Raw genomic sequence first — 144179 nt, 5'->3', positions numbered from 1 at the left:
AAGAAAAAGGATGTGTCGGCTGCTGAGAAGCAACAAATTGTGGAGTGTTTAGGTCAAGGCATGACTACAATCAACATTGTGCGATGATCAGGATGAAGTGTCTTGGCAATCAAGAAGAATGTAGCTGATTCACAGTACACACATGTGCGTGCTGATAAGGGCAAATTGAGGACTCTTTCCTACAGGCAATTACGTCAGGTTGAAAGAGCAGCGGCAAAAAAGCCTTGTCATAGCAGCAGACAAGTTTTTGAAGCTGCTTGTGCCTCCAACATCCCCCGAACAACAAGATGCAGGGTCCTTCAGAGGTTTGCAGCTGTGCATATGCCATCCTGTCGACCTCCTCTATCCACTTCACACAAGCATAAACGGCTCCAGTGGGCCAAACATTACATGAAGACTGATTTCAAAACTGTTTTGTTCACGGATGAGTGCCGTGCAGCGCTCGATGGTCCAGATGGATGGAGTGGAGGATGGCTGGTTGATGGACACCCCACGCAAACACGGCTACAGCGCCAACAAGGAGGAGGTGGAGTAATGTTTTGGGCTGGAATCATGGGGAGAGAGATTGTCGGCCCCTTTAGGATCCCTGAAGGCGCTAAAGATGAACTCCATAATGTATGTGGATTTTCTCAAACAGCACTTCCTGCCATGGTTCAAGAAGAAGAACCGTGTATTTCACAGCAAGATCATTTTTCTGCATGATAATGCACCATCTCATGCTGCACATAAAACATCTGCATCTCTGGCTGATATGGGCATAAAAGGGGACAAACTTATGGTGTGACCCCCATGCTCCCCTGACCTGTACCCCATTCAGAACCTTTGGAGCATCATTAAAAGGAGTGTCTATGATGGCGGGAGGCAGTTCACATCTAAGCAACAGCTCTGGGAGGGTATTCTGTCCTCATGCAAAACAATTGAAGCAGAAACCATCCAAAACCTGACAAATTCAATGGACGAGAGAGTTCAGAAGCTCCTTTCGAACAAGGGGTCCTATGTGAAAATGTAACATCACCTAGAATAAAGTTTTGAGTTGAAAACTGTTTGATTTCAGTTTCTAACAACCTGCTAATGCTTATAATTTCAAAAATGACCATTTTTTTGGTCTTTATTAAAATGAAAAGGTTGATCGAAAAGTTTGGGGGATCTAAGAGTGTGGCAACCCAGTAGTCATGATTACTTCGAATTCTGACAATATGAGGGTCATGCTGCAGGTAGTGCAGCAAGAAGGCACTTATGTGTCTTGCGCATCTCGGAGCCCCAAAATTATTTTCCGGGCTAGATGCAGCTAAATATTATTATTAATTTTAAATCTGGTGAAGCTTTAGTATAGATGGCCTAATAGGATCAGTGCTGCACACTGCTACAAAGCCCAAATTATTTTCCAGTCAAGATACAGATAAACATGATTAGTAATTTTAAATCTGGTGGAGCTTATTATAGATGGCCTAATTGAATCAGTGCTGCACACTGCTACAAAGCCCAAATTATTTTCCAGCCAAGATACAGATAAACATGATTAGTAATTTGAAAGCTTAAAACGGTTGGTAGGGTGATTTTAACCAATCATCAAGCTTTTACTCTCCCCAGGATGACACAGGGGTAGAAAAGTCGTTTCGGATCCATGATTTGTTCATCTTTATGAACGTGAGTCTGTCTACATTATCAGTGGAGAGCCGCGTGCGCTTATCTGTCAGCACACCACCAGCAGCGCTGAACACACGTTCAGACAGAACGCTGGCTGCGGGGCATGACAAGATCTCCAAGGCGTAAGTGGCTAGCTCCGGCCATTTATCCAGATTGGAAGCCCAAAAAGAGCAAGGGTCCAGTGACACAGTCGTGGCTTCAATGTTTACTTGGAGATACTCCTGTACCATCGTCTCTAGGCGTTGACTATGTGTCAGATTTCTTGTCTCCTGTGGCCTTGCAAAGGATGGGCTAAAAAAGTGGTGAAATGATTCCGCAAAATTGATGTTACCAGCAGATACTGTGGTTTTGTTACGGTTTGAGTGCTGAACACTTGACGGTCCCACGGTTGGCAAGTTGGAACTGTGAGATTCACTACGTGCACCACTGGTATTTTGTGGAAAAGAACATGTAAGATTCTGCAACAGTCTCTGCTGATACTCCTGCATGCGTGCATCCCTTTCTATGGCAGGAATAATTTCTGCAAATTTACTTTTGTACCGGGGATCTAACAGTGTGGCAACCCAGTAGTCAGGATTATTTCTAATTCTCACAATTCGAGGGTCATGTTGCAGGTAGTGCAGCAAGAAGGCACTCATGTGTGTTGCGCATCCAGGAGCACCAAGTCCCTGTTGTGTTGGTGGCGAGGTAACAATCATGCTTCCTTCCTCTGTCCTCTCCCCCCAACCTCGCACAACAGAAATGTGATCAAGGTCTCCCTCATCTGATGAGTCTTCCATCAGTTCGTCCTCCACTTCTTCCTGGGCTCCTGCACCTTCCTCACTAGTTTGGCTGCTACCATGCGCCCTGGTAAAACCATCTCCCCCACCCTCACATGCCTGCCGCCTTGGTGCTGCCGACCGTCTGGACCTTGCAGATGTTAACCCTTCCGCATACAACTCCTCCTCCTCTACTTCCTCCACCTCCTCTTGTGCCACCACCTGACTCCGAATTCTGTTTAACATGTGCTCCAGCATGTAAATCACCGGAATAGTCATGCTGATAATGGCATCGTCAGCACTAAACATCTTCGTCGCCATTTCAAAACTGTGCAGAAGGGTGCATAGGTCCCTGATCTGAGACCACTCCTCCAGCGTGATTTGCCCCACCTCTGAATCTCGTTGGCCCAGGCTATACGTCAGAACGTATTGCACCAGGGCTTGTCGGTGCTGCCACAGTCGCTGCAACATGTGCAGAGTTGAATTCCACCGGGTAGGCACATCGCATTTTAGCCGGTGAAGTGGCAGGCCCAACGACTTCTGTAGAGATGTAAGTCGCTGAGCTGCGGGATGCGAACGGCGGAAGTGAGCACACAGCGACCGTGCCCTCTGCAGAAGGCCATCTAGTCTGGGATAGTGGGCTAAAAATTGCTGGACAACCAGGTTCAACACGTGAGCCATACAAGGCACGTGTGTGACATTGCCCCGGCGAAGGGCCGCACCCAGGTTTGCAGCATTGTCGCACACGGCCTTCCCTGGTTTCAGGTCCAGTGGAGACAACCATTCATGAAATTGGTTCTCCAGAGCTGACCACAACTCCTCAGCTGTGTGACTCACATTTCCCAGACATTTCAATGTAAAAACCGCCTGATGACGTTGAGCCCTACTGCCAGCATAGTAAGGAGGTGTGCAGGATCCCTTCTGCGCAGTTAGAAAGCTTGTGGCATGACCAGACAGGCTTTGGGTGCAGGTGGAAGACCGAGAGGAGGTTGAGGAGGCAGAAGCAGTGGAGGAACTTTGACATAAAGAGGATTGACGCACAACTCGTGGGGACGGCAAGACTTGGACAGCAGCCCCTTGTCCTGCTGTCACCATAGTTACCCAGTGCCCAGTCAGCGACATGTAACGCCCCTGTCCATGCCTACTCGTCCAAGTGTCTGTGGTGAAATGCACCCTGTCACACACAGAGTTTCTCAAAGAAGCGGTGATGTTGTGTGCGACATGCTGGTGGAGCGCAGGCACACCTTTCTTTGAGAAGTAGTGCCGACTGGGCATCTGGTACTGGGGCACTGCGACGGACATAAGGTCTCGAAAATCCTCTGTGTCCACCAGGCGGAAAGGCAGCATTTCTGTAGCCAAGAGCTTGCAGATGGTGAAATTCAACCTCTTAGCTTTCTCATGGCTAGAAGGAAATGGTCTTTTACTTGTCCACATCTGAGGGACCGAGGGCTGGCTATTGCGCTTAGACGGGGTTGATAAGGGTGTCCCCGGCAAACTGCCGGTCTGTGAGGAAGATGCAGGCGGACATGTTAGGTTGCCTTGATCCAAAGGTGGTGCTATCGATGTCGGACAGCGCTCAACACCAGCTGGTGTTACCACCTCCAAAGAAAATGATGACCTGCCAATCACGCTGGCTGTTGCGGGTAAAGAGGTGGCAGGTCTGCGCCCCAAAACAGGTGTGACTGCTGTCCCCCCAGTCACAGAGGATGAAGAGGACGCGGATGCACAAGATATGGCAGACGGTGGTTGGCCCGGCCGGCTAGGCCGCATTGTACCACACTGAGCTTCCCACTGCAACTTATGCTTCATGTCCATGTGCCGCTTCATGCATGAAGTACTCAAACTATGTATTTTTTGGCCTCTACTTAGCTTTTGCTGACAAATGTTACAGATAACACGAGTTGGGTCATCTTTATCGATTAGCACCCATGCGACCTGAAGAGCCACCACGATTTGTGGTGAGAGGCAGAGTTGTGTTTGAGGATGCAGTTGTTGACGTGCTTCCAGTACTACGTCTCTGTCCAGGAAGGCGCAACCTGACCTCGTCGTCACTAGCATCTTCCTCCACCTCCTCTGCTGACCTCATCTCTTGGCTGACTGTGGGTTGACAGTAAGTGGGATCTCCAACCTCATCATCATCACCCTGTGCGTTATCACACCCGTCGTCCTCAGAGCCAACCTGTTCCTGCCCTGACAAAAAACTAAAGTTGTCGCTCCAATCAGGTATTTGAGTCTTATCATCGTCTTCCTCATTGTCTCCACCAACAGGAGTTACAGTTTGGGAATGAGGGTCTACATTATGGTCAGAACCTTCTGCATCTGGTCCTGGATCCGACTCATAAAGATTCTGGGCATCAGTGCAGATCATTTCCTCGTCTGGATTCACAGAGGCGCTGGAGTCGACCTCTGATTCCCAGGCTATAGTATGAGTAAACAGCTCTGCAGACTCAACCATCTGTTCTACCTCATACTCAGACGGGCAGCTGGAGATTTGGGAGCTGTGAGGAAGCAAGTGCGATTGGGGTGACACCTTTGAGGACTGGAGTATTTGTGATGTTGAAGTTGATGTGGAGGAGAGCCTACTTAAAGGATCACTTGATATCCGTTGAAGCACCTGCTGTTTTTGTGCCTCATCTGGAATTTGTAGCGATTGGCGTGGCCGTAAGAAAGGGATCTTATCACATTGTCCGCTAAAAGAAGTAGACATTTTAGTTTGGCTGGAAGATGGTCTTTCTTCTGCAGATGTTACTGTTGTTTTAACACCTACCCCACGGACACAACCTTTTTTCCCCTTCCCAACACGCCTATTCCCCTTTCCACCAGCAGCAGGCCTTTTTCCACTCATTTTGGTGGTTAACTAATTCACAACTCTGGAGTTGTTTGCACAAAAAAACAATGGATGGGAACCGAGCAGAGCTGAGTGGCCAAACTGTGGTATTAGGCCAAAACTATTGGCTGGGTTAGATGCAGAAAAAAATTATATTCAATTTGCAAACTGATGGAGGTCTGTATAGATGGATTAATAGAACAAGTCCCACACACAGCTAGAAGCCCAATATTTTTTCAGAGGTAGATGCAGAAAAAAATATATTCAGTTTGCAACCTGATGGAGGTCAGTATAGATGGACTAATACAACAAGTCCCACACACAGCTAGAAGCCCAATATTTTTTCAGAGGTAGATGCAGAAAAAAAATATATTCAGTTTGCAACCTGATGGAGGTCTGTATAGATGGATTAATAGAACAAGTCCCACACACAGCTAGAAGCCCAATATTTTTTCAGAGCTAGATGCAGAAAAAAATATATTCAGTTTGCAACCTGATGGAGGTCTGTATAGATGGATTAATAGAACAAGTCCCACACACAGCTAGAAGCCCAATATTTTTTCAGAGGTAGATGCAGAAAAAAATATATTCAGTTTGCAACCTGATGGAGGTCTGTATAGATGGATTAATAGAACAAGTCCCACACACAGCTAGAAGCCCAATATTTTTTCAGAGGTAGATGCAGAAAAAAATAAATTCAGTTTGCAACCTGATGGAGGTCTGTATAGATGGATTAATAGAACAAGTCCCACACACAGCTAGAAGCCCAATATTTTTTCAGAGGTAGATGCAGAAAAAAATATATTCAGTTTGCAACCTGATGGAGGTCTGTATAGATGGATTAATAGAACAAGTCCCACACACAGCTAGAAGCCCAATATTTTTTCAGAGGTAGATGCAGAAAAAAATATATTCAGTTTGCAACCTGATGGAGGTCAGTATAGATGGACTAATACAACAAGTCCCACACACAGCTAGAAGCCCAATATTTTTTCAGAGGTAGATGCAGAAAAAAAATATATTCAGTTTGCAACCTGATGGAGGTCTGTATAGATGGATTAATAGAACAAGTCCCACACACAGCTAGAAGCCCAATATTTTTTCAGAGCTAGATGCAGAAAAAAATATATTCAGTTTGCAACCTGATGGAGGTCTGTATAGATGGATTAATAGAACAAGTCCCACACACAGCTAGAAGCCCAATATTTTTTCAGAGGTAGATGCAGAAAAAAATATATTCAGTTTGCAACCTGATGGAGGTCTGTATAGATGGATTAATAGAACAAGTCCCACACACAGCTAGAAGCCCAATATTTTTTCAGAGGTAGATGCAGAAAAAAATAAATTCAGTTTGCAACCTGATGGAGGTCTGTATAGATGGATTAATAGAACAAGTCCCACACACAGCTAGAAGCCCAATATTTTTTCAGAGGTAGATGCAGAAAAAAATATATTCAGTTTGCAACCTGATGGAGGTCTGTATAGATGGATTAATAGAACAAGTCCCACACACAGCTAGAAGCCCAATATTTTTTCAGAGGTAGATGCAGAAAAAAATATATTCAGTTTGCAACCTGATGGAGGTCTGTATAGATGGATTAATAGAACAAGTCCCACACACAGCTAGAAGCCCAATATTTTTTCAGAGGTAGATGCAGAAAAAAATATATTCAGTTTGCAACCTGATGGAGGTCTGTATAGATGGATTAATAGAACAAGTCCCACACACAGCTAGAAGCCCAATATTTTTTCAGAGGTAGATGCAGAAAAAAATATATTCAGTTTGCAACCTGATGGAGGTCTGTATAGATGGATTAATAGAACAAGTCCCACACACAGCTAGAAGCCCAATATTTTTTCAGAGGTAGATGCAGAAACAAATATATTCAGTTTGCAACCTGATGGAGGTCAGTATAGATGGACTAATACAACAAGTCCCACACACAGCTAGAAGCCCAATATTTTTTCAGAGGTAGATGCAGAAAAAAAATATATTCAGTTTGCAACCTGATGGAGGTCTGTATAGATGGATTAATAGAACAAGTCCCACACACAGCTAGAAGCCCAATATTTTTTCAGAGGTAGATGCAGAAAAAAATATATTCAGTTTGCAACCTGATGGAGGTCTGTATAGATGGATTAATAGAACAAGTCCCACACACAGCTAGAAGCCCAATATTTTTTCAGAGGTAGATGCAGAAAAAAATATATTCAGTTTGCAACCTGATGGAGGTCAGTATAGATGGACTAATACAACAAGTCCCACACACAGCTAGAAGCCCAATATTTTTTCAGAGGTAGATGCAGAAAAAAAATATATTCAGTTTGCAACCTGATGGAGGTCTGTATAGATGGATTAATAGAACGAGTCCCACACACAGCTAGAAGCCCAATATTTTTTCAGAGCTAGATGCAGAAAAAAATATATTCAGTTTGCAACCTGATGGAGGTCAGTATAGATGGACTAATAGAACAAGTCCCACACACAGCTAGAAGCCCAATATTTTTTCAGAGGTAGATGCAGAAAAAAATATATTCAGTTTGCAACCTGATGGAGGTCTGTATAGATGGATTAATAGAACAAGTCCCACACACAGCTAGAAGCCCAATATTTTTTCAGAGGTAGATGCAGAAAAAAATATATTCAGTTTGCAACCTGATGGAGGTCAGTATAGATGGACTAATACAACAAGTCCCACACACAGCTAGAAGCCCAATATTTTTTCAGAGGTAGATGCAGAAAAAAAATATATTCAGTTTGCAACCTGATGGAGGTCTGTATAGATGGATTAATAGAACAAGTCCCACACACAGCTAGAAGCCCAATATTTTTTCAGAGCTAGATGCAGAAAAAAATATATTCAGTTTGCAACCTGATGGAGGTCAGTATAGATGGACTAATAGATCAAATCCCACACACAGCTAGAAGCCCAATATTTTTTCAGAGGTAGATGCAGAAAAAAATATATTCAGTTTGCAACCTGATGGAGGTCAGTATAGATGGACTAATACAACAAGTCCCACACACAGCTAGAAGCCCAATATTTTTTCAGAGGTAGATGCAGAAAATAAATATATTCAGTTTGCAATCTGATGGAGGTCTGTATAGATGGATTAATAGAACAAGTCCCACACACAGCTAGAAGCCCAATATTTTTTCAGAGCTAGATGCAGAAAAAAATATATTCAGTTTGCAACCTGATGGAGGTCTGTATAGATGGATTAATAGAACAAGTCCCACACACAGCTAGAAGCCCAATATTTTTTCAGAGGTAGATGCAGAAAAAAATATATTCAGTTTGCAACCTGATGGAGGTCTGTATAGATGGATTAATAGAACAAGTCCCACACACAGCTAGAAGCCCAATATTTTTTCAGAGCTAGATGCAGAAAAAATATATTCAGTTTGCAACCTGATGGAGGTCTGTATAGATGGATTAATAGAACAAGTCCCACACACAGCTAGAAGCCCAATATTTTTTCAGAGGTAGATGCAGAAAAAAATATATTCAGTTTGCAACCTGATGGAGGTCAGTATAGATGGACTAATACAACAAGTCCCACACACAGCTAGAAGCCCAATATTTTTTCAGAGGTAGATGCAGAAAAAAATATATTCAGTTTGCAACCTGATGGAGGTCAGTATAGATGGACTAATACAACAAGTCCCACACACAGCTAGAAGCCCAATATTTTTTCAGAGGTAGATGCAGAAAAAAATATATTCAGTTTGCAATCTGATGGAGGTCTGTATAGATGGATTAATAGAACAAGTCCCACACACAGCTAGAAGCCCAATATTTTTTCAGAGGTAGATGCAGAAAAAAATATATTCAGTTTGCAACCTGATGGAGGTCTGTATAGATGGATTAATAGAACAAGTCCCACACACAGCTAGAAGCCCAATATTTTTTCAGAGCTAGATGCAGAAAAAAATTATATTCAATTTGCAACCTGATGGAGGTCAGTATAGATGGACTAATAGAATGATGCTATGCCCAAAAGATTTTACTTCACTAGGTGCAGTAAAAAAATTGGTATTCTATACACAGGTGGTATATCTTGCAACACAGATAGGCTACTCCACTGACTAACACACTCTGCAATAGGCCAAAAAGGATTAGCTTTGCTAGATTCAGCCAAATGCTGTGAAAAAAACTTGCACAGCACTGGCACAGACCTGCCTGGCAAAAACTGATAGGAACTGATGTAACCTAGTCCTGAAAAGGACTCCAATTACAATTAGTCTTTACTCCCACAATCTATCTATTTAAGAGCACTGACCTGCCTGATAAAAGTCGTAGGAAATGCTGTAACCTAGTCCTTAAAAGGACTGCAATCACAACTATTCCCTACTCCCAAGCTATCTGTAGATTTGTGCGAAAATTGGCTTGAAATTAACAAGGTATAGCGCACACAGCAACAGCGGTGCCGTCTAACACGCAGCTGCAGCAGTGAGAAAATGGTGGCGACGGGGAAAATGGCTTGGTCTTATAGGGCAAGGACATGTGACATACACTGCCAATGACACATGCCCTTGCTTGTGTGAAAAAAAGCACTTCGCTCCGTGTGTGCGCTGCTGATAGGCTGACAGATTGCACCTCCCCACTGCAAATGCGGGAAAGAGAAAAAAAAATGGAGATCTTCATTGTTCCTGCAGAGATCCATCCCCTGCCCCTCCCCCCACCCCGCTGTACACTCAAACTGCGTATTAACATTAATTTTCATCATTACTGAGAAAAAATCCAGTTATGATTTTGGTGCACGAACAGTTATCGAACATAACCTCGAACAGCCGAATTTTTCTCAAATTGTTCGTGTTCGCCGAACGGCTCGAACACCGCCCAAAACAGCTCGAATTTGAGATTGGCGAACAGTTCGAGTAGAACAACGCTCATCTCTAGTAGAGACGCTTCCTTCTCCAGGGAGGAACCTTCCTAGGTTATCAGTTCCTTAATACGGCTGACAACTGGGTCGCTGTCCTGGGTCTCTTTCCAGCTGTGGTGAGGCAGAGGGTTTAGCCTCTTACCGTGATGCCTCCTGGCGGCTCGGTGCTCGTGGACCATTCCATTACGGTGGAAGGCAGGTAGCTCAATCTCTTCCAGGTCATCCACCTCTTCTTCAGTGTCTGACTGGTGGGGCATCCTGGACAGGGCATCGGCATTCTTGCGGCCAGCCTGGTACTTTATAGTGAACTGGTAGTTTGACAACCGAGCCATCCATCGTTGTTCCATGGCTCCTAGCTTGGCTGCTTCTAGATGACTCAAGGGGTTATTATCTGTGTAGGCAGTGAACTTACTGGAGGCTAGGTAGTGCTTGAACCGCTCGGTGATGTCCCAGACCAGGGACAGGCACTCCAACTTGAAGCTGCTATAGTGCTCTGGGTTCCTCTCGGTCGGGCGGAGCTTCTTGCTTGCATAGGCAATCATCTTCTCTTGGCCATTCTGCTTCTGACTTAACACAGCTCCTAATCCCTCGTTGCTGGCATCTGTGTACAGCAGGAACAGTTGGCTGTAGTCAGGGTAGGCTAGGATCTCTTCGCCGGTCAGGATCTCCTTCATCACCTTAAAGGATTCAGCTTGCTCCGTACCCCACTGGAACGGGGGGTTTCAGCCTCTCCCGGACTGTCCTACCAGGAGATCTTGCAAAGGCGCCGCTTTCTTGGTATAGTCCTTCACAAATCTCCGGTAATACCCGACTAGTTCCAGGAACTGATGCACCTCCTTGAGGCTCTTCGGCTCGGCCATTTCTGGATGGCAGTGACCTTCTCCGGGTCTGGTGCTACTCCCTCTGGACTAATGATGTGCCCCAGGTACTGTACCTTTCTCTTGAGCAGGTGGCACTTTGAGGGCTTCAGCTTCATCTCATACCGGGACAGAGACTTAAATGCCTCTGCCAGGTGCTTCAAGTGGTCCTCATATGTTCTGGAGTACACTATCATGTCATCCAGGTATAGTAGTACAGTCTTGAAGTTGCGGTGTCCCAGGCAGCACTCCATCAATCTCTGGAACGTTCCAGGGGCATTGCAGAGTCCGAACGGCATACTGTTGAACTCGCAGAGTCCCATCGGGGTGGTGAAGGCCGTCTTCTCCCGATCCTCCTCAGCAACATCTACTTGCCAGTACCCACTAGTGAGGTCAAGGGTGGAGAAGTAATTTGCAGACTTTAAGGCAGCCAATGATTCCTCTATACGTGGTAAAGGGTATGCATCTTTATGTGTAATGTGATTTACTTGTCTGTAATCTACACACATTCTCATGCTTCCGTCCTTTTTCCTGACTAGAATTAGGGGAGCTGCCAGGGACTACAACTATCCCTTACTACCCCAGCCTTCTTCATGTTGTGCAACATCTCCTTCGCCTTCTGGTAGTGTGCTGGTGGTATACCTGTGGGGATATGGTGTTGTACCCCTTTAATTCTCACAAAGTCAAGTGGGTGTTTACTGAATACCTGCTCGTATTCCTGAAGCACCCGGTGTACAGCCTGCTTCTGATGGGCAGGAGTGGTGTCTGTCCCAACGTGGAGCTTTTGACACCAATCCTCCACCTGGGTTGCCAGGTCATTATCCTCCACTTCGTCTGGTGAGGTTAAGGACTCCGCCGTGTGTATGGAGTTGTTATCTACTGTGTACAGTTTGGCAACAGTGGCGTAGCGTGGTAATCTAATCTCGTCCTCCCCATAGTTTAGGAGGCGTACGGGCACCCTCCCATTGCGTACATCTACTACCCCTCTGGCAGTCAAGAGTGTAGGTCTATGTTCTGAGCTAAGGGGCTCTACTACCGCCTTGTAGCTCCGTCCTTTGAGACCTATTGCTGCTCTACACCAAATCAGCATTTCACTCATTGGGGGAATCACAATGGGTATCGGGTCTGTCACCCGTAAATTACCAATTTCACCACCTGATAGTTTTACCTGTTGCTGGTACATAAGGGATCGGATCTCTTTCTGGAGCACCCTCCTCTGCCCTGGTCTGGCGGTGTCAGCCATCTGTTGGAGCAAGAACAACACTTCTCCCAAACAGTTACTAACAATATTTGTGCCAAGTACCATATACAAGTCTGTATCATCAGGATTAACAGTCTAAAGACCAGGCTCGACTATGCAAGATAGGTGCCGGGAACACAACGTAATCCAAATATGAAGAGAAATATGGTTCCGGCACTCAAAAATAATGCAGATAGTCAGATAGTTGCAATTTCAAACATAATTTCCTTTAATTGTTCTTCAGTGAATAATGGCCCAACGTTTCAACCCCACCGGGGTTTTCATCAGGGGCTTCAAGTAAAATAGTGTATACATGTGAACAAAAAGGACAAAAAATGCAGGTATTAGTGCTAATTACATACACATTAATTAGAAAAACATCAATATATATGCAATGTGGTCCTGAAGGGTATATACTAGTAAATATAACATTGAGGAGACTGCAAAAAGAAAATGCAAGCATCCAAGAAAATAATAAACATATTGGAAAAAGTTCTGTGGTCTTCATTAAGGACCAGTAGCAATGGGTCATAGAATATATGTAACAGAGACTAGTTATAGTGTCTCAAATGGTAGCAAATAATGAAAACACTAAGGACAAACAAGAAAGCAAAGAAAAAAGGAAAAGAGAGAGAAGAGAAGAGAGGAGAGGGGGGACATTTATATTAAAAAGATGGTAGGTACCCTTGGTTTATTTCTTTTTGTATAAATTCTATAGTTAACAGAATAAGGTCCATGGAGCATTTATTTAAAATACTCTCAAACTTGTTACAATATTCTGAATCCTCTGAAAAAAGAGTAGGATGAAGATTGACTCGAAGTCCTCTTGGAATCCGTTTCACACGGTGATACTCCCCTAAAGTCGAAAGGTGAAGATCCAATGGCACTAATTTCTTCCTTTCTTTCTCATAGTCCCTAGTTTTGTTGTCTTCTATTGAGGAGTGTAAAAAGGAATTCCTGTCAATCCTTGTTAGGATGGCTGCAGTTTCCTCGTCGTTATATGCAAATGTGTTGAACGACATGAAGATGAAAATAGGAGCTCCGGTATAAACCCAGTAAATAATTAACAGTCTAAAGACCAGGCTCAACTATACAAGATAGGTGCCGGGAACACAACGTAATCCAAATATGAAGAGAAATAAGGTTCCGGCACTCAAAAATAATGCAGATAGTCAGATAGTTGCAATTTCAAACATAATTTCCTTTAATGGTTCTTCAGTGAATAATGGCCCAACGTTTCAACCCCACCGGGGTTTTCATCAGGGGCTTCAAATAAAATAGTGTATACATGTGAACAAAAAGGACAAAAAATGCAGGTATTAGTGCTAATTACATACACATTAATTAGAAAAACATCAATATATATGCAATGTGGTCCTGAAGGGTATATACTAGTAAATATAACATTGAGGAGACTGCAAAAAGAAAATGCAAGCATCCAAGAAAATAATAAACATATTGGAAAAAGTTCTGTAGTCTTCATTAAGGACCAGTAACAATGGCTCATAAAATATATGTAACTGAGACTAGTTATAGTGTCTCAAATGGTAGCAAATTTCTCCTCCACAATCTCTGGGAACAACACCAGGAATAATCTCCCCACCCATTGGGAATTCACATAACACGGAATTTTGGTATTTAAAATTATATTTTCCTCTCCTACTTCACATCTACTCCTGAACCTGCAATATATTTTATTGCTCTTTATTTCTAATTTACTTTTCTAGCTGCCGTATACTGATCCTGAGGATTATTCATCCTTCATGGTTTGAATTACATAAACCAAGGGTACCTACCATCTTTTTAATATAAATGTCCCCCCTCTCCTCTCTTCTCTTCTGTCTCTTTTCCTTTTTTCTTTGCTTTCTTGTTTGTCCTTAGTGTTTTCATTATTTGCTACCATTTGAGACACTATAACTAGTCTCTGTTACATATATTCTATGACCCATTGTTACTGGTCCTTAATGAAGACTACAGAACTTTTTCCAATATGTTTATTATTTTCTTGGATGCTTGCGTTTTCTTTTTGCAGTTTCCTCAATATTATATTTACTAGTATATACCTTTCAGGACCACATTGCATATATATTGATGTTTTTCTAATTAATGTGTATGTAATTAGCACTAATACCTGCATTTTTTGTCCTTTTTGTTCACATGTATACACTATTTTATTTGAAGCCCCTGATGAAAACCCCGGTGGGGTTGAAACGTTGGGCCATTATTCACTGAAGAACCATTAAAGGAAATTATGTTTGAAATTGCAACTATCTGACTATCTGCATTATTTTTGAGTGCCGGAACCTTATTTCTCTTCATATTTGTATCATCAGGATTAGTCTCTACTACAATTAGTCCCTGGTCCTTCAGTTCCACTCTTCCCACCTTTACTGCCACATCATTAACCCCGACTAGGTTAAGGGGAAGGCCATTGGAGGCATACACGGAAAGGTTTGGAGCTGGCGGGCTCAGTTCATCTAGGGACCAGAACCTTTTGTAGAGGACATCAGGCATGATGGTTACCAGAGATCCTGTGTCCAGCAGGGCAGGGGTCACTATGCCGTCCAGCACAATGGACAGGAAAGGTCTTCCTCCCACGAACCAGTTTGTTGGGCCTGGTTGGTCTACTCCTGGGTGTCGGCCCTCGGCCCCAGGGTTTTCTAGTTTAAAGGACACCTCCGCATGGTGTGGGCTGCTTTATGGCAGCGGTAGCAGATGAAGTCTTCTGGAGGGCGGCATTGGTCGTTGGTCCTTCCACGGGGCGGCGTTGTCCCCCTCCGGGGTGGTGTTGTCCTCCTTCTTCTTCTCATCCAGGGGAAATCCTCAGGGCTGTCGGCTAGCAAGATCCTTCCTTCTGGCTCAGGCTCCGTCCGCAGGCTGTCCAGCTCACTAGGGGGCACTGTTTGCATCCTTGTTTCAACCGTTAATGAAGGAGTGGTGGGTGCTGCAGGCACTGGGGTGGCCCCACCCTAGTAACGCTGGAGAGCAGTGTCTGTGGTTTCCAGGGGCTGCAGTCCCTTTATAGCCATGTCCTTAAGGGTGTCAAAGTTGGCATCTGGATGGTCTAAGGCCCACCACCATACAGTTCTGCTCTCTTCTTGGGACTTTAACCCCCTGATGAACTGTTCTGTCAGCATTATATTTTCATCATGGATGCTGGCTAGACTAACCTGTTTTAGGGACTGCAGGGCCTCCTGTAAGCACCAGGCATAGTCCCGGTTACTGTCCTCAGGTTTTTGGACACAATGGTAGAACCTCATCCGGAGATCTGTTTCAGTGCGGTTTTCAAACGCGGTTTGCAGTCTCTTAAAGATGGTGGACACTGATTCTCGGTCTGCGGCTGGCCAGGTTTCAACTTCTCGCTCAGCGGCACCAGTCAATTGTCCTAACACTACAGCGGCTCTCTGCTTGCCAGTCATAGAGTACATGTCCAGTATGCCACATATCTTCCTCTTGAATCCGGACAGTGTGTCCAGTTTGCCGTTATACTGGGGGAACCACTTCGCTCCCGGGATATAGGGCAGGGCCATGGGTATGACAGGGGTTGCAGGCCCTGCTGGTGGAGCGGCCGCTTGGGCCTGCTCAGCGCCGAGCACAAGTGGGACATCGGGACCGTTAACCGGTATTCCGGCACTCTGCTGGGCTTCGGACATCGTTGCGCCCCCCTAGTGAACCGGAGCCTACCTTCTGAACTTTTCTTTTAGGTAGGCCGCAGCTCCGCGGGCGAACGTCTTCTTTCAGGACCTTGCGTCGCTCGCTTTTGACGTCAGGGCGTCCTTCCGGCTCTATCCAGGACCTGACGCTTCCTCGACTTCGCGGGCTTCTAGCGGTTACGCCCCTCTTCTTCCCGCGCGGCGATCCGAAAATGGCGGATAATGGCGGGAAACAGCGGCAATTGGCGGGAATAACTTCACCACAGTAAGATTTACAGTCTTTTAAGGCGCACAGTAGCCGACGGCAACGGGCACACAATCCTGTTTGTGATGACAGTTTGGATGTCGCGCCCCTGTGGGCCTTACTGTTTGGGGGACAGTATATATGTATCACGGTGGCTGGCCCAGGGTGGACAGTGCACAAAAGGGGTAGCAATTATTAATAAAAGTTCCCGAGAATTCGTGACGCCACCTGTGGTGTCTGGTGAAGGTCACCAGCGCTGCAGCAGTCCTCTGAGGCAGGTGACAAGGCAGCTAAAGATGGTACAGCTCCCCACAGGTAGAGCAGGCCTCAGGGCAGTGTAGATAGATAGATGGTGGGTGCGCTGGGCGTTGTGGTGCAGGTAGAGATATAATGGCGCGGCCGGAGTAACGGACAGAGACAGGGGGTTTTGCTTCAATACCTTTACTGGTACAGCTGATAGATACGGTCCAGGGTACTCTAGGAGAAGGGCGCACTTTTGGACTTCTCCCCAGGGAGCGGGTATAAGGCCTCCTAATCCGTGTCTGCCTTTGTGTAAGCTCCTGGCCAGCCTGCAACTGTGCCTAGCTTATGTGTCTTGCTTTTTCTCTACCTGTTGCTCTGAAGTAGGACCTCCGGTTGGTAACCACTTTCCCTGGACGTCGGGGCCTTCGTGCTTCCTGGTCCTGTATGTGTCTAGCTTCAGGTTTACCAGGGACTTGTAGTCCTCCTGGGATTCCGGTTAACCCTACTGGGTGTAAAGGGGTCCCTGTAGGCTCGGACTCGGTGTCCGATATATATACTGGGGTGAGCCTGGTATGCTCCTCTGCCACCTTTATCACTCCTTTCTTCCACTCTCCTTCGGCCACGCTCGGGGCCCTCACTAGGCTTCAGGACTGCTGGACGCCTAGCTTGCCTCACACAGCAGCCTGCGTGCTCCTCTCTGAACACTAACTGTAGACTCTGACTAGACTTAACTGAGCAGCCTGGCTCCACCTTCCCTTTATATATCCCTATTAGAGATGAGCGTTGTTCTACTCGAACTGTTCGCCAATCTCAAATTCGAGCTGTTTTGGGCGGTGTTCGAGCCGTTCGGCGAACACGAACAATTTGAGAAAAATTCGGCTGTTCGAGGTTATGTTCGATAACTGTTCGTGCACCAAAATCATAACTGGATTTTTTCTCAGTAATGATGAAAATTAATGTTAATACACAGTTTGAGTGTACAGCGGGGTGGGGGGAGGGGCAGGGGATGGATCTCTGCAGGAACAATGAAGATCTCCATTTTTTTTCTCTTTCCCGCATTTGCAGTGGGGAGGTGCAATCTGTCAGCCTATCAGCAGCGCACACACGGAGCGAAGTGCTTTTTTTCACACAAGCAAGGGCATGTGTCATTGGCAGTGTATGTCACATGTCCTTGCCCTATAAGACCAAGCCATTTTCCCCGTCGCCACCATTTTCTCACTGCTGCAGCTGCGTGTTAGACGGCACCGCTGTTGCTGTGTGCGCTATACCTTGTTAATTTCAAGCCAATTTTCGCACAAATCTACAGATAGCTTGGGAGTAGGGAATAGTTGTGATTGCAGTCCTTTTAAGGACTAGGTTACAGCATTTCCTACGACTTTTATCAGGCAGGTCTGTGCTCTTAAATAGATAGATTGTGGGAGTAAAGACTAATTGTAATTGGAGTCCTTTTCAGGACTAGGTTACATCAGTTCCTATCAGTTTTTGCCAGGCAGGTCTGTGCCAGTGCTGTGCAAGTTTTTTTCACAGCATTTGGCTGAATCTAGCAAAGCTAATCCTTTTTGGCCTATTGCAGAGTGTGTTAGTCAGTGGAGTAGCCTATCTGTGTTGCAAGATATACCACCTGTGTATAGAATACCAATTTTTTTACTGCACCTAGTGAAGTAAAATCTTTTGGGCATAGCATCATTCTATTAGTCCATCTATACTGACCTCCATCAGGTTGCAAATTGAATATAATTTTTTTCTGCATCTAGCTCTGAAAAAATATTGGGCTTCTAGCTGTGTGTGGGACTTGTTCTATTAATCCATCTATACAGACCTCCATCAGGTTGCAAACTGAATATATTTTTTTCTGCATCTACCTCTGAAAAAATATTGGGCTTCTAGCTGTGTGTGGGACTTGTTCTATTAATCCATCTATACAGACCTCCATCAGGTTGCAAACTGAATATATTTTTTTCTGCATCTACCTCTGAAAAAATATTGGGCTTCTAGCTGTGTGTGGGACTTGTTCTATTAATCCATCTATACAGACCTCCATCAGGTTGCAAACTGAATATAATTTTTTTCTGCATCTACCTCTGAAAAAATATTTGGGCTTCTAGTTGTGTGTGGGACTTGTTCTATTAGTCCATCTATACTGACCTCCATAAGGTTGCAAACTGAATATAATTTTTTTCTGCATCTACCTCTGAAAAAATATTTGGGCTTCTAGCTGTGTGTGGGACTTGTTCTATTAGTCCATCTATACTGACCTCCATAAGGTTGCAAACTGAATATAATTTTTTTCTGCATCTACCTCTGAAAAAATATTTGGCCTTCTAGCTGTGTGTGGGACTTGTTCTATTAGTCCATCTATACTGACCTCCATCAGGTTGCAAATTGAATATAATATTTTTCTGCATCTAGCTCTGAAAAAATGTTTGGCCTTCTAGCAGTGTGTGGGACTTGTTCTATTAGTCCATCTATACTGATCTCCATCAGGTTGCAAACTGAATATAATTTTTTTCTGCATCTACCTCTGAAAAAATATTTGGCCTTCTAGCTGTGTGTGGGTCTTGTTCTATTAGTCCATCTATACTGACCTCCATAAGGTTGCAAACTGAATATAATTTTTTTCTGCATCTACCTCTGAAAAAATATTTGGCCTTCTAGCTGTGTGTGGGACTTGTTCTATTAGTCCATCTATACTGACCTCCATCAGGTTGCAAATTGAATATAATATTTTTCTGCATCTAGCTCTGAAAAAATGTTTGGCCTTCTAGCAGTGTGTGGGACTTGTTCTATTAGTGCATCTATACTGACCTCCATCAGGTTGCAAACTGAATATATTTTTTTCTGCATCTACCTCTGAAAAAATATTGGGCTTCTAGCTGTGTGTGGGACTTGTTCTATTAATCCATCTATACAGACCTCCATCAGGTTGCAAACTGAATATATTTTTTTCTGCATCTACCTCTGAAAAAATATTGGGCTTCTAGCTGTGTGTGGGACTTGTTCTATTAATCCATCTATACAGTCCTCCATCAGGTTGCAAACTGAATATATTTTTTTCTGCATCTACCTCTGAAAAAATATTGGGCTTCTAGCTGTGTGTGGGACTTGTTCTATTAATCCATCCATACAGACCTCCATCAGGTTGCAAACTGAATATAATTTTTTTCTGCATCTACCTCTGAAAAAATATTTGGGCTTCTAGCTGTGTGTGGGACTTGTTCTATTAGTCCATCTATACTGACCTCCATAAGGTTGCAAACTGAATATAATTTTTTTCTGCATCTACCTCTGAAAAAATATTTGGCCTTCTAGCTGTGTGTGGGACTTGTTCTATTAGTCCATCTATACTGACCTCCATCAGGTTGCAAATTGAATATAATATTTTTCTGCATCTAGCTCTGAAAAAATGTTTGGCCTTCTAGCAGTGTGTGGGACTTGTTCTATTAGTCCATCTATACTGACCTCCATCAGGTTGCAAACTGAATATAATTTTTTTCTGCATCTACCTCTGAAAAAATATTTGGGCTTTTAGCTGTGTGTGGGACTTGTTCTATTAGTCCATCTATACTGACCTCCATAAGGTTGCAAACTGAATATAATTTTTTTCTGCATCTACCTCTGAAAAAATATTTGGCCTTCTAGCTGTGTGTGGGACATGTTCTATCAGTCCATCTATACTGACCTCCATCAGGTTGCAAATTGAATATAATATTTTTCTGCATCTAGCTCTGAAAAAATGTTTGGCCTTCTAGCAGTGTGTGGGACTTGTTCTATTAGTCCATCTATACTGACCTCCATCAGGTTGCAAACTGAATATATTTTTTTCTGCATCTACCTCTGAAAAAATATTGGGCTTCTAGCTGTGTGTGGGACTTGTTCTATTAATCCATCTATACAGACCTCCATCAGGTTGCAAACTGAATATATTTTTTTCTGCATCTACCTCTGAAAAAATATTGGGCTTCTAGCTGTGTGTGGGACTTGTTCTATTAATCCATCTATACAGACCTCCATCAGGTTGCAAACTGAATATATTTTTTTCTGCATCTACCTCTGAAAAAATATTGGGCTTCTAGCTGTGTGTGGGACTTGTTCTATTAATCCATCTATACAGACCTCCATCAGGTTGCAAACTGAATATAATTTTTTTCTGCATCTACCTCTGAAAAAATATTTGGGCTTCTAGCTGTGTGTGGGACTTGTTCTATTAGTCCATCTATACTGACCTCCATTAGGTTGCAAACTGAATATAATTTTTTTCTGCATCTAGCACTGAAAAAATATTTGGCCTTCTAGCAGTGTGTGGGACTTGTTCTATTAGTCATCTATACTGACCTCCATCAGGTTGCAAATTCAAAATAATTTTTTGTCTGCATCTACCTCTGAAAAAATATTTGGCCTTCTAGCAGTGTGTGGGACTTGTTCTATTAGTCCATCTATACAGACCTCCATCAGGTTGCAAACTGAATATAATTTTTTTCTGCATCTAACTCTGAAAAAATATTTGGCCTTCTAGCAGTGTGTGGGTCTCATTGTATTAGGCCATCTATACCATGCTCCACCAGCTTTTCAATTAATAATAATTTTTCGCTGCATCTAGCCCTGAAAATAATTTTTCTTCCCAATAGTGGTAGCAATAGAAATATGGGGCGCGCTCCTGCCTTACAAAAATATACGCTTCATAACAAAAAACACCAGCTTAGCGCACTGCATTAATAAGATGGCATCATCGTCTCTCCCAGGGCTAGGCCTACTACCCAGGCTAGCATTCCTGTGCCTAAAACACAATGTATGGGTCCGCGCTAGCCACTATGCTGAGGGGTCTAAAGCTGCTGCTAACGCTTTATAACAATTCAATTGGCAGATTTTCACAGAGCTCTTCCACAATGCCCACGCATCGGGACAACAGTTGCCCACCTTCCCTATGGGATCTAGTGGCGAATAGTTGATGCCATTAATCAGAGCGTCAGTTGCCCCGTCGACGTGGCAAGCATACGGTAAGGCATGGGAAGAGTGGACACGACTAGTAGCAGGCAGACGGGTTGACCAATGTGAACAAGCCAGATCACAAGTCACCATAGAATTTCTCCACCAGCTAATGATGAGGGGCATATCAGGGGCGTCAGCGCAGCGGTGTCTGACCGGAGTAGCATTTCACTTCCAACTACTGAATTGGGGAGATGTGACAAAGATTCATCATCAGACAATCCATAAAAGGGTGGAAAAGGGGTCAGCCAAGTCAGGAGTGTAGACGTCCCGTCCCGTGTCACTAAAACTGATTTCTCACATCATATCCCTAACACCATTAACATGACACTCACAATTTGAAGCAACACTACTGTCTACTGCATTTGTGATCGCCTTCTTCGGGGCGCTATGCATAAGCGAATTAGTCCCTCAATCCAAAATTAGCACCAGTGGAGGCTTATTACACCAGGACGTAGTCATAGGCAATAATGCAATATGTCTACGCATACACAAATCGAAAATGGTTCCAGCGGGCAGGGGCACTTGGGTACTTCTACAACCCACAAACGGTACACTGAGTCGGGTAACAATAGTAAAACCATATCTAACCATCAGATCACAAAGTAATTTGTTCCTATCACACATTAATGGGACACCATTATCAAGATACCAGTTCCAAGCTATATTTAATAAATGCATAACATCGGCAGGGAACCACCCCAAAGATTACGGGACACACTCATTCCGCATAGGCGCGGCCACAGAAGCAGCAAGAGCAGGACTGTCAGAAACGGAAGTTCAGAGGATAGAGAGATGGTGATCCACATGTTTGGCAAGATACATAAGACCGGACTTGTTATCCTAACGTGGTTTGTTTCTTTTACAGGTGACGCTAAGCCAACAGTGTGGGTGATAGGCCACTCGTATATATATTGGGCAGATTAAAGGGCGAAAGTCCGCCCAGGCGGGAGGAAATTAGGGTTTCATAACACATATTTCAACTGGAGAGGTATTAGAGGCCTGCTATGGCCACAGGTACTAATGGAGGTAATCAAGGTAGGAAGAGAGGCAAGATGTCTGGTCATCTTAGTTATACAGGCCGGGGGAAACAACCTAGGTCATCACAAGAGCGCATAACTAATGGCAATAATGAAACTAGACACTGAGCGCTTCAGAGAATTTTTCACAAAACTAGCTATAGTATGGTCAGAGATTGTGCCGATAGCGGTATGGCAAGGTGCGCGAGACATCACGGCCATCGAACGGACAAGGCGGGTAATAAATATTCGGATGGCAAAATTTAGAAGAGACAGAGGCGGTGTAGTGGTACGACACCGACAACTGGAAGGAGATAAAGCAGGCCTCATACGGCCCGACGGTGTTCACTTAATGGATATTGGACTGGACATATTCCTGTCAGGACTCCAGGACGGAGTGGAACAAGCGTTGAGTGATGGGTGGGGGTCAGAGTCCTGCATACGAGTACGCAGGATCCTCCGTGGCCTGGAAATAGAAAGGACATGTTGGAGAGTTACACTTGTTGGCCAAGTTGCCGGAGTGGAGACCCAGGGCATGCTGCAACAAGCTGAATTATTTTAGAAATAAAATGTCTTTCTAATGGAATGAGTATAAAGAGTTAATAAAGCTGTGACCGATCCTCACCCATCCAGTTGTAAGAGTTACATTATTGTATTGTCAAGGAAAGGGGGGCGGTAGGGGGGCTGAGCGTCTGGGTTTGGTTGGGGGTCCCCACAGTCTGCCTAGGCTAGATGCATTTAAAAATTCTTATTAGATACACAGGCGGTGCAGCTTGCTTCGCAGCTGGGCTACTACGCCCAAAGTATTGCCTAGGCTAGATGCAGTTAAAAATTCTACGCTGACTAGCAGACACTGAAGATTTGGAGCAGACCTCTGAGTAAACAGCTCTTCAGACTCAATCATCTGTGTTACCCCAAGCCATAGTGTATGTAGTTTCTTACAGTTAAAAGGGGGGGGGGGAGCGACCCAACCCACCTGGAATTGACGATGCCAACGTCACGTAAGACACAGCAAGGGGACTCCAAAAAGAGTTTCCATTTTTTCCCAAAATTGTGGCACAGACACCACTTAACCCTAGAACGCATACCTGGGGCCTCGCAGTCCCGCCCTGTTAATTGTTTTCTATTTTCTGCAAGATTACTTTAGTTAGAATTTTGAAACTCTAGGTATTCTTCATGTATATAGTTGTTTGTCATTTGAGTTTGAGTTATTCAATGTTATTTGCACACGGGCCTAAAAGGCCCCAGGTATATGAAAGTGTAGATTTTTATGGTCATGCGTTCTAGGGTTAAGTGGCATCAATTGCCCCACAGTTGCTTAAAACGGTTGGTGAGGTGATATTACCAAATCCTCAAGCTTTTAGCCTCCCAAGGATAACACAGGATTAGAAAAGTCCTTGCGAATCCATGATTTGTTCATCTTTATGAACGTGAGTCTGTCTACATTCTCAGTGGACAGCCGCGTGCGCTTATCTGTCAGCACACCATCAGCAGCGCTGAACACACGTTCAGAGAGAACACTGGCTGCAGGGCATGACAAGATCTCCAAGGCGTGAGTGGCGAGCTCCGGCCATTTTTCCAGATTGGAATACCAAAATGAGCAAGGGTCCAGTGACACAGTCATGGCTTCGATGTTCACTTGGAGATACTCCTGCACCATCCTCTCTAGGCATTGACTATGTGTCAGACTTCTTGTCTCCTGTGGCCTTGCAAAGGATGGTCTAAAAAAGTGGTGAAACGATTTCACAAAATTGCTGTTACCAGCAGATACTGTGTTACTGTTACGGTTTGAGTGATGAAGACTCGACAGTCCCGCGGTTGGCAAGTTAGAACTGTGAGATTCACTTCGTGCACCACTGGTGTTTTGTGGAAAAGCACATGTAAGATTCTGCAACAGCGTCTGCAGATACTCCTGCATGCGTCAATCCCTTTTTATGGCAGGAATTATTTCGGCAAATTTACTTTTGTACCGGGGATCTAAGAGTGTGGCAACCCAGTAGTCGAGATTACTTCGAATTCTGCAATCTGAGGGTCATGTTGCAGGTAGTGCAGCAAGAAGGCACTCATGTGTCTTGCGCATCCAGGAGGACCAAGTCCTTGTTGTGTTGGTAGCGAGGTAAGAATCATGCTTCTTTCCTCTGCCCTCTCCCCCCAACCTCGCACAACAGAAATGTGATCAAGGTCTCCCTCATCTGATGAGTCTTCCATGCCCATCGCCAGTTCATCCTCCACTTCTTCCTCGGCTCCTGCACCTTCCTCAACAGTTTGGCTGCTACCATGCGCCCTGTTTAATCCCTCTCCCCCACCCTCCCATGCCTGCCTCCTTGGTGCTGCCAACCGTCTGGACCTTGGAGATGTTATCCCTTCCGCATACGACTCCTCCTCTACTTCCTCCACCTCCTCTTGTCCGACCACCTGACTCTGAATTCTGTTTAATGTGTGCTCCAGCATGTAAATCACCGGAATAGTTATGCTGATAATGGCATTGTCGTCAGCACTAAACATCTTCGTCGCCATTTCAAAACTGTGCAGAAAGGTGTGTGGCGCCCCTGAGGGTGCAGTCACCACAGAGTTACTGCATCTCACCCAGAGGTGTGGTATCTCACCCTCAGGTAAGGAAGGCGTATGGCTCGGGACCCTAACACCTGCATCCAACACATACCCGCAGTGGGGTTAGGGCGAGATTGCTCCTAAGGGAGAGCACAGTCCCAGGTCCCTAGCTGGTGGGAGGATCCTATGTAGTGGGTGCTTAAGGGAGCAGCTTAGGGGAGCACATGACAGGGAGAGTATAAATAGGAAGCCATCTTAGAAAGAGCAAGCCAGTCAGAGGAGGAAAAGTGACAGGAGCAGAGGCTCGGCATGAGCTCTGCTCCGGAGGCGGGCCTAGCCTGGGAGGCCCAGGACTGAAGGAGAGAAGAGAGGAGTGGGAGCAGGAAGGCTCCAGGAACCGAAGGGACCCTAGGGCTACGGGCCGTGCAGAAGGCCACCTGTACTCCCGCTGCTACCAGGAGGTAGAGGGGTCAGGCCAGATAAGGGGAACCGGTCCCTCAACTAGAGGAGAAACAGCAAGGCTCAACTTGAAACCGGAGGCTGCAGCATTTCATGTACTGCAGGCAAAAGTCCACACCAGTCTCACTAAGAAGGTAGCCACATAGGACCCAGGGGACGGAACACAAGTCGCCCGCCAAGGCCCGAGGATACCGGATAGAAGTGTCACTGGGTGTGAGGTGCAGGGAGAAGGCCAGAGAAAGGACACACAGAAGGGGGTCCCGCTAAGTACTCCGGAGCTATCTGGGGGTGGACTGAGCCCCTCACTGAGTACGCACAGCACGACGGGTGAGATAGCTCTGGTACCTGTAATCTGGACTGCAACAACTGTGAGTAAAGATCTTGTGACTGCATCACACGGACTCTGTGTTCATTACTGACTCCCTGCACTACAACCACCATCATCCACCCACACTGCCCTGAAGCTACACTCTTCCTGTGGTGAGTAATAATACCATTGCAGCAAAACCACCAGCTTCAGAGGACTGTTCCGCAGCGGCGGCCCCTTTGGCCGCACTCCACAGGTGGCGTAGTCGGACATTATAAAATCCATATATACAAATTACCGTTGGATTGACCGCCCTGGGTCACGGACCGGGTCACCGCCACAGTGACTACAACCCCCAGCGTCTACCGGCCCGGCTCCGGGTACCCCACGGCCCAGGGGGCGCGTCAACTTCATAGGTCCCTGATCTGAGACCACTCCTGCTGTGTGATTTGCCCCACCTCTGGATCTCGTTGGCCCAGGCTATACGTCAGAAACTATTGCACCAGGGCTTGTCGGTGCTGACACAGTCGCTGCAACATGTGCAGAGTTGAATTCCACCGTGTCGGCACATCGCATTTCAGCCGGTGAACTGGCAGGCCCAACGACTTCTGTAGAGATGTAAGTCGTTGAGCTGCGGGATGCGAACGGCGGAAGTGAGCACACAGCGACCGTGCCCTCTGAAGAAGGCCATCTAGTCCGGGATAGTGGGCTAAAAATTTATGGACAACCAGGTTCAACACGTGAGCCATACAAGGCACGTGTGTAACATTGCCCCGGCGAAGGGCCGCACCCAGGTTTGCAGCATTGGCGCACACGGCCTTCCCTGGTTGCAGGTCCAGTGGAGACAACCATTCATGAAACTGGGTCTCCAGAGCTGACCACAAGTCCTCAGCTGTGTGACTCACATTTCCCAGACATTTCAAAGTAAACACTGATGCCGTTGAGCCCTGCTGCCAGCATAGTAAGGAGATGCGCAGTTAGAAAGCAGGTGGCATTACCAGACAGGCTTTGGGTGCAGGTGGAGGACCGAGAGGAGGTTGAGGAGGCAGAAGCAGTGGAGGAACTTCTAGATAAAGAGGATTGACGTACAACTCGCGGGGACGGCAAGACTTGGACAGCAGCCCCTTGTCCTGCTGTCACCATAATTACCCAGTGCCCTGTCAGCGACATGTAACGCCCCTGTCCATGCCTACTCGTCCAAGTGTCTGTGGTGAAATGCACCCTGTCACACACAGAGTTTCTCAAAGAAGCGGTGATGTTGTGTGCGACATGCTGGTGGAGCGCAGGCACACCTTTCTTTGAGAAGTAGTGCCGACTGGGCATCTGGTACTGGGGCACTGCGACGGACATAAGGTCTCAAAAATCCACTGTGTCCTCCAGGCGGAAAGGCAGCATTTCTGTAGCCAACAGCTTGCAGATGGTGAAATTCAACCTCTTAGCTTTCTCATGGCTAGGAGGAAATGGTCTTTTACTTGTCCACATCTGAGGGACCGAGGGCTGGCTGTTGCGCTTTGACGGGTTTGAGTAGTGTGTCCCTGGCAAACTGCCGGTCTGTGAGGAAGATGCAGGCGGACATGTTAGGTTGCCTTGATCCAAAGGTGGTGCTCTCGATGTCAGAGAGCTCTCAACACCAGCAGGTGTTTCCACTTCCCAATGAACTGACGACCTGCCAATCACACTGGCTGTTGCAGGTAAAGAGGTGGCAGGTCTGCGTCCAAAAACATGTGTGACTGCTGTCCCCCCAGTCACAGAGGATGAAGAGGCCGCGGATGCACAAGATGGGGCAGACGGTGGTTGGCCCAGCCTGCTAGGCCGCATTGTAGCACAGTGAGCTTCCCACTGCAACTTATGCTTCATATCCATGTAACGGTACATGCATGAAGTACTCAAACTATGGATTTTTTGGCCTCTACTTAGCTTTTGGTGACAAATATTACAGATAACACGAGTTGGGTCATCCTTATCGATCTGAATAAATGCCCAGGCTATGCAAGGCTTAGAGCCCATGCGACCTGAAGAGCCACTACGACTTGTGGTCAGAGGCGGAGTTGTGGTTGAGGATGCAGTTGTTGACGTGCTTCCAGTACTCCGTCTCTGTCCAGGAAGGCGCAACCTAACCTCGTCGTCAATAGCATCTGTGACGCCCCGCTGCGCTTGGTATCACAGATCCTAGAAGAGTGTATTGATGGAATCCTCCACAAGAGGCCCCCATAAACATTCACACATCTCCACCTTCCACCTCAGACCAGCAGAGGGAGCCCGTTAGGGATATAAATAGGGAAGGTGGAGCTAGGCAGTTCAGTTCCTCTGAAGAGTTCCTGCAGTAGAGAAGCCTAAGAGAGGTCAGTCTGCAGTGGAGCTCAGTCTAGTCTAGAGAACTCAGTTAATAGTTCAGCAGTGGAGCACGAGGCTCCTGCTACCTAGATTCAGGGAGCCCAGATAGAGCTTAAGGTGTGCCGGCGTCATAAGATCGGTGAAGCGCGGCAAGCTGCCGTTAGTGTGTATAGCCTATTGAGGGCCCAAGTAGGCCGAAGGCGAGTGGCGAGTTAGTACATAAGGGGCAGAGGAGCTTAACCAGCTCACCCCGAAGCATTTACCGGACACCGGATCCGAGCTTACCGGGATCTCTATGACCCAGTAAGGCATAACCGGAATCCCTGGAGAACTACAAGTCCCAGGATCGCTAAGGTGCTGATACGTAACAGAGCCAGGAGACGCTTAGGCCCCGCATACTGGGAGCGTGAACTTCAAGAGAAGGCCCTACCACAAGGTCAGCCAGCGCAGGACAGAGACAAAGTTAGGCCTAGCTCCAGGCAGGTCAGAAACTTACTGCGCAGAGGCAAGAAACAGGAGGCCCTACACCCGCTCATTGGGGAGGATCCTGATATGCATCCTTCACCCTACAGTGCTCCAGGATGTGCCTGAATTTCCTCCAGTAAAAGGTACTGAAGTGACTACCGTGTCCGTTTCCGTTCTTGCTCTGACCCAGCTGGGTCTCGCCTGTCCTGCATTCCCCCTGCATACGCTGCCCTGAGACCTAGCTCCACCTGTGGGGAGCTATACCATCGAGCTGCCTTATCACGAGCCTCAGTGGACTGCTGCAGCGCTGGTGCTTCTCACCAGATACCACAGGTGGTGTCACAAACTCTTATAAAATTAACAATTATCCACCCTTTTAAAGAGTGACCCCAGGGTACGGGCCAGGGAGCCGACCACCGCGACATCCCAAAGGCCAGGCAAAGGCCCGGGTGACCTCATCGACTGGCTGACTGTGGGTTGACAGTAAGTGGGATCTCCAACCTTGTCATCATCACCCTGTGTGTTATCACACCCGTCGTCCTCAAAGCCAACCTCTTCCTGCCCTGACCGAAAAGTCAAGTTGTCTCTCCAATCAGGTATTTGAGTCTCATCATCGTCTTCATCATTGTCTCCACCAACAGGAGTTACAGTTTGGGAACGAGGGTCTACATTATGCTCAGAACCTTCTTCATCTGGTCCTGGATCCGACTTATAAAGATTCTGGGCATCAGTGCAGATCATTTCCTCGTCTGGATTAACAGAAGCTCTGGAGCAGACCTCCGTTTCCCAGGCTATAGTATGAGTAAACAGCTGTGCAGACTCAACCATCTGTGTTACCCCATACTCAGACGGGCAGCTGGAGACTTGGGAGCTGTGAGGAAGCAAGTGCGATTGGGGTGACACCTCTGAGGACTGGAGTATTTGTGATGTTGAAGTTGAGGTGGAGGAGAGCCCACTTGAAGGAGCACTTGATATCCGCTGAAGCACCTGCTGTTTTTGTGCCTCATCTGGAATTTGTAGCGATGGGCGTGTCCGTAACAAAGGGATCGTATCACATTGTCCACGAAAAGAAGTCGACATGTTAGTTTGGCTGGAAGATGGTCTTTCTTCTGCAGATGTTAATCCCCCCCCACCGCGGGGGGCTCGACCCACCAGCGGACAGGCACCAGTATTAGGAGAGGGGGGCTGGCCGTCAGGGTCCACCGCGGCTCTGGCACAAACCCGGCGACACGGAGGTGGCACGGGCAGGAACGGACTGGCCGTGTCGGCTTCTCACTTTTTGGATTTTAGAAGGGCATGACATGCCTATATCTGTGTCTCCCCCTCCTTTTACTCCTCCACCTCTTTTATTTTCGCATGACTATATGTACTTGTCACTTTTCCATGTGTCAGTTATGTCTTCTGAGCAGTTTGTCAGCTTTTGGACACCTTTGAAGGTGTTTTCTATGTGTTTCTATGTGTTTTTGTTTGCCTGCCATTGGTTTTAACGGTGTTCGAAGGTGTTTGACGAACAGTTCGACGAACAGTTCGGCGAACACACGGGTGTTCGACGAACCGAACCGAACTCGAACACTACGGGGGTGGCTCAACACTAATCCCTATCAGGGCTCCCTCTGCTGGTATGAGGTGGAAGGTGGAAGCGTTTGCATGTAGTGAGGGCCTCTTGTGGAGAATTCCGTCCGTGCACCCTTCTGGATTCTGTGGCACCTTGCACAGCAGGGCTCCACACACACCTCCTCGCTATTCTGGCAGCAGGGCTCAAAGGCATCAGGCGGTGTTTACTTTGAAATATCTGGGAAATGTGAGTCACACAGCTGAGGAGTTGTGATCTGCTCTGGAGACCGACTTTCATGAATGGTTGTCTCCACTGAACCTGCAGGGAAGGCCGTGTGCGACAATGCTGCAAACCTGGGTGCGGCCCTTCTCCGGGGCAATGTCTCACACATGCCTTGTATGGCTCACGTGTTGAACCTGGTTGTCCAGCAATTTTTAGCCCTCTATCCCGGACCAGATGGCCTTCTGCAGAGGGCACGGTCGCTGTGTGCTCACTTCCGCCGTTCGCATCCCGCAGCTCAACGACTTACATCTCTACAGAAGTCGTTGGGCCTGCCAGTTCACCGGCTGAAATGCGATGTGCCGACACGATGGAATTCAACTCTGCACATGTTGCAGCGATTGTGGCAGCACCGACGAGCCCTGGTGCAATACGTTATGTTGTATAGCCCGGGCCAACGAGATCCAGAGGTGGGGCAAATCACGCTGCAGGAGTGGTCTCAGATCAGGGACCTTTGCACCCTTCTGCACAGCTTTGAAATGGCGACGAAGATGTTTAGTGCTGACGATGCCATTATCAGCATGACTATTCCGGTGACTATTCTGGCGCACACTTTAAACAGTATTCGGAGTCAGGTGGTGGGACAAGAGGAGGGGGAGGAAGTGCAGGAGGAGTCGTATGCGGAAGGGATAACATCTCCAAGGTCCAGACGGTCGGCAGCACCAAGGCGGCAGGCATGGGAGTGTGGGGCAGAGGGATTAACGAGGGCGCATGGTAGCAGCCAAACTGTTGAGGAAGGTGCAGGAGCCGAGGAAGAAGTGGAGGACGAACTGCCGATGGGCATGGAAGACTCATCAGATGAGGGAGACCTTGATCACATTTCTGTTGTGCGAGGTTGGGGGGAGAGGGCGGAGGAAGGAAGCATGATTCTTACCTCACCACCAAAACAACAAGGACTTGGTCCTCCTGGATGCGGAAGACACTTGAGTGACTTCTTCCTGCACTACCTGCAACATGACCCTCGGATTGTCAGAATTCGAAGTAATCCCGACTACTGGGTTGCCACACTCTTACATCCCCGGTACAAAAGTAAATTTGCTGAAATAATTCCTGCCATAGAAAGTGATTCACGCATGCAGGAGTATGAGCAGAGGCTGTTACAGAATCTTACATCTGCTTTTCCACAAAACACCAGTGGTGCACATAGTGAATCTCACAGTTCTAACTTGCCAACCGTGGGACTGTCGAGTCTTCATCACTCAAACCGTAACAGTAACACCGTATCTGCTGGTAACAGCAATTTTGTGGAATCATTTCACCAATTTTTTAGACCATCCTTTGCAAGGCCACAGGAGACAAGAAGTCTGACACATAGTCAACGCCTAGAGAGGATGGTACAGGAGTATCTCCAAGTGAACATCGAAGCCATGACTGTGTCTCTGGACCCTTGCTCATTTTGGGCTTCCAATCTGGAAAAATGGCCTGAGTGCCACAATTTTTTGAAAAAACGGAGACTCTTTTTGGAGTCCCCTAGCTGTGTTTTACATGATGTTAGCATTGTCAATTCCAGGTGGGTCGGTCGCCCCCCCACCCTTTAACCATAAGAAACTACATACACTATGGCTTGGGGTTACACAGATGGTTGAGTCTGCAGAGCTGTTTACTCATTCTATAGCCTGGAAATCAGAGGTCTGCTCCAAAGCTTCAGTGTCTGCTAGTCAGCGTAGTAGCCCAGCTGTGAAGCAAGCTACACCGCCTGTGTATCTAATAAGAATTTTTTACTGCATCTAACCCCGCCAATCATTTTAGGCTAGTAGCAGTGTCTCGTAGTCAGCGGAGTAGCCCATCTGAAGCAATCTACACCGCCTTTGTATCTAATAACAATTTTTAACTGCATGTAGCCCAGGCAATACTTTGGGCCTAGTAGCAGTGTCTGCTAGTCAGCGGAGTAGCCCAGCTGTTAAGCAAGCTACACCACCTGTAGATCTAATTATAAATTTTTAACTGCATCTAGCCCAGGAAATACTTTGGGCCTCGTAACAGTGTCTGCTAGCCAGCGGAGTAGCCCAGCTGTTAAGCAAGCTTCCCCACCTGTAGATCTAATTATACATTTTTAACTGCATCTAGCCCAGGCAATACTTTGGGCCTAGTAGCAGTGTCTGCTAGTCAGCGGAGTAGCCCAGCTGTTTTGCAAGCTACACCGCCTGTAGATCTAATTACAAATTTTTAACTGCATCTAGCCCAGGCTATACTTTGGGCCTAGTAGCAGTGTCTGCTAGTCAGCGGAGTAGCCCAGCTGTTAAGCAAGCTACACCACAAGTAGATCTAATTACAAATTTTTAATGGCATCTAGCCCAGGCAACACTTTGGGCCTAGTAGCAGTGTCTGCTAGTCAGCGGAGTAGCCCAGCTGTTAAGCAAGCAACCCTACCTGTGCTTTGAACACTTAATTTTTTCAAAGGAAATGCTTCGGGCCCCCGGGACACTCAGCATCGGGGAGGCGCCCCAAGGCAAAGGGGCTGGGACTGGCGGTAGCACGCCTTGCGGCGGACCGCCAAGCTCGATCCTTATAAAAGCTTTTTAACTGCAGCAGCTTTAGTGGACGCTACTGGAGCTGGAATTACCGCGGCTGCTGGCACAAGACTTGCCCTCCAATAGATCCTTGTAAAAGGATTTAAAGTGTACTAATTCAAATTACAGAGCCTATTTAAATTACAGAGCTTAGACCTGCCTCCACCGCGGGGGGTCTCGACCCACCAGCGGACAGGCACCAGTTTTGGGAGAGGGGGGGCTGGCCATCAGGGTCCACCGCGGCTCTGGCACAAACCCGCCGACACGGAGGTAGCACGGGCAGGAACGGCCTGGCCGTGTCGGCTTCGCACTCCAGCGTAGTCCCTCTGCCTGCTCGCGCCCGTAACCTCAAAGGGATACGCAAGCGGCTTTTCTTCACAGGGTTGTTCCCCGCCCAGCAGGAACGTGGGGGAGCTCAGGTCGGCATTTCACCATACTCCCTTACCTCCCTCACCCTTTTTCCTTCTTCCGTTCTCCATCTAACCCCTCGGCTCTGTGGTGTCCGCTCTCCCTCCAGCTCTCTCCTTCTCACAGGTGGACTACCACGTGTATTCACACTGTGGCGAATCTTTTGGGCCCAGGCATAAGAAGTCGTCGAGGTAATGTATAATATGTGCCCCCTATGACAAATGGTGGATTAGTCCGAATGTATTTGTAGCACCCTGAGGATTCGGCTGCTACAGGGGTATTGCACCTCAACCCAGAGGTGTGATATTCCACTCCCGGGTAAGGATGGAGTGTGGAACTGGGCTCAGATAGACTGCATGCACTACATACATCCCATTCCAGAGGAGCAGGCCGACGGCACTCCCACTTAGAAATGTGCAGGTGCGACCGAGCCTGTTCCTGGCTGGAGTGGGAGGGGGGAGGAACATCCCATGTAGTGTAGGGGCAGATAGGGGGAGCAGTCTGGGTAGTGATAGGAGCTCATTGGGTGCTGGTCACCTGAGCTCACACATAGAGGGTGTATATAAGGTGGGCACCATCAAAGATCAGGGTCAGACGCAGAGAGTAAGTCAGATGCAGAGGACAAGCCGGCAGAAAGAAACAACAGCCCTGGAGAGAGAGTGGAGTAAAGAAGGAGACCCAGAGGGGGACAAAGAAGGGACCCAAGAACCCAAATAAGAACACCGGGTGAGGAGTCAGCAGAAGGGTACCGGAACCCAAGCTGGTGGGGGTAAAGACATTCCCCAGCCAGAGACCGGAGACCGTGGGCAGAGTCTGTCACGGTCACCCACTACATTCACCCTGAAGGCACACCACATGGAGGGTCAGGGAACCTGAGGCCAAAGGTTGCCCAACAGAAGGCCCGAGGGAGCTGGATTTAGGTGAATCACTGGTGGGGACGGCTGAAGGAAGGACAGAGGGAGAGCTCAGGGCCACGCTCCGGACTTGTTTGGGGGTTGGCCGGATCCAGGACCTGGTGGACGCAGCACGGCTCGGGAGGTCACTTGGAGCAAGAGTGACCAGGAACATCTGCAGTAAGTAAAGACCCTTAACTGCACTACCCGAGTCTGTCATCATTACCGGCTGCACTGCACCACCACAACCCCCATCCTCTGCGCCTGTCCCCTCTGAGGCTATACCCCTCCCGTTGGGGGTTATCCCACCAAGCTGCGCATTCACCATCAGCCTCAGCGGACCCTGCTGCAGCGGCGGCCACAGTGACCGCATCACAACGGGTGGCGTAGTCGACACAACGAACTTTAATAACATCAGTAAAGACTGCCACATAACCCTGAGCTTGACGCCCTGGGCACGGGACCGGGTCACAGCCGCTCGGAGACTACAACCCCCCCCATCTGATCCGGTGCCGGGTATTCCCCTCAAAACGGAATATGTCCCAGGGGGCGCGTCAACTTTGGCGTAGTCGGCAGGATTACGTGCCCGCAACACCCGGGTACTGCGTGCCTGAAGAAAGGTGCAAGTTTACCTCAGAAAGAAGTCTCCCGCCGGTTCCGGAGGGTCCACGCCATCGGACTCCATCACCAGTCGTTTCCCGCCGATTGTCCGCCATTTCCAGCTTGTTCCCGCCATCTGCAGAGTTTCCCGCCACTGGGCGACGATTCCCGCCAAAACCGCAGATTTCCCGCCTTGGAAGAGCAGCGGACGCCATTATGGGCGTGCCAAAGGAGGGCGAGAGGCCACCTCCCATCGTGGGCCGGGACAGAAAATGGCGCCAAAAGTGGAAACCGCCCCCACCAACAGAGACTGTGATGCTGGAGGTGTCTGTCAGCGTGAAAGAACTACCCCTGGAGCTGACAGTCACCGAGTTGCCCCGGGACCGCCCTCGAAGTGGGAGGAGACGAAAGAAAAGAGCAAAGATGGGTGTCGCTTGGAGCAGTCTAGAACGAGCGCACCCGGAGGCGAGGTGTCCAGAGCAAGAGCACCCGGAGTCGAGGAGAGAAAGAGTAGACCCGGGAATGGAGCGGCAGCAGAGCAGCACCGGCCCGCTGGCCAGGAGCCTGCAGAAGGAAGAAGGAGGAGAGCAGAGCAGCACCGGCCCGCTGGCCAGGAGCCTGCCGGAAGAAGAGCAGAGCAGCACCGACCCGATGGTCAGGAGCCTGCTAGAGTCAACAACCCCGCTAGGCTTAGCGGAGATCCTGGCGCAGCTTCCCCGAGATCGGGAGTGCGCGCGGAGTGCCCTGGAGGGCCTCGCGGGAAGGATGGCCCGAGTGCAGAGGGAGATCCTGGCGGAGTGGGGCCGGGAGATGGCCCAGCAAGCTGGAATCCGCCCACGGAACCCGCTCCCTTGGAAGAAGACACCGACTACCTCTGCGGATGACGCGGGAGGACCCAAGGCCGGAGACGGCGCAGAAGAGGGAGCGAGACGTATGGCAGCAGGTAAGGGGGATGCCTATACCCCATACCGGAAGACCACCCACCTGCCCCAGCTCCCCGTCGCAGAGCCCGAAAGTCCCCCTGCCGTACCCGAGACCGCCATGACACCGCCACCGACTAGGCCCCGACCGGAAGCCGCCGTCGCGACCCCAGTGACGTCACGCGTCGTGACCCGGAGCGTGGCGCAGGAAGAAGAGCCTCCGGCCTGGTCACAGGGCCTAGCGTTTCCGGGCGCCGCATCCAAAGCAGAGCCATCTACCTCCGCGGAGCCTCCGGCCTGGTCGCAAGGCCAGGTAACCCAGGGCGCCGCCGTCCTAACGGTGCCCTTCACCTTCCAGGTGCCCCAGGCCTGGCCGCAAGGCCTGGGCAACCCGGGCGCCATCACCACCGCGCCCGCGCCCGTAATACCAAGGGTGCCACACCTGGGGGAGGACCTCTTCGGCCAGCTCACATGGCCGGACGGGCGGCCCTTCATCTGGCCCGAAGGGTACCCTGAGCTAGAGCGGCAGCAAAGACTAGGGCCCTTGTGTGAGCCCCTGATCCCGGCTCCAAAGCCCGTGACTCGGGTCTCGCCTCCACTCGAGGAAGCCCAGTTCGTGTGGGACCCCACGGGAGAAGATTTGATGGGGTTCACCGGAGAGACCCGGGCAGCTGCAGCAGAGCGTACCGAGTGTTGCCGTCAACAGCTGGCAGAGTTCAAGAGAGAGCGGGAGGAGAGGCGGGCCAGAGAGCAATGGGCCCGGACCCGCAGCGCGGAGCAAAAGAGCCGGACCAGAAGGGACCCCCGTGCAGCAGATCGTCCCCGTACCATCGGGACGGTAATAAAGTTTAATGCGCAGCATGGGTGGGGCTTCATAAAGGACCAGAACACCATGGGTGACGTCTTCGTTACCCGACGGGATGTCGAGTCTCACCTGCCAGAGGGTCACAAAGGCCGTGACCTCTACGTCGGTGACGAGGTAACGTTCACCCGGCACAAGTGTGCCAAGGGACCTTACGCCCTCCACGTGCATCGCCTGACAGAGGAGGAGTTGCGGTGTAGGGAGGAAGAGCCAGAAGACCCGGACGGGTTCAAGGCTAGAAGGTACTATGACTGAAATAGTACAAAGGACTGTATATAGTTACCTGTCGGGGTACCCAAGTAACCGTGGCTGCTTTAAAGTTTAGTCCCCGTTGGGACCAGTGAACTGTTTACCTGTGTGACCCCTTCCATACCAGGCTGAGGACTGTGAGCAGCCATCCCTTTCCCTTACCTGGCCGGGGACTGAGAACGGCCAAAACTTCCCTGTACATAGTTGCGCTTCCTAAGGCGCCCCCTACTGGTTTTATGAGAAACTGCTTTTCAAAAGACTGTCGCACTTTACCTGGTCACGAGTTGCACGGTGACCAGAGGAGGAAGAAAGAAAGAGACGACGAGAATGTTATGATGATGTTTATATGAAAAAGTTTATATATATATAATATTTTATATGTTTTATATGTTTATAAAAATTTGTATGTTTGGTGTTTTTGTCTTTGCAGCCCGAGGACGTGCTGTGATTTACCAGGGGGGAATGTAGCACCCTGAGGATTCGGCTGCTACAGGGGTATTGCACCTCAACCCAGAGGTGTGATATTCCACTCCCGGGTAAGGATGGAGTGTGGAACTGGGCTCAGATAGACTGCATGCACTACATACATCCCATTCCAGAGGAGCAGGCCGACGGCACTCCCACTTAGAAATGTGCAGGTGCGACCGAGCCTGTTCCTGGCTGGAGTGGGAGGGGGGAGGAACATCCCATGTAGTGTAGGGGCAGATAGGGGGAGCAGTCTGGGTAGTGATAGGAGCTCATTGGGTGCTGGTCACCTGAGCTCACACATAGAGGGTGTATATAAGGTGGGCACCATCAAAGATCAGGGTCAGACGCAGAGAGTAAGTCAGATGCAGAGGACAAGCCGGCAGAAAGAAACAACAGCCCTGGAGAGAGAGTGGAGTAAAGAAGGAGACCCAGAGGGGGACAAAGAAGGGACCCAAGAACCCAAATAAGAACACCGGGTGAGGAGTCAGCAGAAGGGTACCGGAACCCAAGCTGGTGGGGGTAAAGACATTCCCCAGCCAGAGACCGGAGACCGTGGGCAGAGTCTGTCACGGTCACCCACTACATTCACCCTGAAGGCACACCACATGGAGGGTCAGGGAACCTGAGGCCAAAGGTTGCCCAACAGAAGGCCCGAGGGAGCTGGATTTAGGTGAATCACTGGTGGGGACGGCTGAAGGAAGGACAGAGGGAGAGCTCAGGGCCACGCTCCGGACTTGTTTGGGGGTTGGCCGGATCCAGGACCTGGTGGACGCAGCACGGCTCGGGAGGTCACTTGGAGCTAGAGTGACCAGGAACATCTGCAGTAAGTAAAGACCCTTAACTGCACTACCCGAGTCTGTCATCATTACCGGCTGCACTGCACCACCACAACCCCCATCCTCTGCGCCTGTCCCCTCTGAGGCTATACCCCTCCCGTTGGGGGTTATCCCACCAAGCTGCGCATTCACCATCAGCCTCAGCGGACCCTGCTGCAGCGGCGGCCACAGTGACCGCATCACAACGGGTGGCGTAGTCGACACAACGAACTTTAATAACATCAGTAAAGACTGCCACATAACCCTGAGCTTGACGCCCTGGGCACGGGACCGGGTCACAGCCGCTCGGAGACTACAACCCCCCCCATCTGATCCGGTGCCGGGTATTCCCCTCAAAACGGAATATGTCCCAGGGGGCGCGTCATATTGGGTTCCGTTTTTGGCACGACTCCCAACGGGGATACCACTACGTCTTGTAAGGAAAGTGTTCTGAATGGAACCGCCATTCTACCTAAAGATATTTCTTTTTTTTATTTTCTTGCCACGAAGTCTGGGTGTTGGTAGGCTGATTTTAGATTTTTACTCCAGCCTTTCTTGATTTTAGAAGGGCATGACATGCCTATATCTGTGTCTCCGCCTCCTTTTACTCCTCCACCTCTTATCTTTTGGCATGACTATATGTACTTGTCACTTTTCCATGTGTTAGTTGTGTCTTCTGAGCAGTTTGTCAGCTTTTGGACACCTTTGAAGGTGTGTTCTATGTGTTTTCTATGTGTTTCCATGTGTTTTTGTTTGCCTGCCATTGGTATTAACGGTGTTCGACGGTGTTCGACGGTGTTCAACGAACCATTCGACGAACTGTTCGGTGAATATGCTGGTGTTCGACGAACCGAACCCGAACACTACGGGGGTGGCTCAACACTACTTAGGAGCACACTTTTAAATAAGATTTTTTTTTCTTACTAAAAATTGTGTCTTCTAGCCCTAAAAGTACATTATATACAAAAAAACTATAATGGGGTTGTGCAAAATAATGAAAATGATGCACACAGACAGCAATATATATTACTCACCATTATAGTTTGCAGATATCCAGTGCCATGTGTCCGATGCTTTTTACATTGGCTGAAGATGGCACAACCTGGATACCGTATGTGTCTTTTGCAGCTTGTCAGTAGTATACGGCTCAAGACCATGAAGCCAGTGATTGGCTGGAGATGTCACATGGGGTATCTGGGCTGAGACGTCTGCAGCCATTGTAATCAGAAGCATCAGGGAATGTGACACTAAAGCTGCCAGGAATTAGGAAGATGAGTATCTATACGTTTATTAAAGGGATTGTCCAAGCAAAAGGTGCTCATTACCTGGAGGCCAGAGTCTGTAAAAATAACAAAAGAAATCATACACACCTGCTGTCACCCTCCTTGACTCAGTCCAGGCCGCCCTATGGTCTGGCCAACATTATGTCACCGTTCTTCCAGACACGACTGCTGCAGCTTGTGATGCATGCACTTCAGGTTATCTGACCACTGCGACCTATCACAAGCTGCAGTGGTCCTGAGTCTGGTAGAACTGTGAAATTATTGCTGTTGGTGCAGATCACAGATCAGGAGGGTGAATGCAGGTGAGTATGACTAATTTTGTTGTTTTTATTTTTATTAAATCTAATACCCCATGAGAACCTTTTACCAGACAATTTCTTTAATGTCCATGTATTATAGCACTTTCATTATTTTGGAAAACTCCTTTAAAGGGAATCTGACAGCTGGTACCCATTATCTAAGGGCAGCGAGTGTCAGGCACGGGCTGCATGATCTCAGTCAGGTATGTTTGACTATGAAACGTTGCGGCATTTCAGAGAAGAACGTACTTTTAAAGCTGTTGGGACTGAGCCACACAGTGGATAAATCAAACACCCGTGACCCGACGGCTTCTCCCCACCCACTGACAGTGACTGACAAGTCTACAGTATTAATGCATGCGAGCATATAGAGAGACCTGTCAGTCACTGGCAGCGGGTGAGAGAAGCCACTGTGTCAAGTCTGTCCAACTAGTCCACTGTGCAGCTCGCTCCATGGTGGCTTAAAGTATGTTTTTATCTGAAAAACCACCATGTTTCAGATAAAACATTGCTAGTTGAGATCATCCAGCTGAAGCCTGTGGATGGAACAGCGTGTGTCAGGTTCACTTTAGGCAGTGCTCTATACCACAGGTGGGTACAGAACAGGGACATATTCTCCAGAGGAAATACCACAGCCATCATTAACACCACAGACTTCATTAGCACCACAGACTTCATTAAAGGGGTTCTCCACTACTTGGACAACCCCTTCTTGAACTAAATGTTTGGCCCTGATAAAATAATAAAGCCTATACTCACCTCCCATGCTGCTGTTCCCGCAGTGTCGGCACTCGCTCTCTGTCCCTGCCTCCTGTCGAATTGAACATGAAGAGCAAGTCGGAGATCAACTACAGTCTGGACTTCCTCTTCATATTCGATTTGTCCGAAAGCGAAGACAGTGACGCCAGCACTGATTGGGCACCGGCGTAACAACAACCGCATGGGATCCCCGGGGAGAGCGCGTGCCGGCAGAGCTGGAGCTGGACCTATGCCGACACAGGAGGTGAGTATAGGATTTTTTATTTTGCAGGGGACAAACATTTAGTTCAGGAAGGGGTTGTCCTAGTAATGGACAACCCCTTTAAATGTATTTATTCACCTATATGTTTACATGTGGCTTTTCAGTCCCACCACACAGTTTCTCAAACTTGAACTAACGTTGAAATGCCCCATATGAACCCATGAGAATATATGGATGTACCACAGATAAATACACATACATCACATACACAAATCTTCACAAATACATAGACATAACATATTTCAAATCTCTATACAAACATATTAGACATAGATATATACAGGTAAATATATATATATATATACAGTACAGACCAAAAGTTTGGACACACCTTCTCATTTAAAGATTTTTCTGTATTTTCATGACTATGAAAATTGTACATTCACACTGAAGGCATCAAAACTATGAATTAACACATGTGGAATTATATACTTAACAAAAAAGTGTGAAACAACTTAAAATGTATCTTATATTCTTGATTCTTCAAAGTAGCCACCTTCTGCTTTGATGACTGCTTTGCACACTCTTGGCATTCTCTTGATGAGCTTCAAGAGGTAGTCACCGGAAATGGTCTTCCAACAATCTTGAAGGAGTTCCCAGAGATGCTTAGCACTTGTTGGCCCTTTTGCCATCACTCTGCGGTCCGGCTCACCCCAAACCATCTCGATTGGGTTTAGGTTTGGTGACTGCGGAGGCCCGGTCATCTGGCGTAGCACCCCATCACTCTCCTTCTTGGTCAGATAGCCCTTACACAGCCTGGAGGTGTGTTTGGGGTCATTGTCCTGTTGAAAAATAAATGATGGTCCAGCTAAACGCAAACCGGATGGAATAGCATGCCGCTGCAAGATGGTGTGGTAGCCATGCTGGTTCAGTGTGCCTTCAATTTTGAATAAACCCCCAACAGTGTCACCAGCAAATCACCCCCACACAATCACACCTCCTCCTCCATGCTTCATGGTGGGAACCAGACATGTAGAGTCGATCTGTTCACCTTTTCTGCGTCGCACAAAGACACGGTGGATGGAACCAAAGATCTCAAATTTGAACTCATCAGACCAAAGAAAAGATTTCCACTGGTCTAATGTCCATTCCTTGTGTTCTTTAGCCCAAACAAGTCTCTTCTGCTTGTTGCCTGTCCTTAGCAGTGGTTTCCTAGCAGCTATTTTACCATGAAGGCCTGCTGCACAAAGTCTCCTAAGTCTCCTCTTAACAGTTGTTGAAGAGATGTGTCTGCTGCTAGAACTCTGTGTGGCATTGACCTGGTCTCTAATAGAGATGAGCGTTGTTCGACTCGAACTGTTCGCCAATCTCAAATTCGAGCTGTTTTGGGCGGTGTTCGAGCCGTTCGGCGAAGACGAACGTTCTGAGAAAAATTCGGCTGTTCGAGGTTATGTTCGATAACTGTTCGTGCACCAAAATCATAACTGGATTTTTTCTCAGTAATGATGAAAATTAATGTTAATACGCAGTTTGAGTGTACAGTGGGGTGGGGGGAGGGGCAGGGGATGTTTCTCTGCAGGAATAATAAAGATCTCCATTTTTTTTTTCTCTTTCCCGCATTTACAGTGGGGAGGTGCAATCTGTCAGCCTATCAGCAGCGCACACACGGAGCGAAGTGCTTTTTTTCACACAAGCAAGGGCATGTGTCATTGGCAGTGTATGTCACATGTCCTTGCCCTATAAGACCAAGCCATTTTCCCCGTCGCCACCATTTTCTCACTGCTGCAGCTGCGTGTTAGACGGCACCGCTGTTGCTGTGTGCGCTATACCTTGTTAATTTCAAGCCAATTTTCGCACAAATCTACAGATAGCTTGGGAGTAGGGAATAGTTGTGATTGCAGTCCTTTTAAGGACTAGGTTACAGCATTTCCTATGACTTTTATCAGGCAGGTCTGTGCTCTTAAATAGATAGATTGTGGGAGTAAAGACTAATTGTAATTGCAGTCCTTTTCAGGACTAGGTTACATCAGTTCCTATCAGTTTTTGCCAGGCAGGTCTGTGCCAGTGCTGTGCAAGTTTTTTTCACAGCATTTGGCTGAATCTAGCAAAGCTAATCCTTTTTGGCCTATTGCAGAGTGTGTTAGTCAGTGGAGTAGCCTATCTGTGTTGCAAGATATATCACCTGTGTATAGAATACCAATTTTTTTACTGCACCTAGTGAAGTAAAATCTTTTGGGCATAGCATCATTCTATTAATCCATCTATACTGACCTCCATCAGGTTGCAAATTGAATATAATTTTTTTCTGCATCTAGCGCTGAAAAAATATTTGGGCTTCTAGTACTGTGGGGGACTTGTTCTATTAGTCCATCTATACTGACCTCCATCAGGTTGCAAACTGAATATAATTTTTTTCTGCATCTAGCTCTGAAAAAATATTTGGCCTTCTAGCAGTGTGTGGGACTTGTTCTATTAGTCCATCTATACTGACCTCCATCACGCTGCAAATTCAAAATAATTTTTTGTCTGCATCTAGCTCTGAAAAAATATTTGGCCTTCTAGCAGTGTGTGGTACTTTCTCTATTAGTCCATCTATACTGACCTCCATCAGGTTGCAAATTAAAAATAATTTTTTGTCTGCATCTAGCTCTGAAAAAATATTTGGCCTTCTAGCAGTGTGCGGAACTTTCTCTATTAGTCCATCTATACTGACCTCCATCAGGTTGCAAATTCAAAATAATTTTTTGTCTGCATCAAGCTCTGAAAAAATATTTGGCCTTCTAGCAGTGTGTGGGACTTTCTCTATTAGTCCATCTATACTGACCTCCATCAGGTTGCAAATTCAAAATAATTTTTTGTCTGCATCTAGCTCTGAAAAAATATTTGGCCTTCTAGCAGTGTGTGGGACTTTCTCTATTAGTCCATCTATACTGACCTCCATCAGGCTGCAAATTAAAATTAATTTTTATCTGCATCTACCTCTGAAAAAATATTTGGCCTTCTAGCTGTGTGTGGGACTTGTTCTATTAGTCCATCTATACTGACCTCCATCAGGTTGCAAACTGAATATAATTTTTTTCTGCATCTAGCTCTGAAAAAATATTTGGCCTTCTAGCAGTGTGTGGGACTTTCTCTATTAGTCCATCTATACTGACCTCCATCAGGTTGCAAATTAAAAATAATTTATATCTGCATCTAGCTCTGAAAAAATATTTGGCCTTCTAGCAGTGTGTGGGACTTTCTCTATTAGTCCATCTATACTGACCTCCATCAGGTTGCAAAATAAAAATAATTTTTTGTCTGCATCTAGCTATGAAAAAATATTTGGCCTTCTAGCAGTGTGTGGGACTTTCTCTATTAGTCCATCTATACTGACCTCCATCAGGTTGCAAACTGAATATATTTTTTTTCTGCATCTACCTCTGAAAAAATATTGGGCTTCTATCTGTGTGTGGGACTTGTTCTATTAATCCATCTATACTGACCTCCATCAGGTTGCAAACTGAATATAATTTTTTTCTGCATCTAGCTCTGAAAAAATATTTGGCCTTCTAGCAGTGTGTGGGACTTTCTCTATTAATCCATCTATACAGACCTCCATCAGGTTGCAAATTAAAAATAATTTTTATCTGCATCTACCTCTGAAAAAATATTTGGGCTTCTAGCTGTGTGTGGGACTTGTTCTATTAGTCCATCTATACTGACCTCCATCAGGTTGCAAACTGAATATAATTTTTTTCTGCATCTAGCTCTGAAAAAATATTTGGCCTTCTAGCAGTGTGTGAGACTTTCTCTATTAGTCCATCTATACTGACCTCCATCAGGTTGCAAATTGAATATAATTTTTTTCTGCATCTAGCTCTGAAAAAATATTTGGGCTTCTAGTAGTGTGTGGGACTTGTTCTATTAGTCCATCTATACTGACCTCCATCAGGTTGCAAACTGAATATAATTTTTTTCTGCATCTAGCTCTGAAAAAATATTTGGCCTTCTAGCAGTGTGTGGGACTTTCTCTATTAGTCCATCTATACTGACCTCCATCACGCTGCACATTCAAAATAATTTTTTGTCTGCATCTAGCTCTGAAAAAATATTTGGCCTTCTAGCAGTGTGTGGGACTTTCTCTATTAGTCCATCTATACTGACCTCCATCAGGTTGCAAATTAAAAATAATTTTTTGTCTGCATCTAGCTCTGAAAAAATATTTGGCCTTCTAGCAGTGTGTGGGACTTTCTCTATTAGTCCATCTATACTGACCTCCATCAGGTTGCAAATTCAAAATAATTTTTTGTCTGCATCTAGCTCTGAAAAAATATTTGGCCTTCTAGCAGTGTGTGGGACTTTCTCTATTAGTCCATCTATACTGACCTCCATCAGGCTGCAAATTAAAATTAATTTTTATCTGCATCTACCTCTGAAAAAATATTTGGCCTTCTAGCTGTGTGTGGGACTTGTTCTATTAGTCCATCTATACTGACCTCCATCAGGTTGCAAACTGAATATAATTTTTTTCTGCATCTAGCTCTGAAAAAATATTTGGCCTTCTAGCAGTGTGTGGGACTTTCTCTATTAGTCCATCGATACTGACCTCCATCAGGTTGCAAATTAAAAATAATTTATATCTGCATCTAGCTCTGAAAAAATATTTGGCCTTCTAGCAGTGTGTGGGACTTTCTCTATTAGTCCATCTATACTGACCTCCATCAGGTGGCAAATTAAAAATAATTTTTGTCTGTATCTAGCTATGAAAAAATATTTGGCCTTCTAGCAGTGTGTGGGACTTTCTCTATTAGTCCATCTATACTGACCTCCATCAGGTTGCAAACTGAATATATTTTTTTTCTGCATCTACCTCTGAAAAAATATTGGGCTTCTAGCTGTGTGTGGGACTTGTTCTATTAATCCATCTATACAGACCTCCATCAGGTTGCAAACTGAATATAATTTTTTTCTTCATCTACCTCTGAAAAAATATTTGGGCTTCTAGCTGTGTGTGGGACTTGTTCTATTAGTCCATCTATACTGACCTCCATCAGGTTGCAAACTGAATATAATTTTTTTCTGCATCTAGCTCTGAAAAAATATTTGGCCATCTAGCAGTGTGTGGGACTTTCTCTATTAGTCCATCTATACTGACCTCCATCAGGTTGCAAATTTAAAATAATTTATATCTGCATCTAGCTCTGAAAAAATATTTGGCCTTCTAGCAGTACGTGGGACTTTCTCTATTAGTCCATCTATACTGACCTCCATCAGGTTGCAAATTCAAAATAATTTTTTGTCTGCATCTACCGCTGAAAAAATATTTGGGCTTCTAGCTGTGTGTGGGACTTGTTCTATTAGTCCATCTATACTGACCTCCATCAGGTTGCAAACTGAATATAATTTTTTTCTGCATCTAGCTCTGAAAAAATATTTGGCCTTCTAGCAGTGTGTGGGACTTTCTCTATTATTCCATCTATACTGACCTCCATCAGTTTGCAAATTAAAAATAATTTATATCTGCATCTAGCTCTGAAAAAATATTTGGCCTTCTAGCAGTGTGTGGGACTTTCTCTATTAGTCCATCTATACTGACCTCCATCAGGTTGCAAATTAAAAATAATTTTTTGTCTGCATCTAGCTCTGAAAAAATATTTGGCCTTCTAGCAGTGTGTGGGACTTTCTCTATTAGTCCATCTATACTGACCTCCATCAGGTTGCAAACTGAATATAATTTTTTTCTGCATCTAGCTCTGAAAAAATATTTGGCCTTCTAGCAGTGTGTGGGACTTTCTCTATTAGTCCATCTATACTGACCTCCATCAGGTTGCAAATTAAAAATAATTTATATCTGCATCTAGCTCTGAAAAAATATTTGGCATTCTAGCAGTGTGTGGGACTTTCTCTATTAGTCCATCTATACTGACCTCCATCAGGTTGCAAATTCAAAATAATTTTTTGTCTGCATCTACCTCTGAAAAAATATTTGGGCTTCTAGCTGTGTGTGGGACTTGTTCTATTAGTCCATCTATACTGACCTCCATCAGGTTGCAAACTGAATATAATTTTTTTCTGCATCTAGCTCTGAAAAAATATTTGGCCTTCTAGCAGTGTGTGGGACTTTCTCTATTATTCCATCTATACTGACCTCCATCAGGTTGCAAATTAAAAATAATTTATATCTGCATCTAGCTCTGAAAAAATATTTGGCCTTCTAGCAGTGTGTGGGACTTTCTCTATTAGTCCATCTATACTGACCTCCATCAGGTTGCAAATTAAAAATAATTTTTTGTCTGCATCTAGCTCTGAAAAAATATTTGGCCTTCTAGCAGTGTGAGGGACTTTCTCTATTAGTCCATCTATACTGACCTCCATCAGGTTGCAAATTAAAAATAATTTATATCTGCATCTAGCTCTGAAAAAATATTTGGCCTTCTAGCAGTGTGTGGGACTTTCTCTATTAGTCCATCTATACTGACCTCCATCAGGTTGCAAATTCAAAATAATTTTTTGTCTGCATCTACCGCTGAAAAAATATTTTTGCTTCTAGCTGTGTGTGGGACTTGTTCTATTAGTCCATCTATACTGACCTCCATCAGGTTGCAAACTGAATATATTTTTTTTCTGCATCTAGCTCTGAAAAAATATTTGGCCTTCTAGCAGTGTGTGGGACTTTCTCTATTATTCCATCTATACTGACCTCCATCAGTTTGCAAATTAAAAATAATTTATATCTGCATCTAGCTCTGAAAAAATATTTGGCCTTCTAGCAGTGTGTGGGACTTTCTCTATTAGTCCATCTATACTGACCTCCATCAGGTTGCAAACTGAATATAATTTTTTTCTGCATCTAGCTCTGAAAAAATATTTGGCCTTCTAGCAGTGTGTGGGACTTTCTCTATTATTCCATCTATACTGACCTCCATCAGGTTGCAAATTAAAAATAATTTATATCTGTATCTAGCTCTGAAAAAATATTTGGCCTTCTAGCAGTGTGTGGGACTTTCTCTATTAGTCCATCTATACTGACCTCCATCAGGTTGCAAATTCAAAATAATTTTTTGTCTGCATCTACCTCTGAAAAAATATTTGGGCTTCTAGCTGTGTGTGGGACTTGTTCTATTAGTCCATCTATACTGACCTCCATCAGGTTGCAAACTGAATATAATTTTTTTCTGCATCTAGCTCTGAAAAAATATTTGGCCTTCTAGCAGTGTGTGGGACTTTCTCTATTATTCCATCTATACTGACCTCCATCAGGTTGCAAATTAAAAATAATTTATATCTGCATCTAGCTCTGAAAAAATATTTGGCCTTCTAGCAGTGTGTGGGACTTTCTCTATTAGTCCATCTATACTGACCTCCATCAGGTTGCAAATTAAAAATAATTTTTTGTCTGCATCTAGCTCTGAAAAAATATTTGGCCTTCTAGCAGTGTGTGGGACTTTCTCTATTAGTCCATCTATACTGACCTCCATCAGGTTGCAAATTAAAAATAATTTTTTGTCTGCATCTAGCTCTGAAAAAATATTTGGCCTTCTAGCAGTGTGTGGGACTTTCTCTATTAGTCCATCTATACTGACCTCCATCAGGTTGCAAATTCAAAATATTTTTTTGTCTGCATCTAGCTCTGAAAAAATATTTGGCCTTCTAGCAGTGTGTGGGACTTTCTCTATTAGTCCATCTATACTGACCTCCATCAGGTTGCAAACTGAATATAATTTTTTTCTGCATCTACCTCTGAAAAAATATTTGGGCTTCTAGCTGTGTGTGGGACTTGTTCTATTAGTCCATCTATACTGACCTCCATCAGGTTGCAAACTGAATATAATTTTTTTCTGCATCTAGCTCTGAAAAAATATTTGGCTTTCTAGCAGTGTGTGGGACTTTCTCTATTAGTCCATCTATACTGACCTCCATCAGGTTGCAAATTAAAAATAATTTTTTGTCTGCATCTAGCTCTGAAAAAATATTTGGCCTTCTAGCAGTGTGTGGGACTTTCTCTATTAGTCCATCTATACTGACCTCCATCAGGTTGCAAACTGAATATATTTTTTTTCTCCATCTACCTCTGAAAAAATATTTGGCCTTCTAGCAGTTTGTGGGACTTTCTCTATTAGTCCATCTATACTGACCTCCATCAGGTTGCAAACTGAATATATTTTTTTTCTGCATCTACCTCTGAAAAAATATTGGGCTTCTAGCTGTGTGTGGGACTTGTTCTATTAATCCATCTATACAGACCTCCATCAGGTTGCAAACTGAATATAATTTTTTTCTGCATCTACCTCTGAAAAAATATTTGGGCTTCTAGCTGTGTGTGGGACTTGTTCTATTAGTCCATCTATACTGACCTCCATCAGGTTGCAAACTGAATATAATTTTTTTCTGCATCTAGCTCTGAAAAAATATTTGGCCTTCTAGCAGTGTGTGGGACTTTCTCTATTATTCCATCTATACTGACCTCCATCAGGTTGCAAATTAAAAATAATTTATATCTGCATCTAGCTCTGAAAAAATATTTGGCCTTCTAGCAGTGTGTGGGACTTTCTCTATTAGTCCATCTATACTGACCTCCATCAGGTTGCAAATTAAAAATAATTTTTTGTCTGCATCTAGCTCTGAAAAAATATTTGGCCTTCTAGCAGTGTGTGGGACTTTCTCTATTAGTCCATCTATACTGACCTCCATCAGGTTGCAAATTAAAAATAATTTTTTGTCTGCATCTAGCTCTGAAAAAATATTTGGCCTTCTAGCAGTGTGTGGGACTTTCTCTATTAGTCCATCTATACTGACCTCCATCAGGTTGCAAATTCAAAATATTTTTTTGTCTGCATCTAGCTCTGAAAAAATATTTGGCCTTCTAGCAGTGTGTGGGACTTTCTCTATTAGTCCATCTATACTGACCTCCATCAGGTTGCAAACTGAATATAATTTTTTTCTGCATCTACCTCTGAAAAAATATTTGGGCTTCTAGCTGTGTGTGGGACTTGTTCTATTAGTCCATCTATACTGACCTCCATCAGGTTGCAAACTGAATATAATTTTTTTCTGCATCTAGCTCTGAAAAAATATTTGGCTTTCTAGCAGTGTGTGGGACTTTCTCTATTAGTCCATCTATACTGACCTCCATCAGGTTGCAAATTAAAAATAATTTTTTGTCTGCATCTAGCTCTGAAAAAATATTTGGCCTTCTAGCAGTGTGTGGGACTTTCTCTATTAGTCCATCTATACTGACCTCCATCAGGTTGCAAACTGAATATATTTTTTTTCTCCATCTACCTCTGAAAAAATATTTGGCCTTCTAGCAGTTTGTGGGACTTTCTCTATTAGTCCATCTATACTGACCTCCATCAGGTTGCAAACTGAATATATTTTTTTTCTGCATCTACCTCTGAAAAAATATTGGGCTTCTAGCTGTGTGTGGGACTTGTTCTATTAATCCATCTATACAGACCTCCATCAGGTTGCAAACTGAATATAATTTTTTTCTGCATCTACCTCTGAAAAAATATTTGGGCTTCTAGCTGTGTGTGGGACTTGTTCTATTAGTCCATCTATACTGACCTCCATCAGGTTGCAAACTGAATATAATTTTTTTCTGCATCTAGCTCTGAAAAAATATTTGGCCATCTAGCAGTGTGTGGGACTTTCTCTATTAGTCCATCTATACTGACCTCCATCAGGTTGCAAATTAAAAATAATTTATATCTGCATCTAGCTCTGAAAAAATATTTGGCCTTCTAGCAGTGTGTGGGACTTTCTCTATTAGTCCATCTATACTGACCTCCATCAGGTTGCAAATTCAAAATAATTTTTTGTCTGCATCTACCGCTGAAAAAATATTTGGGCTTCTAGCTGTGTGTGGGACTTGTTCTGTTAGTCCATCTATACTGACCTCCATCAGGTTGCAAACTGAATATAATTTTTTTCTGCATCTAGCTCTGAAAAAATATTTGGCCATCTAGCAGTGTGTGGGACTTTCTCTATTAGTCCATCTATACTGACCTCCATCAGGTTGCAAATTAAAAATAATTTATATCTGCATCAAGCTCTGAAAAAATATTTGGCCTTCTAGCAGTGTGTGGGACTTTCTCTATTAGTCCATCTATACTGACCTCCATCAGGTTGCAAATTCAAAATAATTTTTTGTCTGCATCTACCGCTGAAAAAATATTTGGGCTTCTAGCTGTGTGTGGGACTTGTTCTATTAGTCCATCTATACTGACCTCCATCAGGTTGCAAACTGAATATAATTTTTTTCTGCATCTAGCTCTGAAAAAATATTTGGCCTTCTAGCAGTGTGTGGGACTTTCTCTATTATTCCATCTATACTGACCTCCATCAGTTTGCAAATTAAAAATAATTTATATCTGCATCTAGCTCTGAAAAAATATTTGGCCTTCTAGCAGTGTGTGGGACTTTCTCTATTAGTCCATCTATACTGACCTCCATCAGGTTGCAAATTCAAAATAATTTTTTGTCTGCATCTACCTCTGAAAAAATATTTGGGCTTCTAGCTGTGTGTGGGACTTGTTCTATTAGTCCATCTATACTGACCTCCATCAGGTTGCAAACTGAATATAATTTTTTTCTGCATCTAGCTCTGAAAAAATATTTGGCCTTCTAGCAGTGTGTGGGACTTTCTCTATTATTCCATCTATACTGACCTCCATCAGGTTGCAAATTAAAAATAATTTATATCTGCATCTAGCTCTGAAAAAATATTTGGCCTTCTAGCAGTGTGTGGGACTTTCTCTATTAGTCCATCTATACTGACCTCCATCAGGTTGCAAATTAAAAATAATTTTTTGTCTGCATCTAGCTCTGAAAAAATATTTGGCCTTCTAGCAGTGTGTGGGATTTTCTCTATTAGTCCATCTATACTGACCTCCATCAGTTTGCAAATTAAAAATAATTTATATCTGCATCTAGCTCTGAAAAAATATTTGGCCTTCTAGCAGTGTGTGGGACTTTCTCTATTAGTCCATCTATACTGACCTCCATCAGGTTGCAAATTCAAAATAATTTTTTGTCTGCATCTACCGCTGAAAAAATATTTGGGCTTCTAGCTGTGTGTGGGACTTGTTCTATTAGTCCATCTATACTGACCTCCATCAGGTTGCAAACTGAATATAATTTTTTTCTGCATCTAGCTCTGAAAAAATATTTGGCCTTCTAGCAGTGTGTGGGACTTTCTCTATTATTCCATCTATACTGACCTCCATCAGTTTGCAAATTAAAAATAATTTATATCTGCATCTAGCTCTGAAAAAATATTTGGCCTTCTAGCAGTGTGTGGGACTTTCTCTATTAGTCCATCTATACTGACCTCCATCAGGTTGCAAATTAAAAATAATTTTTTGTCTGCATCTAGCTCTGAAAAAATATTTGGCCTTCTAGCAGTGTGTGGGACTTTCTCTATTAGTCCATCTATACTGACCTCCATCAGGTTGCAAACTGAATATAATTTTTTTCTGCATCTAGCTCTGAAAAAATATTTGGCCTTCTAGCAGTGTGTGGGACTTTCTCTATTATTCCATCTATACTGACCTCCATCAGGTTGCAAATTAAAAATAATTTATATCTGTATCTAGCTCTGAAAAAATATTTGGCCTTCTAGCAGTGTGTGGGACTTTCTCTATTAGTCCATCTATACTGACCTCCATCAGGTTGCAAATTCAAAATAATTTTTTGTCTGCATCTACCTCTGAAAAAATATTTGGGCTTCTAGCTGTGTGTGGGACTTGTTCTATTAGTCCATCTATACTGACCTCCATCAGGTTGCAAACTGAATATAATTTTTTTCTGCATCTAGCTCTGAAAAAATATTTGGCCTTCTAGCAGTGTGTGGGACTTTCTCTATTATTCCATCTATACTGACCTCCATCAGGTTGCAAATTAAAAATAATTTATATCTGCATCTAGCTCTGAAAAAATATTTGGCCTTCTAGCAGTGTGTGGGACTTTCTCTATTAGTCCATCTATACTGACCTCCATCAGGTTGCAAATTAAAAATAATGTTTTGTCTGCATCTAGCTCTGAAAAAATATTTGGCCTTCTAGCAGTGTGTGGGACTTTCTCTATTAGTCCATCTATACTGACCTCCATCAGGTTGCAAATTAAAAATAATTTTTTGTCTGCATCTAGCTCTGAAAAAATATTTGGCCTTCTAGCAGTGTGTGGGACTTTCTCTATTAGTCCATCTATACTGACCTCCATCAGGTTGCAAATTCAAAATATTTTTTTGTCTGCATCTAGCTCTGAAAAAATATTTGGCCTTCTAGCAGTGTGTGGGACTTTCTCTATTAGTCCATCTATACTGACCTCCATCAGGTTGCAAATTGAATATAATTTTTTTCTGCATCTACCTCTGAAAAAATATTTGGGCTTCTAGCTGTGTGTGGGACTTGTTCTATTAGTCCATCTATACTGACCTCCATCAGGTTGCAAACTGAATATAATTTTTTTCTGCATCTAGCTCTGAAAAAATATTTGGCTTTCTAGCAGTGTGTGGGACTTTCTCTATTAGTCCATCTATACTGACCTCCATCAGGTTGCAAATTAAAAATAATTTTTTGTCTGCATCTAGCTCTGAAAAAATATTTGGCCTTCTAGCAGTGTGTGGGACTTTCTCTATTAGTCCATCTATACTGACCTCCATCAGGTTGCAAACTGAATATATTTTTTTTCTCCATCTACCTCTGAAAAAATATTTGGCCTTCTAGCAGTTTGTGGGACTTTCTCTATTAGTCCATCTATACTGACCTCCATCAGGTTGCAAACTGAATATAATTTTTTTCTGCATCTAGCTCTGAAAAAATATTTGGCCTTCTAGCAGTGTGTGGGACTTTCTCTATTATTCCATCTATACTGACCTCCATCAGGTTGCAAATTAAAAATAATTTATATCTGCATCTAGCTCTGAAAAAATATTTGGCCTTCTAGCAGTGTGTGGGACTTTCTCTATTAGTCCATCTATACTGACCTCCATCAGGTTGCAAATTAAAAATAATTTTTTGTCTGCATCTAGCTCTGAAAAAATATTTGGCCTTCTAGCAGTGTGTGGGACTTTCTCTATTAGTCCATCTATACTGACCTCCATCAGGTTGCAAATTAAAAATAATTTTTTGTCTGCATCTAGCTCTGAAAAAATATTTGGCCTTCTAGCAGTGTGTGGGACTTTCTCTATTAGTCCATCTATACTGACCTCCATCAGGTTGCAAATTCAAAATATTTTTTTGTCTGCATCTAGCTCTGAAAAAATATTTGGCCTTCTAGCAGTGTGTGGGACTTTCTCTATTAGTCCATCTATACTGACCTCCATCAGGTTGCAAACTGAACATAATTTTTTTCTGCATCTACCTCTGAAAAAATATTTGGGCTTCTAGCTGTGTGTGGGACTTGTTCTATTAGTCCATCTATACTGACCTCCATCAGGTTGCAAACTGAATATAATTTTTTTCTGCATCTAGCTCTGAAAAAATATTTGGCTTTCTAGCAGTGTGTGGGACTTTCTCTATTAGTCCATCTATACTGACCTCCATCAGGTTGCAAATTAAAAATAATTTTTTGTCTGCATCTAGCTCTGAAAAAATATTTGGCCTTCTAGCAGTGTGTGGGACTTTCTCTATTAGTCCATCTATACTGACCTCCATCAGGTTGCAAACTGAATATATTTTTTTTCTCCATCTACCTCTGAAAAAATATTTGGCCTTCTAGCAGTTTGTGGGACTTTCTCTATTAGTCCATCTATACTGACCTCCATCAGGTTGCAAACTGAATATATTTTTTTTCTGCATCTACCTCTGAAAAAATATTGGGCTTCTAGCTGTGTGTGGGACTTGTTCTATTAATCCATCTATACAGACCTCCATCAGGTTGCAAACTGAATATAATTTTTTTCTGCATCTACCTCTGAAAAAATATTTGGGCTTCTAGCTGTGTGTGGGACTTGTTCTATTAGTCCATCTATACTGACCTCCATCAGGTTGCAAACTGAATATAATTTTTTTCTGCATCTAGCTCTGAAAAAATATTTGGCCATCTAGCAGTGTGTGGGACTTTCTCTATTAGTCCATCTATACTGACCTCCATCAGGTTGCAAATTAAAAATAATTTATATCTGCATCTAGCTCTGAAAAAATATTTGGCCTTCTAGCAGTGTGTGGGACTTTCTCTATTAGTCCATCTATACTGACCTCCATCAGGTTGCAAATTCAAAATAATTTTTTGTCTGCATCTACCGCTGAAAAAATATTTGGGCTTCTAGCTGTGTGTGGGACTTGTTCTGTTAGTCCATCTATACTGACCTCCATCAGGTTGCAAACTGAATATAATTTTTTTCTGCATCTAGCTCTGAAAAAATATTTGGCCATCTAGCAGTGTGTGGGACTTTCTCTATTAGTCCATCTATACTGACCTCCATCAGGTTGCAAATTAAAAATAATTTATATCTGCATCAAGCTCTGAAAAAATATTTGGCCTTCTAGCAGTGTGTGGGACTTTCTCTATTAGTCCATCTATACTGACCTCCATCAGGTTGCAAATTCAAAATAATTTTTTGTCTGCATCTACCGCTGAAAAAATATTTGGGCTTCTAGCTGTGTGTGGGACTTGTTCTATTAGTCCATCTATACTGACCTCCATCAGGTTGCAAACTGAATATAATTTTTTTCTGCATCTAGCTCTGAAAAAATATTTGGCCTTCTAGCAGTGTGTGGGACTTTCTCTATTATTCCATCTATACTGACCTCCATCAGTTTGCAAATTAAAAATAATTTATATCTGCATCTAGCTCTGAAAAAATATTTGGCCTTCTAGCAGTGTGTGGGACTTTCTCTATTAGTCCATCTATACTGACCTCCATCAGGTTGCAAATTAAAAATAATTTTTTGTCTGCATCTAGCTCTGAAAAAATATTTGGCCTTCTAGCAGTGTGTGGGACTTTCTCTATTAGTCCATCTATACTGACCTCCATCAGGTTGCAAACTGAATATAATTTTTTTCTGCATCTAGCTCTGAAAAAATATTTGGCCTTCTAGCAGTGTGTGGGACTTTCTCTATTAGTCCATCTATACTGACCTCCATCAGGTTGCAAATTAAAAATAATTTATATCTGCATCTAGCTCTGAAAAAATATTTGGCCTTCTAGCAGTGTGTGGGACTTTCTCTATTAGTCCATCTATACTGACCTCCATCAGGTTGCAAATTCAAAATAATTTTTTGTCTGCATCTACCTCTGAAAAAATATTTGGGCTTCTAGCTGTGTGTGGGACTTGTTCTATTAGTCCATCTATACTGACCTCCATCAGGTTGCAAACTGAATATAATTTTTTTCTGCATCTAGCTCTGAAAAAATATTTGGCCTTCTAGCAGTGTGTGGGACTTTCTCTATTATTCCATCTATACTGACCTCCATCAGGTTGCAAATTAAAAATAATTTATATCTGCATCTAGCTCTGAAAAAATATTTGGCCTTCTAGCAGTGTGTGGGACTTTCTCTATTAGTCCATCTATACTGACCTCCATCAGGTTGCAAATTAAAAATAATTTTTTGTCTGCATCTAGCTCTGAAAAAATATTTGGCCTTCTAGCAGTGTGTGGGACTTTCTCTATTAGTCCATCTATACTGACCTCCATCAGGTTGCAAATTAAAAATAATTTATATCTGCATCTAGCTCTGAAAAAATATTTGGCCTTCTAGCAGTGTGTGGGACTTTCTCTATTAGTCCATCTATACTGACCTCCATCAGGTTGCAAACTGAATATAATTTTTTTCTGCATCTAGCTCTGAAAAAATATTTGGCCTTCTAGCAGTGTGTGGGACTTTCTCTATTAGTCCATCTATACTGACCTCCATCAGGTTGCAAATTAAAAATAATTTATATCTGCATCTAGCTCTGAAAAAATATTTGGCCTTCTAGCAGTGTGTGGGACTTTCTCTATTAGTCCATCTATACTGACCTCCATCAGGTTGCAAATTCAAAATAATTTTTTGTCTGCATCTACCTCTGAAAAAATATTTGGGCTTCTAGCTGTGTGTGGGACTTGTTCTATTAGTCCATCTATACTGACCTCCATCAGGTTGCAAACTGAATATAATTTTTTTCTGCATCTAGCTCTGAAAAAATATTTGGCCTTCTAGCAGTGTGTGGGACTTTCTCTATTATTCCATCTATACTGACCTCCATCAGGTTGCAAATTAAAAATAAATTATATCTGCATCTAGCTCTGAAAAAATATTTGGCCTTCTAGCAGTGTGTGGGACTTTCTCTATTAGTCCATCTATACTGACCTCCATCAGGTTGCAAATTAAAAATAATTTATATCTGCATCTAGCTCTGAAAAAATATTTGGCCTTCTAGCAGTGTGTGGGACTTTCTCTATTAGTCCATCTATACTGACCTCCATCAGGTTGCAAATTCAAAATAATTTTTTGTCTGCATATACCGCTGAAAAAATATTTGGGCTTCTAGCTGTGTGTGGGACTTGTTCTATTAGTCCATCTATACTGACCTCCATCAGGTTGCAAACTGAATATAATTTTTTTCTGCATCTAGCTCTGAAAAAATATTTGGCCTTCTAGCAGTGTGTGGGACTTTCTCTATTATTCCATCTATACTGACCTCCATCAGTTTGCAAATTAAAAATAATTTATATCTGCATCTAGCTCTGAAAAAATATTTGGCCTTCTAGCAGTGTGTGGGACTTTCTCTATTAGTCCATCTATACTGACCTCCATCAGGTTGCAAATTAAAAATAATTTTTTGTCTGCATCTAGCTCTGAAAAAATATTTGGCCTTCTAGCAGTGTGTGGGACTTTCTCTATTAGTCCATCTATACTGACCTCCATCAGGTTGCAAACTGAATATAATTTTTTTCTGCATCTAGCTCTGAAAAAATATTTGGCCTTCTAGCAGTGTGTGGGACTTTCTCTATTAGTCCATCTATACTGACCTCCATCAGGTTGCAAATTAAAAATAATTTATATCTGCATCTAGCTCTGAAAAAATATTTGGCCTTCTAGCAGTGTGTGGGACTTTCTCTATTAGTCCATCTATACTGACCTCCATCAGGTTGCAAATTCAAAATAATTTTTTGTCTGCATCTACCTCTGAAAAAATATTTGGGCTTCTAGCTGTGTGTGGGACTTGTTCTATTAGTCCATCTATACTGACCTCCATCAGGTTGCAAACTGAATATAATTTTTTTCTGCATCTAGCTCTGAAAAAATATTTGGCCTTCTAGCAGTGTGTGGGACTTTCTCTATTATTCCATCTATACTGACCTCCATCAGGTTGCAAATTAAAAATAATTTATATCTGCATCTAGCTCTGAAAAAATATTTGGCCTTCTAGCAGTGTGTGGGAATTTCTCTATTAGTCCATCTATACTGACCTCCATCAGGTTGCAAATTAAAAATAATTTATTGTCTGCATCTAGCTCTGAAAAAATATTTGGCCTTCTAGCAGTGTGTGGGACTTTCTCTATTAGTCCATCTATACTGACCTCCATCAGGTTGCAAATTAAAAATAATTTTTTGTCTGCATCTAGCTCTGAAAAAATATTTGGCCTTCTAGCAGTGTGTGGGACTTTCTCTATTAGTCCATCTATACTGACCTCCATCAGGTTGCAAATTCAAAATATTTTTTTGTCTGCATCTAGCTCTGAAAAAATATTTGGCCTTCTAGCAGTGTGTGGGACTTTCTCTATTAGTCCATCTATACTGACCTCCATCAGGTTGCAAACTGAATATATTTTTTTTCTGCATCTACCTCTGCAAAAATATTGGGCTTCTAGCTGTGTGTGGGACTTGTTCTATTAATCCATCTATACAGACCTCCATCAGGTTGCAAACTGAATATAATTTTTTTCTGCATCTACCTCTGAAAAAATATTTGGGCTTCTAGCTGTGTGTGGGACTTGTTCTATTAGTCCATCTATACTTACCTCCATCAGGTTGCAAACTGAATATAATTTTTTTCTGCATCTAGCTCTGAAAAAATATTTGGCTTTCTAGCAGTGTGTGGGACTTTCTCTATTAGTCCATCTATACTGACCTCCATCAGGTTGCAAATTAAAAATAACTTTTTGTCTGCATCTAGCTCTGAAAAAATATTTGGCCTTCTAGCAGTGTGTGGGACTTTCTCTATTAGTCCATCTATACTGACCTCCATCAGGTTGCAAACTGAATATATTTTTTTTCTCCATCTACCTCTGAAAAAATATTTGGCCTTCTAGCAGTGTGTGGGACTTTCTCTATTAGTCCATCTATACTGACCTCCATCAGGTTGCAAACTGAATATATTTTTTTTCTGCATCTACCTCTGAAAAAATATTGGGCTTCTAGCTGTGTGTGGGACTTGTTCTATTAATCCATCTATACAGACCTCCATCAGGTTGCAAACTGAATATAATTTTTTTCTGCATCTACCTCTGAAAAAATATTTGGGCTTCTAGCTGTGTGTGGGACTTATTCTATTAGTCCATCTATACTGACCTCCATCAGGTTGCAAACTGAATATAATTTTTTTCTGCATCTAGCTCTGAAAAAATATTTGGCCATCTAGCAGTGTGTGGGACTTTCTCTATTAGTCCATCTATACTGACCTCCATCAGGTTGCAAATTAAAAATAATTTATATCTGCATCTAGCTCTGAAAAAATATTTGGCCTTCTAGCAGTGTGTGGGACTTTCTCTATTAGTCCATCTATACTGACCTCCATCAGGTTGCAAATTCAAAATAATTTTTTGTCTGCATCTACCGCTGAAAAAATATTTGGGCTTCTAGCTGTGTGTGGGACTTGTTCTATTAGTCCATCTATACTGACCTCCATCAGGTTGCAAACTGAATATAATTTTTTTCTGCATCTAGCTCTGAAAAAATATTTGGCCTTCTAGCAGTGTGTGGGACTTTCTCTATTATTCCATCTATACTGACCTCCATCAGTTTGCAAATTAAAAATAATTTATATCTGCATCTAGCTCTGAAAAAATATTTGGCCTTCTAGCAGTGTGTGGGACTTTCTCTATTAGTCCATCTATACTGACCTCCATCAGGTTGCAAATTAAAAATAATTTTTTGTCTGCATCTAGCTCTGAAAAAATATTTGGCCTTCTAGCAGTGTGTGGGACTTTCTCTATTAGTCCATCTATACTGACCTCCATCAGGTTGCAAACTGAATATAATTTTTTTCTGCATCTAGCTCTGAAAAAATATTTGGCCTTCTAGCAGTGTGTGGGACTTTCTCTATTAGTCCATCTATACTGACCTCCATCAGGTTGCAAATTAAAAATAATTTATATCTGCATCTAGCTCTGAAAAAATATTTGGCCTTCTAGCAGTGTGTGGGACTTTCTCTATTAGTCCATCTATACTGACCTCCATCAGGTTGCAAATTCAAAATAATTTTTTGTCTGCATCTACCTCTGAAAAAATATTTGGGCTTCTAGCTGTGTGTGGGACTTGTTCTATTAGTCCATCTATACTGACCTCCATCAGGTTGCAAACTGAATATAATTTTTTTCTGCATCTAGCTCTGAAAAAATATTTGGCCTTCTAGCAGTGTGTGGGACTTTCTCTATTATTCCATCTATACTGACCTCCATCAGGTTGCAAATTAAAAATAATATATATCTGCATCTAGCTCTGAAAAAATATTTGGCCTTCTAGCAGTGTGTGGGACTTTCTCTATTAGTCCATCTATACTGACCTCCATCAGGTTGCAAATTAAAAATAATTTTTTGTCTGCATCTAGCTCTGAAAAAATATTTGGCCTTCTAGCAGTGTGTGGGACTTTCTCTATTAGTCCATCTATACTGACCTCCATCATGTTGCAAATTAAAAATAATTTATATCTGCATCTAGCTCTGAAAAAATATTTGGCCTTCTAGCAGTGTGTGGGACTTTCTCTATTAGTCCATCTATACTGACCTCCATCAGGTTGCAAATTCAAAATAATTTTTTGTCTGCATCTACCGCTGAAAAAATATTTGGGCTTCTAGGTGTGTGTGGGACTTGTTCTATTAGTCCATCTATACTGACCTCCATCAGGTTGCAAACTGAATATAATTTTTTTCTGCATCTAGCTCTGAAAAAATATTTGGCCTTCTAGCAGTGTGTGGGACTTTCTCTAATATTCCATATATACTGACCTCCATCAGTTTGCAAATTAAAAATAATTTATATCTGCATCTAGCTCTGAAAAAATATTTGGCCTTCTAGCAGTGTGTGGGACTTTCTCTATTAGTCCATCTATACTGACCTCCATCAGGTTGCAAATTAAAAATAATTTTTTGTCTGCATCTAGCTCTGAAAAAATATTTGGCCTTCTAGCAGTGTGTGGGACTTTCTCTATTAGTCCATCTATACTGACCTCCATCAGGTTGCAAACTGAATATAATTTTTTTCTGCATGTAGCTCTGAAAAAATATTTGGCCTTCTAGCAGTGTGTGGGACTTTCTCTATTAGTCCATCTATACTGACCTCCATCAGGTTGCAAATTAAAAATAATTTATATCTGCATCTAGCTCTGAAAAAATATTTGGCCTTCTAGCAGTGTGTGGGACTTTCTCTATTAGTCCATCTATACTGACCTCCATCAGGTTGCAAATTCAAAATAATTTTTTGTCTGCATCTACCTCTGAAAAAATATTTGGGCTTCTAGCTGTGTGTGGGACTTGTTCTATTAGTCCATCTATACTGACCTCCATCAGGTTGCAAACTGAATATAATTTTTTTCTGCATCTAGCTCTGAAAAAATATTTGGCCTTCTAGCAGTGTGTGGGACTTTCTCTATTATTCCATCTATACTGACCTCCATCAGGTTGCAAATTAAAAATAATTTATATCTGCATCTAGCTCTGAAAAAATATTTGGCCTTCTAGCAGTGTGTGGGACTTTCTCTATTAGTCCATCTATACTGACCTCCATCAGGTTGCAAATTCAAAATAATTTTTTGTCTGCATCTACCGCTGAAAAAATATTTGGGCTTCTAGGTGTGTGTGGGACTTGTTCTATTAGTCCATCTATACTGACCTCCATCAGGTTGCAAACTGAATATAATTTTTTTCTGCATCTAGCTCTGAAAAAATATTTGGCCTTCTAGCAGTGTGTGGGACTTTCTCTAATATTCCATATATACTGACCTCCATCAGTTTGCAAATTAAAAATAATTTATATCTGCATCTAGCTCTGAAAAAATATTTGGCCTTCTAGCAGTGTGTGGGACTTTCTCTATTAGTCCATCTATACTGACCTCCATCAGGTTGCAAATTAAAAATAATTTTTTGTCTGCATCTAGCTCTGAAAAAATATTTGGCCTTCTAGCAGTGTGTGGGACTTTCTCTATTAGTCCATCTATACTGACCTCCATCAGGTTGCAAACTGAATATAATTTTTTTCTGCATGTAGCTCTGAAAAAATATTTGGCCTTCTAGCAGTGTGTGGGACTTTCTCTATTAGTCCATCTATACTGACCTCCATCAGGTTGCAAACTGAATATATTTTTTTTCTCCATCTACCTCTGAAAAAATATTTGGGCTTCTAGCTGTGTGTAGGACTTGTTCTATTAGTCCATCTATACTGACCTCCATCAGGTTGGAAATTGAATATAATTTTTTTCTGCACCTAACCCAGCCAATAGTTTTGGCCTAATACCACAGTTTGACCACTCAGCTCTGCTTGGTTCCCATCCATTGTTTTTTTGTGCAAACAACTCCAGAGTTGTGAATTAGTTAACCACCAAAATGAGTGGAAAAAGGCCTGCTGCTGGTGGAAAGGGGAATAGGCGTGTTGGGAAGGGGAAAAAAGGTTGTGTCCGTGGGGTAGGTGTTAAAGCAACAGTAACATCTGCAGAAGAAAGACCATCTTCCAGCCAAACTAAAATGTCTACTTCTTTTAGCGGACAATGTGATAAGATCCCTTTCTTACGGCCACGCCTATCGCTACAAATTCCAGATGAGGCACAAAAACAGCAGATGCTTCAACGGATATCAAGTGCTCCTTTAAGTGGGCTCTCCTCCACATCAACTTCAACATCACAAATACTCCAGTCCTCAAAGGTGTCACCCCAATCGCACTTGCTTCCTCACAGCTTCCAAATCTCCAGCTGCCCGTCTGAGTATGAGGTAGAACAGATGGTTGAGTCTGCAGAGCTGTTTACTCATACTATAGCCTGGGAATCAGAGGTCGACTCCAGCGCTTCTGTGAATCCAGACGAGGAAATGATCTGCACTGATGCCCAGAATCTTTATGAGTCGGATCCAGGACCAGACGCAGAAGGTTCTGACCATAATGTAGACCCTCATTCCCAAACTGTAACTCCTGTTGGTGGAGACAATGAGGAAGACGATGATGAGACTCAAATACCTGATTGGAGCGACAACTTTAGTTTTTTGTCAGGGCAGGAACAGGTTGACTCTGAGGACGACGGGTGTGATAACGCACAGGGTGATGATGATGAGGTTGGAGATCCCACTTACTGTCAAACCACAGTCAGCCAGGAGATGAGGTCAGCAGAGGAGGTGGAGGAAGATGCTAGTGACTACGAGGTCAGGTTGCGCCTTCCTGGACAGAGACGTAGTACTGGAAGCACGTCAACAACTGCATCCTCAAACACAACTCTGCCTCTCACCACAAGTCGTGGTGGCTCTTCAGGTCGCATGGGTGCTAAGCCTTGCATAGCCTGGGCATTTTTTCAGATCGATAAAGATGACCCAACTCGTGTTATCTGTAACATTTGTCAGCAAAAGCTAAGTAGAGGCCAAAAAATACATAGTTTGAGTACTTCATGCATGAACCGGCACATGGACATGAAGCATAAGTTGCAGTGGGAAGCTCAGTGTGCTACAATGCGGCCTAGCCGGCCGGGCCAACCACCGTCTGCCATATCTTGTGCATCCGCGGCCTCTTCATCCTCTGTGACTGGGGGGACAGCAGTCACACCTGTTTTGGGGTGCAGACCTGCCACCTCTTTACCCGCAACAGCCAGCTTGATTGGCAGGTCATCATTTTCTTTGGAGGTGGTAACACCAGCTGGTGTTGAGCGCTGTCCGACATCGATAGCACCACCTTTGGATCAAGGCAACCTAACATGTCCGCCTGCATCTTCCTCACAGACCGGCAGTTTGCTGAGGACACCCTTATCAACCCCGTCTAAGCACAATAGCCAGCCCTCGGTCCCTCAGATGTGGACAAGTAAAAGACCAATTCCTCCTAGCCATGAGAAAGCTAAGAGGTTGAATTTCACCATCTGCAAGCTCTTGGCTACAGAAATGCTGCCTTTCCGCCTGGTGGACACAGAGGATTTTCGAGACCTTATGTCCGTCGCAGTGCCCCAGTACCAGATGCCCAGTCGGCACTACTTCTCAAAGAAAGGTGTGCCTGCGCTCCACCAGCATGTCGCACACAACATCACCGCTTCTTTGAGAAACTCTGTGTGTGACAGGGTGCATTTCACCACAGACACTTGGACGAGTAGGCATGGACAGGGGCGTTACATGTCGCTGACTGGGCACTGGGTAACTATGGTGACAGCAGGACAAGGGGCTGCTGTCCAAGTCTTGCCGTCCCCACGAGTTGTGCGTCAATCCTCTTTATGTCAAAGTTCCTCCACTGCTTCTGCCTCCTCAACCTCCTCTCGGTCTTCCACCTGCACCCAAAGCCTGTCTGGTCATGCCACAAGCTTTCTAACTGCGCAGAAGGGATCCTGCACACCTCCTTACTATTCTGGCAGTAGGGCTCAATGTCATCAGGCGGTTTTTACTTTGAAATGTCTGGGAAATGTGAGTCACACAGCTGAGGAGTTGTGGTCAGCTCTGGAGAACCAATTTCATGAATGGTTGTCTCCACTGGACCTGAAACCAGGGAAGGCCATGTGCGACAATGCTGCAAACCTGGGTGCGGCCCTTCGCCGGGGCAATGTCACACACGTGCCTTGTATGGCTCACGTGTTGAACCTGGTTGTCCAGCAATTTTTAGCCCACTATCCCAGACTAGATGGCCTTCTGCAAAGGGCACGGTCGCTGTGTGCTCACTTCCGCCGTTCGCATCCCGCAGCTCAGCGACTTACATCTCTACAGAAGTCGTTGGGCCTGCCACTTCACCGGCTAAAATGCGATGTGCTTACCCGGTGGAATTCAACTCTGCACATGTTGCAGCGACTGTGGCAGCACCGACAAGCCCTGGTGCAATACGTTCTGACGTATAGCCTGGGCCAACGAGATCCAGAGGTGGGGCAAATGACGCTGGAGGAGTGGTCTCAGATCAGGGACCTATGCACCCTTCTGCACAGTTTTGAAATGGCGACGAAGATGTTTAGTGCTGACGATGCCATTATCAGCATGACTATTCCGGTGATTTACATGCTGGAGCACATGTTAAACAGAATTCGGAGTCAGGTGGTGGCACAAGAGGAGGTGGAGGAAGTAGAGGAGGAGGAGTTGTATGCGGAAGGGCTAACATCTGCAAGGTCCAGACGGTCGGCAGCACCAAGGCGGCAGGCATGTGAGGGTGGGGGAGATGGTTTTACCAGGGCGCATGGTAGCAGCCAAACTAGTGAGGAAGGTGCAGGAGCCCAGGAAGAAGTGGAGGACGAACTGATGGAAGACTCATCAGATGAGGGAGACCTTGATCACATTTCTGTTGTGCGAGGTTGGGAGGAGAGGACAGAGGAAGGAAGCATGATTGTTACCTCGCCACCAACACAACAGGGACTTGGTGCTCCTGGATGCGCAACACACATGAGTGCTTTCTTGCTGCACTACCTGCAACATGACCTTCGAATTGTGAGAATTAGAAATAATCCTGACTACTGGGTTGCCACACTGTTAGATCCCCGGTACAAAAGTAAATTTGCAGAAATTATTCCTGCCATAGAAAGGGATGCACGCATGCAGGAGTATCAGCAGAGACTGTTGCAGAATCTTACATGTGCTTTTCCACAAAACACCAGTGGTGCACGTAGTGAATCTCACAGTTCCAACTTGCCAACCGTGGGACCGTCAAGTGTTCAGCACTCAAACCGTAACAGAACCACAGTATCTGCTGGTAACATCAATTTTGCGGAATCATTTCACCACTTTTTTAGCCCATCCTTTGCAAGGCCACAGGAGACAAGAAGTCTGACACATAGTCAACGCCTAGAGACGATGGTACAGGAGTATCTCCAAGTAAACATTGAAGCCATGACTGTGTCACTGGACCCTTGCTCTTTTTGGGCTTCCAATCTGGATAAATGGCCGGAGCTAGCCACTTACGCCTTGGAGATCTTGTCATGCCCCGCAGCCAGCGTTCTGTCTGAACGTGTGTGCAGCGCTGCTGGTGGTGTGCTGACAGATAAGCGCACGCGGCTCTCCACTGATAATGTAGACAGACTCACGTTCATAAAGATGAACAAATCATGGACCCGAAATGACTTTTCTACCCCTGTGTCATCCTGGGGAGAGTAAAAGCTTGATGATTGGTTAAAATCACCCGTTTTAAGCTTTCAAATTACTAATCATGATTATCTGTATCTTGACTGGAAAATAATTTGGGCTTTGTAGCAGTGTGCAGCACTGATCCTATTAGGCCATCTATACTAAGCTCCACCAGATTTAAAATTAATAATAATTTTTAGCTGCATCTAGCCCGGAAAATAATTTTGGGGCTCCGAGATGCGCAAGACACATAAGTGCCTTCTTGCTGCACTACCTGCAACATGACCCTCATATTGTCAGAATTCGAAGTAATCATGACTACTGGGTTGCCACACTCTTAGATCCCCCAAACTTTTCGATCAACCTTTTCATTTTAATAAAGACCAAAAAAATGGTCATTTTTGAAATTATAAGCATTAGCAGGTTATTAGAAACTGAAATCAAACAGTTTTCAACTCAAAACTTTATTCTAGGTGATGTTACATTTTCACATAGGACCCCTTGTTCGAAAGGAGCTTCTGAACTCTCTCGTCCATTGAATTTGTCAGGTTTTGGATGGTTTCTGCTTCAATTGTTTTGCATGAGGACAGAATACCCTCCCAGAGCTGTTGCTTAGATGTGAACTGCCTCCCGCCATCATAGACACTCCTTTTGATGATGCTCCAGAGGTTCTGAATGGGGTAGAGGTCAGGGGAGCATGGGGGTCACACCATAAGTTTGTCCCCTTTTATGCCCATATCAGCCAGAGATGCAGATGTTTTATGTGCAGCATGAGATGGTACATTATCATGCAAAAAAATGATCTTGCTGTGAAATACACGGTTCTTCTTCTTGAACCATGGCAGGAAGTGCTGTTTGAGAAAATCCACATTCATTATGGAGTTCATCTTTAGCGCCTTCAGGGATCCTAAAGGGGCCGACAATCTCTCTCCCCATGATTCCAGCCCAAAACATTACTCCACCTCCTCCTTGTTGGCGCTGTAGCCGTGTTTGCGTGGGGTGTCCATCAACCAGCCATCCTCCACTCCATCCATCTGGACCATCGAGCGCTGCACGGCACTCATCCGTGAACAAAACAGTTTTGAAATCAGTCTTCATGTAATGTTTGGCCCACTGGAGCCGTTTCTGCTTGTGTGAAATGGATAGAGGAGGTCGACAGGATGGCGTATGCACAGCCTCAAACCTCTGAAGGACCCTGCATCTTGTAGTTCGGGGGACGTTGGAGGCACCAGCAGCTTCAAAAACTTGTCTGCTGCTATGACAAGGCTTTTTTGCCGCTGCTCTTTTAACCTGACGTAATTGCCTGTAGGAAAGAGTCCTCAATTTGCCCTTATCAGCACGCACACGTGTGTACTGTGACTCAGCTACATACTTCTTGATTGCCAAGACACTTCATCCTGATCATCGCACAATGTTGATTGTAGTCATGCCTTGACCTAAACACTCCACAATTTGTTGCTTCTCAGCAGCCGACACATCCTTTTTCTTTCCCATTTTGGCAGAAAATGTAGGCTGCTTAATAATGTTAGACAGCCTTCTTAAGTAGTCTTGCCTTTCATTGGACACACCTGCCAAACTAATTAGCACAGGTGTCTGCAATTGCTTACAGTGATATAAAGAGCCCTGACACACATCACCATCAATGAGTTTAACTGACAAACAAACAAATTCTTCCCTTATCATTCCTAAACACTTTTTGCATAATAATTTGGAACACAGTGTACATGTGCTTTTCCACAAAACACCAGTGGTTCACGTAGTGAATCTTACAGTTCTAACTTGCCAACCGTGGTCTGTATGGAGTTGTTCATTAAAGGGCCCAAAATTAAGATAACATAGATGGGAGAGGTCTCTATGAATAGGAATTCCTAAGTATTTGATACCCTGTGAGGGCCAGGCAAAGGGAAAGTTGGACTGGATGGAATCCTATATGGATTTGGGGAGGGAGACATCGAGGGCCTCAGACTTCGCTGCATTGATTTTAAAATTTGACCATGTAACAAAGTGATCTATTTCAGCCATAACAGCATGGATGGATATATGTGATTGAGTGATATATACTAGGACATCATCAGCAAATAGAGAGCACTTGTACTCGGTGCCTCCCACCTCAATCCACCTAATATTGGGGTTATGGCGAATTGATGAGAGCAGGTGCTCCGTCACTAGGATGTATAAGAGAGGGGACAGAGGACATCCCTGCCTTGTCCCATTGGTGATTGTGAAAGGTGATGAAAATGTTCTGATGCACCCCCTGGCCTTGGGACACCTGGAGCCGGACCCTTTTTGGTGGATGCTGGTGGTTGTAGTGTTCGTGGCGGCGACCCGGTTCCGTGGCTCAGGGTGGTCAAACCAGTGGCGGAACTATTTATGTGGTTTTGATGTTTAAATGTCCGACTACGCCACCCGTGGATTGCGGTCAGAGTGAACCGCCGCTGCAGGGCAGACCTCTGAGGCTGGTGTTGTGGGTGCAGCAGAGCGTAGCATAACTCCCCACGGGAGGAGTATAGCCTCAGGGCAGTGTATGCGGAGGATGGGGGTGATGGTGCAGGGCAGCAGCAGTAACGCCACGGAGTCAGTGATGCAGTCCAGGGCCTTTACTCACAGTTCTTATTATCCAGACCACGTCTGCAGGTAACGGCTGCCCACGTCGTACTGTGCTCACCAGGTGAGGGGCTCAGACAACTCCCAGATAACTTTGGAGCGCTTCACAGGACCCCCTTTGTGTGTCCTTTGTCTGGCCTTTCTTACCAACCCTTCTGTCCGGCTGCCTCGGGCCTCCTCTTGGTAAACTTGGCGCCAGTTTCCCTGACCCTATGTGGTGCCTTCCTAGCGGGTGTAGCGAGGGGCTGCGCCACATAAAATGTCACAGCCTCCGGTTTCTAGCTGAGGGTCGTTTCCTGCCTCCACTAGTTTCGGGGACCGGTCTCCCCCTTTTGGCCTGACCCCTCCACGCAGGTGGATTCGGGCGTGCGGTGGCGACTCGCCCGTCCGCACCCCTGGGATCCCTTCATTCCTCGTTCCTGGAGCCTTCTCCGCTCCTCTTCCTTCCTTCTCCCTCTTCCAGGCCTGGGCCTCTGTTACTAGGCCCGCCTCCGGAGCAGAGCTCATGCAGAGCCCCTGCTCCCTGCGACTTCTGCTCAGACTTCTCTGCACTGAACTAAGATGGTGCCCACCTTTTATACTCCCTTCTCAATGCAACCAGGAACTGCTTCCTCCCTGCTCCTGCACTACAGGGTTCCCCTTCCTCAGTGTTCCCTCCCCCCACTCCAGTCAGGCGACTGTTGTGCCCATCTCAGAGGCATATTGGTCGCCCTGCCCCACGGCAATGTGGTGTAATGCATGCAGGTGTCGGGTCCTGATCCACACTCCATCCTTACCTGAGAGTGAGATATCACACCTCTGGGTGAGGTGCAATACCTCTGTAGCAACCGAGCCCTCAGGGTGCTACAGTTCCATTTATCTTCAGCCTAGGTGACGTATTGTGATACAGGGCCGTGATTTTGGCTATAAAAGGGTCCCCTAGACCCCTACCCCAAGCTTTTTAAGGGAATCATATATGGCGTGCCAGGAGACTCTATGGAATGCTTTCTCAGCATCCAACGAGAGTATCTAATTACAAATTTTTAACTGCATCTAGCCCAGGAAATACTTTGTGCCTAGTAGCAGTGTCTGCTAGTCAGCGGATTATCCCGGCTGTTAAGCAAGCTACACCACCTGTAGTTTGGACACTTAATTTTTTCAAAGGAAATGCTTCGGGACCACGGGATACTCAGTGAAGAGCATCAGAAGGCACCCCAAGGCATAGGGGCTGGGACTGGCAGTAGGATGCCTTGCGGTGGACAGCCGAGCTCGATCCTTATAAAAGCTTTTTAACTGCAGCAGCTTTAGTGGACGCTACTGGAGCTGGAATTACGCGGCTGCTGGCATGAGACTTGCCCTCCAATAGATCCTTGTAAATGGATTTAAAGTGTATTCATTCAAATTAGAGAGACAATTTAAATTAAAAAGCTTAGAGCTGCCTCCACCACAGGGGGGCTCGCTCGACCCACCAGCGGACAGGCACCAGTATTGGGAGAGGGGGGCTGGCCGTCAGGGTTCACCGCGGCTCTGGCACAAACCCGGCGACACGGAGGTGGCACGGGCAGGAGCGGACTGAGCGTGTCGGCTTCTCACTTTTTGGATTTTAGAAGGGCATGACATGCCTATATCTGTGTCTCCCCCTCCTTTTACTCCTCCACCTCTTTTCTTTTCGCATGACTATATGTACTTGTCACTTTTCCATGTGTTAGTTGTGTCTTCTGAGCAGTTTGTCAGCTTTTGGACACCTTTGAAGGTGTTTTCTATGTGTTTCTATGTGTGTTTGTTTGCCTGCCATTGGTTTTAACGGTGTTCGAAGGTGTTCGACGAACAGTTCGACGAACAGTTCGGCGAACACACGGGTGTTCGACGAACCGAACCGAACTCGAACACTACGGGGGTGGCTCAACACTAGTCTCTAATCTGAGCTGCTGTTAACCTGCGATTTCTGAGGCTGGTGACTCGGATAAACTTATCCTCAGAAGCAGAGGTGACTCTTGGTCTTCCTTTCCTGGGGCGGTCCTCATGTGAGCCAGTTTCTTTGCAGCGCTTGATGGTTTTTGCAACTGTACTTGGGGACACTTTCAAAGTTTGCCCAATTTTTCGGACTGACTGACCTTCATTTCTTAAAGTAATGATGGCCACTCGTTTTTCTTTACTTAGCTGCTTTTTTCTTGCCATAATACAAATTCTAACAGTCTATTCAGTAGGACTATCAGCTGTGTATCCACCTGACTTCTGCACAACACAACTGATGGTCCCAACCCCATTTATAAGGCAAGAAATCCCACTTATTAAACCCGACAGGGCACACCTGTGAAGTGGAAACCATTTCCGGTGACTACCTCTTGAAGCTTATCAAGAGAATGCCAAGAGTGTGCAAAGCAGTCATCAAAGCAAAAGGTGGCTACTTTGAAGAACCTAGAATATAAGACATATTTTCAGTTGTTTCACACTTTTTTGTTAAGTATATAATTTCACATGTGTTAATTCATAGTTTTGATGCCTTCAGTGTGAATGTACAATTTTCATAGTCATGAAAATACAGAAAAATCTTTAAATGAGAAGGTGTGTCCAAACTTTTGGTCTGTACTGTATATATATATATATATATATATATATATATATATATACACATGTGGCGCCCCTGAGGGTTCGACCGCCACAGGGATGCTGCACCTCTTTAATGGGGTGTAATGTTCCTCCTCTGAGGTAAGAACAGTGCGATGGTCAGGACCCTTCCTTCTCATCCAACACCACACTTCTCCCACCAGAGGGGGCTAATAGGCACTAGGTGCTGCCCCTACTGGAAATTGGGAAACTGGGGAACCAAGAGATAAAGGAACCAACTAGTGGGTGAGGGTGGAGGACTCACATTTTAGTGACACTTTAAAATTTGATATTTAATACAAAGCCATTTTGGTTCTGAGTCTTTGTATTGTGATCTCCCACGCTGAACGTGGATCCTGTGTGGACCTGCAGCGGAGGGAGACACGGCCCTCGTACCCTGGCCTTGGGTCGAGGGGCAGGTTGCAGATGATGTATTTCTCAGCCCGGTCAAGGACCATGACCAAGAAGGCCCGGAGCTCAGGAGTGTAGCTCCACCGCAAATGGATCCCAGGGGGATGCAGATGGAGCGGTATACGCCACCTGTCCTCTCTATGCTGATCTATTAAGAGGGATTCCGGCTGCAAGAGGGGTACCGGCCCCCGACACCTAACCTTGCTACTCTACGTCCTGGTCAGGGAAGCCCGGTAGGCCCTGAGGATCCCACCGGGTAACGGAAGGAGCAGATCTGCCACCCGTACCCTTTTTCTGAGTGAAGTTCAGAGGGAGACCCGGCCTATCTACACACACACAGACAGGAAAGTACTCGGTCTGAAGTCTAGGAACACTCTGGTGCGGGGTCCTGATTGAACACTGAACTTACTCGGAGGTTGTCGAACCCCCCCATCTCTGGTGACCGCAGAACTCCGTGAGGAGCAGTGAGAAGCCTTTCAACTGCAATCTCCACCGTGAGTAAAAACCCTGGAAGTTAACCCCTATGGCCTCCGGACTCTTTATTCTGCATTACACCGCACTACGCAGCACCAGAACTCCTATACTACAACCCCCTCCATCCTGTCTCTCTGCCCTGAGGCCCTGCTCCGCCTGTGGGGAGTAGTAACAATGACGGCTGCCATAACTCCCTGCCTCAGCGGACTGCAGCAGCGCTGGTGGCCTTCACCAGGTGCCACAGGTGGCGTAGTCGAGATCAGCCACTCAACCCGGATAAGCTCGTACCATCCCTTTTTAATGTGACGGCCCTGGGCACGGAGCGGGTCCAGGCCACAGCTGCACCCCATCGACAACATAGGACCCGGCTCCGAGTCCCCCATCTCCCAGGGTAGGGCTTTCGAGCATCACACACACACATATATATACAGTATATATAGACTATTACTCACATATTAGCATGGACTTATGTCGCACCCCAGGAGTCCGGTTGCCACATTGGTATTGCCTCCCTCACAGGGGATGATGCCATGCCTAGAAGCAAGGAGGGGTCCCCTGATCAGGTATACCAGCATCCAACACTTTCCTGACTCCAGACCAGAAAGGGGAGCTCCTCCCCTTTAAATTGGAACCTGGAGGCGGGGTTAAAAAAGTTAGTTGAAGGAAGTTGGAGACAGGAGAGCGACGAGGAAGAACCTGGGGAAGGGAGCTGTGATCAAGCTCGCCTCAGAGGAAAAAGCGCAAGGAATCGGACACCGGAGTCTGTGGTTGTGAGGCACTGAAGGCCCGGCAGCTAAATCTGGAGGGCAGGAGACTGCAGGTCTCCTGGCCCCACCAGACGTGCAGTGGCTTAGCAGCATCCTAGGGCCCAGTGTCGCCACGAAGGAGCGACACCTGAAAAAGGCTCGAGCTGCCTGCCATATGTGAGGAATAGACGTTTTACTCAGGAACGAGGGCTGGATCATAGCTTTAAGCAGCAGGGCCAAAGAGAATAGGCCTACAACTCCACCTGGCGAGGTGGATCCCCAAATTGCTTCTAGGCCGCCCGGACCTCCACTACCAGCTAGTACCAGTGCCCTGGTCTGCTCTGACAAACTGCAAGTAAACGTAGAGGAAACCGCCATTCATTTGTTGTCTGGTCATTATCTGCGTTCTCAGCCCTGCACTACACCACACCAACAACATTTACCTCCACAATTCATCATTTACTGCCCTGGAGCTTAGCTCTGCCTGTGGAGAGCTGAACCAACTCTGCTGCATCACCATCAGCTCCAGTGGATCTGCACCGCAGCACCCCATATAGCCGCATACCACGGGTGGCGTCACGAATATTATCCCCAAAACTGACTTTCCCTTTTCTTTATTTAAAATAAGTAGAAAGATAGGGGCGCAATAGCGCTGTTATCCAACAACAGGTAAAAAGAAAATGTGCTCACCTTTATGAGTTGTGTAATGCACAACTCATGTAAGAATTAGTAACGAAGGGCTGCAGCCAGCACAGAATCCCTAGGGATCTTGTAGGTAGTCTGTAGTAGGATGAAGTAGGTGCCGGGAAAAAATCCGCGCTCCTCCGTAGAGAAAAAATTTGACGAGAGATTGTATAGTTAAACAATCTTATAGTTTATTGTTAAAAGCTACGATTACTACGCGTTTCGTGGACGTCCCGTCCACTTCCTCAGGTACATAGCTGATGTAGACCGATTTATCAAATGGTCTTATATACATAAAACCACACGTGGAAAAAAAAGCCCACTGTTATTCTTGGCGCCAAGACCAACAAACGGTTTAAAGAGAAACAGTGAAATTATTTATAAATAGATTAAATGAAATTATTGATCGACTAATTACACTCTTATGCAAATAAAATGAAAACCATAGAACAAATAATTAAAATGATCTCTGAAATGTAATCATCCAAATGTATAATTACATTTATATTAAAGCACATGGGATAAAACATTTGTAGTTGATTAAGGACCGCAGTGTATGCGATCCCAAAGTCCTGGCTCTTTTGTATCATGTGTGAAAGATCAGAGCGTCCAGACCGCTCTGCCAGACCTCACACCTTGTCAGCTGACAGGCAGAAAACCAAGAGCTGAAGGAATGGCAGAAGGTGCAAGTGACGCGCCCCTGGGCCTGTGTCGCGCTGCGTTGCGCACGCGGGAGCTTACCCGGAGCCGGATCTGTTGAGGGTTGTAGTCTCGTGGCGGTGACCCGGCCCGTGCCCAGGGAGTCAAACTGAGCGGCGATGTATCAGCGGTAGATGTTGGACGACTACGCCACCCGTTGAGTACAGCTAAGGAGCTGCTGCTGCAGGGCAGACCGCTGAGGCCGGTGGTAGGATTGTGCAGCGTGATAGTATAACCCCCAACGGGAGGGGTATGGCCTCAGGGCAGCCGACGTGGATGATGGGGGTAGCAGGAACCACTCGGAGACGGTACGGTGTAGCTCAGGGTCTTTACTGGTGACAAAGATAGACCCTCCCGGAGTACTGGCTAGCGATTGGGGCCTGGTCAGTCCTTGAGCAGATGGGATCTCCCCTGGCCAGGCGGAGTTGTAGGCCTCCCAAACTAACTGTACTCTTCTGGCTACCTTGCTAGAGGCGGGTATAAGTAGCCCACGTCCCTGAGTGTACCGTGTGGTGCTCACCCGTATGGCCGGTGACTCGGGGCCTTCTAGTAGCTTCCGCTCCACGACGGCGGTGCTGGTCCCATGCGTGTGACCGTGCCTTCGGGTTTCTTGGCCAGAGGACCTGGAATCCCCTGCCTGACGGATTCTGCTGCTGGGTAGGAGTTAGTCCCCACAGCCTCGGACTCCGGGTCCGGTAAGAAATCTTCTCAGTCAGGGCGAGCTCTGCAGCTGCCAGCCCCTGACTCCTTATAGCACTGCTCCCACAGAGCTCCTGATGTTCTGTTCCTATATTTGCTTCTTTTCTCTGTCTCTACTTCTTCTCTACTCACTAACCCTGCCTCAGCCCTAGGTTTATATAGGGGAAGTTCTTCCCCTCCCAGGACTGGGCAGGAGGTGTGGCATGCATAGGATTCCTGACCAAGAGACCTCCCACCTGCTCTCAGACATAACATTGCTGTTACTGTGGAAACCAGATCCCTGGGGTGCCACATTCCCCCCTAGTGAAATTTAGTACTCCGGGACTAAACATATTTTAGAAAAACATAACAAGATATAACAATAACAATACAATAAAGAAACACATAAAGGTGGTCACGGCATGTCCGTAACCGGGTGCAGTCTTTGAAGAAAGCAAGGTGTCCATTTCACCAAAACAGGGAGACGTAACCAGGTAGGGGTCTGTCCTGCCCCGAGTCCTTAACAGTCTTTAGTCCGTCCTGGGTTACGCTCCAACTATGTACACAGGATTCCCGGTAAATCCACCAAAGACTCCTATAAACAACTAGAAACACATAATTATACACAAGCAACAAGAAAAACAGGTAACCACAAATAAAACAATTTATACACTTCAAATCCTCCAACGTGCGGGTAACTGGCCTCTAGTGGCCCTAGTGGACCTACGGAGCTGACTGTCTGGCCCTGAACTACAGGGTGTAGGAGCTGTTAAGGGTAAACTGGGCAGCGGTCCACGGGCCCTTTGGCTCACTAGGGATATGGCAGGCTCACTGCAAGCAGAGGGTTGATCCTCCTGGTCTGCTGGTGTGGGGTCTTCTGCCTCCTGGACCGGCTGTTCTTCCCGCTCTACCTGTTGCTCCGTAGGTGCTTGGGATGCTGGTTGGAGGAAGGTGAGTACGGGTACCACAACTGCACCATTGACTTGAGTCCAAGACCGAGGGAAGTCTCCGAGCACAGTACTAACCATATCTTCCCTTTCCTCTACGGGTCGATGGTCTTCTTGTTCCTCTTCAGGGTTCCGTAGCTGTTCAGAACACTTCTTCAGGTGATCCCGGGATACAATGGCTGTGGTCTCCCCTCCGTCTTTACTGATGGTACAGACCTTCGGGTTCTCGTGGCTTGAGGGCAGTACGGTGTACGGGTCCTTCTCCCACTGGTCGTCCAACTTGTGGAGCCGTCTTTTCCTCTTCAAGACCTGCTCTCCGGGCACCAGGGGAACAGCGGGAGCATACTGGTTGTAAGTTTTCTCTTGTCTCTCCCTAGCCTGACAGAGACTTCGCTCCACGCTCTCCTGTACTTTCCGGTACTGCTGCTGCCTCTCTGTGTCCCAGTCTGCTTCTGGTGAAGTGTCCTCGGGTGTCAGGACTCCCATTTCCAGGTCAACAGGTAACTTACCAGGTCTCGCCCTCATTAGGTAAGCCGGGGTACAGTTGGTGGAACCTACCGGGATGTGGTTGTATAGGTCCACCAGATCGGGCAGCTTCTCAGGCCACAGACTGCGTTCTTCCAGGGGCAACGTTTTCAGAAGATCCATTACCACCTGGTTCATTTTCTCACAAAGTCCATTAGTTTGCGGATGATAGGGTGTCGTCCTTATCTTCCGGCAGCCATACAGATTGCAGAATTCCTGGAAGACCTCCGCTTCAAAGGCAGGTCCCTGGTCCGTCAGCACTTGGTCCGGGTACCCGTGTGGATGGCAGAAGTGCTGCTGGAAGGCTCTAGCTGCTGTTTGAGCCGTTAAGTCCTTGACGGGGACGACAACCAAGAACCGGGAGTAATGATCCACGATGGTTAACGCGTAGACGTAGCCACTTCTGCTTGGGGTCAGTTTTACATGATCCAAGGCTACCAGTTCCAACGGCTGCCAGGTGACGATGGACTGCAGGGGAGTCTTCTGGCTGGCACGGTCCTTCCTCCTCAGGTTGCACGGGCCACAGTCTCTGCACCACCTCTCGATGGTTCCCCTCATGCCTACCCAATGGAACCGCCCGCGCAGCAGGAACTCCAGCTTCTTCCATCCGAAATGCCCAGCTCCATCGTGGTATGCCTCCATCACCATGGCTGCGTCTCGTCGTGGCACCACTACTTGCCAGATTAGTTCATGCGTCCGGGAGTTAACCATCCTGCGGCACAACTTCCCCTTGTAAAGGAACAGTCTACTCTTTTCTGCCCACAGTTGCTTGGCTTCCTCCGGAGCGTCTGGGTCAAGGCGAGCCTCTGGCTGAGTCAGCATCTCCTTCACCAGCCGGACAGCAGGGTCACTGTCTTGCGTTTCCGCCCAGTTGTAGTGAGGTAAGGGGTTAAGCGTAGCGCCTTGCTTACTCCTTACCCGATGGGAATACTGGATAGTCTCATGACGGTGAAACGCGGGGAGTTCGACTTCTTCCAGTCCCTCTGGATCTTCTCCTACGTCCGGTAGGTTTGGCATCCTGGACAGGGCGTCCGCGTTGGTATTGGAGCGTCCTGCCCCGTATTTGATGGTGAACTCGTAGTTGGACAGGCGGGCCATCCATCTCTGCTCTAGGGCACCGAGTCTTGCCGTGTCCAGGTGTGTCAACGGGTTGTTATCCGTGTACACGACGAACCGGGAAGAAGCGAGGTAGTGCTTAAAGCGTTCGGTGACTGCCCACACCACTGCCAGGAACTCTAGCTTAAATGAGCTGTAATTCTCAGGGTTTCTTTCGGTGGGTCGCAGTTTTCGGCTGGCGTAAGCGATTACTCGCTCTTTCCCCTGCTGGATCTGGGACAGCACGGCTCCTAGCCCGATGTTACTTGCGTCGGTGTAGAGGATAAAGGGCTGGCTGTAATCCGGGTACGCCAGGATTTCATCCCCCGTGAGGGCCATCTTCAGCTGGCGGAAGGACTCTTCTTCCAACTTCTCCCATCTGAAGGGCGGCTTCTGGTTCTTGGCCTTCCGGGACTGGCCTATCAGGAGGTCCTGCATAGGAGCTGCCTTTTTGGTGAAACCGGGGATGAACCTGCGGTAGTAGCCTACCAACCCGAGGAACTGCCGCACTTCCTTTACACTGGAGGGACTTGGCCATTCCTTAATTGCGGTGATCTTATCAGGGTCGGGAGCCACTCCGTCAGCGCTCACCACGTGTCCCAGGTACTGCACCTTTGGTTTCAGGAGGTGACACTTGGAGGGTTTCACCTTTAGGCCGTAGCTTGTCAGAGCTTCGAACACTTCCGCCAGGTGTTTCAGGTGGTCCTCATAAGTCTTAGAATATACGATGACATCGTCCAGGTACAACAGGACCGTCTCGAAGTTTCTGTGGCCCAGACAGCACTCCATTAATCGTTGGAAGGTTCCTGATGCGTTGCAGAGTCCGAACGGCATGCAGGTAAACTCGCTAAGTCCCATCGGGGTGGTGAATGCGGTCTTCTCCCGGTCCGCCTCTGCTACAGGAACCTGCCAGTACCCACTAGTGAGATCCAAGGTAGAGAAGAAGTTAGCAGATCTTAAAGCAGCCAAAGACTCCTCTATCCTTGGTAAGGGGTACGCATCCTTGTGTGTGATACGGTTGATTTTCCGGTAATCTACACACATCCTCATGGTGTTGTCTTTCTTTTTGACTAAGACTAGTGGAGCTGCCCAGGGGCTACAGCTATCCCTGATCACCCCAGTCTCCTTCATGTCTCTAAGCATCCCCTTGGCGTGTTGGTAGTGTGCAGGGGGTACGGGTCGATACCTCTCTTTTATGGGAGGATGGTCTCCCGTGGGGATGTGGTGTTCTACCCCCTTGACTCGCCCGAAGTCTAACGGGTGTTTACTAAACACTCTCTCGTACTCTTGAACCACCCGATAGACTCCCTGTTTCTGGTGTGAGGGAGTGGAGTCAGTACCCAAATGTAGTTGCTGACACCAGTCCTCCATTGTTTTCTTAGAGCCGTTACCTTCCTCCGGGTGAGATGGAGGCAAGGGTTCCACAGATTGTATAGCATTTTGGTTAATGGTATATAATTTGGCTAGCATGGCATACCGGGGCAGGTACACTTCCCTCTTCCCGATATTGATTATGCGAACGGGCACCCTCCCATGGCGTACATTAACCACCCCCCGTGCTGTCAAGATGGTGGGCCTACTGTCTGAGTAAACTGGTTCTACCATTGCCTGGTAATAAACCAGGCAATGTGAACTGAGGTCTAAGATGGTAGACATGCAAGAAATAGGAGCATGTTCACACTAGCAAAAAAGAAACAAAACCTACAAAAGACAAAAGACAAAAATATATCTCATACCCTACCATCATTATATATAAATGTAAAGCAAAGTTGCATAATAAATATAGGGTACTTAGTGAACTATTTTTGATCAAAAAAAGTATACAAGCCGTCCCACCAGCGGCAAGGTGACCCTAAATTGGGACGGTACCTATACTGCCTATATTAAAAACCTTACTGTATATCAAAGCTGAAGTAATGCATATAAAAGGGTAGACAAATAGGACCGGGTCCCAACTCCAGACCACCCAGGCCCGTGGTAAGCTACATATACACCAGTCAGCTCAACAAAGGGGATGCCACACCCTTAAATTGCACAGAATGCAAACAAGACAAAAAAACAGGCAATGTGAACTGAGGTCTAAGATGGTAGACATGCAAGAAATAGGAGCATGTTCACACTAGCAAAAAAGAAACAAAACCTACAAAAGACAAAAGACAAAAATATATCTCATACCCTACCATCATTATATATAAATGTAAAGCAAAGTTGCATAATAAATATAGGGTACTTAGTGAACTATTTTTGATCAAAAAAAGTATACAAGCCGTCCCACCAGCGGCAAGGTGACCCTAAATTGGGACGGTACCTATACTGCCTATATTAAAAACCTTACTGTATATCAAAGTTGAAGTAATGCATATAAAAGGGTAGACAAATAGGACCGGGTCCCAACTCCAGACCACCCAGGCCCGTGGTAAGCTACATATACACCAGTCAGCTCAACAAAGGGGATGCGACACCCTTAAATTGCACAGAATGCAAACAAGACAAAAAACCAGGCAATGTGAACTGAGGTCTAAGATGGTAGACATGCAAGAAATAGGAGCATGTTCACACTAGCAAAAAAGAAACAAAACCTACAAAAGACAAAAGACAAAAATATATCTCATACCCTACCATCATTATATATAAATGTAAAGCAAAGTTGCATAATAAATATAGGGTACTTAGTGAACTATTTTTGATCAAAAAAAGTATACAAGCCGTCCCACCAGCGGCAAGGTGACCCTAAATTGGGACGGTACCTATACTGCCTATATTAAAAACCTTACTGTATATCAAAGTTGAAGTAATGCATATAAAAGGGTAGACAAATAGGACCGGGTCCCAACTCCAGACCACCCAGGCCCGTGGTAAGCTACATATACACCAGTCAGCTCAACAAAGGGGATGCCACACCCTTAAATTGCACAGAATGCAAACAAGACAAAAAACCAGGCAATGTGTAGGTTTCATTGCCTGGTAATCTCTACCTCTCAGACCAATAGCTGCCCGGCACCAAATCATCATTTCACTTTTTGGGGGCATGGCAATAGGGAAAGGGTCACACATTCTCACGCTACCAATCTCACCGCCGGAGAGTTCCATCTGTTGCCGTCGCATCAGTGCCCGGATCTCTTTTTGGAGCACTCGCTGCTCGCCGGAGCTGGCGTTCTTGGCAACCTGCTGTAAAAGGAAAATCACCTCTGCAAGACAATTTTCAATTACATTAGTTCCTAGAGTTATCTTTGGGTGACTCTCGTGTTTGTCAATGTCTACAATGATCAGTCCCTGTGCTGCCAGTTCAACTCTACCAATTTTAATGGTCACCTCTTTAAATCCGATCTGTGGCACGGGCTGACCATTGCTGGCGATGATACTCAAGTCGTCGTCAGGGTAGCGGGTAATATCCGAGTCATTCCAGTACTGCTTGAAGAGCACGTACGGGATGGTGGTGACCTGTGACCCGGTGTCCAGTAGGGCACTCATAGGAATGCCATCCAGTACCACAGGCAAGACTGGACGTCCTCCCACATATTTGTCGCGCCAGTTCGATGGGCCTGATGATCTTTTTCCTAGGGGTTGGCCCTCTACCCTAGGTTGTGCCAGTTTAAAGGACAGTACCTTGCCATATGTCCAGGTTGATTACAGCGGCGGTAGATGGGTCGTCCGTCCTCGTTGTATCGGTCGCTGGGTCTTCCTCTGGCCGGTGGGGTCCTCCTTGGTCGACGCCACGGGATGTCCTCCGGTCCGGATGCCAGCTGGATCTTCCCTGGAGTAGAAACCTGTAAAGACTGCACAGTTCGGGTTAGCGCAGCAACGCTTTTAGCTAGCTCTTGGACCTGATGGTGCAGGTCTGGAGCCGGGTCATTGCTCAAAGCCTGCGCATCAGCTCCCACAGGCCCTGCCGACAAGGGCGCCGCCTCCTGGTGGTAAGTAGTAGTGAGGCGTCTGTGGGTCACAACGCCACCTGGTGCCGGTTCTCGGAGCACCCGGATGGCTCTGTCCTTGAACTGTGCAAATCCCAGATGAGGGTCCTGTAAGGCCATTGCCCGCAACTGGGTTCGGTGGGCATTGCAATATAAACCCTCTATAAATTGTTCAGTCAACAGCCTGTCCTCGTCTCCCACGCCGTCAGGGTCGGTCTGCTTAATGGCTCTCAGGGCCTCTTGTAGGTTCAGGGCATAGTCCCTTATACTCTCATGTGCCCGCTGTTTGCACCCGTAGAATCTAAGCTTGATCTCGGCTGAGGTGCGGGTATCAAAGGTGTCCCTCAGCCGGGTTAGTATCCCTGCGACAGTCCTCCCCCCAGGTGGCCAGGACTTTACCTCCCTTCGGGCTGCCCCAGTTAATTGGGCCACCAGGATGCTCACTTTTTGCTCTTCTGTGAGGGGGTACACCTGGAAGAGGCTATCCAGCTTTTCTCTAAAGTCATGCAGGGTATGTGACTCCCCTGAGTACTGGGGTAGCCAGGCCGCTCCCGGGATATAGGGCATGGTGAAAGGCATGACTGCAGCAGCGATGGCGCTGGCGGGGGTTGAGGCAGTGAAGCTCTCCTCCGTATCCGACATCCTCCTCCCCCCTAGTGGACCGTGGCCTACCTTGCGATGATCCTCTTCCGTAGGCCGCGGCTCCGCAGTAGATCGTCAGGGTTGAGGACCTTCCGTCGCGCTCCTGTGACGTCGACGTCTGCTGGGCTCCTTCCAGGACCTTACGCGACGTCCGGACGTGAGGCGGGGCTTCAGTTCTCGCGCACTTTCGGAGTCCACGCCCCTCTTCTTCCCGCGCGACGTCTTCAAGATGGCGTCCAACGGCGGGAAAACTCCACGGAAGGCGGGAAGAAGGCTGAAAATGGCGCCGGATGGCGGGAATCTTCACCGATGGCGGGAAGAAGGCTGAAGATGGCGCCGGATGGCGGGAATCTTCACCACAGGTAAGTTTGAACAGTCTCTTTCAGGCACGCAGTACCCGGTGGTTGCGGGCACGAAATCCTGCCGACTACGCCAAAAGTTGACGCGCCCCTGGGCCTGTGTCGCGCTGCGTTGCGCACGCGGGAGCTTACCCGGAGCCGGATCTGTTGAGGGTTGTAGTCTCGTGGCGGTGACCCGGTCCATGCCCAGGGAGTCAAACTGAGCGGCGATGTATCAGCGGTAGATGTTGGACGACTACGCCACCCGTTGAGTACAGCTAAGGAGCTGCTGCTGCAGGGCAGACCGCTGAGGCCGGTGGTAGGATTGTGCAGCGTGATAGTATAACCCCCAACGGGAGGGGTATGGCCTCAGGGCAGCCGACGTGGATGATGGGGGTAGCAGGAACCACTCGGAGACGGTACGGTGTAGCTCGGGGTCTTTACTGGTGACAAAGATAGACCCTCCCGGAGTACTGGCTAGCGATTGGGGCCTGGTCAGTCCTTGAGCAGATGGGATCTCCCCTGGCCAGGCGGAGTTGTAGGCCTCCCAAACTAACTGTACTCTTCTGGCTACCTTGCTAGAGGCGGGTATAAGTAGCCCACGTCCCTGAGTGTACCGTGTGGTGCTCACCCGTATGGCCGGTGACTCGGGGCCTTCTAGTAGCTTCCGCTCCACGACGGCGGTGCTGGTCCCATGCGTGTGACCGTGGCTTCGGGTTTCTTGGCCAGAGGACCTGGAATCCCCTGCCTGACGGATTCTGCTGCTGGGTAGGAGTTAGTCCCCACAGCCTCGGACTCCGGGTCCGGTAAGAAATCTTCTCAGTCAGGGCGAGCTCTGCAGCTGCCAGCCCCTGACTCCTTATAGCACTGCTCCCACAGAGCTCCTGATGTTCTGTTCCTATATTTGCTTCTTTTCTCTGTCTCTACTTCTTCTCTACTCACTAACCTTGCCTCAGCCCTAGGTTTATATAGGGGAAGTTCTTCCCCTCCCAGGACTGGGCAGGAGGTGTGGCATGCATAGGATTCCTGACCAAGAGACCTCCCACCTGCTCTCAGACATAACATTGCTGTTACTGTGGAAACCAGATCCCTGGGGTGCCACACAAGCCTGCTACTAGTGTATTAGGTATGAGGTGTTTGTCAGTGAGGAAAGGGGGGGAAGGAGGGAGGACGGGCATGGAGAGATAACTGAGGACCGCAAGTGTGTAAACTCCTGAAGGCTTGGTTTATTACCATGTATTGAAGATAAGAGCTTCCAGATCGCTGCGCTGGATCTCACACTTCGTCGGCTGACTGACAGAGGACAGGGAACTAGAGGAATAGAAGAAAATGCAAGCTAGTGTCCATGTGACGTTCTAGTCTGCTAATGGTATATTATGTATGTTATCAGTAGCAGTGTAAATAAAAGGGGGCAGGTTGGAGGAAAGAGTAGGGGAATGAGGAGATGGCTGTGTGGCTGTAGAATGCTGAGATACTCCGTTCTTGTCCTTTTCTTTATTTGACAGCCCGGGGCCGCGGACCGGGTCACTGCCACCGTGACTACCCCAGAAAAGTATCAGCTCGGCTACCGAGTACCCCACGGCCCTAGGGGGCGCGTCACTTACCTGCCCTGCAGATGATTGCACATGATGTATTCAGCAGGTTCTTCTCTCTGAAGACTGTACTTCCATCTTCCCTGTGGTGAAGCCTCCCCTGCTCCTGGTGCCCGACTGCAGAGCTCTCTTGATGTAATTACAGAGCGGTGGGGGGAGAGCGGAGCAGTAATAGAAAGAGCAGGGGGGCAGGGAGAGCAGTGGCCATGTTGTAAGCAGCCTTTCTGTTCTGCTGGGGCTGGAGCTGGTGGGCGGAGCCTTTTCTCCTGCTTTAACACAGCAGATAGTGAGTTATCTTCTGCGGGTCGGACACACAACTTCTGCAGAAGTGGATACTTCTGCCTCCTATCTCCTGGGCCTCCCTGTCTCACGGACCCCATAGCGGCAGCATGGTCTGCCACTATGGACCATATGCTCTTGTATAGTATGATAATCTTCTAAATATCATAGCTGCAGGGCATTATTGGGAGGTTTGAGCGGCAATGCTAAATTACATTAGCCCATTCCCTGCAGTGTGGAAAAAAAGTGTGAATCGAATCTCAAAATGTTTAAATTCACGTGAAATCATGAATTTCAGAAAAGTTGACTCAAAAGTGATCTTCTTCAGATTAATCTGCTCATCTCTAGTTCAAAGGCATAAAGCGTGACACAGAGTGACAAAAGGGCCAGTTTGGAAGATAAGGAGAAATCATCATATGGCCTTGACTTGCTCACCCTTCTTCTATTGCATAAAACAATTTTATTTTATGACATGTATGAAGGACAGAGGCACATCATGATCAAAGGAATATGGAGGATGGCATACACATTTTTGCTTGTGATATAAAATGACCTTATCATATTTAAAGTGGTTTTCCCGCGAACAAAAGTTCATTTTAATCAATGTCTGTGTCTGACCATCTACGAGGAACATGGTCTGATCATACCACAGCTCCTGGGTAGGGGAGGGAAGAAAAGAGTATACAGACATTACAGCAGGGATTCATTTTGTGATGTAAAATATTGATTAAAAACAGGCAGTGAAATGTTTTACCTCACAAAATGAATCCTCTGCCATCCCCTGCTTTAATGTCTGTATACTCTTTTCTTTCCTCCCCTGCCCAGGAGCTGTGATATGATCAGACATTGTTCCGTACACGGTCAGACACAGACATTGATTAAAATGAACTTTTGTTCATGGGAAAACCCCTTTAAGCTAGGTTCACATGAGCATATAAAAAGCTCATCAGCGTTTCATCCAGAAAATTGAGACAATTTTTTTCTCACTTGTCATTCATATACAATCCGTTTTTTTACAGCAGCAGCTATTAATCATTTACTAGATCATTTGCTATACAGAATTACAATGTATTCATCAAAATGAATGCTAGACCGGGCTCCATCTTGCATCCTATTTTTTTCTCAAACCCATAAACATGAATGTAAAGCCCCTGATAATGAGAAAAGGGGGCTTATGGGAATATTGGGACTAGTTACTGTTTTTTTGTGATTTATCAGCTTGCTTTAGTTAACCCCTTAAGCCCCGAGGGTGGTTTGCACGTTAATGACCAGGCCAATTTTTACAATTCTGACCACTGTCACTTTATGAGGTAATTACTCTGGAACGCTTCAACGGATCCCCCTGATTCTGAGATTGTTTTTTTTGTGACATATTGTACTTCATGATTGTGGTAAAATTTCTTCGATATCACTTGCGTTTATTTGTGAAAAAAACGGAAATTTGGCGAAAATTTTGAAAATTTAGCAATTTTCAAAATTTGAATTTTTATGCCCTTAAATCAGAGAGATATGTCACACAAAAGAGTTAATAAATAACATTTCCCACATGTCTACTTTACATCAGCACAATTTTTGAACCAAAATTTTTTTTTGTTAGGGAGCTATAAGGGTTAAAAGTTGACCAGCGATTTCTCATTTTTCCAACAAAATTTACAAAACCATTTTTTTAGGGACCACATCACATTTGAAGTCACTTTGACAGGTCTTTATAACAGAAAATACCCAAAAGTGACACCATTCTAAAAACTGCACCCCTCAAGGTGCTCAAAACCACATTCAAGAACTTTATTAACCCTTCAGGTGCTTCACAGGAATTTTTTGAATGTGGAAGAAAAAAATGAACATTTAACTTTTTTCACAAAAATGTTACTTTAGACCCAATTTTTTTTATTTTCACAGAGGTAACAAGAAAAAATGGACCCCAAAATTTGTTGTGCAATTTCCCCTGGGCACGCAGATACCCAATATGTGGGGAAAAAACACTGTTTGGGCGCACGGCAGGGCTCGGAAGGGAAGGAGCGCCATTTGACTTTTTGATTGTAAAATTTGCTTGAATAATTAGCGGACGCCATGTTGTGTTTGGATAGCCCCTGTGTGCCCAAACATTGGAGCTCCCCCACAAGTGACCCCATTTTGGAAACTAGACCCCCCAAGGCACCTATCTAGATGCATAGTAAGCACTTGGAACCCCCAGGTGCTTCACAAATTGATTCGTAAAAATGAAAAAGTGAAAAAAAAAACACTTTTTCATTTTTATGAATCAATTTGTGAAGCACCTGGGGGTTCCAAGTGCTCACTATGCATCTAGATAGGTGCCTTGCGGAGTCTAGTTTCCAAAATGGGGTCACTTGTGGGAGAGCTCCAATGTTTGGGCACACAGGGACTCTCCAAATGCAACATGGTATCCGCTAGCAAATTGAATGGAAAATCGGCTCAAATTGTTAGCGGACACCAAGTTGTGTTTGGAGAGCCCCTGTGTGCCCAAACTTTGGAGCTCCCCCACAAGTGACCCCATTTTGGAAACTAGACCCCCAAAGGCACCTATCTAGGTTCATAGTGAGCACTTGGAAGCCCCAGGTGCTTCACAAATTGATTTGTAAAAATGAAAAAGTGAAAAAAAAAAACACTTTTTCATATTTATGAATCAATTTGTGAAACACCTGGGGGTTCCAAGTGCTCACTATGCATCTAGATAGGTGCCTTGGGGAGTCTAGTTTCCAAAATGTGGTCACTTGTGGGGGAGTTCCAATGTTTGGGCACACAGGGGCTCTCCAAACGCAACATGATGTCCGCTAACAATTTGAGCCGACAATTTGTTAGCGGATACCATGTTGCATTTGGAGAGTCCCTGTGTGCCCAAACATTGGAGCTCCCCCACAAGTGACCCCATTTTGGAAACTAGACCCCCCAAGGCACCTATCTAGATGCATAGTGAGCACTTGGAACCCCCAGGTGTTTCACAAATTGATTCATAAATATGAAAAAGTGTTTTTTTTTTCACTTTTTCATTTTTACGAATCAATTTGTGAAGCACCTAGGGGTTCCAAGTGCTCACTATGCATCTAGATAGGTGCCTTGGGGGGTCTAGTTTCCAAAATGGGGTCACTTGTGGGGGGCTCCAATTTTTGTGCACGCAGTAGCTCTCCAAACGCAACATGGCATCCGCTAACAATTTGAGCCGATTTTCCATTCAATTTGCTAGCGGACACCATGTCGCGTTTGGAGAGCCCCTGTGTGCCCAAACTTTGGAGCTCCCCCACAAGTGACCCCATTTTGGAAACTAGACACCCAAGGCACCTATCTAGATGCATGGTGGGCACTTGGAACCCCCAGGTGCTTCACAAATTGATTCGTAGAAATGAAAAAGTGAAAAAAAAAAACACTTTTTCATATTTATGAATCAATTTGTGAAACACCTGGGGGTTCCAAGTGCTCACTATGCATCTAGATAGGTGCCTTGGGGGGTCTAGTTTCCAAAATGGGGTCACGTGTGGGGGAGCTCCAATGTTTGGGCACACAGGGACTCTCCAAATGCAACATGGTATCCGCTAACAAATTGTCGGCTCAAATTGTTAGCGGACATCATGTTGCGTTTGGAGAGCCCCTGTGTGCCCAAACATTGGAGCTCCCCCACAAGTGACCCCATTTTGGAAACTAGACCCCCCAAGGCACCTATCTAGATGCATAGTGAGCACTTGGAACCCCCAGGTGCTTCAAAAATTGATTCATAAAAATGAAAAAGTAAAAAAAAAACACTTTTTCATATTTATGAATCAATTTGTGAAACACCTGGGGGTTCCAACTGCTAACTATGAATCTAGATAGGTGCCTTGGGGGGTCTAGTTTCCAAAATGGGGTCACTTGTGGGGGAGCTCCAATGTTTGGGCACACAGGGGCTCTCCAAACGCAACATGATGTCCGCTAACAATTTGAGCCGACAATTTGTTAGCGGATACCATGTTGCATTTGGAGAGTCCCTGTGTGCCCAAACATTGGAGCTCCCCCACAAGTGACCCCATTTTGGAAACTAGACCCCCCAAGGCACCTATCTAGATGCATAGTGAGCACTTGGAACCCCCAGGTGCTTCACAAATTAATTCATAAATATGAAAAAGTGTTTTTTTTTCACTTTTTCATATTTTCGAATCAATTTGTGAAGCACCTGGGGGTTCCAAGTGCTCACTATGCATCTAGATAGGTGCCTTGGGGGGTCTAGTTTCCAAAATGGGGTCACTTGTGGGGGAGCTCCAATGTTTGTGCACGCAGTAGCTCTCCAAACGCAACATGGCGTCCGCTAACAATTTGAGCCGACTTTCCATTCAATTTGTTAACGGACACCATGTCGCGTTTGGAGAGCCCGTGATGTGCCTAAACAGTGGAGCTCCCCCACAAGTGACCCCATTTTGGATACTATACCCCTCAAGGATTTTATTAAGGTGTATAGTGAACATTTTGAACCCAGAGGTACGACACGGAATTTATTTACATTAGGTCATCATATTGAATAAGTTGTCATTAGTCTTGAGCGCAAGTGCTCGCTACTTGAGTTTGCATCGGGTACTCAGGTATGCACCATGTACAGCGTGTGCTCGAGTGACATGCTCGAGTCCCTGCTCCGCATGTTTCACGGTTATTAGACACCCAAAAAAAAACATGCGGGGATCGCTCGTGCATGGCAGGCAATCCTCGTAAAGTTTTTTTGGCCGCGAAGCATATGGGGCAGAGACTCGAGCATGTCACTCAAATACCCACGATACTCAATGCATACCAGAGCACCCGATGCAAACTCAAGTAGCGAGCACTTGCGCTCAACACTATTCGCCATATCGTCATCTTTTTTCTTACTTTTGAAAAAAATCCCAACCCCATCACAACCCTAACCCCAACCCTAACCCCAACCCCAGCCCTAACCGTAGCACAGCCCTAACCGTAGCACAACCCTAACCGTAGCACAACCCTAACCGTAGCACAACCCTAACCGTAGCACAACCCTAACTGTAGCACAACCCTAACCCTAGCACAACCCTAACCCTAGCACAAACCTAACCCTAGCACAACCCTAACCCCACACCCAGCCCTAACCCTAGCCCAATCCTAACCCAAGAGTTTATTTTTGATGCCGTTCCTCGTGCGGTATAAGTGATTAGACGACTTTATTCTTCGGGTCGGTGTGATTACAGCAATACCAGAATCATATGGGGTTTTTATGACTGACAGCTGTCACACACAAAAAGACGCATTTTTTGTAAAATCTAGTTTTTGCATCGCCATATTTTAAGAGCTATAATTTTTCCAGATTTTGGCAGACAGTCATGTGACGGCTCGTTATTTGTGGGATGAGTTGACGTTGTTATTGGTGCCATTTTCAGGCACGTGACGTTTTTTGATCGCTTTCTATTCCGATTTTTGGGAGGCAGAATAAACAAAAACCAACAATTCAGGAATTGTTTTTTTTTTTTTTTATTCTGTTCCGCGTGTGGTAAAAGTGATAAGGCAGCTTTATTCTTCGGGTCAGTACGTTTACAGCGGTACCACATTTATATCGTTTTTCTATGTTTTGCACTTTTACATAATAAAAGCAATTTTATAGAAAAAAATATTTTTTAGCATAGCTTTATTCTGAGAGCTATAACTTTTTTATTTTTCGGCTGATGGAGCTGTATGTCAGCTTGTTTTTTGCGGGACGAGATGACGTTTTCAGCGGTACCATTTTTATTTATATTCGTCTTTTTGATCGCGTGTTATTCCATTTTTTTATTTGGCGGTATGGCGATAAAGCATTGTTTTTTGCTTCGTTTTTTTTTTTTTTCTTTACTGTGTTCACTGAAGGGGTTAACTAGTGGGACAGTTTTATAGGTCAGGTTGTTCCGGACGCGGCGATACCAAATATGTGTACTTTTATTGTTTTTTTTTATAATAATATTTATTGATGGGTACATTATATTTTTATTTTTGGTGGATTATTTTATTTTATTTTTTTTATATTTTTGCAATTTTTTTTTTTTTTTTTTTCACTTACTGACAGTTTTTATACCTTATTACTTTGTCCCACTATGGGACTTTCACTTTTTTTTCTCTGATCGCCTGCATAGCACAGGAATGCAGCACCATCCCTGTGTCATACAGGCTATCAGCGCTGCACAGTGAGAAGATTGTTTGGAGATGCACTGCGCATGTCCAAACAATCTTCCTGCTGTCTGTTGACCCGGATGTCGTCATGACAACACCCGGGAAGCCTTTGCAGACAGCGCTGGAAGCCGGAAGAGGAGGTGAGTATCTGCAATCACCTCCCCTTGCCCCTGCAATGCTGCGATCGACTTCGATCGCAGCATCGCAGGGGTTAATGTGCTGGGAGCGGTGCAGGACCGCTCCCTGCACATAGTACCGGGTGTCAGCTGTGACAATCAGCTGACACCCGCGGCGGCGATCGCGCCCGCACAGCCAGTGTGCGCGCGCGATCACGATGACGTACTAATACGGGTCTGGCTCTTAAGTCCCAGGGCACAGACGCGTATTAGTACGTCAGATGTTATTAAGGGGTTAAAGGGGTTTTCCCACAAACAAAAGTTGATTTTAATCAATAGTTCTTGGAATAATAATAACTTCCACAATTGGATGTGTTTAAATAAAATGTTCCTGTGCTGAGATAATCTTATAAATGTGCCCCTGCTGTGTACTGTGTAATGGCTGTGTCTGATCATAGAGGAACATGGTCTGATCATACCACATCTCCTGGGCAGGGGGGGGATGCAAAAGTGTATAGAGACATTACAGCAGGGGATCACAAATGATTCTTTCTTTGAAGTAAAACATTGTTTAAAATCAGGCAGGGAAATGTTTTACCTCACAAACAGAATCGGCTGTGATCCCATGCTGTAATGTCTGTATACTCTCCTGCGTCCCCCCCCTGCCCAGGAGCTATGGTATGATCAGACCATGTTCCTGCATGGTCAGACACAGCCATTACACAGTACACAGCAGGGGCACATTTATAAGATTATCTCAGCACAGGAACATTTTATTTAAACACATCCAATTGTGGAAATTATTATCATTACAAGATCTATTAATTAGAATCAACTTTTGTTCATGGAAAAAACCCTTTAACTATTGTTTTTTCTTGTCTGAGTTATTTAAGGGTTAATGAAGCTGGCAAGATAAATCTGAACAGGTTGCTGGGCAAAATTTACACACCTGGTGATGCTTTCTCCCGCTCAAAGAGGATCAGTGTATTGGGGCGCGCTTAATAGGGCGCGCTGTCTGAGGAGCGCTGTCTGGGGCGCACTGTCCGAGGCGCGCTGTCTGGGGTGCGCTTTCTGGGGCACGCTGTCTGAGGCGTGCTGTCTGGGGTGCGCTTTCTGGGGCGCGCTGTCTGAGGCGCGCTGTCTGGGGTGCGCTTTCTGGGGCGCGCTGTCTGGGGCGCGCTGTCTGGGGCGTGCTGTCTGGGGCATGCTGTCTGGGGCGTGCTGTCTGGGGCACGCTTTCTGGGGTGCGCTGTCCGGGGCGCGCTGTCTGGGGCGTGCTTTCTGGGGTGCGCTGTCTGGGGCGCGCTGTCTGGGGCGCGCTGTCTGAGGCGCGCTGTTTGGGGTGCGCTTTCTGGGGCGTGCTGTCTGGGGCGCGCTGTCTGGGGCACGCTGTCTGAGGCGCGCTGTCTGGAGCGCGCTTTCTGGGGCGCGCTTTCTGGGGAGCGCTGTCTGGGGCACGCTGTCTGAGGCGCGCTGTCTGGGGTGCGCTTTCTGGGGCACGCTGTCTGAGGCGCGCTGTTTGGGGTGCGCTTTCTGGGGCGCGCTGTCTGGGGCATGCTTTCTGGGGTGCGCTGTCTGGGGCGCGCTGTCTGGGGCGCGCTGTCTGAGGCGCGCTGTCTGGGGTGCGCTTTCTGGGGCGCGCTGTCTGGGGCGCGCTGTCTGAGGCGCGCTGTCTGAGGCGCGCTGTCTGGAGCGCGCTTTCTGGGGCGCGCTTTCTGGGGAGCGCTGTCTGGGGCACGCTGTCTGAGGCGCGCTGTCTGGGGTGCGCTTTCTGGGGCACGCTGTCTGAGGCACGCTGTCTGGGGTGCGCTTTCTGGGGCGCGCTGTCCGAGGCGCGATGTGTGGGGCGCGCTGTCTGGGGCGCGCTGTCTGGGGTGCGCTTTCTGGGGCGCGCTGTCTGGGGCGTGCTGTCTGGGGCACGCTTTCTAGGGTGCGCTGTCCGGGGCGCGCTGTCTGGGGCGTGCTTTCTGGGGTGCGCTGTCTGGGGCGCGCTGTCTGAGGCGCGCTGTCTGGGGTGCGAATTCTGGGGCGTGCTGTCTGGGGCGCGCTGTCTGGGGCGCGCTGTCTGGGGCGTGCCGTCTGAGGCGCGCTGTCTGGGGCGCGCTGTCTGGGGCGCGCTGTCTGGGGCGCGCTGTCTGAGGCGCGCTGTCTGGGGCGTGCTGTCTGGGGTGCGCTTTCTGGGGCGTGCTGTCTGGGGCGCGCTGTCTGGAGCGCGCTTTCTGGGGCGCGCTTTCTGGGGAGCGCTGTCTGGGGCACGCTGTCTGAGGCGTCTGTCTGAAGAAAATTTTTGAAAGCTTCCCTTCCCAACCACCCCTTTCTCTCTTCAGGTTTTACTGTCGCTTTGCTTTATTAAAGGGAGGTAACACTCAGCCTTCTGGCTATGTGGTTTTAATTAATTTATAAATGGACTGTATTACCGACTTGAGTCAAGTAAGGACTGAGTTGTGCTGTTTTTGATGTGTTTATTATGTTATATATTATTAATTATTATTCATTGATTTATGATATCCTTAATAAAGCACTGCGGCCTTGATTTATCCAACCAGTTGACTAGTATTTCTTTTAATATGTGTTATTTAAGTTTATTTGTATTAACTATCAAGGGTTATTTTCAATATTTTGAATGTCCCTTATTTTGCCATTGGTGAGTCTCATCCAATTTCCAGAGGAAACTAGTGCATGCTGTGATTTTTTCACCCACAGATTTATTCAGCACTGCCCTGTTGAATAACATCGGGCCGAGTGTGATACATTTTTTTTACTCGGACGTGTGAACGAGCCCTTATAGGAATGGAAGTGATATCACATCTTGCTACGGCAAGAATTTTTTACACGATACTATAATGTGGTCAACATATCATAGGATGCTGCCAATCAAAAATGTAGGATTCCTAATACAGGCTACAAAGCTGAGGGCTGTGAGCCGTATGTGGCTCCCATACCGGGGGTCTACAGTCCAAAGATCTGTGGGTGTGTGAGCAAGAGCAGGTATTGAATTAATGGATAGGAAATCTGCACAGTTGCTTGACAGTTCTTACCAGTCACATAAAATGAGAAGTAATTGTACTTTGTAGAGTATAAGTGTGGATACCATAACCAAAATTCTGCCGAAAATAAATTTTTGTTTTTCCCACCATGAGCATTAGATGTGTTTTTGAATTTGCAGATTTACTGCAGCATTAGACAACTAAACACCTTGCATTTTTTTCATTGCTTTTCTGAGTGTGTTTTTAATACATGCGTTTTATTTAAAGGGGTATTCTCATCTCCAAGATCCTATCCCAATATGTAATAAGTGTAATAATAATAATATTAGCAAATATCTCCAATTAGAAATGTAGTATAATATTTTTGATTCACTATGCCACTTACCTCGTGAGCAGGCAATACAGGACCTTAGGCATCCACGGTTACGACCACTAGCAGCTAGCTAACTGTCACTTTATCAGTGAATGTAACCGTGGATCCCTAAGGTCCTGCAATGGCTGCACATGAGTAAAGAGACATAGTGAATCAGAAAAACTATACTACATTTCTAATTGCAGGTATTTGCTAATATTATTATTATTACACCTACTACATATTGGGATAGGATCTTGGAGATGGGAATATCCCTTTAATCTAATTTTTTCAGCTGCAGTTTTCATCTCTTTTTGATACATTATGTTTTAAATAAAGCTGTTTTGTTTTAGATACTTTCTGTTGTTTAACTTTGATAAAACTTTATTGATATAGTTACATGTGGATTACTTGCATTTTTAGTACGTTCCCGCTTATGGAAATGCAATAAAAATGCAATATGTGTTTTTTTACTTGCGGATTTTCCTCATCTCGTTCAAGTCTATGGGAAAAATAAAACGCATATTTACAGCAAGAGAAAATGACGTTGTCGATTTAAAACTCATACCACAGGTCATTTTACCTACTTACCATTTTTAACTATCATTAATAGTTCACAATCACTAAATATATTTGTGGTTAAAGGGGTTGTCTTCAGTGTTGCAAACCTCCTAAAAAAAAATTCTGGACAACTGACCTCAAATTTACGGATGGCCTAAATTTTTTACGAACATTTGACGCACCCCCTAAAGACCACACCTTGTATTATTGAGATGTAAAGTGAGTTGTGGCACCCCAGGTCTGGTCACCACAGTGGCAGCAATGTCATGTCTGAAAGCAGGTGGGAGGTTCCCTGGTTGGGGACAATTAGCATGCAGCACCTCCTGCCTCAGTCCAGGGAGGGGAGAAACCTGCCCTTTATAAACTGGATCTGGGGCGGGGTTAGTGAGACCAGCCAGAGACAAGTTCCAGACAAGTCGCAGATAGGGACAGGTCAGCAGCAGGCTGAGTAGTCCCTGTTGGCAGAGGAGGAACACGAGCCCAGGAGGGGAGCTAGCAGAGCTCGTCCGGCCTAGAGACTTACAAAACCGGACACTGGAGTCCGAGGCTGTGAGGGTTATAAGCCCAGCAGCAGAAAACCACCATGTAGGGGACTTCAAGTCCTCTGGCCCAAGGAAGCCCGTAGGCTCAGCCACACGAGAGGGACCACTACTGCCCTGGAGGGGTGAGAAGCACGGAAGGCCCGAGTCACCAGTCATACGGGTGAGAACAACACGGTACACTCAGGGACGTGGGCTACCACTACACTACAGCGGGATAATCAAGAAAGAGTGAAGTCAGCACGGTAGGCCTACAAACTCCCCCTGACCAGCAGGATTTCCCAGTTGCTCTCAGACTGACCAGTCCTCCATTGTTAACCTGTATTCCGGACGGGTCCCTTAATACCACCAACAGTAAAGACCCTGACTTGCATGACAAACTCTGTGTGGTTACTGCTGCTCCCACGCACCATCACCACCAACATCCCTACTTTCTGCCCTGAGGCTATACTCCTCCCGTGGGGAGTTATACTATCCTCTGCTGCACCCACAACACCAGCCTCAGCGGTCTGCCGTGCAGCGGCGGTTCACTCTGACCGCAATCCACGGGTGGCGTAGTCGGACATTTAATATCACAAAACTCTATAAATAGACTGTCATTTGGGTTGACCACCCTGAGCAATGGACCGGGTCACCGCCACGCGGAGACTACAACCCCCAGCATCCCACAAAAGGCCCGGTTCCGGGTTCTCCACACGGCCCAGGGGGCGTGACAACTTTTGGCGTAGTCGGCAGGATTTCGTGCCCGCCACCAATGGGTACTGCGTGCCTGAGGAAAGACTGTAAAACTTACTTTGGTGAAGTTTCTCGCCATTCGCAGCTGTTTCCCGCCATCCGTGGCCATTTTCCCGCCATCGGGCGCCATCTTTGGGACGCCGCGCGGGAAGAAGAGGGGCGTCGATGAAGAAAGTGCGCGAGAACTGGAGCCCCGCCTTACGCACGGACGCTGCGCAAGGTCCTGAAAGGAGCCGAGCGGACACTGACGTCACCAGGACGCCACGCAAGGTCCTCAACCCTGACGATCGCCTGCGGAGCCGCGGCCTACAGAAGTAAAGCAATGGAAGGCCACGGGTGACTAGGGGGGAAGAGGATGACGGAAGCAGAGGGAACTGTCACCCCCAGCGCGGCTGCTGCCGCAGTAATGCCTTTCACGATGCCTTATATCCCCAGCCTGGTTGCCCCAGTACTCAGGGGAGTCGCATACCCTGAGCGACTTTAAAGAGAGACTATATAGCCTATTCAAGGTGTACCCCCTGACGGAGGAACAAATAGTGACCATACTGATAGACCAGTTAACCGGCGCGGCCCAACGAGAAGTAAAGTCCTGGTCAGTCAGGGACAAGGGGACCGTGAAGGAGATTTTGGCCCGTCTAAAGGACACCTTTGATACCCGCACCTCAGCAGAGATCAAAATGAGATTTTATGGGTGCAAGCAGCGGGCCCAAGACAGTATAAGAGACTATGCTTTGAATTTGCAAGAGGCCCTGAGAGCCATTAAGCAGGCAGACCCTGACAGTGTGCGGAATGCAGATAAACTGCTGACTGAACAATTCATTGAGGGTCTGCTGTCCAGCGCCCACCGAACCCAGTTACGCCTAATGGCCCTGCAGAACCCTGAGTTAGACTTTGCACAGTTCAAAGACAGGGCCATCCGGGTGCTCCAAGAACCGGCACCAGGTGGCGCTGTAACCCATAGGCGCCCTGCTATCACCTATCACCAGGAGGCGGCGCCCCAGTCTATAGAACCTGCAGGAGCCAATGCACAGACTACGAATAGTACCCCTTCTACAGACCTGCACCATCAGGTCCAAGAACTGACCAAAAGCGTTGCTGCACTAACCAGGACTGTGCAGTCATTACAGGTATCCTCTCCAGGAAAGATCCAGCTAGCTACCAGTCCGGAGGACGTCCCGTGGCGCCGACAGAAGAGGATCCCACCGTCCAGAGGGAAGCCAATGGACCGCTATGACCAGGATGGACAACCCATCTGCCGCAGCTGCAGCCAGCCAGGACATATTGCGAGGTACTGTAATTTAAACTGGCCCAACCTGGGGCAGAGGGCCAACCCCCAGGCGTAAGATCATCAGGCCTGTCAAACTGGCGTGACAAGTATGTGGGGGGACGACCGGTCTTGCCTGTGGTACTGGATGGCATTCCCATGAGTGCACTGTTGGACACCGGGTCACAGGTAGCCACCATCCCCTATGTACTTTTCAAGCGGTACTGGGATGACACGGATATTACCCGATACCCAGATAATGACTTGAGCATCATCGCCAGCAATGGTCAGCCCATGCCGCAGGTGGGATTCAAGGAGATGACCATCAAGATTGGTAAAGTTGAACTGCCGGCGCAAGGACTGATTATTGTGGACATTGACCGTCGTGAAAGTCACCCTAAAATAACATTGGGTACTAACGTAATTGAAAATTGTCTTTCAGAGATAATTGTTATATTACAGTAGGTAGCAATGAATGCCAGCTCCAGCCAGCAGCGTGTCTTACAAAAGGAGATCAGAGCCCTGATGAAGCGGCAACAGGTAGAACTGTCTGGTGGTGAGATTGGAAGCGTTAGGATGAGTGACCCGTTCCCTATCGCCATGCCCCCAAAAAGTGAAATGATGATCTGGTGCCGGTCTGCAATCGGGTTAAGAGGTAGAGACTACCAAGCTATGGTAGAACCCGTTTACTCAGACAGTAGGCCCACCATTTTGACAGCACGGGGGGAGGTTGATGTCCGCCATGGGAGGGTACCAGTCCGCATCCTAAATATTGGGGAAAGAGAAGTACACTTGCCCTGGTATGCCACTCTAGCCAAATTGTTCACCATTAACCAGAACTCTGTAAAGGCCGTGGAACCCTTGCCTCCATCTCAACCAGAGGAGGGTAACGGCTCCAAGAACCAAATGGAGGACTGGTGTCAGAAACTGCATGTGGGCACTGACTCCACTTCCCCACACCAGAAACAGGGAGTCTACCAGGTGGTTCAGGAGTACAAAAGAGTCTTTAGTAAACACCCGCTAGACTTTGGGCAAGTAAAGGGGGTAGAGCACCAAATCCTCACAGGAGACCATCCACCCATAAAAGAGAGATACCGGCCTGTACCCCCTGCACACTATCAGAACGCCAAGGGTATGTTACAAGAAATGAAGAAGGCTGGGGTGATCAGGGATAGCTGTAGCCCCTGGGCAGCTCCTCTAGTTCTTGTAAAAAAGAAGGATGGCACGATGAGGATGTGTGTAGATTATAGAAAGGTCAACAGAATAACACACAAAGATGCGTACCCGTTACCTAGGATAGAGGAGTCTTTGGCTGTACTAAAATCTGCTAACTTCTTCTCTACTTTGGATCTCACTAGCGGGTACTGGCAGGTTCCTGTAGCAGAGTCAGACAAGGAGAAGACCGCCTTCACCACCCCGAAGGGTCTCAGTGAATTTAACTGTATGCCGTTCGGACTCTGCAACGCACCAGGGACCTTCCAGAGGCTGATGGAGTGTTGTCTGGGGCACAGAAATTTCGAGACGGTCCTACTCTACCTGGACGATGTCATCGTGTATTCCAAGACCTATGAGGACCATCTAAAGCACCTGGAAGAGGTGTTCGATGCCCTGGCAGGCTTTGGCCTAAAGGTGAAACCCTCCAAGTGTCATCTACTGAAGCCAAAAGTACAGTACCTGGGACACGTGGTGAGTGCTGACGGAGTAGTCCCAGACCCTGACAAGATCACAGTGATTAAGGACTGGCCAAGACCCTCCAGCATAAAGGAAGTGCGGCAGTTCCTCGGGTTGGTAGGCTACTACCGAAGATTCATCTCCGGGTTCACCAAAATGGCAGCCCCTATGCAGGACCTCCTGTTAGGTCAGTCAAAGACTAAAAGCCAGAAGCCGCCCTTTAAGTGGGACAAGCTGGAGGAGGAATCTTTCCGCCAGCTGAAGATGGCCCTCACGGGGGATGAGATCCTGGCCTACCCTGATTACGGCCAGCCTTTTATCCTCCACACCGACGCCAGTAACGTGGGGCTAGGAGCCGTACTGTCCCAGATCCAGCAGGGCAGAGAACGGGTAATTGCTTATGCTAGAGAAAACTGAGACCCACAGAGAGAAACCCTGAGAATTATAGCTCCTTCAAGCTAGAGTTCCTGGCAGTGGTGTGGGCAGTCACCGAACGCTTCAAGCATTACCTGGCTTCTTCTAAGTTCACTGTGTACACGGACAACAACCCGCTGACACACCTGGACACTGCAAGACTTGGTGCCCTAGAGCAGAGATGGATGGCCCGGCTGTCCAATTATGAATTTACCATCAAATACCGGACAGGGCGCGCCAATGCCAACGCAGATGCATTGTCCAGAATGCCTCACTTGCAGGATGGGGGGAGAGGATCCAGAAGAACTGGAAGAAATTGAACTCCCTGCATTCCACTGTCATGGGGTCACCCAGTGTTCCCACTGCATAAAGGAGAGGTGCTCTGCTACCGCTATGTTCAATCCCTTACCCCACCACGGCTGGGCCGAGACGCAAGATAGAGACCCCGCAGTCCGCCTGGTGAATGAGATGCTGACCCAGGCTGATGCTCACCTTGATCCGGATGCTCCAGAAGAGACCAAACAGCTGTGGAAGGAAAGGAGCAAGCTGTTTCTCTACGAGGGGAGGCTGTGACGCAGAACCGTCAACTCTCGAACACATGAGCTGATCTGGCAGGTTGTGGTCCCAAGGCGGGATGCGGCTATGGTCCTAGAAGCATACCATGACGGCGCAGGGCACTTTGGATGGAAGAAGCTGGAGTTCCTGTTGCGTGAGCGATTCTTCTGGGTAGGCATGAGAGGGGCTATAGAGAGATGGTGCAGAGACTGTGGCCCGCGCAACCTAAGGAGGAAGGACCACGCCAGCCAGAAGACTCCCCTGCGGCACATCATCACAAAGCAGCCCCTTCAGCTGGTGGCCCTGGACCACGTAAAGCTGGCTCCGAGCAGATCGGGATACGTCTACGCCCTCACAATCGTAGATCACTACTCCCGGTTCCTAGTGGTGGTCCCTGTCAAAGACTTAACAGCTCAGACGGCCGCCAGAGCCTTTCAGCAGCATTTCTGCCGCCCACACGGGTACCCAGAGCAAGTGTTGACTGATCAAGGTCCAGCGTTCGAGGCTGAAGTCTTCCCGGAATTCTGCAACCTGTATGGCTGCAAGAAAATAAGGACAACGCCTTACCACCCCCAAACCAACGGGATGTGTCAGAAAATGAACCAGGTAGTAATAGACCTGCTCAAGACGTTGCCCCTGGAGGAACGCAGCCTGTGGCCTGAGAAACTGCCGGATCTGGTGGACTTGTATAACCATATCCCAGTGGGTTCTACCAACTGCACCCCGGCTTACCTAAAGAGAGCAAGACCTGGTAAGTAGAGATGAGCGTTGTTCTACTCGAACTGTTCGCCAATCTCAAATTCGAGCTGTTTTGGGCGGTGTTCGAGCCGTTCGGCGAACACGAACAATTTGAGAAAAATTCGGCTGTTCGAGGTTATGTTCGATAACTGTTCGTGCACCAAAATCATAACTGGATTTTTTCTCAGTAATGATGAAAATTAATGTTAATACGCAGTTTGAGTGTACAGCGGGGTGGGGGGAGGGGCAGAGGATGGATCTCTGCAGGAACAATGAAGATCTCCATTTTTTTTCTCTTTCCCGCATTTGCAGTGGGGAGGTGCAATCTGTCAGCCTATCAGCAGCGCACACACGGAGCGAAGTGCTTTTTTTCACACAAGCAAGGGCATGTGTCATTGGCAGTGTATGTCACATGTCCTTGCCCTATAAGACCAAGCAATTTTCCCCGTCGCCACCATTTTCTCACTGCTGCAGCTGCGTGTTAGACGGCACCGCTGTTGCTGTGTGCGCTATACCTTGTTAATTTCAAGACAATTTTCGCACAAATCTACAGATAGCTTGGGAGTAGGGAATAGTTGTGATTGCAGTCCATTTAAGGACTAGGTTACAGCATTTCCTACGACTTTTATCAGGCAGGTCTGTGCTCTTAAATAGATAGATTGTGGGAGTAAAGACTAATTGTAATTGGAGTCCTTTTCAGGACTAGGTTACATCAGTTCCTATCAGTTTTTGCCAGGCAGGTCTGTGCCAGTGCTGTGCAAGTTTTTTTCACAGCATTTGGCTGAATCTAGCAAAGCTAATCCTTTTTGGCCTATTGCAGAGTGTGTTAGTCAGTGGAGTAGCCTATCTGTGTTGCAAGATATACCACCTGTGTATAGAATACCAATTTTTTAATGCACCTAGTGAAGTAAAATCTTTTGGGCATAGCATCATTCTATTAGTCCATCTATACTGACCTCCATCAGGTTGCAAATTGAATATAATTTTTTTCTGCATCTAGCTCTGAAAAAATATTGGGCTTCTAGCTGTGTGTGGGACTTGTTCTATTAATCCATCTATACAGACCTCCATCAGGTTGCAAACTGAATATATTTTTTTCTGCATCTACCTCTGAAAAAATATTGGGCTTCTAGCTGTGTGTGGGACTTGTTGTATTAGTCCATCTATACTGACCTCCATCAGGTTGCAAACTGAATATATTTTTTTCTGCATCTACCTCTGAAAAAATATTGGGCTTCTAGCTGTGTGTGGGACTTGTTGTATTAGTCCATCTATACAGACCTCCATCAGGTTGCAAACTGAATATATTTTTTTCTGCATCTACCTCTGAAAAAATATTGGGCTTCTAGCTGTGTGTGGGACTTGTTCTATTAATCCATCTATACAGACCTCCATCAGGTTGCAAACTGAATATATTTTTTTCTGCATCTAGCTCTGAAAAAATATTGGGCTTCTAGCTGTGTGTGGGACTTGTTCTATTAATCCATCTATACAGACCTCCATCAGGTTGCAAACTGAATATATTTTTTTTCTGCATCTACCTCTGAAAAAATATTGGGCTTCTAGCTGTGTGTGGGACTTGTTGTATTAGTCCATCTATACTGACCTCCATCAGGTTGCAAACTGAATATATTTTTTTCTGCATCTACCTCTGAAAAAATATTGGGCTTCTAGCTGTGTGTGGGACTTGTTCTATTAATCCATCTATACAGACCTCCATCAGGTTGCAAACTGAATATATTTTTTTCTGCATCTACCTCTGAAAAAATATTGGGCTTCTAGCTGTGTGTGGGACTTGTTCTATTAATCCATTTATACAGACCTCCATCAGGTTGCAAACTGAATATATTTTTTTCTGCATCTACCTCTGAAAAAATATTGGGCTTCTAGCTGTGTGTGGGACTTGTTCTATTAATCCATCTATACAGACCTCCAACAGGTTGCAAACTGAATATATTTTTTTCTGCATCTACCTCTGAAAAAATATTGGGCTTCTAGCTGTGTGTGGGACTTGTTCTATTAATCCATCTATACAGACCTCCATCAGGTTGCAAACTGAATATATTTTTTTCTGCATCTACCTCTGAAAAAATATTGGGCTTCTAGCTGTGTGTGGGACTTGTTCTATTAATCCATCTATACAGACCTCCATCAGGTTGCAAACTGAATATATTTTTTTCTGCATCTACCTCTGAAAAAATATTGGGCTTCTAGCTGTGTGTGGGACTTGTTCTATTAATCCATCTATACAGACCTCCATCAGGTTGCAAACTGAATATATTTTTTTCTGCATCTACCTCTAAAAAAATATTGGGCTTCTAGCTGTGTGTGGGACTTGTTCTATTAATCCATCTATACAGACCTCCATCAGGTTGCAAACTGAATATATTTTTTTCTGCATCTAGCTCTGAAAAAATATTGGGCTTCTAGCTGTGTGTGGGACTTGTTCTATTAATCCATCTATACAGACCTCCATCAGGTTGCAAACTGAATATATTTTTTTTCTGCATCTAACCCAGCCAATAGTTTTGGCCTAATACCACAGTTTGGCCACTCAGCTCTGCTCGGTTCCCATCCATTGTTTTCTTGTGCAAACAACTCCAGAGTTGTGAATTAGTTAACCACCAAAATGAGTGGAAAAAGGCCTGCTGCTGGTGGAAAGGGGAATAGGCGTGTTGGGAAGGGGAAAAAAGGTTGTGTCCATGGGGTAGGTGTTAAAGCAACAGTAACATCTGCAGAAGAAAGACCATCTTCCAGCCAAACTAAAATGTCTACTTCTTTTAGCGGACAATGTGATAAGATCCCTTTCTTACGGCCACGCCAATCGCTGCAAATTCCAGATGAGGCACAAAAACAGCAGGTGCTTCAACGGATATCAAGTGCTCCTTTAAGTGGGCTCTCCTCCACATCAACTTCAACATCACAAATACTCCAGTCCTCAAAGGTGTCACCCCAATCGCACTTGCTTCCTCACAGCTCCCAAATCTCCAGCTGCCCGTCTGAGTATGAGGTAGAACAGATGGTTGAGTCTGCAGAGCTGTTTACTCATACTATAGCCTGGGAATCAGAGGTCGACTCCAGCGCTTCTGTGAATCCAGACGAGGAAATGATCTGCACTGATGCCCAGAATCTTTATGAGTCGGATCCAGGACCAGACGCAGAAGGTTCTGACCATAATGTAGACCCTCATTCCCAAACTGTAACTCCTGTTGGTGGAGACAATGAGGAAGACGATGATAAGACTCAAATACCTGATTGGAGCGACAACTTTAGTTTTTTGTCAGGGCAGGAACAGGTTGGCTCTGAGGACGACGGGTGTGATAACGCACAGGGTGATGATGATGAGGTTGGAGATCCCACTTACTGTCAACCCACAGTCAGCCAAGAGATGAGGTCAGCAGAGGAGGTGGAGGAAGATGCTAGTGACGACGAGGTCAGGTTGCGCCTTCCTGGACAGAGACGTAGTACTGGAAGCACGTCAACAACTGCATCCTCAAACACAACTCTGCCTCTCACCACAAGTCGTGGTGGCTCTTCAGGTCGCATGGGTGCTAAGCCTTGCATAGCCTGGGCATTTTTTCAGATCGATAAAGATGACCCAACTCGTGTTATCTGTAACATTTGTCAGCAAAAGCTAAGTAGAGGCCAAAAAATACATAGTTTGAGTACTTCATGCATGAACCGGCACATGGACATGAAGCATAAGTTGCAGTGGGAAGCTCAGTGTGCTACAATGCGGCCTAGCCGGCCGGGCCAACCACCGTCTGCCATATCTTGTGCATCCGCGGCCTCTTCATCCTCTGTGACTGGGGGGACAGCAGTCACACCTGTTTTGGGGCGCAGACCTGCCACCTCTTTACCCGCAACAGCCAGCGTGATTGGCAGGTCATCATTTTCTTTGGAGGTGGTAACACCAGCTGGTGTTGAGCGCTGTCCGACATCGATAGCACCACCTTTGGATCAAGGCAACCTAACATGTCCGCCTGCATCTTCCTCACAGACCGGCAGTTTGCCGGGGACACCCTTATCAACCCCGTCTAAGCACAATAGCCAGCCCTCGGTCCCTCAGATGTGGACAAGTAAAAGACCATTTCCTCCTAGCCATGAGAAAGCTAAGAGGTTGAATTTCACCATCTGCAAGCTCTTGGCTACAGAAATGCTGCCTTTCCGCCTGGTGGACACAGAGGATTTTCGAGACCTTATGTCCGTCGCAGTGCCCCAGTACCAGATGCCCAGTCGGCACTACTTCTCAAAGAAAGGTGTGCCTGCGCTCCACCAGCATGTCGCACACAACATCACCGCTTCTTTGAGAAACTCTGTGTGTGACAGGGTGCATTTCACCACAGACACTTGGACGAGTAGGCATGGACAGGGGCGTTACATGTCGCTGACTGGGCACTGGGTAACTATGGTGACAGCAGGACAAGGGGCTGCTGTCCAAGTCTTGCCGTCCCCACGAGTTGTGCGTCAATCCTCTTTATGTCAAAGTTCCTCCACTGCTTCTGCCTCCTCAACCTCCTCTCGGTCTTCCACCTGCACCCAAAGCCTGTCTGGTCATGCCACAAGCTTTCTAACTGCGCAGAAGGGATCCTGCACACCTCCTTACTATGCTGGCAGTAGGGCTCAACGTCATCAGGCGGTTTTTACATTGAAATGTCTGGGAAATGTGAGTCACACAGCTGAGGAGTTGTGGTCAGCTCTGGAGAACCAATTTCATGAATGGTTGTCTCCACTGGACCTGAAACCAGGGAAGGCCATGTGCGACAATGCTGCAAACCTGGGTGCGGCCCTTCGCCGGGGCAATGTCACACACGTGCCTTGTATGGCTCACGTGTTGAACCTGGTTGTCCAGCAATTTTTAGCCCACTATCCCAGACTAGATGGCCTTCTGCAGAGGGCACGGTCGCTGTGTGCTCACTTCCGCCGTTCGCATCCCGCAGCTCAGCGACTTACATCTCTACAGAATTCGTTGGGCCTGCCACTTCACCGGCTAAAATGCGATGTGCCTACCCGGTGGAATTCAACTCTGCACATGTTGCAGCGACTGTGGCAGCACCGACAAGCCCTGGTGCAATACGTTCTGACGTATAGCCTGGGCCAACGAGATTCAGAGGTGGGGCAAATCACGCTGGAGGAGTGGTCTCAGATCAGGGACCTATGCACCCTTCTGCACAGTTTTGAAATGGCGACGAAGATGTTTAGTGCTGACGATGCCATTATCAGCATGACTATTCCGGTGATTTACATGCTGGAGCACATGTTAAACAGAATTCGGAGTCAGGTGGTGGCACAAGAGGAGGTGGAGGAAGTAGAGGAGGAGGAGTTGTATGCGGAAGGGCTAACATCTGCAAGGTCCAGACGGTCGGCAGCACCAAGGCGGCAGGCATGTGAGGGTGGGGGAGATGGTTTTACCAGGGCGCATGGTAGCAGCCAAACTAGTGAGGAAAGTGCAGGAGCCCAGGAAGAAGTGGAGGACGAACTGATGGAAGACTCATCAGATGAGGGAGACCTTGATCACATTTCTGTTGTGCGAGGTTGGGGGGAGAGGACAGAGGAAGGAAGCATGATTGTTACCTCGCCACCAACACAACAGGGACTTGGTGCTCCTGGATGCGCAACACCCATGAGTGCCTTCTTGCTGCACTACCTGCAACATGACCCTCGAATTGTGAGAATTAGAAATAATCCTGACTACTGGGTTGCCACACTGTTAGATCCCCGGTACAAAAGTAAATTTGCAGAAATTATTCCTGCCATAGAAAGGGATGCACGCATGCAGGAGTATCAGCAGAGACTGTTGCAGAATCTTACATGTGCTTTTCCACAAAATACCAGTGGTGCACGTAGTGAATCTCACAGTTCCAACTTGCCAACCGTGGGACCGTCAAGTGTTCAGCACTCAAACCGTAACAGAACCACAGTATCTGCTGGTAACATCAATTTTGCGGAATCATTTCACCACTTTTTTAGCCCATCTTTGCAAGGCCACAGGAGACAAGAAGTCTGACACATAGTCAACGCCTAGAGACGATGGTACAGGAGTATCTCCAAGTAAACATTGAAGCCACGACTGTGTCACTGGACCCTTGCTCTTTTTGGGCTTCCAATCTGGATAAATGGCCGGAGCTAGCCACTTACGCCTTGGAGATCTTGTCATGCCCCGCAGCCAGCGTTCTGTCTGAACGTGTGTTCAGCGCTGCTGGTGGTGTGCTGACAGATAAGCGCACGCGGCTCTCCACTGATAATGTAGACAGACTCACGTTCATAAAGATGAACAAATTATGGATCCGAAACGACTTTTCTACCCCTGTGTCATCCTGGGGAGAGTAAAAGCTTGATGATTGGTTAAAATCACCCTACCAACCGTTTTAAGCTTTCAAATTACTAATCATGTTTATCTGTATCTTGGCTGGAAAATAATTTGGGCTTTGTAGCAGTGTGCAGCACTGATTCTATTAGGCCATCTATAATAAGCTCCACCAGATTTAAAATTACTAATCATGTTTATCTGTATCTTGACTGGAAAATAATTTGGGCTTTGTAGCAGTGTGCAGCACTGATCCTATTAGGCCATCTATACTAAAGCTTCACCAGATTTAAAATTAATAATAATTTTTAGCTGCATCTAGCCCGGAAAATAATTTTGGGGCTCCGAGATGCGCAAGACACATAAGTGCCTTCTTGTTGCACTACCTGCAGCATGACCCTCATATTGTCAGAATTCGAAGTAATCATGACTACTGGGTTGCCACACTCTTAGATCCCCCAAACTTTTCGATCAACCTTTTCATTTTAATAAAGACCAAAAAAATGGTCATTTTTGAAATTATAAGCATTAGCAGGTTGTTAGAAACTGAAATCAAACAGTTTTCAACTCAAAACTTTATTCTAGGTGATGTTACATTTTCACATAGGACCCCTTGTTCGAAAGGAGCTTCTGAATTCTCTTGTCCATTGAATTTGTCAGGTTTTGGATGGTTTCTGCTTCAATTGTTTTGCATGAGGACAGAATACCCTCCCAGAGCTGTTGCTTAGATGTGAACTGCCTCCCGCCATCATAGACACTCCTTTTAATGATGCTCCAAAGGTTCTGAATGGGGTCAGGGGAGCATGGGGGTCACACCATAAGTTTGTCCCCTTTTATGCCCATATCAGCCAGAGATGCAGATGTTTTATGTGCAGCATGAGATGGTGCATTATCATGCAGAAAAATGATCTTGCTGTGAAATACACGGTTCTTCTTCTTGAACCATGGCAGGAAGTGCTGTTTGAGAAAATCCACATACATTATGGAGTTCATCTTTAGCGCCTTCAGGGATCCTAAAGGGGCCGACAATCTCTCTCCCCATGATTCCAGCCCAAAACATTACTCCACCTCCTCCTTGTTGGCGCTGTAGCCGTGTTTGCGTGGGGTGTCCATCAACCAGCCATCCTCCACTCCATCCATCTGGACCATCGAGCGCTGCACGGCACTCATCCATGAACAAAACAGTTTTGAAATCAGTCTTCATGTAATGTTTGGCCCACTGGAGCCGTTTCTGCTTGTGTGAAGTGGATAGAGGAGGTCGACAGGATGGCGTATGCACAGCTGCAAACCTCTGAAGGACCCTGCATCTTGTTGTTCGGGGGACGTTGGAGGCACAAGCAGCTTCAAAAACTTGTCTGCTGCTATGACAAGGCTTTTTTGCCGCTGCTCTTTCAACCTGACGTAATTGCCTGTAGGAAAGAGTCCTCAATTTGCCCTTATCAGCACGCACACGTGTGTACTGTGAATCAGCTACATACTTCTTGATTGCCAAGACACTTCATCCTGATCATCGCACAATGTTGATTGTAGTCATGCCTTGACCTAAACACTCCACAATTTGTTGCTTCTCAGCAGCCGACACATCCTTTTTCTTTCCCATTTTGGCAGAAAATGTAGGCTGCTTAATAATGTGAGACAACCTTCTTAAGTAGTCTTGCCTTTCATTGGACACACCTGCCAAACTAATTAGCACAGGTGTCTGCAATTGCTTACAGTGATATAAAGAGCCCTGACACACATCACCATCAATGAGTTTAACTGACAAACAAACAAATTCTTCCCTTATCACTCCTAAACACTTTTTGCATAATAATTTGGAACGCAGTGTACATGTGCTTTTCCACAAAACACCAGTGGTTCACGTAGTGAATCTTACAGTTCTAACTTGCCAACCGTGGTCTGTATGGAGTTGTTCAATAAAGGGCCCAAAATTAAGATAACATAGATGCTAGAGGTCTCTATGAATAGGAATTCCTAAGTATTTGATACCCTGTGAGGGCCAGGCAAAGGGAAAGTTGGACTGGATGGAATCCTATATGGATTTGGGGAGGGAGACATCAAGGGCCTCAGACTTCGCTGCATTGATTTTAAAATTTGACCATGCAACAAAGTGATCTATTTCAGCCATAACAGCATGGATGGATATATGTGATTGAGTGATATATACTAGGACATCATCAGCAAATAGAGAGCACTTGTACTCGGTGCCTCCCACCTCAATCCACCTAATATTGGGGTTATGGCGAATTGATGAGAGCAGGTGCTCCGTCACTAGGATGTATAAGAGAGGGGACAGAGGACATCCCTGCCTTGTCCCATTGGTGATTGTGAAAGGTGATGAAAATGTTCTGATGCACCCCCTGGGCCTTGGGACACCCGGAGCCGGACCCTTTTTGGTGGATGCTGGTGGTTGTAGTCTTCGTGGCGGCGACCCGGTTCCGTGGCTCAGGGTGGTCAAACCAGTGGCGGAACTATTTATGTGGTTTTGATGTTTAAATGTCCGACTACGCCACCCGTGGATTGCGGTCAGAGTGAACCGCCGCTGCAGGGCAGACCGCTGAGGCTGGTGTTGTGGGTGCAGCAGAGCGTAGCATAACTCCCCACGGGAGGAGTATAGCCTCAGGGCAGTGTATGCGGAGGATGGGGGTGATGGTGCAGGGCAGCAGCAGTAACGACACGGAGTCAGTGATGCAGTCCAGGGCCTTTACTCACAGTTCTTATTATCCAGACCACGTCTGCAGGTAACGGCTGCCCACGTCGTACTGTGCTCACCAGGTGAGGGGCTCAGACAACTCCCAGATAACTTTGGAGCGCTTCACAGGACCCCCTTTGTGTGTCCTTTGTCTGGCCTTTCTTACCAACCCTTCTGTCCGGCTGCCTCGGGCCTCCTCTTGGTAAACTTGGCGCCAGTTTCCCTGACCCTATGTGGTGCCTTCCTAGCGGGTGTAGCGAGGGGCTGCGCCACATAAAATGTCACAGCCTCCGGTTTCTAGCTGAGGGTCGTTTCCTGCCTCCACTAGTTTCGGGGACCGGTCTCCCCCTTTGTCCTGACCCCTCCACGCAGGTGGATTCGGGCGTGCGGTGGCGACTCGCCCGTCCGCACCCCTGGGATCCCTTCATTCCTCGTTCCTGGAGCCTTCTCCGCTCCTCTTCCTTCCTTCTCCCTCTTCCAGGCCTGGGCCTCTGTTACTAGGCCCGCCTCCGGAGCAGAGCTCATGCAGAGCCCCTGCTCCCTGCCACTTCTGCTCAGACTTCTCTGCACTGAACTAAGATGGTGCCCACCTTTTATACTCCCTTCTCAATGCACCCAGGAACTGCTTCCTCCCTGCTCCTGCACTACAGGGTTCCCCTTCCTCAGTGTTCCCTCCCCCCACTCCAGTCAGGGACAGGGACTGTCGTGCCCATCTCAGGGGCATATTGGTCGCCCTGCCCCACGGCAATGTGGTGTAATGCATGCAGGTGTCGGGTCCTGATCCACACTTCATCCTTACCTGAGAGTGAGATATCACACCTCTGGGTGAGGTGCAATACCTCTGTAGCAACCGACCCCTCAGGGTGCTACAGTTCCATTTATCTTCAGCCTAGGTGACGTATTGTGATACAGGGCTGTGATTTTGGCTATAAAAGGGTCCCCTAGACCCCTACCCCAAGCTTTTTAAGAGAATCATATATGGCGTGCCAGGAGACTCTATGGAATGCTTTCTCAGCATCCAACGAGAGTATCTAATTACAAATTTTTAACTGCATCTAGCCCAGGAAATACTTTGTGCCTAGTAGCAGTGTCTGCTAGTCAGCGGATTATCCCGGCTGTTAAGCAAGCTACACCACCTGTAGTTTAGACACTTAATTTTTTCAAAGGAAATGCTTCGGGACCATGGGATACTCAGTGAAGAGCATCAGGAGGCACCCCAAGGCATAGGGGCTGGGACTGGCAGTAGGATGCCTTGCGGTGGACAGCCGAGCTCGATCCTTATAAAAGCTTTTTAACTGCAGCAGCTTTAGTGGACGCTACTGGAGCTGGAATTACGCGGCTGCTGGCATGAGACTTGCCCTCCAATAGATCCTTGTAAATGGATTTAAAGTGTATTCATTCAAATTAGAGAGACAATTTAAATTAAAAAGCTTAGAGCTGCCTCCACCACAGGGGGGCTCGCTCGACCCACCAGCGGACAGGCACCAGTATTGGGAGAGGGGGGCTGGCCATCAGGGTTCACCGCGGCTCTGGCACAAACCCGGCGACACGGAGGTGGCACGGGCAGGAGCGGACTGGCCGTGTCGGCTTCTCACTTTTTGGATTTTAGAAGGGCATGACATGCCTATATCTGTGTCTCCCCCTCCTTTTACTCCTCCACCTCTTTTATTTTCGCATGACTATATGTACTTGTCACTTTTCCATGTGTTAGTTATGTCTTCTGAGCAGTTTGTCAGCTTTTGGACACCTTTGAAGGTGTTTTCTATGTGTTTCTATGTGTTTTTGTTTGCCTGCCATTGGTTTTAACGGTGTTCGAAGGTGTTCGACGAACAGTTCGACGAACAGTTCGGCGAACACACGGGTGTTTGACGAACCGAACCGAACTCGAACACTACGGGGGTGGCTCAACACTACTGGTAAGCTGCCAATTGACCTGGAGATGGGAGTCCTGACACCTGAGGACACCTCACCAGAAGCAGACTGGGACACAGAATGACAGCAGCAGTACCGAAAAGTACAGGAGAGCGTGGAGCGAAGTCTGTCTCAAGCAAGAGAGAGGCAAGAGAGGAACTACAACCAGCATGCTCCTGCTGCTCCCCTGGCACCTGGAGAGCAGGTCTTGAAGAGGAAGAGACGGCTCCACAAGTTGGATGACCAGTGGGAGAAAGACCCGTACACCGTACTGCCGTCAAGCCATGAAGACCCAAAGGTGTGTGTTATCAGTAAGGATGAAGGAGAGACCACTGTCTCCAGAGACCACCTGAAAAAGTGTCCCGAGCAGCTGCAAAGCACTGATGAAGACCAAGATAGTCCTCAACCCGCAGAGGAAAGGGAAGAAATGGTCAGTACAGTGCTCGGAGAATTTCCCCGGTCGTGGACACAAATCAACAACGCTATAGTGGTACCCGTCCTTACCTTTCTCCAGCCAGCCCCTCAAGGGCCTGCAGAAGAGCAAGTAGTGTTGGAAGAGCAAGTGGCCCCGGAGGCAGAAGATTCCATACCAGCAGCCCAGGAGAATCAACCCTCTGCTAGTAGTGAACCTGCCATGCCCGTGGTGAGCCAAAGAGTACGCAGAAAGTTGCCCAACCTACCCGTAACATCTGCAAACACCTCTAGTGCAGACACGAGCACACCCAGTACACAGGGGGTGGAAACAGGGGACCCAAATAGAGTACCACCAGACAGTGGGTTACGTAGGTCCACCAGGAGCACTAGGGGTCAAATACCAGCTCGCTGGAGAATTTAAAATGTAATATATCTACCTGCATATTGCAAAAGTTAAAATGTTTAATGTCTGTGTTACCTGGTTACTAATTATGTTTTTCTAGTTACCCGACAGGGTTCATGGACTAACAGGTTATGGACAATGAATAACCAGAACTGTACCTTGTACATAGTTGCACCTGATAAGGTGCCCTCTTTTGAAGACGACCACAGAACGCAAAACCCGTGGAGGTGGCTGAAGAAGTGGTCCAACTCGGGATCATCAAAGCCCTGTAGCCACCCAAGGGCCCACGTGGAGGGTTTGGGACGGGTCCCTCAAAGTGCATATTGGGTGACAAGGACACCTGGTTACGGATGATACCGTGACCTATAAAGACTGTAATGTTTGTAATATTCTAATGTACCTTGTTTGTTATTACCTGTTGTGGTTTTGAAAAATGTGTTTAGTCCCGGAGTACTAAAATTCACTAGGGGGGAATGTGGCACCCCAGGTCTGGTCGCCACAGTGGCAGCAATGTCATGTCTGAGAGCAGGTGGGAGGTTCCCTGGTTGGGGACAATTAGCATGCAGCACCTCCTGCCTCAGTCCAGGGAGGGGAGAAACCTGCCCTTTATAAACTGGATCTGGGGCGGGGTTAGTGAGACCAGCCAGAGACAAGTTCCAGACAAGTCGCAGATAGGGACAGGTCAGCAGCAGGCTGAGGAGTCCCTGTAGGCAGAGGAGGAACACGAGGCCAGGAGGGGAGCTAGCAGAGCTTGTCCAGCCTAGAGACTTACAAAGCCGGACACTGGAGTCCGAGGCTGTGAGGGTTATAAGCCCAGCAGCAGAAAACCACCACGCAGGGGACTTCAAGTCCTCTGGCCCAAGGAAGCCCGGAGGCTCAGCCACACGAGAGGGACCACTATTGCCCTGGAGGGGTGAAAAGCACGGAACGCCCGAGTCGCCAGTCATACGGGTGAGAACAACACGGTACACTCAGGGACGTGGGCTACCACTACATTACAGGGAGATAGCCAAGAAAGAGTGAAGTCAGCACGGTAGGCCTACAAACTCCCCCTGACCAGCAGGATTTCCCAGTTGCTCTCAGACTGACCAGGCCTCCATTGTTAACCTGTATTCCGGACGGGCCCTTAATACCACCAACAGTAAAGACCCTGACTTGCATGACAGACTCCGTGTGGTTACTGCTGCTCCCGCACACCATCACCACCAACATCCCTACTTTCTGCCCTGAGGCTATACTCCTCCCGTGGGGAGTTATACTATCCTCTGCTGCACCCACAACACCAGCCTCAGCGGTCTGCTGTGCAGCGGCGGTTCAGTCTGACTGCAATCCACGGGTGGCGTTGTCGGACATTTAATATCACAAAACCCTATAAATAGACTGCCATTTGGGTTGACCACCCTGAGCCACGGACCGGGTCACCGCCACGCGGAGACTACAACCCCCAGCATCCCACAAAAGGCCCGGTTCTGGGTTCCCCACACGGCCCAGGGGGCGCGACAGAGTGATGAAACATAACTTCCTTAAAGTTAGTTTGATGTTTAATGTTCATAGTTGAATTAGAAATCTGTATTACACAATCCTATATTTATTGCTGAAATGTGTTTTCATTGTACATCTTTCTACCTCCTTTTTTACATGTAGCCACACTGAGTTTCTTTTATGGATTCTAATATGAGGCAATTGCTGCATGAGACTTCAGTGAAAATCAGGAGCACAAATTCTGAGATACATAGGGCCTGATTCATGAAGACCAGTGTTGTACACATCATTCTTAATGAAGGAGTGTGCCTAATTCATTTAAGGTTTTGTCCAGGAATTTAACATTGATGGCCTGTCTTTAGGATAGGTTATCAATGTCTGATCGGTGGGGGTGTGACACCCGACACCCCCACCGATCAACACCCCCATGTTGGCGGTGACTGGAACTGCTCAGCTACGGAGCTTCCCAGCACAGCTCCGTTGATGAAATAGTGGCCGTGGCTGGGTACTGCACATCTACCTCCTATTGATTTAAATAAGGCTCAGATATGCAATACCTGGCTGCGGCCACTATACTCTCGGCAAAGCTGTGCAACTCCATAACTGAGCAGTTCCACTTGATGCCAATATCGGAAATAGCTGATCAGCTGGGGTGCTGGGTGTCATACCCCGCCGATCAGACATTTATGACCTATCCTGAGGATAAGCCATCAATATTAAAGTCCCGGAAACTCCTTTAAGAGGCGCATGCCACCAAATAAATTAGTTGCATTCAAAGACTGGAGTACATTTCTGGTGTAAGTTACACTACTAAAGTGGTATAAATTTGAATTAAATAGATGGGTGTGCTCAGCCATGCCTTGTCTCACCCATGCTCCACCCATTTTGGCGGATTTGGTCTTGACTAGTGTGAAAACACCAAAAGTCACAAAGTGTTGAGAGTTGCAAAGAAATTATGTGACAATTGAAGATGTTTTACACCTGTAAACTAGGCTTGACACCTTCATGAATTGTGCCCATAGTCCTTACTGGCCAACATACTGTATAAACTAATTTTACTGAATCCATTGGAGCTACGTGCCTGCCTTACTGTATTCATTTGCCATGCTTCACTTCCAACAGTTTAACTCCTTGAAACAAATTGGAAAATAATGCCCTCAGCAAGAGTCACTGCCCATAGTGAAAGATGCTGTTGACTATATTGCTATTTAAAGCCACCAGACTAAAGTTCTGGAGATTACATGCTGTCTTGTGATAACAATGACATTGCATAACTTCAGTGGAAAATCTTTCACATTTTGTGAAAGAATATTTCTGTTTATGGAAAGTGGCTCTATGATTTGTCTTGGATGGTTTCCAACAGTATAAAGTATTAGTGGGAAACTAAAAAGCAATATATCATTTATATTGGACCTGTCAGCAAGATTGCCCGAGGATGTAAATATAACCAGATGGTAAATTTATCAATCAATGACTTAAAGACGTAGCTGAATATAGGCTGCAACAGGAAATCCTAATCTGTCAACCACCTAAAATTTTGGCACAAAAGACAAGCGCCAAAGTTGTGACGCCTTTCCTTGCTGTAGTATGTATTGCCCCACCGCCTACCTAGCAAACATAACAGCCTGATAAATCTAGAGTTGCCATTTGGTTAAAAAATTCTGGCACAATAAAAGAGTCTGTCGGCCCACACTGACAATATAAACTAAGCTCATAGCATTGTAGGGTAGGGGATATAATCTGTAGAAAAATTACACCGTTCATGTTTGCTGCCGCTGTTCCGTAGAAATTTACTCAAATGTGCTTATTAGGTGCTTAGTGCACCCTTGGTGTGGCCAAGAAGATCAGCCCACCATTCCACCCACTGGTTTTGCAAGTCTTGTCTCCATCCCTGGCTTTGCTGGTTTGCCTGAGCTTCCTTTGCAGATAGCGCTCGCATCATGCAAGCCAGCACTGTGAATCACAAGAGCATGCCAAATCAGGCGGTGCACTGAGTCTTTTGGTTTTACCAAGGGTGCACCAAGATTCTAATTAGCATATTTAATTGAGCAGTAGCAATTAGAGTACTAAATGTGCCATGTTAATTGGAACTATATTCTGTACAAGGGTATGTCCTTAGTTTATGTGGTCAGCTTGGACCGACACACTCCCTTTAAGTATTTTACCGACAAAAGCAAAGTTCAGTTATATTTTTTCCTACAATAAAACAGAGATTGTGAAGTTTCGTTTTCCCTGTTTGAATTCAATGCTAATCCTACTCCAAGCCCTCAAACTCTGTAAGGCCTCGTGCAGACGACCATATTTTCGGTTGAATGCGATTTGGCAAAACATTGGATCACACTGGGACCAATGTTATTTTATGGGGCCGTGCACATGGCCGATTTTTTTTGAAGCGTGATTGATTTGCATCTGATTAGATTGCACTTGGCCATGAAAGTCAATGAGTCCCTGGAAAAAAGTCGGACTGCACTCAGATCCACTATGCTGTAACATCTGGACGCTGCAGGTTTGACGCTGCATAACACGCAGTGTCAAACCCGCAGCGGCTCCTGACCGTGTGCACAGGCCCTTAGGTGATTTTAACATCAAGCTTTTCAGTGTCGGCTTCCGATATACTGTACATCCTTTAGGCCTCTGTCATATACTTATTGGTATACAATTTAACTGTTTTATGAAGTAGTGAAATCTGCTGTCTTATTTTATAAAGTGATATCCAGGAAAAAAATAATATAATCCCACAGTGATTTACAATAGGTTTGTAAAGAAAAATCACACAAATCTCACAAAACCAGCATATGTAAAACACACATAACTTGGATAATATTCTTGGTTGGAACATGTGGCAACCTAATATTTAAAGCAACTAAAATGTCTTGACAATATTGCCAGATCGAGTGAGCGATCATGTGACTGTCAGTATGCAATTTACATACTGGCAGTCACAAGCCGATTAGATTCTCATCTGATTCTCTCAATAGAGCAATGAGAGAAGTGGATTAGAATGTAATTGTTACATGACTGCTAGATTTGCAAATTGTGTAGAATCCTGACAGTGAGTATAATGGACAGCCTCAGGATTTGCCAATCTTCAGTGACGGAGAATGACAACAGAAATTTAGCTTAACCCCTTAAGCCCCGAGGGTGGTTTGCACGTTAAATGACCAGGCCAATTTTTACAATTCTGACCACTGTCACTTTATGAGGTAATTACTCTGGAACGCTTCAACGTAGTCCCCTGATTCTGAGAATGTTTTTTCTTGACATATTGTACTTCATGATAGTGGTAAAATTTCTTCGATATCACTTGCGTTTATTTGTGAAAAAAACGGAAATTTGGCGAAAATTTTGAAAATTTTGCAATTTTCAAAATTTGAATTTTTATGCCCTTAAGTCAGAGAGATATGTCACACAAAAGAGTTAATAAATAACATTTCCCACATGTCTACTTTACATCAGCACAATTTTGGAACCAAAATTTTTTTTTGCTAGGGAGCTATAAGGGTTAAAAGTTGACCAGCGATTTCTCATTTTTCCAACAAAATTTACAAAACCATTTTTTTAGGGACCACATCACATTTGAAGTCACTTTGAGAGGTCTTTATGACAGAAAATACCCAAAACTGACACCATTCTAAAAACTGCACCCCTCAAGGTGCTCAAAACCACATTCAAGAACTTTATTAACCCTTCAGGTGCTTCACAGGAATTTTTGGAATGTGGAAGAAAAAAATGAACATTTAACTTTTTTCACAAAAATGTTACTTTAGACCCAATTTTTTTTCTTTTCACAGGGGTAACAAGAAAAAATGGACCCCAAAATTTGTTGTGCAATTTTCCCTGGGCACGCAGATACCCAATATGTGGGGAAAAAACACTGTTTGGGTGCAAGGCAGGGCTCGGAAGGGAAGGACTTGACTTTTTGATTGTAAAATTTGCTTGAATAATTAGCACTTTTTCATTTTTATGAATCAATTTGTGAAGCACCTGGGGGTTCCAAGTGCTCACTATGCATCTAGATAGGTGCCTTGGGGGGTCTAGTTTCCAAAATGGGGCCACTTGTGGGGGAGCTCCAATGTTTGGGCACACAGGGACTCTCCAAACGCAACATGGCGTCCGCTAACAATTTGAGACGATTTTCCATTCAATTTGTTAGCGGACACCATGTTGCATTTGGAGAGCCCGTGATGTGCCTAAACAGTGGAGCTCCCCCACAAGTGACCCCATTTTGGAAACTATACCCCTCAAGGATTTTATTAAGGTGTATAGTGAACATTTTGAACCCAGAGGTAAGACACAGAATTTGTTTACATTAGGTCATCATATTGAATAAGTTGTCATTAGTCTTGAGCGCAAGTGCTCGCTACTTGAGTTTGCATCGGGTACTCAGGTATGCACCATGTACAGCGTGTGCTCGAGTGACATGCTCGAGTCCCTGCTCCGCATGTTTCACGGTAATTAGACACCCAAAAAAAAACATGCGGGGATCGCTCGTGCATGACATGCAATCCCCGTAAAGTTTTTTTGGCCGCGAAGCATATGGGGCAGAGACTCGAGCATGTCACTCAAATACCCACGATACTCAATGCATACCAGAGCACCCGATGCAAACTCAAGCAGCGAGCACTTGCGCTCAACACTAGTCGCCATATCGTCATCTTTTTTTCTTACTTTTGAAAAAAATCCCAACCCCATCACAACCCTAACCCCAACCCTAACCCCAACCCCAGCCCTAACCCTAGCACAACCCTAACCGTAGCACAACCCTAACCGTAGCACAACCCTAACCGTAGCACAACCCTAACCGTAGCACAACCCTAACCGTAGCACAACCCTAACCCCAAACCCAGCCCTAACCCTAGCCCAATCCTAACCCAAGAGTTTGTTTTTGACGCCGTTCCTCGTGCGGTATAAGTGATTAGACGACTTTATTCTTCGGGTCGGTGTGATTACAGCAATATCAGAATCATATGGGGTTTTTATGACTGACAGCTGTCACACACTAAAAGACGTATTTTTTGTAAAATCTAGTTTTTGCATCGCCATATTTTGAGAGCTATAAATTTTCCAGATTTTGGCAGACAGTCATGTGATGGCTCGTTTTTTGCGGGATGAGTTGACGTTGTTATTGGTGCCATTTTCAGGCACGTGACATTTTTTGATTGCTTTCTATTCCGATTTTTGGGAGGCAGAATAAACAAAAACCAACAATTCAGGAATAGTTTTTTTTTTTTTATTCTGTTCCGCGTGTGGTAAAATTGATAAGGTAGCTTTATTCTTCGGGTCAGTACGTTTACAGCGGTACCACATTTATATCGTTTTTCTATGTTTTGCACTTTTACATAATAAAAGCAATTTTATAGAAAAATTTTTTTTTTAGCATAGCTTTATTTTGAGAGCTATAACTTTTTTATTTTTCGGCTGATGGAGCTGTATGGCAGCTTGTTTTTTGCGGGACGAGATGACGTTTCCAGCGGTACCATTTTCATATTTATATTTGTCTTTTTGATCGCGTGTTATTCCATTTTTTGTTTGGCGGTATGGTGATAAAGCATTGTTTTTTGCTTGTTTTTTTTTTTTTTTTTACCGTGTTCACTGAAGGGGTTAACTAGTGGGACAGTTTTATAGGTCAGGTTGTTCCGGACGCGGCGATACCAAATATGTGTACTTTTATTGGTTTTTTTTTTTTTTTTTATAATAATATTTATTGATGGGTACATTATATTTTTATTTTTGGTGGATTATTTTTTTTATTTTTTTTTTTATATTTTTGCAATTTTTTTTTTTTTCACTTTCTGAAAGTTTATATACTTTTTTACTTTGTCCCACTCTGGGAATTTCACTTTTTTTTCTCTGATCGCCTGCATGGCACAGGAATGCAGCACCATCCCTGTGCTATGCAGGCTGTCAGCGCTGGACAGGGAGAAGATTGTTTGGAGATGCACTGTGCATGTCCAAACAATCTTTCTGCTGTCTGGTGACACGGATGTTGTCATGACGACATCGGGTCGTCATGGCAACACCCGGGAAGCCTTTGCAGACAGCGCTGGAAGCCGGAAGAGGAGGTATCTACGATAACCTCCCCTTGCCCCCGCAATTATGCGATCGATTTCGATCGACTTCGATCGCAGCATCGCGAGGGTTAATGTGCTGGGAGCGGTGCAGGACCGCTCCCTGCACATAGTATCGGGTGTCAGCTGTGACAATCAGCTGACACCCGGCGGCGATCGCGCCCGCACAGCCTGTGTGCGCGCGCGATCGCCATGATGTACTAATACGGGTCTGGCTCTTAAGTCCCAGGGCACAGACGCGTATTAGTACGTCAGATGTTGTTAAGGGGTTAAAGGCGTTTTCCCACAAATGAAAGTTTATTTTAATCAATAGATCTTGGAATAATAATAAGTTCCACAATTGGATGTGTTTAAATAAAATGTTCCTGTGCTGAGATAATCTTATAAATGTTCCCCTGTGTAATGGTCGTGTCTGACCGTGTCCGGAACACGGTCTGATCATACCACATCTCTTGGGGAGAGGAGGAAGAAAAAGAGTATACAGACATTACAGCATGGGATCACCGCTGATTCTTTTTGTGAGGCAAAACATTTCCCTGCCTGTTTTTAAACAATGTTTTACTTCAAAGAAAGAATCAGCGGTGATCCCGTGCTGTAATGTCTGTATACTCTTTTGCTTCCTTCCTGCCCAGGAGCTGTGGTATGATCACACCATGTTCCTGCATGGACAGACACAGCCATTACACAGTACACAGCAGGGGCACATTTATAAGATTATCTCAGCGCAGGAACATTTTATTTAAATACATTCAGTTGTGGAAATTATTATTCTTCAAAGATCTATTGATAAAAATGAAGTTGTGTTTGTGGGAAAACCCCTTTAAGCCCAGAAAACCTCTTTTAGAGCATGTGCACCAGCACGGCTGCTGAGTTTTTCCTGGCGAAGACGCTTCAAGAGAATATTAATCGTCATTTTCCTGAGGCAGTCTACTCTCTTGCGGCGGCACCGAAACCTTCCTTTTTTTGCTGAGAGCGAGCAGCTTCCAAACGAAGCCACCCAAAGAATACAGATGTTCGCCTGGCAAAGACACCGTCTGCACATACCCTTAACGAGTACTCGACCATATATGTGTGACTGTGACCAACCTATGTGCCGTGTCAGTTAGTATTATAGAAACAGAATTAAAAAAAAAAACAACATTTCTGTATGAGTCATACAGAGAATAAAAAAAATAATTCCCTGCATGCTTTACATCTCAGTACAACTTACAAACATGATTTTGCAAGCATGGTGTGTTGTATCTTATACGGAAAGGGAAGGGTTTGACTATACAGTATATGATCTGGCAAACTAAGTTGTGAAAAATTCACTAGCCACCACTTTATCATTTGCAATTAGAGATGAGCGAATCATTTTAAGGCAAATCGATTATACCCTATATTTCCTCAAAACATTTTGATTTGCCAGAGTTGTGCAAATTCAGCAAATTTTTGCAGGATTCAAATGGGCGGGGAAAGGGTTGAAAAATTAAACAAAATGAACACTCACCTCTCGCCATCTGTAATCGCGTCTGTGTAGCTTCCCACCTGGTCTTTCTACCTGGTATGGTCTTCATTCGCAGGCCAAGGTCACTGGTCTTCTTTACACTACAGATCCTGTCATATGCACTCACTAGATCTTGCAACGTAATTGACTCGCCCCCTGGGCCGTGGGGCACTAGGATCCGGGCAATAGGGAAACGGTGGGAGTAGTAGTGGCAACCGGTTCCGTGGCTCAGGGTGGTCAGGCCAGTGGTAGTCCGTTATATGCTGATGTTTATGTCCGACTACGCCACCCGTGGATTGCGGTTATTAGGAACCGCCGCTGCATGCAGACCGCTGGGGCTGATGAGGTGTGCAGCTAGGGTAGTGTGACTCCCCAAGGGAAGAGTGCGGCCCCAGGGCAGTATAGTGGATGGTGGGGGTGATGGTAGTGAGAGTCCCAGTGCTGGTAGTGCTGGAGGAGCAAGGAGCACACAGACAACAGGTTGCAGTCCAGGGTCTTTACTAGAACAGGTAAATTGACCCACAAACAGTCCCGGCTAGGAGGGGACCTGGATGTCTGAGAGCAACGGGGAAATTGGCCCTGGTCAGGGTGAGGGTGTAGGCCTACCGTGCTTTCTGCGCTCCTTCTGGCTATCTCCTCCTGATAGGGTAACAGCCCACATTTCTGAGCTTTCCGTGTATTCTCGCCTGTATGGCCTGAAACGTGGGTTCCTTTCTGCTCCCAGCCTTGTACGGCTTTACTGGTCCCTTCGGTGGTGGCAGGGCCTCCAGGCTTCTTAGGCCAAGGAATATACAGTCCCTTGCGGACTGGTTCTCTGTTGGGGGATGTGGAATCCTTCCAGCCTCAGACACCAAAGTCTGGTAGATTAAGTCTGTTATCTGCCAAGACAGGCTCTCTTCGCCTCTTGTCTCTGGCTTGTGGCTCTCCTCCTGCCACACTTCCTTTTAGGTTACAATGTAACTGTCTGTCCCTGCTCTGCTGAGACACGTCTCAGTCCTGAGACAGGTCATCTGGTTCTCTCTAACCCTGCCCCCAGTACCAGCTTTTATAGGGGCAGCCAGCTCCCCCTACTGGCCTGAGACAGGAGGCATTGCATGCTAATGTTCCCCTGACTAGAGAACCTCCCCCTTGCTCTCAGACACAGCTTTAATTACACTTGTGGCATCCAGGCCAGGGTGACACATAATGACTTTGAGGCCCAATGCACAACATCATGAGAGCCCTAGATAGCCTAGACCTGAAAAAGAAGTATGACAGCATGCAATATAGTAAGCACATAATATTGTTAACATTCTGCACACAAATGTCTCCCCATATTTTTTTGACTAGCTTATAAAATGCCATCATATACCCCAGCACTTTACACACATCATCATCACTGTCCCCATTATGGCTCACAATCTAGACTCTCTAGAATGTAGACTCAGTATGTCTTTATAGTGTGTGGGGAAACCGGGGAACCCAAAGGAAACCCACGCAAGCACGAGAAGAAAATGCAAACTCCTTGAAGATGTTTTCCTTGGTAGGATTTTAACCCAGGACCCCAGCACTCCAAAGCAACAGAGCTAACCACTGAATTACTACGGTATGTGTGTGCCCCTTTACAGCAAAGTGCTCCTTATGCCCTCACATCATCAACATTATCAACACCCCAAACATCATCCGACAGGTGGTGCAAATTAAAAGAAGTTGCTTAATTAATTAGTAGATCTTAGATGAAAAGTTGTGCTAGGGTAACACAACCGTTTTTCTCTCATCCGAGAAAATCTGTTTGATTATGCTGATCATACTTTGATCAGATTCTGATCAAAGTTTGATCAGAGCTTGATCAGAGTGTGATCAGAGTGCCATCCAATTTTCTCAGATGTGGAGAATAAAAGAAAAAAAGTTTCTCCATTTTCTCTGTTCAGCCTGCCCATGAAAATCAGACCTCACTTGGATGTCACCTGAGTGCGGTTCAATTTTTTAAACGGACGCATAGACTTGAATGGCCCAGTGAGTTCCTACTATCGGTGGCAAATTATGCATGCTGTGATTTGTTTCCTCTGACCACTTGGTTCAAGGAAAACAATCAACCATGTGCACAGCTCCATAGAATAACATGGGGATGAGTGCTATCCGTCAAAATGATGGACAGCACTTGTTCGAATTTTAAGGTCGTGTGCACGAGCCCTTAGTGTGAGGACACACAGTTAGATTTTTTTTTAGGATTTTGAGCTAAAAGCAGGTGTGGATCATAAAGGGAGAGAAAGTATAATGGATAAACACTATTGTTCTTCTTTTTTTATAATAGATTCCTTTTTTCATTTGCAATACTTGTCTGAAAAGCTTAACAAAACCTGAACATGTGGCCACACTATGAAAGCAATGTTTTTTTAAGGGCTTTCTCACACGAGAGTATAACACGGCCAACTGCTATGAGATAAAACATTACATAGCACTCACTTAGACCAATGTTATACTATGGGACCGAGTGCAGATCTGTGATTATTTTCTCATGCTGAATCGGTATGAGAAAACAATCAATTGGATCCGAGAATCCTACGAGCAGAGCCAGAGGCACAAGCCCCGCCTGCCACCCTATATAGAAAAAATACCGCTGCACTACTGGACTGGGGTGCTCGAGTAGGGTCCAAACCCGTACTTCAAGTAAGAATAACCTCGGCACTCTAAAGTGCCCAGCACCAGGAACTAGCGACAATACGTTCCTTCAACTGCTAAATGTATAATCCCTGCATAAACACCTGTTTGGGGTTTCAGACCCATTCAGCTAGTGACACTGTGTTCTCCCTCCCTATCTATCTCTGAATATCCACCAGCAATCTGTTACTGATGAATGTCAGATAGATCGAAACATTTAATTTTGATTTTTGGACTGCATTAAAAAAATCTTTCTTATATGAACTTGTGGTTATTCTTACTTGCCACCCTAGATAGACCTCTGGGATGCTGTACGCTGACATGACCCTGGCCTTATGCTGTTATCTGTTCCTATCTGATGTAACTTGGCAATTCAGCTCTCCCTGTTCTCAGTCAACCACATAGATACTGAACCATGTATCCCTAGGAGGGTGAGGCCAACCTCTTATTTTATCATACAGACCTTTGAATTTATTTATTTTACTAATTTATATAGCACCATTAATTCCACGGAGCTTTACAGACATTATGGGTGCTGTCCCCATTGGGGCTCACAATCTAAATTCCATATCAGTATGTCTTTGGAGTGTGGGAGGAAACCAGAGAACCTGGAGGAAACCCACACAAACATGGGGAGAACATACCAACTCCTTGCTGATGTTGTCCTTGGTGGGATTTGAACCCAGGACCCCAGCGCTGCAATGCTTCAGTGCTAACCACTGGACCACCGTGAATCCTCTGCTTCCAGCAAAAGAGTTAAAAGATAGAGATGAGCGAGCACTAAAATGCTCGGGTACTCATTGCTCAGGTGGAGCAAATTGGAATACCCGAGCAATGAGTCCAATGTAAGTCTATGGTAACCTCGAGCATTTTTCAGGCGGGTCCCCCCGACGGTCTGCAGACGGCCTAAAAATTGCCCAAATTAATGGCAACAGTGCTCAAATGACATGAGAACAGCTTAGGGTAGACCCCTGTACCTATTTCTGGCTCCCAGGTCACGGCTGTCAACAATTTTGTCAGAGTTTTACGCCACTTTTACGGACTCACAATAAAACATACAAAAACGAAACCAAAATGGATTTTCCTGGGAAATATGTTAAGGAACATCCTTTCCAGGGTAATGACTTGTATATAATGCAAAATAAATAACCAGAAGCAAAAATACTCCTCCACACCTTGGGCTATGTTCACACGTAGCGTTTTTTATGCGTTTTTGCATTCCTTTCAACCAAGACAAATGCATTCACTGGGAAATGTAATTTTAACATTTTACAACTTTATCTGGCCATGTGGTGTGTGAGACATCATCAGACACATGCATACAGTGCTGAAAAGACATGGGAACAGCATTGGGAAGACCTCTGGAAGCATCTCTAACTCCCAGGTCACAGACTAAGAGTATGCCAATCATAAGTGATCCTTGGCGCATGCGAAGATGTCTCCAGCCATCCACCTGTCGTTGCAGACTTGCAACAATCACCGTCTACGTCCTTGTCCCAGTGCAGCGTTCAGTTGTCCCTACTCCATTTCTTGGAATGCAAGCCCAAGTGTGCAGCCAGCCACCCACCCACAGGCTGCAATATTATACTGCCAAATTTTTGACAGATGCTTGCACTTGAAATGTGGCATTTTAGGCTCGTGGAGGCGGAAGCTGTCCACAATCTTAAAGTGGCAACGACCGGGTGTCCATACTTGGTCCCCAACCGCCACTATTTCTCCCGGTATCGTCTCCGCCTTCCACAAGCATGGATCCCACAACATTACCCATGCACTCCCTAGTGCACTTAATGGGAAGGACCGCCTAACCACAAACACGTGGTCAAGTGAATGTGGACAGGGACAGTACGGAGCCAGTCCACAGCTTTTTTTGCTGAGTTGTATTTCACCACAGCCATATTCTTTAGCTTGGTGAAAGGACTTGGGAAACCATATCTACCCAGCTGTCATTTCTCCCAGGAAGTCCTCTAAAGCTGCTTTCACTTGAAATGTGGCCTTTCAGGCTCCTGGAAGCGGAAGCTTTTGATAACCTCATGCCGGCGGCGGCTGGGTGTCTATACTCGGTCCCCAGCCGCCACTATTTTTCCCGGTATCGTCTCCGCCTTCCACAAGCACGGGTCCCACAACATTAACCGTGCCCTCTCCAGTGCACTTACTGGGAAGGACCGCCTAGCCACGAGCACATGGACAAGTGAATGTGGCCAGGGATGGTACGGAGCCAGTCCACAGCTTTTTTTGCTGAGTTGTATTTCACCACAGCCATATTCTTTAGCTCGGTGAAAGGACTGGTATAAATGGAAACTGTATCTACTCTGGGTATCATTTCTCCCAGGAAACCCTCTAATGCTGCTTGTTGCAGAAGCAATGGCAGCCCGTCCAACATCAACTCGCACTTGTCGGTGGTGCTTTGACACACAAACATCTTTCTTTGCGCATTTAATTTCAGAGTTCATAGTGCTGAGGTGAGGCCATGATAATGATAGAGGCCACCATCTGCTTAGTTTTCTGTTACTTGGAATGCAAGCGCAAATATGCAGCCAGCCACCCACCCACCTACCCACAGGCCGCAATACTAAACTGACAGATTTCTGGGCAGCTGCTTGCACTTGAAATGTGACCTTTTAGGCTCGTAGAGGTGGAAGATTTTCTCAACCTCATGCCTCATGACACGTGTCCATACTCGGCCCCCAGCCGTCACTTTCTCCCGGTGTTGACTCCGCCTTCTACAAGCGCGGGTCCTTGAACATTACTGCTGGTACTTTTCTGTGGGAATTTGCTTGCCTCCTATCCAGCCTGGAATATGTCCAGTAAACTATGGTACGACGCCATGGTATTAGCACTGCCCCCAGTACCAGTAGCGAAGCCACCCCCAATTTCCTTCTCAGGAATTTTATTTGGTAGACTGAGTGGCTGCCCAAATACATTAGTTTCTCACAAAGGAGCTGAAGATAGAGTGGCAGTAGGTGCAAGTTTCTCCAGCCTGTTAGATATTAGAGGGTGAACGGCAGCACATTGGATCAGTGGTTAGCACTGAAGCATTGCAGTGCTGGGATCCTGGGTTCAAATCCCAGCAAGGGCAACATCTGCAAGAACATAGAGTGTCTGGGAACCTTCCCACACACTTTTCTTAGCCAGGACTGCTTCTCGGCAGGGTTGGACAGTCCCACCAGAGAATCCTCTGGTGTGCCCTGGCTTCTACATCAGGAGAGTTCATGATAGCGCTAACTTTGCAGCTGCTATGGGGCTCTTGAGCAGGGGAGAAAGGTGCGCCCTCAGAATCAAATCCTCTGGTAGGCACAATATTTTTTAATCTGAAATAGCTTCTCAGTGGGAGTTGTATTTCACAACAGCCATATTCTTTAGCTCTGTGAAAGGACTGGCATAGAGGGAAATCGTATCTACTCCGGCTGTCATTTCTCCGTCACCAGGTTCCGCCCATTGTCATACACGACAATGCCTGGCTGTATGTTCAGCGGTGAGAGCCACAGATCAGGCTGCTCTGTTACAGCTTTCAACAACTCTGCAGCGCTGGGCAGTTTGTCACCTAAGCATTAAGCATGTTATCTTCAGCACAGCGTGTTGCCGCTTGGCCAAGGCACTGCTACAGTGCTTTCATCTTGTGACTGATGTGGTCATTTCGGAGATGGAAGAGGAGGTGCAGGAGCTGAACAATGTGATTACATTAAGGTTACATTGGCGACTCTGTTTTTTATACTAAAGAAAGATCCTACTGTTTTTTTACGTTATTTTTTAAGACAAATGCATTCACCGGGAAATGCCATTTTTACATTTTACAACCTTATCTGGCAATGTGGTGTGTGACACATCATCAGACACATCCTGTTTCATTTATGATGGAGGGACTCTGAAAGTCACTAAGCCTATTTTTATAGGGCCATCAGGCGGCCCTTACTATTCTTAAAAGGCCAGCTGTCGGGCCTCGCGATTGTTAGAGAACCATCAGCCGGCTATGCTTTGTTGTTTCCATTATTAACGAGTGGGTCTCCTATACTGTTATTGCATATGCAGTGACTGCAAGAGCTGGCAAAAATTCGGACGCAACCCAATACCCCTTTGAAGAGACATAGAGGAGGGTCTCAGTAAAAAAAAATGTTCCCATTATAAAGGAGCGGGTCTTCTATAGTGGTAATACCCATGCTATGACTGCAAGGGCTGCCAAAATTTGGGAAAAACCCCACTAACAATTTAAAGACATATAGAGCAGGGCCACAGTAACAAGTACGACATGCATTAAGTGGATGAACTGGCAAACATTTACCCCTGGGGGATATACATGAACAAACTGTATAATTTTTACGGGCATCATAAACACCCTTAAAAAAATGATGTGAGTGTTGCATCATGGACCACAGTCACCCTGGTGATATGGTGGTGGAGGATGAGGAGAAGGAGGAGGACAAGAGCAAATACCCAAAATTAGGAAACGTATACCCATGTGTGGGTGTGAAGAGGCGCATGGTAATACACCTCCCAAAAAAAGACACTGGATTTGAGTTTATGTTACTCTTGTGGTGTTGAGAAGTCTGGCCCAATCCAGCCCTTGTTCATTTTTATGAGATTCAGCCTGTCAGCATTTTCAGTTGACAGGCTGATGTGATTATCAGTTATAATTCCACCGGCGACACTAAAAACCCGCTCTGATAAAACGCTAGCGGCAGGGCAGCCCAGGACCTCCAAGGTGTAGAGAGCCAGTTCATTCCACGTATCCAGCTAGGATACCCAATAATTATAAGGCACAGAGAAATCACGGAGGATGTTGGTAGGTTCGACAAGGTACTCTCTCAGCATCTTCCCAAACTTTGCACTCCTTGTGAAAGTACCCCGCACCTCAGAGCCTGTGCGATGGGAGGGTCTGAGAAAATTGTCCCAGAACTTTGACAGTGCTCCCCTGCCTCTGCTGAATTGCATTTGTGTGTCTCTCGCCTGTACTACTTGGTTGTCCAATGAACTGTGACCTCTGCCGCCAACATTTTCAGATTCAGAATTTTTTTAATATTTCCGCAACAAGGACCTTCTGGTACTGCCCCATTTTTGTAAACCTGTCCGCATCAGGAATAAGAGATATAAAGTTCTCCTTGTAGTGTGGGTCTAGAAGTGTCACCAACCAGTAATGACTGTCACCCAAAATTTTGAGAACGCAAGGGTCATGGGAAAGGCAGTGTAACATAAACTCAGCCATGCGTGCCAGACTGCTAACAGGCAAGACTTCCGTGTCCTCACCAAGAGGATGACTGACCATGCTCTCCTCCTCCTCTCTATCCTCAGGCCATCCACGCTGAACAGATGGTATGACAGTTGTGCAGGTAGTACCGTCTATAACGCATGAAACTAGCTCCTGTTCTTCCTCCTCCTCCTCTTTCTCATTGTCACCCAGTCCACGTTGGGATGAGATGAGGCTGGACTGTGTATAATCACCCTGTATGGTTCCTTGCTCCATCTCATCGTGCTCTGCCTGCAATGCATTCTCTTTGATTGTGCGGAGAGAGCATTTCAGAAGACAGAGAAGCGGGATGGTGATGCTAATTATGACGTCATCGCAGCTCACCGTCTTGGTGGAGTCCTCAAAGTTTTGGAGGATGGTACATATGTCTGACATCCATGTCCAATCCTGAGGTCTTATGTGTGAAGTCTGAACTGAATACCGACTGCTCTGTTGATGCTGGTACTCAACAACTGCCCTCTTCTGCTCACAAATCCTTCCCAACATCTGAAGTATAGAGTTCCAATGCGTGTGGACATCACATACCAGTCTGTGAGCCAGAAGCTGCAAACGCTGCTGAAACACGGCAAAGGTGGTGGAAGCTGTAGGTGACTTTCTAAAATGGGCACACAGGCAGCGTACTTTAACAAGCAGATCCGGCAGCTCCGAGTAGGATTTGAGAAACCGCTGAACTACGAGGTTAAGCACATGGGCCGGGCATGGTACGTGTGTGAGCTCGCCTCGCCTCAGAGCCGCCACCAGGTTCCGGCCATTGTCACACACGACCATGCCATGCCTGGCGGTGTGAGCCACAGATCTGCCTGCTCTTTCAGAGTTGTCTACAACTCTACAGCATTGTGTGGTTTGTCACCTAAGCATATTAGCTTCAGCACAGCCTGTTGCTGCTTGGAGGAGGCAGTGCTGCAGTGCTTCCAGCTTGTGACTGATGTGGTCATTTCGGAAATGGAGGCTGAAGAGTAGTGTTGAGCCACCCCCGTAGTGTTCCAGTTCGGTTCGGTTTGTCGAACACCCGTATGTTCGCCGAACTGTTCGTGGAGCTGTTCGTCGAACACCTTCGAACACCGTTAAAACCAATGGCAGGCAAACAAAAACACATAGAAATACATAGAAAACACTTTCAAAGGTGTCCAAAAGCTGACAAACTGCTCAGAAGACACAACTAACACATGGAAAAGTGACAAGTACATATAGTCATGCGAAAAGAAAAGAGGTGGAGGAGTAAAAGGATGGGGAGACACAGATATAGGCATGTCATGCCCTTCTAAAACCAAAAAAAGTGCGAAGCTGACACGGCCAGTCCGTTCCTGCCCGTGCGACCTCCTTGTTGCCGGGTTTGTGCCAGAGCTGCGGTGGACCCTGACGGCCAGCCCCCCTCTCCCAATACTGGTGCCTGTCCGCTGGTGGGATGAGCGAGCCCCCCTGTGGTGGAGGCAGGTCTAAGCTTTTTAATTTAAATTGTCTCTCTAATTTGAATGAATACACTTTAAATCCTTTTACAAGGATCTATTGGAGGGCAAGTCTCATGCTAGCAGCCGCGTAATTCCAGCTCCAGTAGCGTCCACTAAAGCTGCTGCAGTTAAAAAGCTTTTATAATGATCGGGCTCGGCGGTCCACCGCAAGGCGTCCTACCGCCAGTCCCAGCCCCTATACCTTGGGGTGCCTCCCCGATGCTCTTCACTGAGTGTCCCGGGGGCCCGAACCATTTCCTTTGAAAAAATTAAGCGTCCAAACTACAGGTGGTGTAGCTTGCTTAACAGGTGGGATTATCCGCTGACTAGCAGACACTGCTACTAGGCACAAAGTATTTCCTGGGCTAGATGCAGTTAAAAATGTGTAATTAGATACTCTCGTTGGATGCTGAGAAAGCACTCCATGGAGTCTCCTGGCACGTCATATATTATTCCCTTAAAAAGCTTGGGGTAGGGGTCTAGGGGACCCTTTTATAGGCAAAATCACGGCCCTGTATCGCAATACGTCACCTAGGCTGAAGATAAATGGAACATTTTCATCACCTTTCATAATCACCAATGGGACAAGGCAGGGATGTCCTCTGTCCCCTCTCTTATACATCCTAGTGACGGAGCACCTGCTCTCATCAATTCGCCATAACCCCAATATTAGGTGGATTGAGGTGGGAGGCACCGAGTACAAGTGCTCTGCATTTGCTGATGATGTCCTAGTATATATCACTCAATCACATATATCCATCCCTGCTGTTATGGCTGAAATAGATCACTTTGTTACATGGTCAAATTTTAAAATCAATGCAGCGAAGTCTGAGGCCCTCGATGTTTCCCTCCCCAAATCCATACAGGATTCCATCCAGTCCAACTTTCCCTTTGCCTGGCCCTCACAGGGTATCAAATACTTATGAATTTCTATTCATAGAGACCTCTCCCATCTATGTTATCTTAATTTTGGGCCCTTTATTGAACAACTCCATACAGACCACGGTTGGCAACTTAGAACTGTAAGATTCACTACGTGAACCACTGGTATTTTGTGGAAAAGCACATGTACACTGTGTTCCAAATTATTATGCAAAAAGTGTTTCGGAGTGATAAGGGAAGAATTTGTTTGTTTGTCAGTTAAACTCATTGATGGTGATATGTGTCAGGGCTCTTTATATCACTGTAAGCAATTGCAGACACCTGTGCTAATTAGTTTGGCAGGTGTGTCCAATGAAAGGCAAGACTACTTAAGAAGGCTGTCCCACATTATTAAGCAGCCTACATTTTCTGCCAAAATGGGAAAGAAAAAGGATGTGTTGGCTGCTGAGAAGCAACAAATTGTGGAGTGTTTAGGTCAAGGCATGACTACAATCAACATTGCCAAGACACTTCATCCTGATTATCGCACAATCAAGAAGTATGTAGCTGATTCACAGTACACACGTGTGTGTGCTGATAAGGGAAAATTGAGGACTCTTTCCTATAGGCAATTACGTCAGGTTAAAGAACAGCAGCAAAAAAGCCTTGTCATAGCAGCAGACAAGTTTTTGAAGCTGCTGGTGCCTCCAACGTCCCCCGAACAACAAGATGCAGAGTCCTTCAGAGGTTTGCAGCTGTGCGTAAGCCATCCTGTTGACCTTTATCCACTTCACACAAGCAGAAACGGCTCCAGTGGGCCAAACAATACATGAAGACTGACTTCAAAACTGTTTTGTTCACCGATGAGTGCCGTGCAACGCTCGATGGTCCAGATGGATGGAGTGGAGGATGGCTGGTTTATGGACACCCCACGCAAACACGGCTACAGCACCAACAAGGAGGAGGTGGAGTAATGTTTTGGGCTGGAATCATGGGGAGAGAGATTGTCGGCCCCTTTAGGATCCCTGAAGGGGTAAAGATGAACTCCATAATGTATGTGGAGTTTCTCAAACAGCACTTCCTGCCATGGTTCAAGAAGAAGAACCGTGTATTCCGCAGCAAGATCATTTTCATGCATGATAATGCACCGTCTCATGCTGCACATAACACATTTGCATCTCTGGCTGATATGGGCATAAAAGGGGACAAACTTATGGTGTGACCCCCATGCTCCCCTGACCTCAGTCCCATTCAGAACCTCTGGAGCATCATCAAAAGGAGTGTCTATGATGGCGGGAGGCAGTTCACATCTAAGCAACAGCTCTGGGAGGGTATTCTGTCCTCATGCAAAACAATTGAAGCAGAAACCATCCAAAACCTGACAAATTCAATGGACGAGAGAGTTCACAAGCTCCTTTCGAACAAGGGGTCCTATGTGCAAATGTAACATCACCTAGAATAAAGTTTTGAGTTGAAAACTGTTTGATTTCAGTTTCTAATAACCTGCTAATGCTTATAATTTCAAAAATGACCATTTTTTTGTTCTTTATTAAAATGAAAAAGTTGATCGAAGAGTGTGGGGGATCTAAGAGTGTGGCAACCCAGTAGTCAGGATTACTTCGAATTCTGACAATCTGAGGGTCATGTTGCAGGTAGTGCAGCAAGAAGGCACTCATGTGTCTTGCGCATCTAGGAGCCCCAAAATTATTTTCCGGGCTATATGCAGCTAAAAATTATTATTAATTTGAAAGCTGGTGGAGCTTAGTATAGATGGCCTAACAGAATCAGTACTGCAAACTGCTACAAAGCCCAAATTATTTTCCAGCCAAGATACAGATAAACATGATTAGTAATTTTAAATCTGGTGGAGTTTAGTATAGATGGCCTAATAGAATCAGTACTGCAAACTGGTACAAAGCCCAAATTATTTTCCAGCCAACATGCAGATAAACATGATTAGTCATTTTAAATCTCTTGGAGCTTAGTATAGATGGCCTAATAGAATCAGTACTGCACACTGCTACAAGGCCCAAATTATTTTCTAGCCAAGATACAGATAAACATGATTAGTAATTTTAAAGCTTAAAACGGTTGGTGAGGTGATTTTAACAAATCATCAAGCTTTTACTCTCCCCAGGATGACACAGGGGTAGAAAAGTCGTTTCGGATCCATGATTTGTTCATCTTTATGAACGTGAGTCTGTCTACATTATCAGTGGAGAGCCGCGTGACCTTATCTGTCAGCACACCACCAGCAGCGCTGAACACACGTTCAGACAGAACGCTGGCTGCAGGGTATGACAAGATCTCCAAGGCGTAAGTGGTGAGCTCCGGCCATTTATCCAGATTGGAAGCCCAAAAAGAGCAAGGGTCCAGTGACATAGTCATGGCTTCAATGTTTACTTGGAGATACTTCTGTACCATCGTCTCTAGGCGTTGACTATGTGTCAGACTTCTTGTCTCCTGTGGCCTTGCAAAGGATGGGCTAAAAAAGTGGTGAAATGATTCTGCAAAATTGATGTTACCAGCAGATACTGTGTTTCTGTTACGGTTTGAGTGCTGAACACTCGACGGTCCCACGGTTGGCAAGTTGGAACTGTGAGATTCACTACGTGCACCTTCTGCATACAACTCCTCCTCCTCTACTTCCTCCACCTCCTCTTGTGCCACCACCTGACTCCGAATTCTGTTTAACATGTGCTCCAGCATGTAAATCACCGGAATAGTCATGCTGATAATGGCATTGTCAGCACTAAACATGTTCGTCGCCATTTCAAAACTGTGCAGAAGGGTGCATAGGTCCCTGATCTGAGACCACTCCTCCAGCGTGATTTGCCCCACCTCTGGATCTCGTTGGCCCAGGCTATACATCAGAACGTATTGCACCAGGGCTTATCGGTGCTGCCACAGTCGCTGCAACATGTGCAGAGTTGAATTCCACCGGGTAGGCACATCGCATTTTATCCGGTGAAGTGGCAGGCCCAACGACTTCTGTAGAGATGTAAGTCACTGAGCTGCGGGATGCGAACGGCGGAAGTGAGCACACAGCGACCGTGCCCTCTGCAGAAGGCCATCTAGTCCGGGATAGTGGGCTAAAAATTGCTGGACAACCAGGTTCAACACGTAAGCCATACAAGGCACGTGTGTGACATTGCCCCGGCGAAGGGCCGCACCCAGGTTTGCAGCATTGTCGCACACGGCCTTCCCTGGTTTCAGGTCCAGTGGAGACAACCATTCATGAACTGGTTCTCCAGAACTGACCACAACTCCTCAGCTGTGTGACTCACATTTCCCAGACATTTCAAAGTAAAAACCGCCTGATGACGTTGAGCCCTGCTGCCAGCATAGTAAGGAGGTGTGCAGGATCCCTTCTGCGCAGTTAGAAAGCTTGTGGCATGACCAGACAGGCTTTGGGTGCAGGTGGAGGACCGAGAGGAGGTTGAGGAGGCAGAAGCAGTGGAGGAACTTTGAGATAAAGAGGATTGACGCACAACTCGTGGTTACGGCAAGACTTGGACAGCAGCCCCTTGTCCCGCTGTCACCATAGTTACCCAGTGCCCAGTCAGCGACATGTAACGCCCCTGTCCATGCCTACTCGTCCAAGTGTCTGTGGTGAAATGCACCCTGTCACACACAGAGTTTCTCAAAGAAGCGGTGATGTTGTGTGCGACATGTTGGTGGAGCGCAGGCACACCTTTCTTTGAGAAGTAGTGCCGACTGGGCATCTGGTGCTGGGGCACTGCGACGGACATAAGGTTTCGAAAATCCTCTGTGTCCACCAGGCGGAAAGGCAGCATTTCTGTAGCCAAGAGCTTGCAAATGTTGAAATTTAACCTCTTAGCTTTCTCATGGCTAGGAGGAAATGGTATTTTACTTGTCCACATCTGAGGGACCGAGGGCTGGCTGTTGTGCTTAGACGGGGTTGAGAAGGGTGTCCCCGGCAAACTGCCGGTCTGAGAGGAAGATGCAGGCGGACATGTTAGGTTACCTTGATCCAAAGGTGGTGCTATCGATGTCGGACAGTGCTGAACACCAGCTGGTTTTTCCACCTCCAAAGAAAATGATGACCTGCCAATCACGCTGGCTGTTGCGGGTAAAGAGGTGGCAGGTCTGCGTCCCAAAACAGGTGTGACTGCTGTCCCCCCAGTCACAGAGGATGAAGAGGCCGCGGACGCACAAGATGTGGCAGACGGTGGTTGGCCCGGCCGGCTAGGCCGCATTGTAGCACTGTGAGCTTCCCACTGCAACTTATGCTTCATATCCATGTGCCGGTTCATGCATGAAGTACTCAAACTATGTATTTTTTGGCCTCTACTTAGCTTTTGCTGACAAATTTTACAGATAACACGAGTTGGGTCATCTTTATCGATCTGAAAAAATGCCCAGGCTATGCAAGGCTTAGCACCCATGCAACATCTCTGTCCAGGAAGGCGCAACCTGACCTCGTCGTCACTAGCATCCTCCTCCACCTCCTCTGCTGACCTCATCTCTTGGCTGACTGTGGGTTGACAGTAAGTGGGATCTCCAACCTCGTCATCATCACCCTGTGTGTTATCACACCCGTCGTCCTCAGAGCCAACCTCTTCCTGCCCTGACAAAAAACTAAAGTTGTCGCTCCAATCAGGTATTTGAGGCTCATCATCATCTTCCTCATTGTCTCCACCAACAGGAGTTACAGTTTGGGAACGAGGGTCTACATTATGGTCAGAACCTTCTGCGTCTGGTCCTGGATCCGACTCATAAAGATTCTGGGCATCAGTGCAGATCATTTCCTCGTCTGGATTCACAGAAGCTCTGGAGCCGACCTCTGATTCCCAGGCTATAGTATGAGTAAACAGCTCTGCAGACTCAACCATCTGTTCTACCCCATACTCAGACTTGCAGCTGGAGACTTGGGAGCTGTGAGGAAGCAAGTGCGATTGGGGTGACACCTCTGAGGACTGGAGTATTTGTGATGTTGAAGTTGAGGTGGAGGAGAGCCCACTTAAAGGAGCACTTGATATCCGTTGAAGCACCTGCTGTTTTTGTGCCTCATCTGGAATTTGTAACGATTGGCGTGGCCATAAGAATGGGATCTTATCACATTGTCCGCTAAAAGAAGTAGACATCTTAGTTTGGCTGGAAGATGGTCTTTCTTCTGCAGATGTTACTGTTGCTTTAACACCTACCCAACGGACACAACCTTTTTTTCCCTTCCCAACACGCCTATTCCCCTTTCCACCAGCAGCAGGCCTTTTTCCACTCATTTTGGTGGTTAACTAATTCACAACTCTGGAGTTGTTTGCAGAAAAAACAATGGATGGGAACCGAGCAGAGCTGAGTGGCCAAACTGTGGTATTAGCCCAAAAGTATTGGCTGGTTTAGATGCAGATAAAAATTATTTGGAATTTGCAACCTGATGGAGGTTAGTATAGATGGACTAATAGAACAAGTCCAACACACTGCTACAAGCCTAAATATTTTTTCAGAGCTCGATGCAGAAAAAAATTATATTGAATTTGCAACCTGATGGAGGTTAGTATAGATGGACTAATAGAACAAGTCCCACACACTGCTAGAAGTCTAAATATTTTTTCAGACCTCGATGCAGAAAAAAATTATATTGAACTTGCAACCTGATGGAGGTTAGTATAGATGGACTAATAGAACAAGTCCCACACACTGCTAGAAGCCGAAATATTTTTTCAAAGCTAGATGGAGAAAAAAATTATATTGAATTTGCAACCTGATGGAGGTTAGTATAGATGGACTAATAGAACAAGTCCCACACACTGCTAGAAGCCTAAATATTTTTTCAGACCTCGATGCAGAAAAAAATTATATTGAACTTGCAACCTGATGGAGGTTAGTATAGATGGACTAATAGAACAAGTCCCACACACTGCTAGAAGCGTAAATATTTTTTCAGACCTCGGTGCAGAAAAAAATTATATTGAACTTGCAACCTGATGGAGGTTAGTATAGATGGACTAATAGAACAAGTCCCACACACTGCTAGAAGCCGAAATATTTTTTCAGAGCTAGATGGAGAAAAATATTATATTGAATTTGCAACCTGATGGAGGTCAGTATAGATGGACTAATAGAACAAGTCCCACATACTGCTAGAAGCCGAAATATTTTTTAAGAGCTCGATGCAGAAAAAAATTATATTGAATTTGCAACCTGATGGAGGTTAGTATAGATGGACTAATAGAACAAGTCCCACACACTGCTAGAAGCCTAAATATTTTTTCAGCGCTCGATGCAGAAAAAAATTATATTGAATTTGCAACCTGGTGGAGGTTAGTATAGATGAACTATTAGAATGATGCTATGCCCAAAAGGCTTTACTTCACTAGGTGCAGTAAACAAATTTGTATTCTATACACAGGTGGTGTAGCTTGCAACACAGATAGGCTACTCCACTGACTAACACACTCTGCAATAGGCCAAAAAGGATTTGCTTTGCTAGATTCAGCCAAATGCTGTGAAAAAAACTTGAACAGCACTGGCACAGACCTGCCTGGCAAAAAGTGATAGGAACTGATGTAACCTAGCCCTGAAAAGGACTGCAATTACAATTAGTCTTTACTCCCAACCTATTTAAGAGCACAGACCTGCCTGATAAAAGTCGTAGGAAATGATGTAACCTAGTCCTTAAAAGGACTGCAATCACAACTCTTCCCTACTCCCAAGCTATCTGTAGATTTGTGCGAAAATTGGCTTGAAATTAACAAAGTATAGCGCACACAGCAACAGCGGTGCCGTCTAACACGCAGCTGCAGCGGTGAGAAAATGGTGGCGACGGGGAAAATGGCTGGGTCTTATAGGGCAAGGACATGTGACATACACTGCCAATGACACATGCACTTGCTTGTGTGAAAAAAAGCAGTTCGCTCCGTGTGTGCGCTGCTGATAGGCTGACAGACTGCACAGCCCCACTGTAAATGCAGGGAAGAGAAAAAAAAATGGAGATCTTCATTATTTCTGCAGAGATCTATCCCCTGCCCCTCCCCCCGCCCCGCTGTACACTCAAACTGCGTATTAACATTCATTTTCAGCATTACTGAGAAAAAATGCAGTTATGATTTTGGTGCACGAACAGTTATCGAACATAACCTCGAACAGCCGAATTTTTTTCAAATCGTTCGTGTTCGCCGAACGGCTCGAACACCGCCCAAAACAGCTCGAATTTGAGATTGGCGAACAGTTCGAGTCGAACACCGCTCATCTCTACTGAAGAGGAGGAGGAGGCTGAGGTGCAGGAGCTGTAGACTGTGGGGGCAACCCTGGTTGACTTAGGGCCCGCAATCCTTGGTGTTGGGAGGACGTGTTCCGTCCCAAGGTCCGACTTGGTCTCGGCTTCCACTATTTTAACCCAGTGTGCCGTCAGCAAGATGTACCGTCCCTGCCCACAAGCACTTGTCCACGTGTCCGTGGTTAGGTGGACTTTCCCGGTAAATGTGTTGTTGAGGGCACGGCTAATGTTTTGGGACACGTGCTTGTGTAATGCGGAGATGGCACACTGGGAGAAATAGTGGCGGTTGGGGGTCGAGTACCGAGGGACGGCCGCCGCCATCCAGTTGCGGATTGCTTCTCTCTCCACGAGCCTAAAAGGAAACATTTCAAGTGCAAGCAGACGTGAAATGTGAGAATTTAGTAGTGTGGCCTGTGGGGCGTTGGCTGCGTCTTTGCGCTTGCGTTCCAAGGATTGGGGTATGGGCAACTGAACGCAGCACTGGGACAAGGGCGTTGATGTGCTTCCTGATGCTGCTACTTGAGAGTGTGCAATGACAGGTGCAGGGCAGGAGGCATCATGGCATGCACCATGGACAAGGGATTGGCTTGCATGCATAACAGCGAAAGAAGCAATGGTGCCTCCTGCAGACACTGTTCCTGGACCCTGGGGTTTGACCCACAAAGTCAGGTGCTTTGCTGCTATGTGCCTGATCATGCTGGTGGTGGTCATGCTGGTCGTTTTGCCACAACCAGACTCGGAAAGATCTAACAGTTGTACTGGCAACTTCCTTCATGTTAGTGTTACAGGAAACGGTTGCCTGCCTTCTTTCTGCGGCCACCACACTGCTTCTTCCTGCCTGTTGGGGTGCTCTGCCTCCCTCCCCCTGTGTGCTGCTGTCCTCGCTCTGCATGTCCTCCTGCCAGGTTGGGTCAGTTATTATATCATCCACCACCTCGTCTTCCACTTCTGCACTCTGGTCATCCTCCTGACTTTCTGGCAATTTGTGTCTCATCAACGTTCACCTCTTGTGACACTTTACCACCCCTGCTTTTGTGTGACTGTGGCTGCTCAAATATTTGGGCATCGCTACATTAGATCTCCTCTTGCCCCGCTTCAAGTGGACCGGGCGAGAGGCCCGAATCTATAAATGGAAAAGTGAACAGCTCTTCGGAGTGTCCAAGTGTGGGATCAGTTGTCTATGGGCACTCGGCATGGTGGGTGGGAGGAAGGAGGTTCAGGGTGATGAATATGCGGTCCAGACTCACAGCTACTGAGACTTGACCGTGTCTAAGACAAGGTGGTAGTGGTGGCTAAGTGACTGGAAGCTTTATCTGCTATCCAACCAATAACCTTTTCACACTGCTGTGTGTTCAATAGTGGTATTCTGCGGTCCCCTATTAATTGGGACAGGATGGTCGAGCGAGAAGATGTGGGTGTTTGTTGTGGCACAATTTTAGCTTGCCCACGGCCTCGTCCTCTACATGCACCATCATCACCATCACATCCAGTTCCCCGTCCCTTGCCACGTGCCTTGCACATTTTAAATGGAGGACAATATCCAAATGACTGAATTTGGAGCGAACTTATATGGGATCCATGTGACGGACAAACCACAGTTTTAAATACCTGGCCTGTAGGTAACTATTTTGAACAGCAATCTGGTGTCAATTGCTTCACTGACACACTGAATTTTTTTTTAATGGAGGTCACAAATGGAAGTAATTTCTGAATAGGTATATGTGATCTGTGTGACGGAGAAAAAACAGTTTTAAATACCATGCCTGTAGGTAACTATTTTGAAATTCAAACTGGTGTCAAAAACTTTGCTGACACACTGAAAGAAAAATTTAATGGAGGTCAGAAATGGCAGTATTTTCTGAAAACGTATATGTGATCCGTGTGACGGAGAAAGCACAGTTTTCAATACCTGGCCAGTAGGTAACTATTTTGAACAGCAAACTGGTGTCAATTGCATTACTGACACACTGAAACAAATTTTTAATGGAAGTTAGAAAAGGCAGTATTTTCTGAAAACGTATGTGTGATCCGTGTGACGGAGAAAAAACTGTTTTAAATACCTGGCCAGTAGATAACAATTTTGAACAGCAATCTGGTGTCAATTGCTTCACTGACACACTGAACATTTTTTTAATGGAGGTCAGAAATGGCAGTATTTTCTGAAAACGTATATGTGAGCCAAGTGATGGAGAAAACACAGTTTTAAATACCTGGCCTGTATGTAACTATTTTGAACAGCAAACTGGTGTCAATTGCTTCACTGACACACTGAAATTTTTTTTAATGAAGGTCAGATATGACACTATTTTCAGCACAATTATATGTGATCTGTGTGACGGACAAACCACAGTTTTAAATAGCTAAATTTTTAGCGCTGTAATATGGAAAGGACCTGGCTGTATTTTGCAGTGCCAACAAGCAAATGATGCAGGAAAATGTGTTCTCTGGATAGCTTTTTAAGCAAATAATGAGGATTAAGATCCTCAAAAAAATTATTCCTGGCCCCTGACACCTGGGCCTATTTCTAGAAATATCTAACAGCAGAAGCAGACAGAACTGGAATGGAGCCTCTTGTGCTGTATGCACTGCAGTCTGCTCTCTACCCTGCCTGCCTGCTTATATACACTGCCTGCCTGATATATCTGCAGATGGATTAGTCCTTAGAAGGACTGTTTGTTGAGATGGATATGTGTCTCTAATATAGTTTTCTACACATACACTAACTGGAAACAAGCAAATCTCTCCCTGGCTCAGCAGCACCTCTCCCTACGCTGTCTGATTCTGGAGTGACTGTGACGAGCATGGCGGCACCAGGTCTGATATAGACCTGATGATGCTGTGTGGCCAGCAAATCTCTGTAATGCCACAACCAACATGGCTACGGCATTACAGTGAGTGGCAGACAATCCCTGTATGTTCATTCGTGCTCTAAAGAGCGCCAAACATGCAGGGAAGAGACCCGAGCTCCCGCCGAGCAACCCCGGAAATTCTCGGCGAGCGCCGAGCATCTTGATCAGTGAGATGCTCGGGCGAGCACCGAGCAGTAATGAGCATGCTCGCTCATCACTATTAAAAGATAAAATTCTCACTACCACCAGCCACCACTAGTGGAGTATCTGAAGCCATAGTGAAAGCTATTACTATCCAGAATGTTATCACTCTACTCTATAGCTTTGTGAAGGAAGACATTTTGAGTTCTGTATAAAAAAAAATTTGCCTCCTATAGCCACTATATTACACTGTCTATTGAAGAATGGATTAATGGGATTGGCACATTATCAATATTTTAACAGATGTGTTGATGTAATTTTGTGACTCTTACTATTGTACAAGTATGACAGGTTCTCCTCCTGCTCTTCCTCTTGTTAGTGCAGTTTTCCTCACAGACTGCACAGATCTCCACTCCATACAATGGCTGCTGGTGGAGGAACATGCGACTAGACTTGTCCAATTGAAAACCTCACATGAAAGAACTGCTTTTCTATTGGAAGAGACTGATTGGCAGGTCTGGTCACATGCTAGGAAGCAAATGGTGCAAAATTTTTAATAAAACTCAGCTGCAAATATGATTTTTAGCTCCAATTGTATGCATTTAAATAAGAAAATAAACTGTCCCCAAAGGTGGACAATCCCTTTAAGGAAAATATATTTGATTCAGCTTTGGGGACCACAAAAAAAAATGTAAAAAAGGATACTATATGGCTAGTAAGGGTATAATAAACATTATTGCCCAGGGGCACATAGAATTCTTAATTCTTCTTTTGTATGTACCTAGAATTATATAAAGGTTGCTAAAGATGGTTAGATGCATGATTACCCATACTTGATAAAACTACTGTAATGTGAAAAATCTATTCATGGCACAGTAGGAATCTGCAATCTTGCTATAACCAACTTATAAAACTGCGAGGAAACTGTAGTGTCTTAATATGAAAGAGAGTTGAGAATGACCAAAATTTTGGTAAGAATTAAAATCAATTTTTAATTCTGAATATATTAGCTACTGTAAGAGTTACAGTACGTACAACTCATATATCGTGCATAGCCTCTGCCACCTGAACCTCTTTCTGATTGACCCATATTATTTCTTTCATCTTAGTTTTAAGAATAGAAGTGGATTTTTACACAAGTGAAGCTAAACATAGACTTCTCATTTGTTATCCTTGTCATTCACAATGTCATTGACCCATTGTCACCTCCAAGACTTTCCTTGAAAAGTAAATTTCATCCATCCAACGAAGAGCAAACATCCTGGGTCACAATTCTCCATGTGCACATAGGGTGAGAAACATGCTTGCTTCCGTTGATCCACACAAAAATCCACCCTCAATGCATTTCAACACCCTGTTAAGTAATGATGACATAGATAGGGGTAATTGTCTTCTATAAAAAGGCACTGCTGAAGGGTTGAGGAGCTTCCCCATCACTTGGTATAGTTAAGTTCCTATATCTAAAGTGTGGTCTGAACCCAACAGGAATGGGGACTTGGAGAAATATGGGGCTAGCAACATGCTCCCTTATAGCATTGCTAAGCCAGTTTAGTGTGCAAGGTGAGTGCATTGTAATGTAGGCTCTTCTTATTTTAGGGAAAAATATAGATTGCTGTGCTAATTTTATATCAAAACTTCTGGCCAATACAGAGGGGCTTGTTGGTGTCCCCACTGGCACTCATCATCTTGGGCACATGCCCTCTCCGTAAGATCTGTTTTTTTTTCCAAAAAGATTTTTATGCTTGGTTAACTGTTCAAAATGATTCTTTATTTTTTTTTTAATTTATTTTAAAGCAGGTATGATGTCATCTGACCTTTTGACAGAACAGATGTCTGGTAAGGATCCCCTTTTATTTTAGAGCTTGGACAAAAATGCAAAAAAAAGTTAATGATAGAGTTGAGCAAATCTCTCCAAAATTTGATAGGGACAGATTTCCTCTCTTCAAGGGTGAACTGAATCATCTAGGAATGGGCTAATTTTTTTTATCATCACCTCTTTAGAGCCATTCCTGCTGCCGACGAACCATTGATTAGCTCTTCTATCTTCTTTCTTCTATTATCTTCTGGGTAGGTCTCCCATAGGCCGAAATAGGTCACAATTCCCTTCTTTGAGGTGTGTTGTCCAACATGCTGTCACATGAGGTTTGAAGCTTGATTCTGATGTGGGGCTTAGAGAATGGGAGACCCTACAAAATGGAAGATAGAAGAAAAAAGATAGAAGATAGATTGGCTCATTTCTAGTTATTGATCATCATAATTTTTTCCAAGTATATTTAATGTGCAGATAAAAAATTAATCTTCATTTGAATGGCGATTAATTCACCAAGTTTGCCAAACTCAAATGATCGTCTCATATTTGAAACTGGAAGCCCGTCCTGTAGCTCTTATTGACATTCCTAACTATGGCAAATATCTGCTTTGTGTGCTCAACAGAACTGATTCAACAAAACATAATTAGAAGTATACAGAACACTTGGGTTCACACAACTTTATGCTGACAAAATAAGTGTTTACCGTGAAGATAACAGATTATGGTTTATTGACATGGTACTTTCACCAGTCACTCACTTATTACTCAGGAATTGCAATTCTTTATTGATATTGAAATAGAACATAGCGTGAATTCTAGAAAGTCACCTTTTTCTTCAAAAATTAAATCCAAAAATATATGAAATAAACTTCAGTTGGAAAGATAATTTAATACTCTGTCCATGGTAATGTCCAAGCTTCCATTAATAATGAGGTCA

Source organism: Phyllobates terribilis, unplaced genomic scaffold (genome assembly GCF_046119375.1).
Source record: "Phyllobates terribilis strain yellow unplaced genomic scaffold, ASM4611937v1 Scaffold_13__5_contigs__length_258822181, whole genome shotgun sequence".
NCBI lineage: Eukaryota > Metazoa > Chordata > Amphibia > Anura > Dendrobatidae > Phyllobates > Phyllobates terribilis.
This window is presented reverse-complemented; position numbering follows the sequence as displayed.